At 45.5% G+C, this 144,179-nt stretch overlaps 5 protein-coding genes across 6 annotated transcripts in view; 4 read left to right on the top strand and 1 right to left on the bottom strand.

Moving 5' to 3' along the window:
• LOC115133227 (four and a half LIM domains protein 2-like) overlaps positions 1–7,292 on the bottom strand; it is a 7,658-nt gene extending 366 nt beyond the window's left edge. The window contains exons 1-6 of the mRNA XM_029666235.2: positions 7,185–7,292; positions 3,641–3,828; positions 2,422–2,596; positions 1,710–1,879; positions 996–1,182; positions 1–222 (exon numbers count right to left, since the gene is read on the bottom strand). The exon at positions 1–222 is cut by the window's left edge and continues 366 nt beyond it. Coding sequence (XP_029522095.1) covers positions 71–222; positions 996–1,182; positions 1,710–1,879; positions 2,422–2,596; positions 3,641–3,796 — 840 coding nt within the window. The 5' untranslated portion in view covers positions 3,797–3,828; positions 7,185–7,292 and the 3' untranslated portion in view covers positions 1–70. The remainder of the gene's footprint in view (positions 223–995; positions 1,183–1,709; positions 1,880–2,421; positions 2,597–3,640; positions 3,829–7,184) is intronic.
• A 37,662-nt stretch (positions 7,293–44,954) lies between these two features.
• Positions 44,955–45,915, top strand: LOC115145151 (diphthamide biosynthesis protein 3-like). The gene is made up of 3 exons (XM_029686463.2): positions 44,955–45,171; positions 45,256–45,330; positions 45,517–45,915. The coding sequence occupies exons 1-3, from the start codon at positions 45,064–45,066 to the stop codon at positions 45,589–45,591; spliced, it is 258 nt and encodes an 85-aa protein (XP_029542323.1). The 5' UTR covers positions 44,955–45,063; the 3' UTR covers positions 45,592–45,915.
• A 1,240-nt stretch (positions 45,916–47,155) lies between these two features.
• Positions 47,156–101,409, top strand: LOC115133221 (cytoplasmic protein NCK2-like). 2 transcript variants are annotated; one of them, XM_029666221.2, is made up of 4 exons: positions 47,156–47,527; positions 88,667–88,908; positions 99,061–99,815; positions 100,100–101,409. In XM_029666221.2, exons 2-4 carry the CDS (start codon positions 88,683–88,685, stop codon positions 100,292–100,294), a joined length of 1,176 nt encoding a protein of 391 aa, XP_029522081.1. In that variant the 5' UTR covers positions 47,156–47,527; positions 88,667–88,682; the 3' UTR covers positions 100,295–101,409. The 2 variants fall into 2 exon arrangements, with proteins under 2 accessions (XP_029522081.1, XP_064881334.1); XM_065025262.1 differs by lacking the exon at positions 47,156–47,527 and adding an exon at positions 56,902–57,003.
• A 3,034-nt stretch (positions 101,410–104,443) lies between these two features.
• Positions 104,444–112,364, top strand: otos2 (otospiralin 2). Its single transcript, XM_065020804.1, has 3 exons — positions 104,444–104,507; positions 106,289–106,321; positions 112,132–112,364. Exons 1-3 carry the CDS (start codon positions 104,444–104,446, stop codon positions 112,323–112,325), a joined length of 291 nt encoding a protein of 96 aa, XP_064876876.1. The 3' UTR covers positions 112,326–112,364.
• A 12,765-nt stretch (positions 112,365–125,129) lies between these two features.
• On the top strand, positions 125,130–130,713 carry LOC115145143 (augurin-A-like). The gene is made up of 4 exons (XM_029686452.1): positions 125,130–125,363; positions 127,358–127,405; positions 128,495–128,655; positions 130,050–130,713. The coding sequence occupies exons 1-4, from the start codon at positions 125,174–125,176 to the stop codon at positions 130,197–130,199; spliced, it is 549 nt and encodes a 182-aa protein (XP_029542312.1). The 5' UTR covers positions 125,130–125,173; the 3' UTR covers positions 130,200–130,713.
• Positions 130,714–144,179: the final 13,466 nt, after the last annotated feature.

Raw genomic sequence — 144,179 nt, 5'->3', positions numbered from 1 at the left:
AGGAGCAGGACTATATTCTCTTGCATCTTTGCCTTCTCTGGCTTTGACGCTTCATCCTGGCACACAGCTTTTAGACTTCTTTGCCGCACTCGGGACACATGATCTCATCGCGGGCCATCAGAAAGCCCCTTCCCACCAGGGAGATGGAGCACTTCTTGCAGTTGAAGCAGTTGTTGTGCCACTGGCGCTCTTCAAACGAGATGTACTTGCTGCCACCCAGACCTGCACAAGCAAGACGAGACAGGCACAGAGAGGGAGGGATGGAGAAATTCCTTATAAATTACTCAACCCCCTTTTGCCCTCAGAACAGTCTCAATTTGCCGGGGCATGGACTCTACAAGGTGTCGAAAGCATTCCCAAGCAGATGTTGACCTACACTACCGTTCAAAAGTTTGGGGTCACTTTGAAATGTCCTTGTTTTTTAAAGCACATTTTTTTGTCCATTAAAATAACATCCAAATGATCAGAAATACATTCTTGATGCACACGGGAAACTGTTGGGCGTCAAAAACCCAGCAGCATTGCAGTTCATGACACATTCAAACCGGTGCAACTGGCACCTACGACCATACCCCGTTCAAAGGCACTTAAATCTTTTGTCTTGCCCATTCACCCTCTGAATGACACACATACACAATCTATGTCTCAATTGTCTAATTAAAAAAAAAATCATGTCTCCTCCCCTTCATTTACACTGATTGAAGTGGATTTAATGGGTGACATCAATAAGGGATCATAGCTTCCCCCTGGATTCATCTGGTCAGTCTGTCATAGAAAGAGCAGGTGTTCCTAATGTTTTGTCCACACAGTGTATAGTTAACTAATCATAGAAGGGTGGATTCTAACTTCCACTTATGTTGAACTTTCACTTTGTCTCCCATTGACATCCATGCATGACTAAGTGAATATCTGATATAAGTGGAAGTTATGATTGTTATGATTGGCTCCAGAGACTACAGATATGTGTGAAGATGAGCCAATGTGAGTGATCATACCACTGATAGGGGTGGTGCAGGAGGCACACTTCTTGGCATAGAGGTTGCAGAAGCAGTTCAGGCAGTAGGCAAAGTTGTCCCGAGAGGTGAACCGCTGGCCAGACAGCTGCTGCTTACAACCGGTGCACAGGAAGCAGTCCTTATGCCACGGCTGATCGTGATAGGTCACCCCGCCAGTGGTGATTGGCTACAGGAGATAGAAACAGGAAGTAACAAACTCAATCACCAATCAATAATTAGGTAACATCTATACCTGTGAAGGTATTTGACCATGGGAAAAAGAAGTACTGCATAATGCGGGTTCAGCTGAATTGAGTTGAACTTCTATTCATCACAATCTTTGTTTCGTGTGCACAAGGAACCAGTTTTAAATGCTGACAAAGAATGTTAATAAATGTGAATCTGGAGAGGAGCAATCCATTTTAACACAGAACTCTCCAAAAACGTACATTCTGATACATTACACTCCATTTCAGCCCACTACAGTGGGTTATATAGAGGTCCCGAGTGGCGCAGCGGTCTAAGGCACTGCATCTCAGTGCTAGAGGCATCACCACAGACACCCTAGTTCAAATCCAGACCGTATCACAACTGGCCATGATTGGGAGTCCCATAGGGCGGTGCACAATTGGCCCAGCGTCGTCTGGGTTTGGCCAGTGTAGGCCTTCATTATAAACTGACTTGCCTAGTTAAAAAACATTAAATATATATTACCTTCTTGCATTGGATACACTGCATGGCAAACTGCTTCTCGTAACAGGGCACGCAGTAGTTACTGTTCTCCTTATGGATGAAGTTCTTGGTGCCGATTGGTTGCTGGCAACGCTGGCAAGTGAAGCAGGTCTCATGCCAGCTGTTGCCCTTATGCTCCATCTTCTTGGATCCTGCAAACGAGAGGAGAAAAAGAAGGAGAGAGAGAAAGGGGAGGAAGCGGGGAGGGTGAAGAGCAGAGCGATAGAGAGGGGGAGAGAGAGAGGGAGTGAGAGAGAGTGAGAGAGAGCGAGAGAGAGAGAGGAAGTGAGAGGGAGAGAGAGAGAGAAACAGGAAAATCAGGTTACACACGGACTGATCTTCCAGTGTGACACATTGAATAATGATACCAGTAGTGGTACGTGAGCTGGCTCCACCAAACTGTGACAGACCATCCACTTTCCCGCTTGACTGCTGCAACGACATCATTCATTCCATAAACTCCTAACACAGGTCCTAGGAGGTAGAAACTTGGCATCCATGATTGCACCAAATAGACTTGCTCATAGCCAAATCCCACTCAAACCTCAACTCTGTTAGATGTCTGTCAAATCTGTCAACTCTTTCCCCTTCAGTAGTTTCCTTACCAGTACCAATAGATTGTGTACTGACCAAATCCAACTGAAAGCCCCATTCACTGACTTCCCCCCCTCTGTCAGGCCAGACATTTCCTTACCTGGCATGATGGTCTTCTTGCACTCGTGGCACTTGGAGGAGTACTCGTTGGAGTAGCACTCGGTGCAGAGCAGCTGGTCGTCCTTGGTGGAGAAGGGCTTGTCCACCAGGGAGCGGCTACACTTGAAGCACTGGAAGCAGTCGTCATGCCAGTGGCGGTCCTTGTAGGACAGGTCCTGAAGAAGGAGGACGGGACAGAGAGTCAGGGTCAGGTGTATCTCCATTCACCTCGGGGCCTCCTTTTCTGGGATAATGGACATCGGCATTTTGACTGAATCTAAGGCCAACCAGTCTGTTAAGATTACCATGCCCTGTGTTCTAGTGGTCTGCCATGGCAGTGACCTCAACTCAACTCCTATCTGCTGGAGGCGTGGTGACAATGGATGTGTGACAACATGTGCTTAATTAGCTACCAATTTAGATGAATGACTGAATAATAACTGAGATGGGAGCAGGGGTGGCAATCACAGCTATGGGTTAGATATAGTGAAAGAGGCCTAGGACGGATGACTGACTGGCTGCCACAGGGGACAGGGACATTCGGCACAGATGAGCCCCCCTCCAGGCCGATCCGGGGGGAAGTGACCGTCATCTCATCTGTGACACGAATGACCATGTAAAGTGACACTAATTGCTGAAAAAACACAGGGCCCTGTCAGAATGCGAACTTGGACGCCACAAGTTTCACGTTTTATGAGTTGTATGTACAGGATACACGTAGTATAGACTGTCCCACGAAATGCTTACTTGCAGGTTCCGTTATGCAGCAATGATAAGAAATAATAAAAGACAAGAATATGAACATAAAGTAAATGGCAGTAGAATATAATGAACAGTATATAAGTATAATACAGGAAGGCACCATTTATAGTCCAATGTTCACACGTGCATTGTGGAAGGGGAGATTGGTGTGTGTGTGTGTGTGTGTATGCATATCTGTGTGGGTGCATGTGTGCATGAGTGAGTGCATGTGTGCTGAGGTGCTGAGAGTCAGTGCATAGTGGTATGTCCTGTGTCCCTATAGGTCAATGACTGTGTCCGGTTCTGGTGTGTTTGTGTTTTAATTCCATCGACTCCTGTTCTAATTCTAAGTTCTGCTTAACACCTGGGTCATAGAAATAAAGTGAAAACTAATAGGAAGGAATACAACCTATCATGGAATAGCAAATGTGGGTACTGGTAAACTCTACACCACCACATTCAGGAAGTGGTCCACCTACCCTGCTGCTGCAGCCAATGGACTTCTTGCACTCTTCACAGGTGTTAGAGTACAGGTTCTCATAGCACTTCACACAGTAGGGGTTCTCTTCCCTGAGCACATACTTCCTCCCAAACAGGGACTCCTTGCAGTAATGGCAGTCGTAGCGTTCCGCCATTTTGGATCAAATCTCTCCCTTTGCTCTCTTGCCTGTAAAAGAGGACATAAACAGTCACCCAGTTTCTTCAAGTAAATTAGCATCACTGATTGGCGAATCCTAACTTCCATGCATTGATGTCAATGGGAGACTGAGTGAAGATTTGACTTACATTGAAGTTTTTCCCCTGACTGAAAAATTGGTATATATATATATATATTTTTTTTTAAAACTTTAGTTAATTTAGTACATATTTTCTTAACTACACTTTCTTAAAACTGTACTGCTGGTTAAGTTCTTGTAAGTAAGCATTTGATTTTGTGATGTATTTTAATAGTGGATTAGTCTCAATAACCATGAGACCACAAGGTCATTGTAATGTAATGACACAATGCACTAGACTATGGCATACAAGGCTTACTAACGTACTCATTTATCTGAAATAAAAGTATCCCTGTGGTTCAATCAATGGACCAAGACTAAAGTCACAATGACAACTTTGAGAATGAGGTCTGCGAGAGTAAATTGGTTACGCAATCAGCTGCTTTGGTGAGCTATCGCATCAGCTGAGAACACAGCTGTAGAGTAAGAGCTCCACATTTAAAGTGGTAGAATGTGGTAATCAGACAGAAATGTAAATGGTTCCCACTGGGCACACACTGGTTCAATGAAATGGCGTTGAACCAACATGGAATAGACGTTGAATTGACATCTATGCCTGGTGGATTGCCTCAAATGCTAATTGTATCAATGAATACTTATTTAAATGATAGGTGTACTCATACGGTTGAATTTTATATCGTGCATTTGGTCCAAAAATCCTAGCTGGTGTACAGTAAGAACAATACACAACAATGTATGCCTGTGCTAGTAAAACACAATGTGTAGCTCTGGGATACAGTGGAAAGATGACTCAAGCCTCTAAAGAAGGAGGAGAGAGAAAGGGTGGCATGCTGTGCCAAAGTCTGCTCTAGGCCCCGCAGCTGTCCTCTGTCTCCCCCTTAAGCAGCTGTCCTCTGTCTCCCCATTCAGCCCTGGCTAACCCCTGGTTATCCCTCTCATGATCCTTTGTGGGGACAGGAGATCCTCAGTGAGTTCCACTGTGTCCCCCCTCCGTCCTGGACAGACAGCCAGGCGCCTTGCAGAGATCATAGAGTTAGAATTAACTTTGCGGGTTCCGTCAAATTGCTGTGGTCCGGGGGACATTTGAGCAATTCTATTTCTATGGCGGCACCTTAATTGGAGAGGACGGGCTTGTGGTAATGGCTGGAGTGGAATGAGTAGAATAGTATCAAATACATAAAACACATGGGTTGATGCCATTCCATTTACTCCGTTCCAGTCGTTATCATCAGCCGTCCTCCTCTCAGCAGCCTCCTGTGGTAGCCACCCAGTAGTCCACAACACAACACTGCAGAGGAGCAGAGGTATGTCGTGATGCATTTCATTGCGTATCTCTTTCTTATAATAGGGAGCATACATTCCACAGGTTGTTTCTGGCAGAGGTTTACGACAGGAGTGGATATTTCTAGGCCTCTCTCCCTCTGTGCCTCCCCTGTCTTCGTCCTCTCTCTCCGTTTTGGAAGGGACCCGGATGATCCACGATCTCAGGATGACAAGATGAAGTATTTGGCGCAGCTGTTGGCCGGGGCAGGGAGGCGGTGTGCTGGCGTTGATGTCCATTACTTAATAAGAGGAGGTTAGAACAGAGCTACACACCTCCTCCTCCTCCTCTTTCTCCTTCTCCTCCTTCTCCTCCACACACACCACAACACTCAGCGTAACTCCTTCTCCTCCACAAATGGATTTGAGTGATTTTGTAATCAATATCGAAGTGACCCCTGAACAGAGACATGCACTTCACAAATACTAGGTTCCACAGTAGTATTTATGCTTGTTTTGCAGGTTAATTTGATCCGTCAAGGACAACTGAAGAACTTTGACCCCCAGTAGTCTAGAGAAACCACAGAATAGTGTTGAGTGGCAGATGCACATAGATCTATGTCATGATGTGTAGATACTTCCAATTTTCAGGATAAGACATGAGTATAGTTGGGATACACTGTCACATGCAGTAGCCTATAACAATCCAAATCTAATTCCGGCTGACTTCCTGTCCCATTGCCCTACCACAACAAAGACCTCAATTCATCCATTCCCAAATCAGAGTCATGCTCAAAACCGTTGGCAGGCGTTTAGTAGTAGTTCAGTCCCTTTTACGGCAGTACATGGATTCATACATTAAGACCAACGAGGTCTCATTTCCCCTCAATCTCCTGTCTAATTCAAGCTCTACAATGGATCACTATGATCATCGTTAGACTGTTACAGACCAAACATTGGTCTCTGGACCTCCATCTGTTGCCATAGCTCCTGTCTGCCATAATCTCATTGCAGGGCCATAGAGTATTACAGGGCATACAAATGGCCATGACACTACCATGACACCATGGCTAATAAAAGATCATGATGAGTGACTCCAGGGCCCCTACCATGGAAGGGCATCCCCACTCCAAAAAAAGGGGCCCTTCAGACAACTGCCCAGCCCACCCAAACCTCCATCTCCTTTCATCCAGCCACACTGCACTGATTCCTGCGTTCAGCCACTCTTTGTTTTCAAAGACTACTCTTCAGCTTTCAGTCCATCTCGCATCACTTCACATCGTAGCAAGTCAAAAAATGTGCAAAAGAGCACACCTTCCAGGCCTGTTTGGGGTACAATCGAAAATCTAAGAGGGTTGAGAGGTTGTGGCCTGATGTGGAAAGTCATCTGCTTGTATTCTATCTATGCTCTGCTATTGAATTATTCATTTGAAACTGTAGATAGCACTTTAAACTTTCAGAATCTGCAGGGGAGACCACTGCCAATGCCTTTTGAAACAAACTGCCAAATAGACATTTAAAATCATACCCACTGCGCACAGACGTCAATTCAACATAGATTCCATGTTGGTGCTACGTCATTTCTTTGAAATGACGTGGAAACAACGTTGATTCAACCAATGTGTGCCCAGTGGGTAGTTATTGATAGCTACTGATAGCTGTATTTATTAAAGTATTTGAAACTAATCTGAAACAAAATGTATCAAACAAACATCAGCCACCTAATTCCAAAATAAAAGGATGAGAGGGTTAGCTCTAAAGCATCGCAAAGTTTCACAAATCCAAAAAGCTCATTTGCTGCCAAAGAGAACCTACTCTAGCCTGAATAAGCATCTGCAGCTCAGCCTCAGCCGTGTGAGTGGCTACACGTTAGCAAGTGAGACAGAGAGCAGTGGAACAGATAGAAATCAACAAGCAGATGTCTAGAATAACCAAAGGAAGTGTACTAAAAAAGACAGAGCAGACCAGTCGTCAGTTACCAGAACAGCGGACCAGAGCCGGAGTAGAGAGAGAAGTGTCCTCCTACCTGTGAGTGCAGCAGCCTCAGCCTGTGTGTCTCTTGCTCGAGGAGTCAGTGCTGACAGAGAGTTGAGGGAGAAGACCAGTCCTAGTCTCTGCTTGATTGGTTTAAGAGCAGCAGTACTCAGGGACTGGGCAGTGGGGTGACTGGGGTGGGCCGGACCACTTGATCTGAGGCTATAAATACAACGTAACTACTGAGCTACACTGGAGCCAGAAGTTTACATCTCCCCACCATCAGACAGACAGTGGCCTTTTATGGCTTCACTGTATATTAGAGAGAGCATACTGTCACACAGATACATAGGCATGCACACACAAGCACACATACACCCACAAATACAAATGATTACACCTGATCAACCATCCCTTTCCTTCCCACGCACAATTATTATTAAAAAAATTATATAATAATTAAATGGCTGCTACATAAAATGCAGTAGGTCTAATGTTTCCAACAGATGACTTTCAGTAAGCTCACTTCATCTGTGGGCCTCTGGGATAAGGATTTGTGTTCCGCTCCTGTTACTCACACTCCGCTCAAAGAGAGGTTTGATATCCCCAATGGACACAATGGCCCTGACAGACAGACTGGAACAGGTTAAAATGACCTCAAAGAGGCCTCGTGTCGACCTGCGTATAACATTCTTGAGGAGGACATTACTGATTATTCTTGGTTCCCTGAGAAAACAGAACCTACACGCAACATGGCCCGGTGAGTTCACCGGGTCATGTAAGCTGAGGAGGGTCTTCAACTCCAGTCCTGAAAGGCTACTGGATGTGAACAGGCTGATGTTCAAAGCCAGCCCAATACTAACCTAACTGATTCAAACAGCCAAGGTCCAGACTGACTACCATGATTAGTTAATTAGTTGAACCAGATGATTTAGTGCCAGGGTGGAACCAAAGTCTGCACACACACAAGGAGAGACAGTTTCCAAAACAGGTGAGGGCTGATGATTTTGCTTGATAATTTATGCTGAACATCTCCTATCACAGTAAGCCTAACCCCCTCCCACATCCTCTATTATCTTAAAGTTGTGAATAGCAAGTGTTGATCTATTCTAGTCTGTGTTTCATTCCTAATGGATGATCATGAGACGACATAGTTTGCACATTTGTTCCCCGTCAAATGCGAGCTAGAATCATCCACACCAGGCTCCTCTTGTGTCTCATAGCAAATGGGTGTGATACTGTCTGATGGGAGGTGTAGAGTATGGAGGGTGTGATACTGTCTGATGGAAGGTGTAGAATATGGAGGGTGTGATACTGTCTGATAGGAGATGTAGAGTAGGGAGGGTGATACTATCTGATAGGAGGTGTAGAGTATGGAGGGTGTGATACTGTCTGATGGGAGGTGTAGAGTATGGAGGGTGTGATACTGTCTGATGGGAGGTGTAGAGTAGGGGGTGTGATACTGTCTGATGGGAGGTGTAGAGTAGGGAGGGTGTGATACTGTCTGATAGGAGGTGTAGAGTAGGGAGGGTGTGATACTGTCTGATGGGAGGTGTAGAGTAGGGAGGGTGTGATACTGTCTGGTTTACCAGCTCCAACGCCGGCTTCCACACCAGGTGCACCAGTTGCGAATAGCAAACCAACTGTGAGTATCAAGGGGGGTTATATACATTTTTTATTTTCCTACTGCAACGGTGACGGCACATAAAATGACACCTCACAATATCCTCACATTTACAGTAGGCTGCTATAACATTGTCATGGAATTAGAATACTAGCATGGACATGAACCTTCTTGTGATTGGTCAGCCATTTTGGTCAGGGAGTTGGTCAGCTATGGTTTGCCAGTGCTGTGATAAGATATTGTATAAAATAACTTAACAATTTTTCTGCACTGTATGTTTGTTAGCTATGGAACTCTGTTTGGTCTTTGTGTCAAAAAAGATACACATCAAATAACACTTTGATGTGTCAAAAAAGCTTGTTGACCAATCAGGACCTGAATATGACTGCACGTCACTTAATAATTGCACATACATACAATTTTTATGTAGTTATTACACATTGATTACACTGTCACTTGTATGTCATACATCACAGTGATTCACCAATATGTTTGCTATGAAGCTGGTAAAGTTGTCTTGCACCTGCTGCACGAGGCAGATAAACATTTCTCCAAGCTCTGGGACAGTGCTGGTTAGAAAAAAAGCTAGCAAGCTGTTGGATGCAAACAATGTTCTCCCCCAAAAACATAGCAAAACTATATAATCTGTTTCAGTAGCTATAGCTAGCTAGCTATGTGTCGTCTAAAAATCTAAAATACTCCTTATTTATAAGCCAGTTTTTGTATTGGTTGATGGTCGGACCTACTAGCCATGCTTACTTATAACGTTAGCTTGGCAACAGGGCTAGGTAGCTGGCTAGCTTGTTTAGTTCATTGTCTATCTAGCTAACTAGTTCTTTTCATGAACTATAGTTTGATTTCCATAGGAAAACAACAAGTGGCTGCCTAGCTAATACTTAGTCACATGGATTCCTAAATCATTGCTAGAATATTGAAAATGATAGCAGTTTCTGGTCATTGTTTTCAGGCTAGTTGCATTGGTGCTAGCAAGGTACCAAGTTAAAGCTTGCTAGCTACCCCAAAAGTTGCTAAAAACATATGTATCAAAGATATTTGTGAATGTCTTTGTCATACTGCAAACCAAAGTCAATGTAGGGAGTCAGGCTACCTCCCAGTTTCCAAACTGCCATCAATTTGACAAAATAAATGATTTATTATTCTGTTTTTTGATTAGCTAGGTTGAATCAGGTGCAGCTGCTTAGGATCTGGCTGGCAGGCAGAAGCAGCAGGATCACCATCCCTTCTCCGCTGCCTAATGCGATGGTCGCATGTCGGGAATAATGTTAAGACAACCTAGCAATTTTTTTTATCCTGCTCGTTTGATCCTGATCTTATTTCAGACTTTTCCCCCATTCGGTCAAACAAATGTCTTATTACCAAAGCGGTATTATAAACACATCATTGTGTGTGTGTGTGCTTATTTGCAGACCATTTTTATTTTTTATTCTTGCAGCTTTGATAGTACTACTGACAATAGTGGTGGCGCTTGCACATGCAAGGCATAACACCTGTATAAACTCTATTTATTACAGTATGTGATCATATTTTAGATTAACAATTATATTACAGAATTTCTGATATATCACATACCTTTTAATTTCCTACATAAGACAAATCTGTATTATGCCTCTAATGCCATTGATTCCAATTAAACTGGTTTGGATTTCTCCCTGACCAATGTGGCTGCCATTTTCAGCCCATTCTGGAACTTTAGGGGTTATGACATAGCCCCTCTAGTAATTTAATAGGATCTCTATGAACAGGAGTTAATCTGCTGTGTTTATTAGAGGAGAACAAGACTATGAAAATGATCAGAACTGTTTTTGTCGTTATGAATAGAAGTGTGTGTATATGCATACCTGTTTAGTCTTGGTGGAGCTTGTAACCAACCCCTCTCCTCCCTCTGTGTTGTTAGGTCAGCGTTGAGGTCCTGAAGAAGCGGGCAGAGCGCTTTGGCATGAATGTCTCCCCTGTTGCCAAAACGGTGAGCTGACTCATGACTACATGAAACTTGCATAGTAATTCAAATTACACAAGTATACAGGTAGGGTGGCCAATTACACAAGTATACAGGTAGGGTGGCCAACTGGCCCCAAGTACACAGTATACAGGTAGGGTGGCCAATTGGCCCCAATTACACAAGTATACAGGCAGGGTGGCCAAGTACACAATTACACATGTAGGGTGGCCAATTGGCTCCAATTACACATGTATACAGGTAGGGTGGCCAACTGGCCCCAAGTACACAGTATACAGGTAGGGTGGCCAACTGGCCCCAAGTACACAGTATACAGGTAGGGTGGCCAATTGGCCCCAAGTACACAAGTATAGAGGCAGGGTGGCCAAGTACACAATTACACATGTAGGGTGGCCAATTGGCTCCAATTACACATGTATACAGGTAGGGTGGCCAACTGGCCCCAAGTACACAGTATACAGGTAGGGTGGCCAATTGGCCCCAATTACACAAGTATACAGGCAGGGTGGCCAAGTACACAATTACACATGTAGGGTGGCCAATTGGCTCCAATTACACATGTATACAGGTAGGGTGGCCAACTGGCCCCAAGTACACAGTATACAGGTAGGGTGGCCAATTGGCCCCAAGTACACATGTATACAGGTAGGGTGGCCAATTGGCTCCAATTACACATGTATACAGGTAGGGTGGCCAACTGGCCCCAAGTACACAGTATACAGGTAGGGTGGCCAATTGGCCCCAATTACACAAGTATACAGGTAGGGTGGCCAATTGGCCCCAAGTGCACATGTATACAGGTAGGGTGGCCAATTGGCCCCAAGTACTCATGTATACAGGTAGGGTGGCCAATTGGCTCCAATTACAAAACAACAATGGTAATAATTTATTTGAAAGATAAATCTCTATTGATTAACTGGGTAAATCAAGATGTAGCCTAGGTCTATTCACAATACAGGTGAATGCATATTATTCAATAGGAGTGTTATGCACTTGAGTGAGGACCCAAAAGCGCTTTAACAAAAACAGAGTCCTTTAATGAAAACACAGGGAAGACATAGATCCTCTTCAGATGTAGATAATGGAAAAATAGACAACCCGCAGAGAGGGCGACAAATGAAACAAAAAGTCCTTCTGATAATTACAAAAGAGCCCCCTTCTTAGCAGCAGAGGAGAATAGCTGGGTTAGCGGCGACAGGCTGCAGGTCTCTCTGGGTAGGCGCGGGTCGTAGAGGAACAGTGGTACCTGATCTCACGTAGCATCAGATGAACTGGACACAGTACCAACGATAAGACAGTTAGCTGAGTACAGGATGCACTTGCCAGGCAGATTCCGACAGGACGGGACAAGGGTGAAGCAAACGAGACGATAGTTTGGTTCTGGCATGAGAAACTCAAACGAGAATCTGACAAAGAAAGAAGCAGGAACAGAGAGAGAAATAGAGACCTAATCAGAGGGAAAAAGGGAACAGGTGGGAAAAGGGTGAACGAGGTAGTAAGAGGAGATGAGGAACAGCTGGAGGAGGAGAGAAAGTACGACCCTGCCTCACACAGGAAGCGGCGCAGGTCCTAATCCAGGCACTTGTCATCTCCCGTCTGGATTACTGCAACTCGCTGTTGGCTGGGCTCCCTGCCTGTGCCATTAAACCCCTACAACTCATCCAGAACACCGCAGCCCGTCTGGTGTTCAACCTTCCCAAGTTCTCTCACGTCACCCCGCTCCTCCGCTCCCTCCACTGGCTTCCAGTTGAAGCTCGCATCCGCTACAAGACCATGGTGCTTGCCTACGGAGCTGTGAGGGGAACGGCACCTCAGTACCTCCAGGCTCTGATCAGGCCCTACACCCAAACAAGGGCACTGCGTTCATCCACCTCTGGCCTGCTCGCCTCCCTACCACTGAGGAAGTTCAGTTCCCGCTCAGCCCAGTCAAAACTGTTCGCTGCTCTGGCCCCCCAATGGTGGAACAAACTCCCTCACGACGCCAGGACAGCGGAGTCAATCACCACCTTCCGGAGACACCTGAAACCCCACCTCTTTCAGGAATACCTAGGATAGGATAAAGTAATCCTTCTCACCCCCTTAAAAGATTTAGATGCACGATTGTAAAGTGGCTGTTCCACTGGATGTCATAAGGTGAACGCACCAATTTGTAAGTCGCTCTGGATAAGAGCGTCTGCTAAATGACTTAAATGTAAAATGTAAATGTAGAGTATGGAGGGTGTGATACTGTCTGATGGAAGGTGTAGAGTAGGGAGGGTGTGATACTGTCTGATAGGAGGTGTAGAGTAGGGAGGGTGTGATACTATCTGATAGGAGATGTAGAGTATGGAGGGTGTGATACTGTCTGATGGGAGGTGTAGAGTATGGAGGGTGTGATACTGTCTGATGGAAGGTGTAGAGTATGGAGGGTGTGATACTGTCTGATGGAAGGTGTAGAGTATGGAGGGTGTGATACTGTCTGATAGGAGATGTAGAGTAGGGAGGGTGATACTATCTGATAGGAGGTGTAGAGTATGGAGGGTGTGATACTGTCTGATGGGAGGTGTAGAGTAGGGAGGGTGTGATACTGTCTGATGGGAGGTGTAGAGTAGGGGGTGTGATACTGTCTGATGGGAGGTGTAGAGTATGGAGGGTGTGATACTGTCTGATGGGAGGTGTAGAGTATGGAGGGTGTGATACTGTCTGATAGGAGGTGTAGAGTAGGGAGGGTGTGATACTGTCTGATGGGAGGTGTAGAGTATGGAGGGTGTGATACTGTCTGATGGAAGGTGTAGAGTAGGGAGGGTGTGATACTGTCTGATGGGAGGTGTAGAGTAGGGAGGGTGTGATACTGTCTGATGGGAGGTGTAGAGTATGGAGGGTGTGATACTGTCTGATGGGAGGTGTAGAGAAGGGGGTGTGATACTATCTGATAGGAGATGTAGAGTATGGAGGGTGTGATACTGTCTGATGGGAGGTGTAGAGAAGGGGGTGTGATACTGTCTGATGGGAGGTGTAGAGTAGGGGTGTGATACTATCTGATAGGAGGTGTAGAGTAGGGAGGGTGTGATACTGTCTGATGGGAGGTGTAGAGTAGGGAGGGTGTGATACTGTCTGATAGGAGGTGTAGAGTAGGGAGGGTGTGATACTATCTGATGGGAGGTGTAGAGTAGGGGGTGTGATACTGTCTGATGGGAGGTGTAGAGTAGGGGGTGTGATACTGTCTGATGGGAGGTGTAGAGAAGGGGGGTGTGATACTATCTGATAGGAGGTGTAGAGTATGGAGGGGTGTGATACTGTCTGATGGGAGGTGTAGAGTAGGGGGTGTGATACTGTCTGATGGGAGGTGTAGAGTAGGGGGTGTGATACTGTCTGATGGGAGGTGTAGAGTAGGGAGGGTGTGATACTGTCTGATAGGAGTCTGTGTAGAGTAGGGAGGGTGTGATACTGTCTGATGGGAGGTGTAGAGTAGGGGGTGTGATACTGTCTGATGGGAGGTGTAGAGTAGGGGGTGTGATACTGTCTGATGGGAGGTGTAGAGTAGGGAGGGTGTGATACTGTCTGATAGGAGGTGTAGAGTAGGGAGGGTGTGATACTGTCTGATGGGAGGTGTAGAGTAGGGAGGGTGTGATACTGTCTGATAGGAGATGTAGAGTATGGAGGGTGTGATACTGTCTGATGGAAGGTGTAGAGTAGGGAGGGTGTGATACTATCTGATAGGAGATGTAGAGTATGGAGGGTGTGATACTGTCTGATGGGAGGTGTAGAGTAGGGGGTGTGATACTGTCTGATGGGAGGTGTAGAGTATGGAGGGTGTGATACTGTCTGATGGGAGGTGTAGAGTATGGAGGGTGTGATACTGTCTGATAGGAGGTGTAGAGTAGGGAGGGTGTGATACTGTCTGATGGGAGGTGTAGAGTATGGAGGGTGTGATACTGTCTGATGGAAGGTGTAGAGTAGGGGGTGTGATACTGTCTGATGGGAGGTGTAGAGTATGGAGGGTGTGATACTGTCTGATGGGAGGTGTAGAGTATGGAGGGTGTGATACTGTCTGATAGGAGGTGTAGAGTAGGGAGGGTGTGATACTGTCTGATGGGAGGTGTAGAGTATGGAGGGTGTGATACTGTCTGATGGAAGGTGTAGAGTAGGGAGGGTGTGATACTGTCTGATGGGAGGTGTAGAGTAGGGAGGGTGTGATACTGTCTGATGGGAGGTGAAGAGTATGGAGGGTGTGATACTGTCTGATGGGAGGTGTAGAGAAGGGGGTGTGATACTATCTGATAGGAGATGTAGAGTATGGAGGGTGTGATACTGTCTGATGGGAGGTGTAGAGAAGGGGGTGTGATACTGTCTGATGGGAGGTGTAGAGTAGGGGGTGTGATACTATCTGATAGGAGGTGTAGAGTAGGGAGGGTGTGATACTGTCTGATGGGAGGTGTAGAGTAGGGAGGGTGTGATACTGTCTGATAGGAGGTGTAGAGTAGGGAGGGTGTGATACTATCTGATGGGAGGTGTAGAGTAGGGGGTGTGATACTGTCTGATGGGAGGTGTAGAGTAGGGAGGGTGTGATACTGTCTGATAGGAGGTGTAGAGTAGGGAGGGTGTGATACTGTCTGATGGGAGGTGTAGAGTAGGGGGTGTGATACTGTCTGATAGGAGGTGTAGAGTATGGAGGGTGTGATACTGTCTGATGGGAGGTGTAGAGTAGGGGGTGTGATACTGTCTGATGGGAGGTGTAGAGAAGGGGGTGTGATACTATCTGATAGGAGGTGTAGAGTATGGAGGGTGTGATACTGTCTGATGGGAGGTGTAGAGTAGGGGGTGTGATACTGTCTGATGGGAGGTGTAGAGTAGGGAGGGTGTGATACTGTCTGATAGGAGGTGTAGAGTAGGGAGGGTGTGATACTGTCTGATGGGAGGTGTAGAGTAGGGAGGGTGTGATACTGTCTGATAGGAGATGTAGAGTATGGAGGGTGTGATACTGTCTGATGGAAGGTGTAGAGTAGGGAGGGTGTGATACTGTCTGATGGAAGGTGTAGAGTATGGAGGGTGTGATACTGTCTGATGGAAGGTGTAGAGTATGGAGGGTGTGATACTGTCTGATAGGAGGTGTAGAGTAGGGAGGGTGTGATACTGTCTGATAGGAGATGTAGAGAAGGGAGGGTGTGATACTGTCTGATGGAAGGTGTAGAGTAGGGAGGGTGTGATACTATCTGATGGGAGGTGTAAAGTAGGGAGGGTGTGATACTATCTGATGGGAGGTGTAGAGTAGGGAGAGTGTGATACTGTCTGATAGGAGATGTAGAGTATGGAGGGTGTGATACTATCTGATAGGAGGTGTAGAGTAGGGAGGGTGTGATACTATCTGATGGGAGGTGTAGAGTAGGGAGAGTGTGATACTGTCTGATAGGAGATGTAGAGTATGGAGGGTGTGATACTATCTGATAGGAGGTGTAGTGTAGGGAGGGTGTGATACTATCTGATGGGAGGTGTAGAGTAGGGAGGGTGTGATACTGTCTGATGGGAGATGTAGAGTAGGGGGTGTGATACTGTCTGATGGGAGGTGTAGAGTAGGGGGTGTGATACTATCTGATAGGAGGTGTAGAGTAGGGAGGGTGTGATACTATCTGATAGGAGATGTAGAGTAGGGAGGGTGTGATACTATCTGATAGGAGGTGTAGAGTAGGGAGGGTGTGATACTATCTGATAGGAGGTGTAGAGTAGGGAGGGTGTGATACTGTCTGATAGGAGGTGTAGAGTAGGGAGGGTGTGATACTATCTGATAGGAGGCTTAGAGTAGGGGGTGTGATACTGTCTGATGGGAGGTGTAGAGTATGGAGGGTGTGATACTGTCTGATAGGAGGTGTAGAGTAGGGTGTGATACTGGGATGGGAGGTAGGGAGGGTGTGATACTGTCTGATGGAAGGTGTAGAGTAGGGAGGGTGTGATACTGTCTGATAGGAGGTGTAGAGTAGGGAGGGTGTGATACTATCTGATAGGAGGTGTAGAGTAGGGAGGGTGTGATACTATCTGATAGGAGGTGTAGAGTAGGGAGGGTGTGATACTGTCTGATAGGAGGTGTAGAGTAGGGAGGGTGTGATACTGTCTGATAGGAGGTGTAGAGTAGGGAGGGTGTGATACTGTCTGATAGGAGGTGTAGAGTAGGGAGGGTGTGATACTATCTGATAGGAGGCTTAGAGTAGGGGGTGTGATACTGTCTGATGGGAGGTGTAGAGTATGGAGGGTGTGATACTGTCTGATAGGAGGTGTAGAGTAGGGAGGGTGTGATACTGTCTGATAGGAGGCGTAGAGTATGGAGGGTGTGATACTATCTGATAGGAGGCGTAGAGTATGGAGGGTGTGATACTGTCTGATAGGAGGTGTAGAGTATGGAGGGTGTGATACTGTCTGATAGGAGGTGTAGAGTAGGGAGGGTGTGATACTGTCTGATAGGAGGTGTAGAGTAGGGAGGGTGTGATACTATCTGATAGGAGGTGTAGAGTATGGAGGGTGTGATACTGTCTGATGGAAGGTGTAGAGTAGGGAGGGTGTGATACTGTCTGATAGGAGATGTAGAGTATGGAGGGTGGTGGCACCGGGATCCTCATCTCTCCCAAGTGGTCATTCTCTCTTTCTCCCCTTACCCATCTGTCTATCGCCTCCTTTGAATTCCATGCTGTCACAGTTACCAGCCCTTTCAAGCTTAACATCCTTATCATTTATCGCCCTCCAGGTTCCCTCGGAGAGTTCATCAATGAGCTTGATGCCTTGATAAGCTCCTTTCCTGAGGACGGCTCACCTCTCACAGTTCTGGGCGACTTTAACCTCCCCACGTCTACCTTTGACTCATTCCTCTCTGCCTCCTTCTTTCCACTCCTCTCCTCTTTTGACCTCACCCTCTCACCTTCCCCCCCTACTCACAAGGCAGGAAATACGCTCGACCTCATCTTTACTAGATGCTGTTCTTCCACTAACCTCATTGCAACTCCCCTCCAAGTCTCCGACCACTACCTTGTATCCTTTTCCCTCTCGCTCTCATCCAACACTTCCCACACTGCCCCTACTCGGATGGTATCGCGCCGTCCCAACCTTCGCTCTCTCTCCCCGCTACTCTCTCCTCTTCCATCCTATCATCTCTTCCCTCTGCTCAAACCTTCTCCAACCTATCTCCTGATTCTGCCTCCTCAACCCTCCTCTCCTCCCTTTCTGCATCCTTTGACTCTCTATGTCCCCTATCCTCCAGGCCGGCTCGGTCCTCCCCTCCCGCTCCGTGGCTCGACGACTCATTGCGAGCTCACAGAACAGGGCTCCGGGCTGCCGAGCGGAAATGGAGGAAAACTCGCCTCCCTGCGGACCTGACATCCTTTCACTCCCTCCTCTCTACATTTTCCTCTTCTCTCTCTGCTGATAAAGCCACTTTCTACCACTCTAAATTCCAAGCATCTGCCTCTAACCCTAGGAAGCTCTTTGCAACCTTCTCCTCCCTCCTGAATCCTCCTCCCCCTCCCCCCCCTCCTCCCTCTCTGCAGATGACTTCGTCAACCATTTTGAAAAGAAGGTCGACGACATCCGATCCTCGTTTGCTAAGTCAAACGACACCGCTGGTTCTGCTCACACTGCCCTACCCTGTGCTCTGACCTCTTTCTCCCCTCTCTCTCCAGATGAAATCTTGCGTCTTGTGACGGCTGGCCACCCAACAACCTGCCCGCTTGACCCTATCCCCTCCTCTCTTCTCCAGACCATTTCCGGAGACCTTCTCCCTTACCTCACCTCGCTCATCAACTCATCCCTGACCGCTGGCTACGTCCCTTCCGTCTTCAAGAGAGCGAGAGTTGCACCCCTTCTGAAAAAACCTACACTCGATCCCTCCGATGTCAACAACTACAGACCAGTATCCCTTCTTTCTTTTCTCTCCAAAACTCTTGAACGTGCCGTCCTTGGCCAGCTCTCCCGCTATCTCTCTCAGAATGACCTTCTTGATCCAAATCAGTCAGGTTTCAAGACTAGTCATTCAACTGAGACTGCTCTTCTCTGTATCACGGAGGCGCTCCGCACTGCTAAAGCTAACTCTCTCTCCTCTGCTCTCATCCTTCTAGACCTATCGGCTGCCTTCGATACTGTGAACCATCAGATCCTCCTCTCCACCCTCTCCGAGTTGGGCATCTCCGGCGCGGCCCACGCTTGGATTGCGTCCTACCTGACAGGTCGCTCCTACCAGGTGGCGTGGCGAGAATCTGTCTCCTCACCACGCGCTCTCACCACTGGCGTCCCCCAGGGCTCTGTTCTAGGCCCTCTCCTATTCTCGCTATACACCAAGTCACTTGGCTCTGTCATAACCTCACATGGTCTCTCCTATCATTGCTATGCAGACGACACACAATTAATATTCTCCTTTCCCCCTTCTGATGACCAGGTGGCAAATCGCATCTCTGCATGTCTGGCAGACATATCAGTGTGGATGACGGATCACATTTACATTTAAGACATCATTTAAGTCATTTAGCAGACGCTCTTATCCAGAGCGACTTACAAATTGGTGCTTTCACCTCAAGCTGAACCTCGGCAAGACGGAGCTGCTCTTCCTCCCGGGGAAGGACTGCCCGTTCCATGATCTCGCCATCACGGTTGACAACTCCATTGTGTCCTCCTCCCAGAGCGCTAAGAACCTTGGCGTGATCCTGGACAACACCCTGTCGTTCTCAACTAACATCAAGGCGGTGGCCCGTTCCTGTAGGTTCATGCTCTACAACATCCGCAGAGTACGACCCTGCCTCACACAGGAAGCGGCGCAGGTCCTAATCCAGGCACTTGTCATCTCCCGTCTGGATTACTGCAACTCGCTGTTGGCTGGGCTCCCTGCCTGTGCCATTAAACCCCTACAACTCATCCAGAACGCCGCAGCCCGTCTGGTGTTCAACCTTCCCAAGTTCTCTCACGTCACCCCGCTCCTCCGCTCTCTCCACTGGCTTCCAGTTGAAGCTCGCATCCGCTACAAGACCATGGTGCTTGCCTACGGAGCTGTGAGGGGAACGGCACCTCAGTACCTCCAGGCTCTGATCAGGCCCTACACCCAAACAAGGGCACTGCGTTCATCCACCTCTGGCCTGCTCGCCTCCCTACCACTGAGGAAGTACAGTTCCCGCTCAGCCCAGTCAAAACTGTTCGCTGCTCTGGCCCCCAATGGTGGAACAAACTCCCTCACGACGCCAGGACAGCGGAGTCAATCACCACCTTCCGGAGACACCTGAAACCCCACCTCTTTAAGGAATACCTAGGATAGGATAAAGTAATCCCTCTCACCCCCCTTAAAAGATTTAGATGCACTACTGTTCCACTGGATGTCATAAGGTGAATGCACCAATTTGTAAGTCGCTCTGGATAAGAGCGTCTGCTAAATGACTTAAATGTAAATGTTAAATGTGATACTGTCTGATAGGAGATGTAGAGAAGGGGGTGTGATACTATCTGATAGGAGGCGTAGAGTAGGGAGGGTGTGATACTGTCTGATGGGAGGTGTAGAGTAGGGGGTGTGATACTGTCTGATAGGAGATGTAGAGAAGGGGGTGTGATACTATCTGATAGGAGGTGTAGAGTAGGGGGTGTGATACTATCTGATAGGAGGTGTAGAGTAGGGAGGGTGTGATACTGTCTGATAGGAGGTGTAGAGTAGGGAGGGTGTGATACTGTCTGATAGGAGATGTAGAGTAGGGGGTGTGATACTATCTGATAGGAGGCGTAGAGTAGGGGGTGTGATACTGTCTGATGGGAGGTGTAGAGTATGGAGGGTGTGATACTGTCTGATAGGAGGTGTAGAGTAGGGAGGGTGTGATACTGTCTGATGGGAGGTGTAGAGTATGGAGGGTGTGATACTGTCTGATGGGAGGTGTAGAGTATGGAGGGTGTGATACTATCTGATAGGAGGTGTAAAGTAGGGAGGGTGTGATACTGTCTGATGGGAGGTGTAGAGTAGGGGGTGTGATACTATCTGATAGGAGGTGTAGAGTAGGGAGGGTGTGATACTATCTGATAGGAGGTGTAGAGTAGGGAGGGTGTCATACTATCTGATGGGAGGTGTAGAGTAGGGGGTGTGATACTATCTGATAGGAGGTGTAGAGTAGGGAGGGTGTGATACTATCTGATAGGAGGTGTAGAGTAGGGAGGGTGTGATACTATCTGATAGGAGGCGTAGAGTAGGGAGGGTGTGATACTGTCTGATGGAAGGTGTAGAGTAGGGAGGGTGTGATACTGTCTGATAGGAGGTGTAGAGTAGGGAGGGTGTGATACTATCTGATAGGAGGTGTAGAGTAGGGAGGGTGTGATACTATCTGATAGGAGGTGTAGAGTAGGGAGGGTGTGATACTATCTGATAGGAGGTGTAGAGTAGGGAGGGTGTGATACTATCTGATAGGAGGCGTAGAGTAGGGAGGGTGTGATACTGTCTGATGGAAGGTGTAGAGTAGGGAGGGTGTGATACTGTCTGATAGGAGGTGTAGAGTAGGGAGGGTGTGATACTATCTGATAGGAGGTGTAGAGTAGGGAGGGTGTGATACTATCTGATAGGAGGTGTAGAGTAGGGAGGGTGTGATACTATCTGATAGGAGGTGTAGAGTAGGGAGGGTGTGATACTATCTGATAGGAGGCGTAGAGTAGGGAGGGTGTGATAATGTCTGATGGAAGGTGTAGAGTAGGGAGGGTGTGATACTGTCTGATAGGAGGTGTAGAGTAGGGAGGGTGTGATACTATCTGATAGGAGGTGTAGAGTAGGGAGGGTGTGATACTATCTGATAGGAGGTGTAGAGTAGGGAGGGTGTGATACTATCTGATAGGAGGTGTAGAGTAGGGAGGGTGTGATACTATCTGATAGGAGGTGTAGAGTAGGGAGGGTGTGATACTGTCTGATAGATGTAGAGTATGGAGGGTGTGATACTATCTGATAGGAGGTGTAGAGTATGGAGGGTGTGATACTATCTGATAGGAGGTGTAGAGTAGGGAGGGTGTGATACTATCTGATAGGAGGTGTAGAGTAGGGAGGGTGTGATACTATCTGATCGGAGGTGTAGAGTAGGGAGGGTGTGATACTGTCTGATAGGAGGTGTAGAGTAGGGAGGGTGTGATACTGTCTGATGGGAGGTGTAGAGTATGGAGGGTGTGATACTGTCTGATGGAAGGTGTAGAGTAGGGGGTGTGATACTATCTGATAGGAGGTGTAGAGTATGGAGGGTGTGATACTGTCTGATGGGAGGTGTAGAGTAGGGAGGGTGTGATACTGTCTGATGGGAGGTGTAGAGTAGGGAGGGTGTGATACTGTCTGATAGGAGATGTAGAGAAGGGGGTGTGATACTATCTGATAGGAGGCGTAGAGTAGGGAGGGTGTGATACTATCTGATAGGAGGTGTAGAGTAGGGAGGGTGTGATACTGTCTGATAGGAGGCGTAGAGTAGGGAGGGTGGGATACTGTCTGATGGGAGGTGTAGAGTAGGGAGGGTGTGATACTGTCTGATAGGAGGCGTAGAGCAGGGGGTGTGATACTATCTGATAGGAGGTGTAGAGTAGGGGGTGTGATACTATCTGATAGGAGGTGTAGAGTAGGGAGGGTGTGATACTGTCTGATAGGAGATGTAGAGAAGGGGGTGTGATACTATCTGATAGGAGGCGTAGAGTAGGGAGGGTGTGATACTGTCTGATGGGAGGTGTAGAGTAGGGAGGGTGTGATACTGTCTGATAGGAGGTGTAGAGTAGGGGGTGTGATACTGTCTGATAGGAGATGTAGAGAAGGGGGTGTGATACTATCTGATAGGAGGCGTAGAGTAGGGGGTGTGATACTATCTGATAGGAGGTGTAGAGTAGGGGGTGTGATACTATCTGATAGGAGGTGTAGAGTAGGGGGTGTGATACTATCTGATAGGAGGTGTAGAGTAGGGAGGGTGTGATACTATCTGATAGGAGGTGTAGAGTAGGGGGTGTGATACTATCTGATAGGAGATGTAGAGTAGGGGGTGTGATACTATCTGATAGGAGGTGTAGAGTAGGGGGTGTGATACTATCTGATAGGAGGTGTAGAGTAGGGGGTGTGATACTGTCTGATGGGAGGTGTAGAGTAGGGGGTGTGATACTGTCTGATGGGAGGTGTAGATTAGGCTATCGAGGTAATACTCTCTCCCCCTCTCCTGCTCCTCCTGGTTGGAACACAGAGATCCTCAGCACCTGTCCTCTGTGGGCTTTGGCTGCCTCTCACATGGCGTTCCACAGAGTTTGTGGATCTTTACCAGGCCTGGGGGGTCAAGACCTTGCTCCCATCACCAATTAACACACAATTTCCAAGAGCAAAATTAGTCTAAATTGCCCCCATTGGTCTGTGGTTGCAATATCTAGTGCTAGTCCACATGCTATGTTGACTGTAGGCTACAATAAGCAGCCAACTACTGACCACGCCTCACAGTAATTCATTCATTCATTGTGACGTTGCTCAGACCGTACTGAGCAATCCCTTAGTAGTTTGTGTGTGCCTGTGCAATGTTTATATTAGGGCCTTTATAATATGAAGATGGGTTAATGATAATTGTACAGATTGTTTTAACTCCAATACAAACATATGATTACATGGAATTTGTCAACTGACATTGAATGCTTCCGGGGACCCTAATCCAAAACTGAAGGGATTTTAGTTTTTAGGTTTTTGCAACATATTAAATCCAACGTTAATCACATTTCATGGTTTTATACCTTCGTAGTCATGCGGAACCCATTAAGAGCTGTTTCGTAAACAGGCATGACATAAACATTATGTGTCTTATTATCAAATGAAGGTTTTTGGCCCACCTTCTGAAATTCCTCTCTGCCTTGTGACGTCCACTCTAACAATGTCAAAGGGTCCTGGGGGCAGCGAGATATTTCCCCCTCCTTTTTTTTAATGTCATCTAGCACTCATGATCCTGGAGAAACCCAAACCATGAGTGAGGTTCCAAACATAGCCTGGACTTAATGTGATAAGGGGAATGTTTGTGTCGTGCCACAGATAAGCTGCGAGGGAGACAGTGTGTGTAGACTTGTTACGACTCTAGACAGTTCCTTGGTCTTGGAAACATCTATTGAAGAAATGAAAGAGAGTGACTGAGTGAGGACATGTTGTGTCTGCTGGACCTATCTCTTTGCAGTGAAGTGCTGTCTTGTCAACACCTACAGCATAAACAGATTTGGGACCAGGCTAGTGAAGTGCTCCTAGATGACCCCTCAGTGTGGTATGTACTTTGCATTTTGGCAGCGCTCCTATACAGGTAACTGCCCCCCAAAAATGGAAACACTTGAGTAAATGAGGGATACAAAGTACATTGAAATCAGGTGCTTCCACACAGGTGTGGTTCCAAGTTAATTAAGCAGTTAACATCCTATAATGCTTAGGATTATGTATAAAAATGCTGGGCATGCCATTATTTTGCTACCATGGCTATGTCCCCCTAGGATGACGATGTCCCCATCCACAAGCACAAGTGGTCACTGAATAGTTGGATGAGCATGAAAACAATGTAAACTATATGCCTTGGCCGACTAAGTCACCAGATTTCAACCCAATTGAACATTTATGGGAGATTCTGGAGAGGCATCTGAGACAGCGTTTTCCACCATCATCAACAAACCACCAAATGATGGAATTTCTTGTGGAATAATGGTGTCAGATCCCTCCAATAGAGTTACAGACACATGTAGAATATTGAAGATGTTCTGGTTCATGGTGACCCAACACCCTCTTAAGACACTTTATGTTGGGGTTTCCTTTATTTTTGGCATTTACCTGTACATGACCCATATATTAAGTGCATACATTTCACCCATACAAGGTTGTGGCGGAGGCCCATGTCACAGCCTGGCATCTTATAAGCACTGCCTTAATGGGTAGCCTGGTGACAGATATGTTTGTTCCCAAGTGTGACAATGACCATATGGCAAGACAGTACAAACAGATCTGAGACCAGGCCAACTGATGGGAGCCACAGCCACCTGCCAGGCCGCCTGCTCTCCCAGCATGGCCGCACCGGCTAGATGTGAAATGGTGAACGTACATTTGTATCCCTCCAATTAGTATGATATGTTCGGTTTGGTACGGTTCCATAAGACAGAAGGTTACTTAAGAAAAAAATGAACGGAAGGACGTTGGTAGGGGAGGATAGGTGGGTTTATAAGGCAAACTTCTAGCAACCCAAAAGGTTACGCGTTCGAATCAAATCCATAGACGTTAAAACCTGCAGCTATAACGATAGCGCCGACGTCATCCACGTAGGCCTATCGAAAACTCCCGATGGCGCATGAGGCCTGGAGTATTTGAATTTAAAGCCTTATTTCAGAATGGGGCTGAATGGCACCAAACAATTGCTAAGGTTAATTAATGGTTTAAAGTGGTCGTAACAAGCAAAGGATCATGGTCAATGTAATCGTTTTCTTCCTGCCTGAGCGAGTCAACTCCCGAGCCTCCTCGTAGTCTGCCGGCCCGAGATTGGTCTGTGTCAGCATGTGTGACGACAAATGTACTAGTCAGAATGGATCACGATTTAATTAAATATCTTGATTTGTAGCGAACTTAAAACATTTTAAAAAATCACAGTGGGGATTGAACTTGATCATAAGAAACACATTTTAGACCCCAAAACGTCCTTTAAAAAAATGGTTTTGCAATTCTGCCGATCGTAATTTACATAGGTTTTCTAGGGCAGACCAGGGCTTCTGGCACTGTGAAGTTGCTACGCAGTAGCCAACCAACAAAGCTTGTGACTGCACACTCCAGACCAGACACTGGGGGCCTGATCGAATCACGGACAAATTTAGCATTTTAGGTAATTAGCAACTTTGTAACCACTTACTACTTTTAAGCCACTGCGTAAGATATCATATTAATTGGAATTGGTAACATATCATACGAATTGAAGAACGTAATATATCCTACCAAATGGGATGACGGACATCCACAAATGAAAACATATCATACTAAATTGAGGAAGACAAATTTACATTTACTATGTTACTTTGACCCCTGAGTCTAGGCTGGCTCTCCCCAGCAGCTGATAAGGCCTCTGGATATAGAGTGCAGATTAGGCTACCAGAACTTAATACTTGCACCTCTGATGATTTACATAGAAAACAGGCCAGGTTAGGGTAGAGCAGTAAATAATTTACACTGGAAAAAGATCTGTAGCCGAGGCTGGATTAATACTGTATATCTACACACTAAAAACAAATGGTTCTATATAGTGACAAATAAAAAAAATTGGGCTCGTAACGATCCCTTTTTGATGCTATAAAGAACCATGCTCATATGGTTCTAAATGAAACCTTTATAATGATATAAAGAACCCTTTCGTAAGGTTTTATAAAGAAAGAAAAAGGTTCTATATAGCACCAAAAAGGGTTCCACTATCATCATAACCCACGACTTCAACACCATCTTTAAGTTTGCCGACAAAACAACGGTGGTAGGCCTAATCACCGACAACGACGAGACAGCCCATAGGGAGGAGGTCAGAGGCCTGGCCGTGTGGTGCCAGGACAACAACCTCTCCCTCAATGTGATCAAGACAAAGGACTACATGAAAAGGAGGGCTACATGAAAAGGAGGGCTGAGCACGCCCCCATTCACATCGACAGGGCTGTAGTGGAGCAGGTCGAGAGCTTCAAGTTCCTTGGTGTCCACATCACCAACAAACTAACATGGTCCAAACACACCAAGACAGTCATGAAGAGGGCATGACAAAGCCTATTCCCCCTCAGGAGACTGAAAAGATTTGGAATGGGTTCTCAGATGCTCAAAACGTTCTACAGCTGCACCATCGAGAGCATCCTGACTGTTTGCATCACCGCCTGGTATGGCAATTGCTCGGCATCTGACGGCAAGGCACTACAGAGGGTATTGCGTATGGACCAGTACATTACTGGGGCCAAGCTTCCTGCCATCCAGGACCTCTATACCAGGCGGTGTCAGAGGAAGGCCCTAAACATTGTCAAAGACTCCAGCCACCCTAGTCATAGACTGTTCTCTCTGTTACCGTACAGCAAGTGGTATCGGAGCGCCAAGTTCAGGTCCAAAAGGCTTCTTAACAGCTTCTACCCCCAAGCCATAAGACTGCTGAACAGTTAATCAAATGGCTACCCGAACTATTTGCATTGACCCCCCATTTTTTTTTACGTTGTTGCTACTCGCTGTTTATTATTTATGCATAGTCACTTTACCTCTACCTACATATACATATTACCTCAATTACCTGGACTAACCTGTACCCCCGCACATTTATTTATTTATTTTATTTATTTCACCTTTATTTAACCAGGTAGGCTCGTTGAGAACAAGTTCTCATTTGCAACTGCGACCTGGCCAAGATAAAGCATAGTAATTCGACACATACAACAACACAGAGTTACACATGGAATAAACAAAACATAGTCAATAATAAAGTAGAACAAAAGAAAACAAAAAGTTTATATACAGTGAGTGCAAATGAAGTAAGATAAGGGAGTTAAAGCAATAAATAGGCCATGGTGGCGAAGTAATTACAATATAGCAATTAAACACTGGAATGGTAGATGTGCAGAAGATGAATGTGCAAGTAGAGATACTGGGGTGCAAAGGAACAAGATAAATAAATAAATACTGTATGGGGATGAGGTTGGTAGATAGATGGGCTGTTTACAGATGGGCTATGTACAGGTGCAGTGATCTGTGAGCTGCTCTGACAGCTGGTGCTTAAAGCTAGTGAGGGAGATATGAGTCTCCAGCTTCAGAGATTTTTGCAGTTAGTTCCAGTCATTGGCAGCAGAGAACTGGAAGGAAAGACGACAAAGGAGGAATTGGCTTTGGGGTTGACCAGCGAGATATACCTGATGGAGCGTGTGCTACGAGTGGGTGCTGCTATGGTGACCAGTGAGCTGAGATAAGGCGGGGCTTTACCTAGCAGAGACTTGTAGATAACCTGTAGCCAGTAGGTTTGGCGACGAGTTTGAAGCAAGGGCCAACCAACGAGAGCGTAAAGGGCGCAATGGTGGGTAGTGTATGGGGCTTTGCTGACAAAACGGATGGCATTGTGATAGACTGCATCCAGTTTGTTGAGTAGAGTTGGAGGCTATTTTATAGATGACATCACCGAAGTCGAGGATCGGTAGGATGGTCAGTTTTACGACCAGAGTGCTGATGCTGGACGGGCGAGCAGGTGCGGGCAGTGATCGATTGAATAGCATGCATTTAGTTTTACTTGTGTTTAAAAGCAGTTGGAGGCCACGGAATGAGAGTTGTATGACATTGAAGCTCGTTTGGAGGTTAGTTAACACAGTGTCCAAAGAGGGGCCAGAAGTATACAGAATGGTGTCGTCTGCGTAGAGATATACCAGAGAAAGAGCAACATCATTGATGTATACAGAGAAGAGATTCGGCCCGAGGACGGAACCCTGTGGCACCCCCATAGAGACTGCCAGTGGTCCGGACAACAGGCCCTCCGATTTGACACACTGAACTCTATCAGAGAAGTAGTTGGTAAACCAGGTGAGGCAGTCATTTGAGAAACCAAGGCTGTCGAGTCTACCAATAAGAATGGGGTGATTGACAGAGTCGAAAGCCTTGGCCAGGTCGATGAATATGGCTGCACAGTAATGTCTCTTATCAATGGCGGTTATGATGTCATTTAGGACCTTGAGCGTGGCTGAGGTGCACCCATGACCAGCTCTGAAACCAGATTGCATAGCGGAGAAGGTACAGTGGGATTCGAAATGGTCGGTAATCTGTTTGTCAACTTGGCTTTCAACCTTAGAAAAACAGGGTAGGATAGATATAGGTCTGTAGCAGTTTGGGTCTAGAGTGTCACCCCCTTTAAAGAGGGGGATGACCGCGGCAGCTTTCCAATCTTTGGGAATCTCAGACGATACGAAAGAGAGGTTGAACAGGCTAGTAATAGGGGTTGCAACAATTTCAGCAGATAAGTTTAGAAAGAGAGGGTCCAGATTGTCTAGACCTGCTGATTTGTAGGGATCCAGATTTTGCAGCTCTTTCAGAACATCAGCTATCTGGATTTGGGTGAAGGAGAAATGGTGGGGGCTTTGGCGGGTTGCTGTTGAGGGTGCCGGGCAGTTGACCGGGGTAGGGGTAGCCAGGTGGAAAGCATGGCCAGCCGTAGAGAAATGCTTATTGAAAATCTCAATTATAGTGGATTTATTGGTGGTGACAGTGTTTCCTTGCCTCAGAGCAGTGGGCAGCTGGGAGGAGGTGTTCTTATTCAACATGGACTTTACAGTGTCCCCGAACTCTTTTGAGTTAGTACTACAGGATGCAAATTTTTGTTTGAAAAAGATAGCCTTAGCCTTAGCTATTGATTTAGCTATTGATTTAGACAACAGTTCTCAATTAATGCAAGACACTCTTACTCACGGTTGCACAAAAAGAGCTGTGAGCAAATCATGTCCAAACATATTCTAATGAGCCACAGCCCCTACATTTGAATTATCACTAAAAGAGGAAATAACCCTTTTCTGAACTGCAAAGAACCATTGAAGGGCTCAAAGGGTTATTTTAGTCATTATGGTTCCACATAGAACCACCCCCTTTCCCAAAGAACCTTTGGGGAACCCTCAATGAATGTGTATTCTTGGACTAAAGCACCTTCGATGGAGAATCTCCATTGAACATGCTTCTTAGTCAAGGACTAGGCCTAATCTATCTCTGTCCAGGAATCCGGCCCTTGGTGTCTTGTAAAATCAGTTCGTCTGACAATCACCTCTTTACAGTCATAGTGAGGAATATCTTTCTCTCAGAAGACTCAGACTCAGATAAGGCAAAGTATTGTCACTTATAATTGACTTAAGTCAATTAAAAACAAATCTGTCAACAGGGTAAGTAAACTGAGGCTAATTTGTAGTGGTTAAGAGTTATAAAATGCCATTAATGTCATCCCATTGTCCAATGGCATTTCATTAAAGAGAAATAGAAGAATAAGGTCAAATTGGTGCTTGTCATTAACTACGTTCTTCCAGTAGTACTCTCTATATAAAAAATGTGGACTTGGTGTGCAAAGGCTCATAGTAACCTGACTTGTTGTGAGACACATTCTCCGCCATCCAAGCAGGGTCAGCGTTGTTTAAAAAAATCTTGACTGTACAACATATGGACTGTGCGCAGATGTTGTACAGTTATCATCCCCATAAAGACATGTCTTTGTCTGGACGACAGAGAGGATGGTCTCCTGATCCGGGACAGGGGCGAGGAATGCAAGGTGCCGTCAATAATCGAATCAAATCAAAGTTTATTTGTCACGTGCGCCGAATACAACAGGTGTAGGTAGACTTTACAGTGAAATGCTTACTTACAGGCTCTAACCAATGGTGAGGGAAAAAAAGGTGTGTGTGTGTGTGTGTGTGTGTGTGTGTGTGTGTGTGTGTGTGTGTAGGTAAGTAAAGAAATAAAACAACAGTAAAAAGACATTTGAAAAAAGAGTAGGAAGGCTATATACAGACACCTGTTAGTCAGGCTTATTGAGGTAGTATGTACATGTAGGCATCGTTAAAGTGACTATGCATATATGATGAACAGAGAGTAGCAGAAGCGTAAAAAGAGGGGTTGGCGGGTGGTGGGACACAATGCAGATAGCCCGGTTAGCCAATGTGCAGGAGCACTGGTTGGTCGGGCCAATTTAGGTAGTATGTACATGAATGTATAGTTAAAGTAACTATGCATATAAGATAAACAGAGAGTAGCAGCAGCGTAAAAGAGGGGTTGGGGGGGGAACACAATGCAAATAGTCCGGGTAACCATTTGGTTACCTGTTCAGGAGTCTTATGGCTTGGGGGTAAAAACTGTTGAGAAGCCTTTTTGTCCTAGACTTGGCACTCCGGTACCGCTTGCCATGCGGAAGTAGAGAGAACAGTCTATGACTGGGGTGGCTGGGGTCTTTGACAATTTTTTAGGGCCTTCCTCTGACACCGCCCAGTGTAGAGGTCCTGGATGGCAGGCAGCTTTGCCCCAGTGATGTACTGGGCTGTACACACTACCCTCTGAAGTGCCTTGCGGTCGGAGGCCGAGCAATTGCCGTACCAGGCAGTGATGCAACCAATGTTGCAGCTGTAGAACCGTTTGAGGATCTCAGGACCCATGCCAAATCTTTTTAGTTTCCTGAGGGGGAATAGGCTTTGTCGTGCCCTCTTTACGACTGTCTTGGTGTGTTTGGACCAATCTAGTTTGTTGTTGATGTGGACACCAAGGAATTTGAAGCTCTCAACCTGCTCCACTACAGCCCCGTCGATGAGAATGGGGATGTGCTCCGTGCTCCTTTTCCTGTTGTCCACAATCATCTCCTTAGTCTTGGTTACGGTGAGGGATAGGTTGTTATTCTGGCACCACCCGGCCAGGTCTCTGACCTCCTCCCCATAGGCTGTCTTGTCGTTGTCGGTGATCAGGCCTACCACTGTTGTGTCATCGGCAAACTTAATGATGGTGTTGGAGTCGTGCCTGGCCATGCAGTCGTGGGTGAACAGGGAGTTTTTTTTATTTTTTATTTTTTATTTTTATTTCACCTTTATTTAACCAGGTAGGCTAGTTGAGAACAAGTTCTCATTTGCAACTGCGACCTGGCCAAGATAAAGCATAGCAGTGTGAACAGACAACACAGAGTTACACATGGAATAAACAATTAACAAGTCAATAACACAGTAGAAAAAAAAATGGGCAGTCTATATACAATGTGTGCAAAAGGCATGAGGAGGTAGGCGAATAATACAATTTTGCAGATTAACACTGGGGTGATAAATGATCAGATGGTCATGTACAGGTAGAGATATTGGTGTGCAAAAGAGCAGAAAAATAAATAAATAAATAAAAAAAACAGTATAAAAACAGTATGGGAATGAGGTAGGTGAAAATGGGTGGGCTATTTACCAATAGACTATGTACAGCTGCAGCGATCGGTTAGCTGCTCGGATAGCTGATGTTTGAAGTTGGTGAGGGAGATAAAAGTCTCCAACTTCAGCGATTTTGCAGTTCGTTCCAGTCACAGGCAGCAGAGTACTGGAACGAAAGGCGGCCAAATGAGGTGTTGGCTTTAGGGATGATCAGTGAGATACACCTGCTGGAGCGTGTGCTACGGATGGGTGTTGCCATCGTGACCAGTGAACTGAGATAAGGCGGAGCTTTACCTAGCATGGATTTGTAGATGACCTGGAGCCAGTGAGTCTGGCGACGAATATGTAGCGAGGGCCAGCCGACTAGAGCATACAAGTCGCAGTGGTGGGTGGTATAAGGTGCTTTGGTGACAAAACGGATGGCACTATGATAGACTGCATCCAGTTTGCTGAGTAGAGTGTTGGAAGCCATTTTGTAGATGACATCGCCGAAATCGAGGATCGGTAGGATAGTCAGTTTTACTAGGGTAAGCTTGGCGGCGTGAGTGAAGGAGGCTTTGTTGCGGAATAGAAAGCCGACTCTTGATTTGATTTTCGATTGGAGATGTTTGATGTGAGTCTGGAAGGAGAGTTTGCAGTCTAGCCAGACACCTAGGTACTTATAGATGTCCACATATTCAAGTTCGGAACCATCCAGGGTGGTGATGCTAGTCGGGCATGCGGGTGCAGGCAGCGATCGGTTGAAAAGCATGCATTTGGTTTTACTCGCGTTTAAGAGCAGTTGGAGGCCACGGAAGGAGTGCTGTATGGCATTGAAGCTCGTTTGGAGGTTAGATAGCACAGTGTCCAATGACGGGCCGAAAGTATATAGAATGGTGTCGTCTGCGTAGAGGTGGATCAGGGAATCGCCCGCAGCAAGAGCAACATCATTGATATATACAGAGAAAAGAGTCGGCCCGAGAATTTAACCCTGTGGCACCCCCATAGAGACTGCCAGAGGACCGGACAGTACAGGAGGGGACTGAGCACGCACCCCTGGGGAGCTCCAGTGTTGAGGATCAGTGTGGCAGATGTGTTGCTACCTACCCTCACCACCTGGGGGCGGCCTGTCAGGAAGAGGGAGGTGTTTAGTCCCAGGGTCCTTAGATTAGTGATGAGCTTTGAGGGCACTATGGTGTTGAACGCTGAGCTCTAGTCAATGAATAGCATTCTCACATAAGTGTTCCTTTTGTCCAGGGGGGAAAGGGCAGTGTGGAGTGCAATAGAGATGGCATCATCTGTGGATCTGTTTGGGCGGTATGCAAGTTAGAGTGGGTCTAGGGTTTCTGGGATAATGGTGTTGATGTGAGCCATTACCAACCTTTCAAAGCACTTCATGGCTATGGATGTGAGTGCTACGGGTCTGTAGTCATTTAGGCAGGTTGCCTTTGTGTTCTTGGGCACAGGGACTATGGTGGTCTGCTTGAAGCATGTTGGTATTACAGACTCAATCAGTGACATGTTGAAAAACTCGCCTCCCTGCGGACCTGGCATCCTTTCACTCCCTCCTCTCTACATTTTCCTCTTCTGTCTCTGCTGCTAAAGCCACTTTCTACCACTCTAAATTCCAAGCATCTGCCTCTAACCCTAGGAAGCTCTTTGCCACCTTCTCCTCCCTCCTGAATCCTCCTCCCCCTCCCCCCCCTCCTCCCTCTCTGCAGATGACTTCGTCAACCATTTTGAAAAGAAGGTCGACGACATCCGATCCTCGTTTGCTAAGTCAAACGACACCGCTGGTTCTGCTCACACTGCCCTACCCTGTGCTCTGAACTCTTTCTCCCCTCTCTCTCCAGATGAAATCTCGCGTCTTGTGACGGCCAGCCGCCCAACAACCTGCCCGCTTGACCCTATTCCCTCCTCTCTTCTCCAGACCATTTCCGGAGACCTTCTCCCTTACCTCACCTCGCTCATCAACTCATCCCTGACCGCTGGCTACGTCCCTTCTGTCTTCAAGAGAGCGAGAGTTGCACCCCTTCTGAAAAAAACCTACACTCGATCCCTCCGATGTCAACAACTACAGACCAGTATCCCTTCTTTCTTTTCTCTCCAAAACTCTTGAACGTGCCGTCCTTGGCCAGCTCTCCCGCTATCTCTCTCAGAATGACCTTCTTGATCCAAATCAGTCAGGTTTCAAGACTAGTCATTCAACTGAGACTGCTCTTCTCTGTATCACGGAGGCCCTCCGCACTGCTAAAGCTAACTCTCTCTCCTCTGCTCTCATCCTTCTAGACCTATCGGCTGCCTTCGATACTGTGAACCATCAGATCCTCCTCTCCACCCTCTCCGAGTTGGGCATCTCCGGCGCGGCCCACGCTTGGATTGCGTCCTACCTGACAGGTCGCTCCTACCAGGTGGCGTGGCGAGAATCTGTCTCCTCACCACGCGCTCTCACCACTGGCGTCCCCCAGGGCTCTGTTCTAGGCCCTCTCCTATTCTCGCTATACACCAAGTCACTTGGCTCTGTCATAACCTCACATGGTCTCTCCTATCATTGCTATGCAGACGACACACAATTAATCTTCTCCTTTCCCCCTTCTGATGACCAGGTGGCGAATCGCATCTCTGCATGTCTGGCAGACATATCAGTGTGGATGACGGATCACCACCTCAAGCTGAACCTCGGCAAGACGGAGCTGCTCTTCCTCCCGGGAAGGACTGCCCATTCCATGATCTCGCCATCACGGTTGACAACTCCATTGTGTCCTCCTCCCAGAGCGCTAAGAACCTTGGCGTGATCCTGGACAACACCCTGTCGTTCTCAACTAACATCAAGGCGGTGGCCCGTTCTTGTAGGTTCATGCTCTACAACATCCGCAGAGTACGACCCTGCCTCACACAGGAAGCAGCGCAGGTCCTAATCCAGGCACTTGTCATCTCCCGTCTGGATTACTGCAACTCGCTGTTGGCTGGGCTCCCTGCCTGTGCCATTAAACCCCTACAACTCATCCAGAACGCCGCAGCCCGTCTGGTGTTTAACCTTCCCAAGTTCTCTCACGTCACCCCGCTCCTCCGCTCTCTCCACTGGCTTCCAGTTGAAGCTCGCATCCGCTACAAGACCATGGTGCTTGCCTACGGAGCTGTGAGGGGAACGGCACCTCAGTACCTCCAGGCTCTGATCAGGCCCTACACCCAAACAAGGGCACTGCGTTCATCCACCTCTGGCCTGCTCGCCTCCCTACCACTGAGGAAGTACAGTTCCTGCGCAGCCCAGTCAAAACTGTTCACTGCTCTGGCCCCCCAATGGTGGAACAAACTCCCTCACGACGCCAGGACAGCGGAGTCAATCACCACCTTCCGGAGACACCTGAAACCCCACCTCTTTCAGGAATACCTAGGATAGGATAAAGTAATCCTTCTCACCCCCCCCCTTAAAATATTTAGATGCACTATTGTAAAGTGGCTGTTCCACTGGATGTCTTAAGGTGAACGCACCAATTTGTAAGTCGCTCTGGATAAGAGCGTCTGCTAAATGACTTAAATGTAAATGTAAATGTAAATGTAAAAATGTGAAGACACCTGCCAGTTGGTCAGCACATGCCCGGAGCACACGTCCTGGTAATCCGTCTGGCCCCGCAGCCTTGTGTATGTTGACCTGTTTAAAGGTCTTACTCACGTCGGCTACAGAGAGCGTGATCACAAAGTCGTCCGGAACAGCTGATGCTCTCATGCATGCCCCAGTGTTGCTTGCCTCGAAGCGAGCATAGCAGTGATTTAGCTCGTCGGGTAGGCTCGTGTCACTGGGCAGCTCGCGGCTGTGCTTCCCTTTGTAGTCTGTAATAGTTTGCAAGCCCTGCCACATCCGACGAGCGTCGGAGCCGGTGTAGTAGGATTCAATCTTAGCCCTGTATTGACGCTTTGCCTGTTTGATGGTTCGTCGCAGGGAATAGCAGGATTTCTTGTAAGTTTCCGGGTTAGAGTCCCACACCTTGAAAGCGGCAGCTCTAGCCTTTAGCTCAGTGCGAATGTTGCCTGTAATCCATGGCTTCTGGTTGGGGTGTGTACGTACAGTCACTGTGGGGACGACTTCCTCAATGCACTTTTTGATAAAGCCGGTGACTGATGTGGTGTATTCCTCAATGTCATCGGAAGAATCCCGGAACATGTTCCAGTCTGTGATAGGAAAACAGTCCTGTAGTTTAGCATCTGCTTCATCTGACCATTTTTTTATAGACCGAGTCACTGGTGCTTCCTGCTTTAATTTTTGCTTGTAAGCAGGAATCAGGAGGATAGACTTGTGGTTGGATTTACCAAATGGAGGGCGAGGGAGAGCTTTGTACTCGTCTCTGCGTGTGGAGTACAGGTGAGCTAGAATTTTTCCCCCTCCCAATAAGCACTCTTTAAAGAGACAAGAGACACACAGGAGTCATCAACAGTAATAAATCAACTAAAATCACACGAGCAAATTCTAGAACATTCTAGAATTCTTCAAAATACTGCTGTTATATGGGTTCATGTGGACTGAGTGGACTCCGTACAGTGAAACCTGTTAACCCATGTATTTCACTCGGAATGGTTATGTCTTGCTAATGATAATATAATAATATATAATAGAAATGGCATATATTAACATTATATTATTATCTATTATATTATAGTATAATAATAATGATATCATAACAATATTGGCAATTTAGCAGTTTTATCCAAAGCTTCTTAGAGTCATGTGTGAATTCATTTTATATACGGGTGGTCCCCGGAATCAAACCCACTACTCTGGCCTTGCAAATGCCATGCTCTACCAACGGAGCTAAAGAGGACCACAAAATGTATAGTAAACATGAGTAAGACATTGCCTCCTAATTTACAGTCTTGTGCTACAGGCAGCCATGTAATGCAGTTCAGCTGGTGATTCTGTAGATCCGGGACCACCGGTGTATCTTGGGTGAATCCTAAATGACACCAGATATCCCTTTCTAGGGCCACGGGTTTATGCGGAGGCTGTGTCTAGTCTTGTCCACCAGCCGGCTCCACAGCAATTACCCCGGGGACGAGGTTATGCTGGTAAAAGTAATGGAGTGTCTAAGGAATTGGGTGCCATTTGGTGTGATTCCTTGGTTCCCTCATCTGAACTATCCTTTTCAGCAGTAATCCTTTGCATTAGCATTATGTGTCTCCGTAGAGCTGATGTACCAAACGATGTCTAGAAGAGAATGCATTCTCAGTCTACTTTCCTGGTAAAAAAAAAAGAGTTTGATACAACATATAGATAAACCACAGTATATTGAATTTCCTTAAAGAAACCCATGTTGGGTTTACGTAACACTTAGGCCACTAGAAACTGATGGAACCAGAGATACGGTGATGAATGGCAACCAACTTTGAACATTCAAAGTTCACAATACTGATACAGACTAAGTCAACTTTCACTTGCTGGAAAAACAAGTTCAAAGTGTCCCAATTGAATCTCAGCCTATCATGTGTACACTCATCCCTTTTAGAATGTGGGATGATGTTTTTCCTTTGAGCGTAGTCTAGCCTTCTGAGGTCTTATTTTAATTGACAGATCCACTTAATTCACCCTTGCTGACTCTGCTTATGCAATTATCATCTCCGGGTTCGTTGTTTACGACTGATGATCACATGAGGCTGGTTCTCTTGCTGTTTCCCCTATTCATGTGTTCATCCTTCCTCACGAGTTCCATCCAGCCTCATAACATGAATCGTCTTATTTCATAGTTCGACTCCGCCAGCAAATCTCTTAGGGCTTTGTGCACTGATCTTCCATCAACAGTTCTCAGAATCAAAATGCATAATAGGTTGTACTTGGAAGACGCTATGTGACACAGATGATTCCAGGAGATGAGTAACTGGGTCTTTAATCATGTGATGTAACATACCCTAGAAAGGTATGGTTAATTCACGCACGCACGCACGCACGCACGCACGCACGCACGCACGCACGCACGCACGCACGCACGCACGCACACACACACACACACACACACACACACACACACACACACAGTTGGATAAGTAGTTCAGCACCTTAATGTGATGTACAAGCATGCTCAACAGCCTAAAATCACATTCATTACCTATAACCAATTCCATGTAAGGGAATTCTCAAGATACTTCAGAATTAGACCTACAGATCCCAAATGAGCATTTCACAGAATCATCATTTTGATAAGGTGAGAAAACCAAGAAGTGGAAGAGTGGTTTATATTCCCCAGGTCTATGGTACCTTGGCCTGTATAGAGAAGTGACGTAAAGCCTGTAGCGCCTAGAATCTGTCCCCTAAACTAATTTTCATGGCCTAATTGAGTCACTCCAATCAAATCTCACTGCTGATTAACACTGTGTGTGTGTGTGTGTGTGTGTGTGTGTGTGTGTGTGCGTGCGTGCGTGTGTGATTACAAAAGGAAGACCATGTCAGATCTGGGGAGGGTGGAGAATCCCAAGTCAAAACAACCCTGAAAAGCAATGCTGATACGATCAGGTCAAATCAGCAAGGCCCAAAAATGTGTCACTCTCACATGCTAGTACTACAGAAGCTATCTCATGCTATTTTTTGTTGTTGTCCCTCTCACAAAGTCTCGCTTCCTAGAAATGTCCCAATAATCAAATAATGTTGTAGCTAAGTGATGGGACAAACACACATGGGGAGACACAAATAAAAATGTATCCAGTCATTCCTTAATTCTTCCACTGTCACGCCCTGACCTGTTTATGTCTCTATTTTGATTTGGTCAGGGTGTGAGTTGGGGTGGGTATTCTATATTCTATTATTGGTATTTCTATGTTTTGGCCGTGTAGGGTTCTCAATCAGGGACAGCTGTCTATCGTTGTCTCTGATTGAGAACCATACTTAGGCAGCCCTTTTTCCCTCCTGTCTTTGTGGGTAGTTGTCTTTGTTTGTTGGCACTATAACCTTTAGTTTCACGGTTGGTTTTTGGATTGTTTTTGTCAGCGTCATAATGATAAAAGGAATATGTACGCTCACCGCTCTGCACCTTGGTCCAGTTCATTCGACAGCCGTGACATCCAACGTCACCTGATCCATCTGGTCGTATCTTTATACAGATATGGAGCTGAGGCCATAAACCTCTGGTACATTCTACCGAGTGAGTTCTCTCCTCACTCCTAGGAGAACAGGTCTCCATGGTATTCTCTGACTGGAAGACATTCTGAGGAAGCTTGTGGGATGACAGGGCTGACATTAAGATTCTAATTGGGTTGACTTAATTCATTGTGGGTAATGTGTTAGAGGACATGTTCTTTTGGGGATTAAAGGTCGCTGAAACATAACCCTTTGACCAGCTGGTGGGCAAAGACAAGTTGTAGGAGTAATGGTGAAAGCATGTAGCCAAACCTGAGGGTTTGTTGTAATCTAATTGACCCCCTACAGTCGTATGAACAAGTTTGGGCACCACTGACAATTTCCATTTATAAATAATTGGGTGTTTGGATCAGCAATTTCATTTTGATCTATCAAATAACTGATGGACACAGTAATATTTCAGTAGTGAAATTAAGTTTATTGGATTAACAGAAAATGTGCAATATGCATCAAAACAAAATTAGACGGGTGCATAAATTTGGACACCCCAATAGAAATATCATATCAATATTTAGTAGAGCCTCCTTTTGCTAAAATAACAGCCTCTAGACGCTTCCCATAGCCTCTAATGAGTGTCTGGATTCTGGATGAAGGTATTTTGGACCATTCCTCCTTACAAAACATCTCCAGTTCAGTTAGGTTTAATGGTTGCCGAGCATGGACAGCCCGCTTCAAATCATCCCACAGATTCTCAATGATATTCAGGTCTGGGGACTGGGATGGCCATTCCAGAACATTGTACTTGTTCCTCTGCATAAATGCCCGGGTAGATTTTGGGCAGTGTTTTGGGTCGTGGTCTTGTTGTAATATCCAGCCCCGGCGTAACTTCAACTTTGTGACTGATTCTTCAACATTATTCCCAAGAATCTGCTGATATTGAGTGGAATCCATGTGACCCTCAACTTTAACAAGATTCCCAGTACCGGCACTGGCCACACAGCCCCACAGCATGATGGAACCCCCACCAAATTTCACTGTGGGTAGCAGGTGTTTTTCTTGGAACGCTGTGTTCTTTTGCCGCCATGCATAACATCCCTTGTAATGACCAAATAACTCAATCTTTGTTTCATCAGTCCACAGCAACTTATTCCAAAATGAAGCTGGCTTGTCCAAATGTGTTTGCATACCTCAAGCGACTCTGTGGCGTGTGTGCAGAAAAGGCTTCTTCCGCATCACTCTCCCATACAGCTTCTCCTTGTGCAAAGTGCGCTGAATTGTTGAACGATGCACAGTGACACCATCTGCAGCAAGATGATGTTGTAGGTCTTTGGAGGTGGTCTGCGGGCTGTTTTTGACCGTTCTCACCATCCTTTGCCTCTCCGATATTTTACTTGGCCTGCCACTTCTGGCCTTAACAAGAACTGTGCCTGTGGTCTTCCATTTCCTCACTATGTTCCTCACAGTGGACACTGACAGCTTAAATCTCAGCGATAGCTTTTTGTAGCCTTCCTCTAAACCATAATGTTGAACAATCTTTGTTTTCAGGTCCTTTGAGAGTTGTTTTGAGGCCCCCATGTTGCCACTCTTCAGAGGAGAGTCAAAGAGAACAACAACTTGCAATTGTCCACCTTAAATACCTTTTCTCATGATTGTATGCACTTATCTATGAAGTTCAAGGCTTAATGAGCTCACCAAACCAATTGTGTGTTCCAATTAATCAGTGCTAAGTAGTTACAGGTATTCAAATCAACAGAATGACAAGTGTGCCCACATTTTTGCATAGCCTATTTTTCACATCTGATTTAATTTCATACAACTTAATATTGCTACACTAAAAATCTTTGTCTGGACAATACCCTAGTACTCAGCTTTTATTAGAAAATGAAAGGCATGCCACTGTGATCATTTTCTGTGACGGCAGAGTAAATTATTATGCAGCCTCAGAGGGGTGCCCAAACTTTGGGTCCTTGAATTTGTTTTAATTTTCTTATTGAATGCTTGGATTCATGTATTCAACCACATGACTAGAATTTGAAACAAGAAATCATTCGACTTCATAAGCGTTTCAACAATGTCTTTTTTTCTCTCTCTCCCTGTGCAGGCGGGTGCTTATTAATCTGGTATGATGTAACCCATAAGCTTTGTTAGTTAAAGCATTTATCCACTGAATTATTGCACACAGGAGGTATTGCAGAGACAATACCCTTCATCAATTCCTATTCATTTATTTTGTCAGGTGTGACATCTGAATTTGATTAGGATGTAGATTAGTGGGTCACACTCACTTAATAATGGCAGATGCAGACCATTCTATTCTCATTCAAAGTCCCAATTGGGAACATTGGCATATAGTGCATTCGGGAAGTATTCAGACCCTTTGACTTTTCCAATATTTTGTTACTTTACAGCATTATTCTAAAATTGATTCAGCAACTTGTCCAAGCCTCCCCCATTTATCCTTCACCCAAATCTAGATAGCTGATGTTCTGAAAGAGTTGCAAAATCTGGACCCCTACAAATCAGCTGGGCTAGACAATCTGGACCCTCTTTATCTAAAATTATCCACCACAATTGTTGCAACCCCTATTACCAGCCTGTTCAACCTCTCGTATCGTCTGAGATCCCCAAAGATTGGAAAGCTGCCACGGTCATCCCCCTCTTCGAAGGGGGAGACACTCTAGACCCAAACTGTTACAGACCTATATCTATCCTACCCTGCTTTTCTAAGGTCTTCGAAAGCCAAGTCAAAAAACAGATTACTGACCATTTCGAATCCCACCGTACCTTCTCCGCTATGCAATCTGGTTTCTGAGCTGGTCATGGGTGCACCTCAGCAAAGCTCAAGGTCCTAAACGATATCATATCTGCCATCGATAAAAGACAATACTGTGCAGCCGTATTCATCGACCTGGCCAAGGCTTTCGACTGTCAATCACCACATTCTTATCGGCAGACTCAACAGCCTTGGTTTCTCAAATGACTGCCTCGCCTGGTTCACCAACTACTTCTCAGAGAGTTCAGTGTGTCAAATTGGAGGGCCTGTTGTCCGGACCTCTGGCAGTCTCTATGGGGGTGCCACAGGGTTCAATTCACGGGTCGACTCTTTTCTCTGTACACATCAATAATGTCGCTCTTGCTGCTGGTGATTCTACGCAGACGACACCATTCTGTATACTTCTGGCCCTTCTTTGGACACTGTGTTAACTAACCTCCAGACGAGCTTCAATGCCATAAAACTCTCCTTCCGTGGCCTCCAACTGCTCTTATATGCAAGTAAAACTAAATGCATACTCTTCAACCGATTGCTGCCTGCACCTGCACGCCCGTTCAGCATCACTACTCTGGACGGTTCTGACTTAGAATAAATACGTAGACAACTACAAATACCTAGGTGTCTGGTTAAACTGTAAACTCTCCTTTCTCCAATCCTTAATTTTGATCTAGAATAGGCTTCCTATTTCGCAACAAAGCATCCTTCACTCATGCTGCCAAACATGCCATCATAAAACAGACTATCCTACCGATCCTTGACTTTGCCGATGTCATTTACAAAATAGCCTCCAACACTCTACTCAGAAAATCGGATGCAGTCTATCACAGTGCCCTCTGTTTTGTCATCAAAGCCCCATATACTACCCACCGCTGCGACCTGTATGCTCTCGTTGGCTGGCCCTCGCTTCATATTCGTCGCCAAACCCACTGGCTCCAGGTCATCTATAAGTCTTTGCTATGTAAAGCCCCACCTTATCTCAGCTCACTTCTCACCATAGCAGCACCCACCCGTAGCACGCGCTCTAGCAGGTATATTTCACTGGTCACCCCCAAAGCCAATTCCTCCTTTGGCCGCCTTTCCTGACAGTTCTCTGCTGCCAATGACTGGAATGAATTGCAAAAATAACTGAAGCTGGAGACTCATATCTCTCCCACTAACTTTAAGCATCAGCTGTCAGAGCAGCTCACAGATCATTGCACCTGTACATAGTCCATCTGTAAATAGCCCATCCAACTACCTCATCCCCATATTGTTATTTTTTGTTGTTGTTGCTCCTTTGCACCCCAGTATCTCTATTTGCACATTCATCTTCTGCACATCTATCACACCATTGTTTAATTGCTAAATTACTTAGCCACTACGGCCTATTTCTTGCCTTACCTCCCTAATCTTACCTCATTTTCACACTCTGTATATAGATTTTTCTATTGTGTTATTGACTGTACGTTTGTTAATTCCATGTGTAACTGTGTTGTTGTTTGTGTCGCACTGCTTTGCTTTATCTTGGCCAGGTCGCAGTTGTAAATGAGAACCTGTTCTCAACTGGCCTACCTAGTTAAATAAAGGTGAAATAAAAAAAATAAAAAAAACACTCAATACCCCCATAATGACATGGCAAAAACAGGTGTAGAAATGTTTGCACATTTTTTCATAAAAAAAACAATATCACATTTACATAAGTATTCAGACCCTTTACTCTGTACTTTGTTAAGAACCTTTCAAGCTCTGTAAGGTTGGATGGGGAGCGTCACTGCACAACTATTTTCAGGTCTCTCCAGAGATGTTCGATCGAGTTCATGTCCTGGCTCTGGTTGGGCCACTCAAGGACATTCAGAGACTTGTCCCGAAGCCACTCCTGCATTGTCTTGGATGTGTGCTTAGGGTTGTTTTCCTGTTGGAAGGTGAACCTTCGCCCCAGTCTGAGATCCTGAGCTCTCTGGAGCAGGTTTTCATCAAGGATCGCTCTGTACTTCTCTGTTCATCTTTCCCTCGATCCTGACTAGTCTCCCAGTCCCTGCCGCTGAAAAACATCCTCACAGCATGATACTGCCACCACCATGATCACCGTAGGGATGGTGCCAGGTTTCCTCCAGACATGACACTTGGCATTCAGACCAAAGAGTTAAATCTTGGTTTCATCAGACCAGAGAATCTTGTTTCTCATGGTTTGAGAGTCTTTAGGTGCCTTTAGGCAAACTACAAGTGAGCTGTCATGTGCCTTTTACTTAGGACTGGCTTCCATCTGGCCACTCTATCATAAAGTTATGATTGGTGGAGTACTGCAGAGATGGTTGCCCTTCTGGAAGTTTCTCCCATCTCCACAGAGGAACTCTGGAGGTCTGTCAGAATGACCATCGGGTTCTTGGTCACCTCCCTGACCAAGGCCCTTCTCCCCCGATTACTCAGTTTGGCCGGGCTCTTGGAAGAATCTTGGTGGTTCCCAACTTCTTCCATTTAAGAATGATGGAGGCCACTGTGTTCTTCAGGACCTTCAATGCTGCAATGTTTTGATTCCCTTCTCCAGATCTGTGCCTCGACCCAATCCTGTCTCAGAGCTCTACGGACAATTCCTTTAACCTCATGGCTAGTTTTTTGCTCTGACATGTACTGTCAACCGTGGGACCTTAAAAAATCAAATCAAATCAAATGTATTTACATAGCCCTTCTTACATCAGCTGATATCTCATAGTGCTGTACAGAAACTCAGCCTAAAACCGCAAACAGCAAGCAATGCAGGTGTAGAAGCACGGGGACTATGAAAAACTCCCTAGAAAGGACAAAACCTAGGAAGAAACCTAGAGAGGAACCAGGCTATGAGGGGTGGCCAGTCCTCTTCTGGCTGTGCCGGGTGGAGATTATAACAGAACATGGCCAAGATGTTCAAATGTTCATAAATGACCAGCATGGTCAAATAATAATAATCACAGTAGTTGTCAAGGGTGCAGCAAGTCTGCACCTCAGGAGTACATGTCAGTTGGCTTTTCATAGCCGATCATTAAGAGTATCTCTACCGCTCCTGCTGTCTCTAGAGAGTTGAAAACACAGGTCTGGGAAAGGTAGCACATCCGGTGAACAGGTCAGGGTTCCATAGCAGCAGGCAGAACAGGTGTGTGCTTTTCCAAATCATGTCCAATCAATTGAATTTACCACAGGTGGACTCCAATCAAATTGTAGAAACATCCAAGGATGATCAATGGAAACAGGATGCACCCGAGCTCAATTTCAAGCATCAAAGCAAAGAGTCTGAATACTTATGTAAATAAGGCATTTCTGTTTTTTATTTTCAAATACATTTGCAAACATTTCTAAAAACGGTTTTCACTGTCAGTATGGGGTATTGTGTGGATTGATGAGGAAAACATTTCATTTGATCCATTTTAGAATAAGGCTGTAACGTAACAAAATGTGAAAAAGTCAAGGGGTCTGAATACTTTCCGAATACACTGTAAGAGCATAACCATCTGTAATTGCGAAGGTGTAAATGACCATGCCAACAATGCTGTCCTCAGTTGAGGATTCAGAACTCTATGGTACCCCCTGATGGTCATATTTGGCATTACTTTTAATGACGACATGATGTGCGACTGCGCAGAGATGGTACGTCACACTTTCGCTTAACAGAGTAATGTAATCAACTAGCTAGCTAGCTGGGTACGAATTAAATTATTTTACTCTAATAATGTCGGTCTATCACGACGAAGTTGAGATCGAGGACTTTGAATATGACGAGGATGAAGAGACATACTATTTTCCCTGCCCATGTGGCGACAGATTTGCCATAACCAAAGTAAGTACCGCGTGAGGAGATCCCCTGCGAGTCACGTTGTGCCAACTAGCCTGTGATGGTTGTACTTAATATCTCTACTTGCAGGAGGATTTGGAAAATGGTGAAGAAGTAGCGACGTGTCCGAGCTGCTCGCTCATTGTTAAAGTAATCTACGACAAGGTTCGTGTTTAGGTAGCCTCGGTGTCTCACGTTCTGATCGAGTCAACGAGACTAAACGAGAATTAGGAGGCCTCGCGAGACTAGTGTATTGATGGCCCCACCTTTGTCCTTGAATATATTTTTTCTCTTTCTCTGATATTGTAACTATTGTGTTTATGATGCCTAATCTATTTCTCTATTAACCAGGAGGAATTTATGTCTGGGGAGATAATCGAAGCACCAGCTACAGAGAGCAGATTGAAACTGGCTCAGTCCTCCTGACAGCAATGACACACTTCTTCAGTTTCTCATCTACCATCAGTAAAAGTGGACCCTGTTGCATTTGTATGTGCTCCCACACAACACAAAGGCACACTATGAACGATATGCTTCACTGGTGAGGTCTGGGATGGAGGATTCTCAGCATTCATTCACAGGTTCCTGACATTGATTTTGCAGAGTTACATAAAAGGACCCAAACTACTACCATTTGCACAACGTATTTAAATAAATCCTTTATTCTTTTAAGTCTTTCAATCCTTTTTTTTATAAGACAATGTTATGCATTTTTGTTGATTCCTCAAGATTAAATCTGGATGAAGTGAATACTGTTTTTTTTCTTCTTGTTAACTGCTTGTAGTTTTCAGGTTTGAACAGCAGGGGAGGCAGATGTTCAAGGAAAAATACAGGCCTACTTACTGTACACTGTACAGGGAATAAATAGAGTGCTGTTGGGGAAAACGGGTGTATAGACTTCTCTCTATTCTAACCTAACAGATACTATCCTTGGGATTCCTGAGATTGTTTCAATTTAAAAGGAATGAGCTGGGGTAAGAAATATGGTGGAAACTCTTTAGCCCATGCTTAGGCCAATCTTACAAAGCCTTACATACCCTTTACTTGGAACATATTTCAACAGTGTAGTACTCTGCCATTTGTAATGCCATGTTTTAAAACAGGGATTTGGTTTCAGTGGTTATGTGCGAGCCAGTGATCTTCTTGACCCTTACATTTTTAATCTATGAGTCATACGAGAGACATGAATTATTCATATTGGCTGTTCATTATGATGTGTATGTTATGGATGGACAAGTTGCTGAATTACAATTCCCTATTTACTTACCCTTCTCTCCCCCTCATGGATAAAAAAAAAAAGCATTGGATTGGCGTAAGCTGGGTCTAGCATGCAAGTTCTCACCATTCTTCTCTTACACCAGTCCCATTCCTTTAAATCCAGAAAGAGTACAGAATCGTCCCTCAGCCAATACAATAAAATGACTCATTCCAAACACCCACATAACCATATATTACAATATTGACTGGTACTGTGTCAGCATAGCTACTGTTTCACACCACCAGCTCTCCTTATTGGCTCCTTCACAGCAGGGCCTGACCTGTCAGAGAGAGGAGAGGAGTGTTCCAAATGGCACCCTATTCCGTACATAGTGCACTACCTTTGACCAGAGCCCTATAGGCTCTAGTCAAAAGTAGTGCTCTGTGTAGGGAATAGAGTGCCATTTGGGAGAAATCCAGGGAGAGAACATGATGGTGTCCTTCACATGATATTGAAGGTCCTGCCTGTCTATTTATCCAATATCCAGTTAGCTCTGTGGCTGATGCTGTGGCAATACGTCTAACTGCATCTCTCATCAGGGGGGCCACAGCAACGGCAGACAGGCATTGACAAACACGCCAGCACTCAGTCAGAGGAGCCTCACAGAGCAGGTCACTGCTGAGGGAGAGAGAGAGTTAGAGCACTGAGCAGTAGCATTCATGATGTTTGTGTGGTGTGTGGATGGCATTATGTACCACTACTCCCTCACATCTGGAGGAAAATAGTCATTATTCATGTGACGATAATCGTTTGTGTGAAGTGTGATAATCAGTCACAAAGAGTCATGAATTGCTCTGTTGAGAGGGATATACATTATACAAGACAATGCAAATGTGATGTAATGTATGTACAATAATTGTGTTGTGCTCTGTGCTCCCTACCCACTGCTTTTGGCAAGCGTGACGTCACATTTCAAGGCAGTTGGTTGAGCTGGAGGTAGAGGAGGAGACGAGCAACCCAGCGAGTTGAAAAAAAGAAGAAAAAAAAGATAACCAATCGTATTGGTTTTTAAACGTCAACTTTTAGACCTCGAAAGTGAATATCGAAGACTATTTTTGCAAATTCCCGAGCTGATAATCAGATTCAACTGGAGAAACCACCAAGGTAAGAACACTGCTGACGAACTGAGCGCAAAGTTATGGTTGCTTGCTTGACGGGAGGTGCGGTTGGTAATAACTGGCATTTGTGGATTTTGGTTAATGACACCGTTACGAGCGGATTCAGATTGTTATTTTTTAGATGCTAAAATACAGCAGTCAGAATAATGCTCGTGGATTCGGCGCCGAGAAAGTAGAATAGTATTGTTGTGTTTGTCCATGCGGTTTTCTGTCTCCTCGGTGGCTTTGTCAATGGCAGTACAATACAATAGCCCATTGCCGCTTGGTAGGCTACGACAGAGATGGGTGTTTGCGCTTTTCCTAATATTCTTTGAAACATTGTATTAGTTATGTTTCAAACTTTAACATTATATCTCTTGAATAATCACTCCGCTTCGATTTTCCTTCGTGGTACATTTGTTTACATACTGTGGTTAGACAGTCTTGGTGAGCAACATGTAGGCCTATTTGCAATAAGCGTTATTTTTTTATTCTCTGTAAAAACGTGCTCATACATGCCCTGTGTAGTTGTTGATTTACAAACCCAATATATAAAATATAATACATTCTGCCTATCTGTTTCTGTTGTTTTCTCATAGTGAGGTGATAGTGAGGTTTTTTGATGGCTATGATAAGGTGTGGTGTACCTGTTTTTGCTCAACTGTAACAACCTGAAAAACTGTGGCGATGAAGAAGATGCAACCATTATTCTCTCTATGTCAGAGGGTGTAGGCTTGCAAGCCCAAGAGGTGTACGCAAGATGGGACTCAAACCTTTTCGTGCAATGAACACCTTCAGATCTTAGGCCTACATTTTCTTTGGCCACACCTAAACCACTGGAGGCTCCTCAGAGGAGGAAGGGAAGGACCATCCTCCTCCAGTGAATTTCATTAAAATAGTAAAACATTAAAAGTTATCATTTTTAGATAAAATTGTAAATATAGTCACGTCACCAAATAATTGATTAAACACACTGTTTTGAAATGAATGTCTACAGTAGCCTCAACAGCACTCTGGGGGCGGCAGGTGGCCTTGCGGTGGACTAGTAACCGGAAGGTTGCAAGATTGAAACCCTGTGCTGATAAGGTACACATCTGTCATTCTGCCCCTGAACAAGGCGGTTAACCCACTGTTCCTAGGCCGTCAATGAAAATAAGAATTGGTTCTTAACGGACTTGCTTAGTGAAATATATATATATTTTTAAAACAACTCTGTAGGATAGCACCATGGTGTAGCTGGAGGACAGCTAGCTTCTGTCCTCCTCTGGGTACATTGACTTCAATACAAAACCTAGGCAGCTCATTCTCACCCGCTTCCATAGACTTACACGGTAATTATAACAACTTACGGAGGATGTCCTCCAACCCATCATCACCCATCAAAGGATCAGAGAATGAAATCATAAGCTACAACTATCTAGCACTGCAGTGCATAAAATGTGAACAGTTTTGAACAAATTAATTTGTAAAAAAAATGAAGGAAAGCTATATTTTGTATTTTTTTTCTCACTTTCACTTACTTAGCTAAATAAATGCAACTAGCTAGCTAGTTTAGGCAACTCCAGTCCTTGTGCGCCTGATTGGTGTCAAACTTTTTCGCTATCCCTAGCAAACACAGCTGATTAATCAAATTGCGTGCTAAAATGAAGATCATGATTAGGTGATTATTGGAGTACGGTGTGTTAGCTCGGGCTGGGGCAAAACTGACAACAATCAGGCCCTCAAGGATTAGAATTGCCCACCCCTGGCCTACTCAAACACCCGGCTCAAACAGAGGGATACTATGTTAGCTAGCTGGCTATGACTATCCAACAGCTTTTGGTTTTACTAATTTATTACTAAACTGTTTTTCTGAACTGCTTACTGACTACACTGTAACGTTACTTCATGATTGTAGCGGGTTTGCTAACATGTTAGGTATCTTGACTATGACGTTATTTTAGCTAATATGGTGACAACGATGTAGGCTGTGTGTAGAGGTTATGATATGGTTTGGCTTGTAAAGGTTTTTTCGCCTGGTCATTTACAGCTGATGTGTTCGGCATTGAAGTCCACAAGGGAAGGGAAAAGGTGAGAGGAATACAACGTGGCTGCTATAAAAGTGAACTGTGTTTACGTGTGATCAGGGGTGTATTCAGTCTGACGATTCTGTTGAAAAACATTTCTTAAATGAAATGAAACAGGGATAAACATACCTGAATTTGTCCAATAGAAACTCTTGTTTGCAACTGTTGGACTATTGATTACACCCTAGATCAGCTAGATGCAGGCAAGATCTGATCTGATTGGTCAAAAGGCTAAGTGAAAAAAATATATCAGAATAGGGCTCCCTGTGTAAACGCAGCCAAGGAATCTTCTGCACCTGTGCTAGAGAAACCAGAAATTCACTCTCTGTTTTTCTCACTGCAAATTATTTCCTCTACCTGCGCAGGACTAACTTAGAGAATAGTAATATCCTTCACAGACATACTATTTTCATCAGTCTGCTACAATGGATAATTGAAGTCCAATAAGTCATGAATTAGTTATGTACCACATAGGGTGGTGCAAAATGTCACTGGTAACATAATTTGACTCTCAAATGCATTCCAACGGTTTTGCTTCAGTTCTCACACTGCTATTAAAAGCAAATCAAAATAGCAGTCTAAACTATAAATAGAGAGAATGAGTCTTTGGATGTAGACTGACTAGTTGTTGAATAACATGCATTGGCATCCAGACCTATGAATGTAGGCTAGAGGAAGCATGAAATTATTATGGTTAATCTTGGTCAATCATAGTATTTTTTAACATAAATAATATATGACTCTTAGATGGATACTTTGGGATTTTGGAAATGGGGCCCTTTATGTACTTCCCCAGAGTCCATCATTTTTGTCTTTGTGTGTGGTTTGAAGGAAGTTGCTAACTAGTGCTAGCACAATTGCTAACTAGTGCTAGCACAATTGCTAACTAGTGCTAGCACAATTGCTAACTAGTGCTAACACAATTGCTAACTAGTGCTAGCACAATTGCTAACTAGTGCTAGCACAATTGCTAACTAGTGGAAAATACCCATAGACTTACAGTCATTGTGCTAATGCTAGTTAGAAATAGCTCGCGACACTACGTCTAACTTCCTTCATACTGGACACAGAGACATAAAAATTATATCAACTAGTTCATCGGACTCTGGGGAAGGAGATTGCCAAAATCCTGAATTATCGCTTTAAACTGTGAAAATGAAATCTGGGAATGAATTTAACCTTTGTAGTACTGCAGAGTTATGTGTTTCTACCGTATCCCAAAGTGAACCTGCATGGCCAAAAATAATATCCAAGCTCCAGGTTTGAAATGTCTCTCTGCAGAGCGTTGTAATTGCCTGTAAAACGCCTCCTCTCGAATGACGTTAGCTGCCTCTTGACTGTGATATTAGCACACAGTCCAGTTAAGTGTTCAGCTAGTTCACAATGTGTCAACTTAACAGGCTACAGCAGACGGCATGTTTCACAAAATGGACTGGTTCCAACTCCCAAGAGAAATATTGTTAGAACTTCATTAGCTACATAGTTGTAGCAAAGCAATTACACTCAACTGGCTTGCAAATGTTGTGTAGTGCAAAGTCCTTGACCAATCCAAGCCAGCTCACAGCACAATCAGGCAGGCCATTATCGATAAGAAGGTCTCCCTCTACTCTGCTTTATTTCCCCAACAGTTGGGTGAAGCAGAACGAGAAGGAGAGTGATGTTGATGGATGTCTGGAATAAGTCTTTTTTTATTATTAGAGGTCGACGTGGAAAAAGTAGCCTTTTAATATTTAATCGCTGTGCAGTGAATCATCGATGCCATGAACAAGAATGAGTTTGGGTAATGGTACTTTAAAAGTATTGGAGGAAACTTTGACTTTCCTTTTACACGAGGTAAATGTTATCCAGCACATAAAAGCAAACTCCTGTGCCAGCGGTTACTGAGACAGAGCTGTAACATAACCTTAATGCTCAGCGTCTGCACTATATAGGGAATAGGGTGCCATTTGGGATGCAACCAGTGAATCCAAGAAAAAAATCGGGCTGAGCCACATCCTGGTCAGTATGACCCAGAACGAACCCAATGGTAGTATAGATTATGCACAGGGCATTTGATCATACTAGTGCACTCAAACATGGTTTCTTTCGTCACATGAAAGATTATCCCAGTAGCATGCTGTAACCTCTGAACATGAGGAGGCATGGGCAGGGGAGGCACAATGATCCGCTCTGTTTGGTAGTGAGGGCTGACGCACTTCCCGGACCCTCACGTTGGGAGCATATGTCTTGCCGATTTGGATGCGGAACTGCTAGTGCCCCTGGCAGCAGTAGGATACTTCTGTGTGGCGCCACTTGCTCTATCTTTTCTCCATTGCAAAGGGGTTCATATACGTGGCTTGCAGTATAACACTAGTTACCGGACCTTATGTCACTTCGCCTGGTCTTTATATTGTATCTCGTTCCTCCCTCTCCACTTGTCCTTCACCTTGGAGAATGTAGTGTGGTAATATTTGATATGTGTGCGCATATGCTATATTGTGTATATACCTCACATGCAATGAATCTATTAAAAAGTATATCTGACTCCATAAAGATTATTTAGCAATATGCAAGGTGCTATGTAGACCATGTGCAAGTATTATGCTTTTCTAAGTGTATTTAATTACGTTGTAAAAGTGAACAATACATTATACATGGCATAAAGCTTAAGTTACAAAGCATTACAAGGCACTGAATCTCAGCAGGTCATGAACAAAAAATAGAATGAGACAATGAATCTAAGACCTTTTATAACATCTTCACATACTGTGAAGTTAACCTCCAATCAGATATCAGACCTACACGATGTAATACCAACAGAAACTCAGCTTCTCAGAGGTGTGACAATGGGAGTTGGTGAGATCAACACAGAGGAGGCTGAATTCCTGAGAAGATGATAATAGCTTTTTGCATAGAGTGTTAATCAGAAGAGTCACTGCGGGGGCTGCCCTACAACAATATTCTCTAACACTTCTTACTAGAGGAAGGAGTTCAACTTCCTGTATCTCTCTACTATATTTCAGAACACCATTTGAACCAGTCTTTGATTCTGTCTGTGGGAACTTGGTAGTGCGCTAACTTTTAGGGTAGCTGTAAAACATGACACTAGTTGGCGAGGAGCAGTGTTGCTAATTTGTTACGAGGATACTTTACCGAGTGAGTTTTTGACACAGTTCCAGTAGCCAGGAATATTTCCAGTATCAGGGCTAGAGTTGGAGTCTCGCTTCTCGAGTGAAGGTGCTATTTGAGCATTCTCCATTTTGGAGTTGAAGCGGGCAAGCATAGACGGTGCATGTGTTGGTGTACGTGAATACAACTGGGTTTGAAACATAGGCCTAAAGCCTTGGGATGCTTGTGATCTCGAGGGCTGCTTGCCGGAAGAGAACATTGTGCTGGGGAAGAAATCCTCACCACTGTTGCTGTTTCTTATCGTGTGAAAGGGTCCTACCGGGGAGTTTCTGCTTGTAGACAGATGTCAAAAAGGCAGACGTTGGATTACCTTGGCTTCTGGTCAAAGCCAGTCAAGAAATCCATGGGCTGTAGTGCGTAGGCAGACCAAAGGGCTGTCAAGGGGAGGCCACTTTTTGGATTGTGAAGGCGTCTGTAGCTTAAATAAGATAGCCTAATTGCAGCGTGTGTGTGTACGCGTTTGCAACTGCATCTTTGGTCTGCCCTGTTTAAGCCTGAAGACAGACAGTGTTCCTCCACCCCAGAGCTCTGAGATTGGTAGTCATTACCGAACTCTGACACATCATAGTACCTCTGTTTCAGGCGCCGGCTACATAATGATGTCATTCCCGCGTCCCACAGGGCCACAGCGTTGCGTGTTCAGGTTTGCCAAGACAGAGACTCATCCAGAGGGGAAAAACAGAACAGGAGAGGGAACCTTTCAACATACAAGAAATGGTTGTTCCTTTTTCAAGGGGAGCAGATTCCAAGAGAAAAGGGAATCTACAACATTGACTCTCCAGTGAATCAGAGTCAACGTGAAAGAGGATGTTATGTAGCCTAACAACGTAGACTAGTGTGTATGACTAAGTAAGCCGTATGCAGATAATAGACACACACCCCATGCAGTTTCCAGTTTGTACATTTCTTTGTGTTGACCTAGACTAGAGCAGGCCTCACAACAGGCTGGATGACAGTGAGATTACTCTACCGTGGTAATGTGAACTGCAACAGGAGCACAGTATAATGCCGAGACATTTGTCTGTTGTGTTGAGTGTGCGTGTCAGAGAGGGTCTGTCAGAGTAGGGATTTTACACTTCCGAGGTCAAAGAGCAATTCTATCAGTGAAGCAGAGCCTGGTGTCACCAGATCATAATCATTGTCACAGAACACCTTTGTCACTTGTGACTCTGGCTGTCGATGCTAAATGGGACAAAGTGAAACCCGGGAGGGAGGGAGAGATTGAGAGGGAGAAAGGCGAAGGGAGAGAAGGAGAAACAGCCCCTGTAGAGATGTCTAACAAAATCTGACAGTTACCCAAAAGTTGTCGCGTTTGGCAGTTGATCTCATTAAGATGTGCTGACCTCGGAAGCATTATTCCTTAATTGGTCTGAGCTAATAAAAGATTTTCACTAGAAGATGGCTCATGGGTAGGTTACAGTGTCTCTGGGAACCTTGTTGCTAGCTTGCACTGTTTCCTCTCCTTTCATGTGGTGGTGGAAATGTCAGTTGTTGTGTTTGGATAAGAAGTAATTTGAAAATTCTCCATCTGTTCTATCTTCCACCGGTATGTTTGTGAAATGGATGATTTTCCCATCTGTGATTCTCTGAGACGTACGGCGTCTGCTTCTGTTCTGTCTCTAGGCGTATAGTAACGGCTCCGCCGACTCCACCAATGTGAGATATTTGAATATTTCATGAGTATGTCTTTTTACCTGCTTTGTCCCACTTTTCCTCTGGAATATAGATTTCACAGTTTCTCACTGTCTGCTTTCTCAGCACCTCAGCTCAGAATGACAGATTTTAACACCAGTTTGGAGGCGGTTGCTATCACAACAGTCTTAGGATGTGCAGTGGATGCCAGATTTCCACAACAATCACTTCACTTCAAATCTCAACATCTTAGTTCGTACCTGGAAGAATGACTATAGAGTTTTTCAGGAATTGGGGCCAAGACGAATTCCCCAACATCTATTTTGTTACCTCAAGTAAATCAGGGTTTGAAACACGCAAATTTCAATCACGGGAGAGATCAATGAAAACCTGAAGATGCCTGTCAGAGTCAGACGGCCACAGTCTCTGCTAACCCAGTATGCTGGCAACAGAGATGCTTCGAGCTCCAGTTCTTTCAGTTCAGGTTCATTTGATGAATGCTAGAGAGTACAGGGGCTTTAACTACAAACTGCCCGCTGTGTACGGTCAAATGAGGGATTCCTCTTCCAGGAAACGTTAGACAGGTCCTGGTTATCACCAAAACAACCTCCGTCCAGCCGAGGCATCCACAGCTTCCTGCTATGGTGGTGAATTGCACAGATTCATGTGGACTTTCATAATGTCTTTTAAAACAAGCCCTTTCTGAGCTTGTTTTAGGCTAACTGCTGTGGAGATGAGATGTTAGATTCCACTGCTGTGACATTTTGAATGAGTTTAAAGGATCTGAAAAGCATAATCTTGCTAGCTACCCTTCATAGCAGCCGCCAACTCAGGTTTAGGCTAATACACTAATATCACGCATCGTAATTACTTTTATCGCCACTTAAAAGCCCTTTTGCTCAAAGTTATTCAGAGATTTTGCAGTCATTGGGTAGTCCTATTCAACAAGTAGAATAGGACTACCCTTACATTTGACGTTTTAATTATCTAGCAGACAATCTTAACCAGAGCGACTTACAGAAGCAATTAGGGTTAAGTGCCTTGCTCAAGGGCACATTGAATCTTTGTTTTGTTTTACCTAGTCCGCTCTGGGATTCAAACCAGCAATCTTTCGATTACTGTCTCAATGCTCGTCCGAAGTTTGAACCACGGGGATGGCAAATTCACTTTTCAGATGCAGCACCTGACAGCACACACTACTTTTAGATGGTTGTTTTGTGACTATGGACTGAGAAAAAAATACTTTGCAGCAGGCTTGTCATTAGAATAGGCCTACGTCGTGACCTGCGCTTGACCTCATAAACTATCCATTCAATCATGATGAGTCATGAGTATGTGACCTTTACCGGAATGTCAGAATGCCTCATGGAACTGCTCATCCAGTGTTGAGCAGATGGGATGCTTGCTGTGAAAATTAAACTGGGGACATTGTTCTGTAGGTATGTTACCTGATGGCTCTAATAGCCTACTGTGCTCATGACACTAATACCCTGACTACACCGCTCGCGTCGCGTGCGCGAGCGTTGCAAAATACATTTAGGAATCTATATTGTTCAATTATTGCACCCACACTGCTCGCGCGAGCGTCTGCGTTGCCAAGGGTTAAAATAGAAGTCATTCCTATTTCTGACGCAGATCACCCTGCAACTCCTGTCTCTCCCATCTCCTCATTGGTTTATAGAAGCAGGTACCCACGTGCCATCTCCTCATTGGTTATACCCACGTGGGTAATTGAAAGATGAAATGTTTTGCCGGTTGTCGTGGTAACACTATGAAAGTGTAGATGCCAATCACCATATAAGTTCAAAGATGAAAAAGCCTGGAAGGAGGAGAGATGACTAGAAACGATTCAGTTGACCTTTTTATGTGTGGATTAACTGTCGGAGGTCAAATAACAACTCAATGTTTATATCCAAGGACAAATTAGCTAGCAACAGCAAGCTAGCTAAATAGGACAAATTAGCTAGCAAGTGCAAGCTACATGTTTAATGCTTTTCAACCTGTCCCCAAATTAATGTCATTGGTTCAGAGTTTGTTTTGATATTTTAACCTGCGTGTAATGATCGCGTTTGGTGTAGGGGGACAAAATACATTTATGCACGATAGCGCACGATGGCCCACGCACGCAGACGGTTTGGGTTCCGTGTAAACAGTGTGATAGAACAATAATATAACTGTGTTATTTTGGCCATGGAAGAAGCTAAATCGAACAGACATCAAGATTACATTTTGGTCTACTGTCGGAGGCTAAAACTAAATACTTAGTTATGTTTCTGTTTGTGTGCCACCATGCCTCACTGTCAACAGAGGCAGCAGGGTAGGGTGAGGCAGAGCCTGCCTCTGAGTCTAACTGTGGAGTGATTATTCTCTCTAGAATGTTCTAGAGTTGTCTCTCTCTCTCCCTTTCCCTCTCTCTCTCCTCTTACCCTCTTTCCCTATCTCTCTCTCACTCTCTCCACTATCTATCCACTCAAACCTCCATTCCTAGCAGCTCTTTCCCAACGGGAGCATGTTACAGTGCTATTTTTACCAGCTAGCGGGGAGGGATACGGCACAAGCCGTGGACAGGCTGAACAGGAGTCAGGACCACATTTGAACTGAGAAGTGGTTCCAAAAGGTTGGTTATGTAAAAAAATATATATATATTGGAAAGGATTGGTTTATGTAAGAGAGCTTGCTGTTGTTGACGGGTCAATATGTCTTTTCCCACTGGTTTCTAAGAAGGGCAGGCTCTTCAATTCAGAAGGGCAGGATCTTGCTCCCTTGCACTTTCTGGGCAGGCCCTGAGTTGTTTTGTCCGCTTTGCCGTTCAGTCTCCATGTTCTTCTTTTCATAGAATAAAGATGGGTTTTCTTTGAATGAGGCTACTTTCTCTGCTCTTTGTATCTGCTTCCTGCAAACCCTTTCCCCCACCAGACAGTGAGTGCAAAGAAACATTGTTTCTGAATATCAGGCCTAGACTCTCCTCGCTACTGAATGAGAGCCTTGGGGTGAACCAGACTGTTGCAGTGTTCTGTCTTGCTCTCTCCTCACTGGGGAAATAAGACGTGTTATAGATCCAATAAGACTAAAAGTATGTGCTCCAACAGTAGACGTGAACATTGCCACACTGCCTAAAGGTCCTTCTAAAGCTCTCAGTATGCAGACCATGATCTGGAGCCAGAGACTGCACTGGAAATCCAATTTGAGGAAAGTGGAGACTGAAGGGGCAGTTTAGGACATTTAGGATGACGAGGTGAAGTGGAGGGTGTAGCTGAGACTAGGGTTGCACATTTTGGGGAATATTCAGAGGTGGAAACTTTCCTTGGGAATTAACTGGAATATATGGGAATTAACTGAAATATATGCAAATTAATATTAATACCATTTAAATGTAGATGTTTTTTTGCATTGGATATAGTCACCATATTATATGGAGACAGAAACATAAACCTTTTACCTTGTCATAAGTAGACATAATTGCAAATGATTAAATCGTTCCAATTTAAATTAAAAAAACTATTTAGTTACGAATTGAACTTTAAATAAATTAGTTGACTCTTCACATGGGATGATTTCACAGAACAACAAAAGAAAGGGAATATTGAATGATCCAATGATCATTGCATCTCCCAAAAAATGTTCTCAACAAACATCTGTGAAATGATAGTCTAGAAACTAAAGCTTTGGTTGTCTTCCTCTCAGGCTTCCATGTCTTCTCCCTGGACCTCCTCAATGTCCACCTCTTGAACATCAGACTCTGAGGACTCATCTTCACTGTCATTTTCCAACCTTGTAGAGGATGGTTTGTTGTCAGGCTCAAAGATCCTCAAATTTGCCTGGATGGCCACCAATTTTTCAACCCTTGTATTGGTCAGCCTGTTGCGTGCTTTGGTGTGTGTGTTCCCAAACAAGGACCAGTTGCATTCTGAAGCGGCTGATGTTGGTGGGAATTGGAGGATGATGGAGGCAACAGGGGAAAGAGCCACAAAGACCCTTCCACCAGGTGGCTGATGAGATATGTTGGCACAACTGCCATATTGCTCTCCATCCCAAAGCCCTTGCTTGGAAGTGTACTTCCTCAGGCTTCAGGCAGAAGTCTTCATGCTTTTGATGTATTTCAGAACTGCAGTTTCCTCTGCTTGGAGCAACAGTGAAGTGGGCAGGTCAGTACGGATTTATTTTCTTACATCTGCAAGCAAAGTCTGAACATCAGACAGGATGGCATTGTCTCCCTCAATCCGTGCAATGGCTACTGCTATAGGTTTCAGGCTGCTTACCACTCTCTCCCAAAATACATCATCCAGGAGGATCCTCTTGATGGGGCTGTCCATATCAGCAGACTGTGATATGGCCATATCTTGGAGAGACTGTCAAACATGATGACAACACCACCCCAACAGGTGTTGCTGGGCAGCTTCAATGTGGTGCTCTTATTCTTCTCACTTTGCTTGGTGAGGTAGATTGCTGCTATAACTTGATGCCCCGTCATATACCTAACCATTTCCTTGGCTCTCTTGTAGAGTGTATCCATTGTTTTCAGTGACATGATGTCCTTGGGGAGCAGAATCAATGTAGCATAGCTAGTGTGCGTGATGTGAGGGTAGGACTCCTCCACTTTAGACCAAGCAGCCTTTATGTTTGCAGCATTGTCTGTCACCAGTGCAAATACCTTCTGTGGTTCAAGGTCATTGATGACTGCCTTCAGCTCATCTGCAATGTAGAGACCGGTGTTTCTGTTGTCCCTTGTGTCTGTGCTCTTGTAGATTACTGGTTGAGGGGCGGAGATGATGTAGTTAATTATTCCTTGCCCACGAACATTCGACCACCCATCAGAGATTATTGCAATACAGTCTGCTTTTTTAGTAGATAAAGCATGTCTGGTTGGAGGAGTGTATGCTGAGCGAAGAACATTCAGAAATGTCTTCCAATACACTTTGCCTGTGAGCATCAGAGGTGAACCAGTTGCATACACAGCTCGAGCAAGACATTCATCAGCATTTCTCTGACTACGTTCCTCCATTGAGTCAAAATAACTTCTGATTCCAGGAGGACCATGAGCTGTTGCTATCAATAAGGTGTCTGATTCATCATTTTCACCTCGAATAGAAGTAGAGGGACTTTTGTCAAAGGTTGCTTGTTGTGAGCGCTGAGGGAACTTTATGCACTTGGCCAGATGATTCTGCATCTTTGTTGCATTCTTCACATATGATTTGGCACAGTATTTGCAAATGTACACAGCTTTTCCTTCTACATCAGCTGCAGTGAAATGTCTCCACACATCAGATAGTGCCCGTGGCATTTTCCTGTGAAGATGAGTAAAAAATAAAATACAAATACAATTCCATGTACTGATAAATAGTTAAGCAGTTAGATTAAACAACTAATTTGTAAGATAAATGTTTTTAAATGAAACCTGTATGGGAACAGGTAACTTAACGATCCTCAATTAGCAGGCTCAAGGAAGCTAAAACCCACATGGTAGAAAAAACTAACTAGCAGAAATGGTTAACAAGTTAGAAATGATTTAAACACACTTTGCCATAGGTTACTATTTACTAGTTAATAAAAAATTGAATATGTCGTATAAAATATATTCACCCCACCCAGTATTATAATCAAAACTTACCAGAAAGCATGTAGTCCTTGGCTCAGACAGTGTAGTAGTGTGGTCTCAATAGCATCTCGTTAGTGTGCAAGATCTTGAGAATCTGCTGCACATGTGATGGAAGACTGCACTGTGCATGCAGAGGGTTGCATTTTCATTGACTTGGGGATAGTATAACCAAAATATGCCACAAGACCTAGAATTGTCTTATGTGTATCAAACAAATAAGGTTCACTATTATAAGCCAACTGTTTTTGATGAATTTAGGAAAAATCCCAAAATTCACTGGCTTAAAAATTCAGGAAATTTACCGGAAAGTTTCCGACCCCATTGTAACCCTTGCTGAGACAGAGGGGGTAGTCAGACATTTTGACATACACCTGCCTTAATTGCTCTCATAATCTCTTGTGGACAGACTACGTAAACATAAATGGTACCGTAGATCTGTCATGATACAACCGGATGTGTGAGGTAACGAGCAGTATTACTTCCGGTGCTTTGGACAAATCACGATTTCGAAGGTGAATTCTGAAAGTGGAGGGGACATTTGGTCAATAGACTTGCAAAGAGAGACGGTGGAGCTCTTCCTTCCGGTTCCGATCCTCGTTCTATCTCTTCTTTTGAACATGTATGGACCCAGTCACGAAACAGGAAGTACAGGTTCCCAGGCCTCTTCCGTGAACCGTATGGTTTAGTTAGCATGTAGGCCTATGGTAATATGATATCAATATGCATGTCCAGGTGTCGATGCTGCTCCAATAGCCAGTGATAGTCTCCAGAGAGGCCTAGGGAGCCTGTACTTTCTGTATCGTGACTATACTATGGGAGAGCGAGGGACATTTCTTGGCCCCTGAGGCTCCCTAAGGCACAGTCTCCAGCTGTTGTGGTAACCTTTGACCCCTCCTCCTTCCTGTTTAGGTCATGGATCTCGTCCCTCTTCCCTCCCATTCTCTCCAGACTGCTGATCTGATGTGATAGGCCTGTTCAGTCATGCTATCATGTATATTTCATCTCCATGTCTGAGCGGTAGCCGATGTCATCAGTTCTTGTCTGTTGGAAAGAGCCGTTCTGTGAACATGATGGATCCCACAACTTTCCGTTTCTGGTGGCTTCGCTATCTCATCATCGCTCTCTGCTAGACCTGTTGAGGAAGCTGGAGATCACACGAGAGCGAAAGGCCCAGTCTAAATATGGACTATGTGTTGATTGAATGTGGTCTCATTTGAAACCCTCAGCTCTCCAGTTTGCTTGGCAGAGACCGATAGCGGAGATTAGCATAAAGACAGGTTTTATTCTCTCTTTAACGCAGCAGCCAGCTAGTCCACGGGATGGGTTCACTCTGAGGTGTGGGTGTCACCAGGCCCCTCTGAGCAAATCAAGTGGAACGCAATTACCGTGTGCATCCTCGCTCTGATAAGGCTTTTTAAAAGCTTTCTCTCTTTCCCTCGCTCTCGTCTTTTTTCTCTTGCGCTCTCCTTTCTCTCTCCTTCCATCTCTCTCTCTCTCTCTCTCACCCATCCACCATTCATCCATGCTGTTGCACGTCCAACAGAATTACCAAGGATTCATTGTTTCATGTCTTTTAGTTCGGGAACCTGTCACCCTTGACTGTGTAACTGACAACACTTAAAGGCCCAGTGGATGCCTGTGCTTGTGGTTGTCTTATTGCTCTAACGGGGCTTGACGATCAGTCAGCAGTTAAATCACTATAGGCCCTAGATCAGATAAAGCATATGTCTGGAGCAAGTTGTGCATAGCAGGGATATTTGGCTGCTCCAAAATATCCAAGCGGGCAGGCAAAAGGATGGCCGAAGATGACACCGTTCCTTGCTTACACAGTGTGAGCGTAGGAGGGTGCGTGTGCCAGTCAGTCCACCGTTAGTGGGGCGTTGAGCTCCGTCGTCTATTTCAGAATTCAGGAGAGTAGTCCGTCTCTCCACCTGTGACCGTGCGTGTTGTCAGAGAGCCTAGTCGGATGATTAGAACCTAGATGGTAAGTTGGCAGCCACACAGACACACACACTCGTCCCTCACCCACTGTGGGCCAAGGCCAGATCAACAGATGTAGCTGGACCAGCCCCCCCCCCACACTCTCTCTGTGCTGTGACTCTTCCTGCACTCTAGTTTACTCTCTGATGCAGATGTACAAACCGGGCCGTCACTGTGTGGGTACCGTGAGGGCCGCGATGTGTATACTCCTCCCACTGCCTCCCACTCAGCAGCAGCAGCAGCAGTAGCAGCAGCAGTAGCAGCAGTAGCAGCAGTAGCAGCAGTAGCAGCAGCTCCCTGGTCCATACTGACTACAGAAGGAGCCTAAACCACTAGCACTATGCTAATGCAAATATTGTCCTCTTTGACTAACAATCAATGACCGTGTGATCTCTTTGATGAAAACTCCTGATTTCGCTTATGATTGGCTACTACAAAACTCCTGAATGTATTAGGCTATGCTTAAAATATCAAAAATTAAAAAAGTAAAATCAGAGTAATTGGAATGGATTATCTTGAGTTTAATTGACTTTTATAAGCTGAGAGCAACTGTTTAACTGTTGAGAATTCCCCTGGCCCTGTCAGCCGATGGGATAATTTAATTATCACTGTTTACGTTCCTCTCTGTAATAAGTAGCTAACGTGTGTTAGTTGTGTGTCCTCCGGCTTGTATATCACTTAATTCTGCTCCCTTTGTCAGGCTGCCTCTTCTGCCTCCAATTATCTGTACTCTCTCTCTCTCTCTCTATTCTCTCTCCCTGTTTTTGGAACATTCCACATCAGCCTGGACCTATTGTTCGACTAGTGAGGAGAAACATTGGGAAATACGTTTATATTGTGCGGGGTTGTGTGATATTGAGCAGTGAGATGTTAGCTTGAGGGGACAAACATCATTGTAAATTCTTGCAGAACAGAACGTTACAGCTGTGACTTGTCTTGCTAACGGCACAGAGTAGGGACTACCTCTTCATCTCCCCATAACCTCCCTATGTGGCTCTTGGGCGACAGTGTGACACGAGTCATATTAGGAACACCGAGCAAACTGGACAGACAGAAACCGATTCAGAAGTTTGTAGTGTTTAGCCTTGTGTAGCCTATTGTCTTGGATTAAAAGTGATATCTCACACAGGCTACTTTTTTGTCAAGAATATGGCTTTTCCAAGTTGCAGGCAACAAATGGGCTCTTATTCACTTGGACGACACAACCTCTTCCAGAACAGACATTGTGTGTGGGAGAGTGTTAGAAAGAGGCAGAGAGAAAAAGACAGAGAGGGAAAAATGACCAAAAACTTGTCATTTTAAAAGAAATCCAAAATGACATCCTTGGCCAGGATAAACATGGCTCACTCTCTGGGGCAGAATCTACAGTAATTGAAAAGGAAGGAGGAGGTAATGCTGAATCTGAGAGGGGCAGAGCAGAGGCCTACATTTTGAGCTCTATCCTTTAATGAGATTGAGGAATGAACCTGGTAGTTCAGAAAAACCTCTCTCTTTCTCCTATATTAAGTAATGAGAAAAGTAATGCTGGAATGTTCTCTTACATTTTTTAAATATAAACCTTTTTTAACTAGGTAGGTCAATTAAGAGCAAATTCTTATTTACAATGACGGCCTACCCCGACCAAAACCGGACGACGCTGAGCCAATTGTGCGCCGCCTTTTGGGACTCCCAATCACGACCGGATGTGATTCAGCCTGGGTTCGAACCTGTAGTGACGCCTCTTGCACTGAGATGCAGTGCCTTAGACCGCTGCGCCTCTCAGGAGCCCCATTCTATGGGTGTAGAAAGACGGTATGTGTCTTCTGTCTGTCTGTTTCTGCATAGTAGTTGGATTGCAAGATTAAACCAATGACTACCAATTAACAATCAGTAATTGCTCAAATGGAGCTAATAGCATAATAGCATTCTAATGAGATTCAGATCTGTTGCAGAATCACAAGATAAGGAGAGAACAGTTAGAATTGGCCTAGCTTCTGGGAACAGTTAGAATTGGCCTAGCTTCTGGGAACAGTTAGAATTGGCCTAGCTTCTGGGAACAGTTAGAATTGGCCCAGCTTCTGGGAGCAGTTAGAATTGGCCCAGCTTCTGGGAACAGTTAGAATTGGCCTAGCTTCTGGGAACAGTTAGAATTGGCCTAGCTTCTGGGAACAGTTAGAATTGGCCCAGCTTCTGGGAACAGTTAGAATTGGCCTAGCTTCTGGGAACAGTTAGAATTGGCCCAGCTTCTGGGAACAGTTAGAATTGGCCCAGCTTCTGGGAACAGTTAGAATTTGCCCAGCTTCTGGGAACAGTTAGAATTGGCCCAGCTTCTGGGAACAGTTAGAATTGGCCCAGCTTCTGGGAACAGTTAGAATTGGCCCAGCTTCTGGGAACAGTTACAATTGGCCTAGCTTCTGGGAACAGTTACAATTGGCCCAGCTTCTGGGAACAGTTACAATTGGCCTAGCTTCTGCCACTTGGGTGTTCTGTCATGTTTTGGGAGAACAGCTGCATTTTAAAAGATGTTGTGTGAAGCTCTGGATCTGCTGACAGCGCACACACATGCCTGCTGTATAATCTCACGGGAGATGCTTGTTTTCTTGCACAACAGCCCGTCTCTTCTCTTTTCGCTCAGGGCTAGGCTAGGGATTTATTGTGATGGGCCTGAGAAGAATACTGCTGTATCCGTGCCAGTCTCTCTCAGGCTAATGACTGCCTGCTCCCCCGGTCCTTGCTTGTGAACGGATGTATGTTCACAACAAGTGAACGCTCTGGAGTGTTTCATTGTGTCCCTGGCTGCCCGCGGCCATGCGTCTCCCTGATAGTCACGATCTGCAATCTCAACTGTCTGTAGGTACAGTAATGATCTGGCCGGGGTCTGGTCTACTTTTAATGGTGTCAGTGTGGATTAAACATGCAGATGCATTGAGTCGTAGGGAAATACGCTGACATTAAAAGGAGTACCGACCACTAGCTTATCGGTGTACATGCAAGGACAGAATACATATCCCCTTTAAAGCAGGGGCCAACCGGGTGCGTACGAGTTCTCCTTTTTTCCCCGAGGAGTGGGCCATTCAAGGTCTGTGGCTTAGAATTGGAACTAGGTCCGTGTCCCAGGTGAGTGAATTGCTCGACTACAGTAGAGAAGGAATGAATGAGAGCCTGTAGTCAAAGCCATCAGGAGGAGGCCCAGTTGTTTTGACAGGTGCTCAGCTAGCTGCTACTGTAGCGGGTCATTTTTGTGAGCGCTAACTGCAACCAGACGTCGGCCTAGAGGTTTAGGGGAAGAGAGGGAGCACTGGAAGCACATGCTGCTGAGAGAGAGAGAGAGAGAGAGAGAGACACTTTGTGTTCAGTGTTGACGAGTTAAGGAGACACTTTTTAATCAACGTGTGCACATGTTCATGGTATGTGTGCTTTCCTATTTTGTGTGGAAGGAGCACACCTATTGCTCTCCCCTATCTTGCAGGAGCCTGGTTTTAATGTGGTGGACTACTGCAGTCATCTGCATAACCGAGAGTAGTAATGGTGGGACTTTATCATCATGAAGGGTAGCGGTAGTACTGTCCCTGTTAAACTGAGCAGAAGACGACTTAAGGCGCTTTGGACGAAGTCGATAAGCACGGAGGTAAAATGTCGGCTTTCAAGAAAATGTTTGAAGGATTTTGTTTGAATTCATTTGTTTGTCTCAAGTACGATGCATTAATAATTCTAACTGGCTAGTTCACTTTTCATGGGCCAACATATATTTATACCTTGTCCGGAGTGTTCCACAGAAACATAGTTCTGCAATCTGCATAGAATATTTACAATGCCTGGAGAAAAGATGGAACGTCTCAAGAACCACATCAATATTATGTGATCAATCATTTATGTACCCCCCCCCCCTCCAAAGAAAAACGCTTCCAAAACAGGCCTGTTTTAGTCATAAAAATGCATCTGCAGCAGCAGCTTTGACAGAGTTATTTTAATGACATTCTGGTGGTACTGGGGTCAGATTCACACACTGTGGAGGGAGAGAGAGAGCTCTGCCACTGAGGGTGAATATCATTGACTGTGCAAGGCTCTGTTTATTTTAATAATAATAATACATTATTTATTAAACTTTTTAAAGTGCTATTCATTAAAATAATCTCACAGCACTTTAAAGCAACAATAAAAGACAATCAGTTTAGGAAAACAACATCATTCATGAGGTGGAAGGTCATGAGAGGGTCAGGAAAGCTCATGGCTTGAGCGGTCATCGGAGGGAAGTGGTCATAAGGGGGAGGAGCGAGCAAAGCACGCCTGTGTCATCAAGGTGTCTCGCTGCCCCTCCCCTCTGTGTGACTCGAATGAAGTTTGAGCTCAGCCGTTTCAGTTCATGGACTCCGGAGTAGGTCTAGGCTAGCTGCTCCTTCACTATTACCTACATGAAGCACCCGCTTGGGTGAAGCTACGGGCAGTCACCTGGTGCCAGAAAGCACACCACAAGAGTAGCGTTAATCCTCCCTACAATCCTTATCACTCCACACCTCTGCTGTGCCATCTTGCATTCGGTTTTCCAACATCCTCAACCTCCGGACACTGTGTTTATGAGTACTGTGTGTGTTTATGAGTACTGTGTTTATGAGTTCTGCCTGCCTCCGTGTCGGAGGGGAGAGTTAGACTGAGGAAGGACCGTTACAGGGAGCATGAGGTACTACAGAGCCAATAACGCTCTGTGCGTCACAAGTTGTGGGCAGCTCCTCCAGATCAAAGACTAACACTTAGGGGCAATCGGGGAAAGCGAGAAGGGGAGGATGGAGAGGAAAGAGATGGGGGGGGGGGGTTTGGCCAAGCACCCACTGACTTTTTACATCCTTCTTTGTACTTGGAGCCCTGGCAGTAAAACTTGGATGATTTCTCTTTTTAAACAGGGTCAGCGTGGACATGTTTGTTCTCCGTTTAGTTTATTTTGGCTTGAAAAAAACTTTTTAAAGCATCCAAAAGGTTTACTCGGGTGTTTTCTGTTGACTAGCCTACATGGTTCTGTCTAGGGCTGGGTGATATGACGATATATATCGCGTGACTATAGAAAAAAACGTCTATCGTTTCATATTATGCTCTATTGTTTATTTCGTTGTGTCGCAAATCACACTTTACAGCAAAGTTTTCGTCAATTGGACGACACTTTGTGTAGATTTGCATCACAAACAAACATGGAGCTCGTAGCTAAAAGAGGGGCTACTTCGGTCGCATGGACGTGGTTTTGGTATGAAAAGTCTGACACGGACTAGAAAACCGTCCGCAGCTAAATATGCCGCAGGCCGGTCCCGACGACAGGCCCAAACACCACTAACCTTTTACCACTTACGCAAGAGTCATGTGAAACAGTATGGAGAAAGTTTACGGATGAGACCTAAAAAGTAGTAGTGCACACCATATGGCAAAGAATCACAAAGATAGGAGATAACAGCTGCCGTTCCAACTTATATCTGCAAAGACATGGCCCCAATATCCACGGTCGAGAAACGGGTTTCATGAGTTGGTGCTAACACTCGACCCAGGGTTCCAAATGCAAATTGACATGTGACACGTATTAATGACAAAATAACATGCAAAACAGGCAAGCCTCCAAAATATATATACTTTTTAGGCCTATATTTATTTTGTTTGCAACTCTAGTTGAATTGTTTTCTATTTACCTTTTTTTTTTTTGATTTTGTACATTAATATTTTGTTACATGCTTAATTGAAAATTTGCACAAAGGTCCTAAATAAAAGGAGAAATAATAAAACTTGAGTAAGTACCTTTTATTTGTTGAGTATAATTCAACATGTAATAAGAAATAGTTTATATAAAATTACCACATGTAAAGGCCTATTTATTAATTGAATTTACAGGAAATGTGCTATATCGTGATATGTATAGTTATCGGGATATGAAATGACCTACATGGCCAAAATCTCATATCCCAATATCACCCAGCCCTAGTTCTGACAGCCACTGGGACTCTCCTGTCTCTCCTCAACACTATGACCTCTAACCCCTAGGCCCCTTCACTCCCATTCTATTTTTACCCAACAATCCTCCTCTAACTGTTGCTCTCATCCCAACAGGCTACACACACTGTGGTTTGTCAATGCTAATCTTCCCACAGCTGCCTCAGAGATCTGTTTGGGATTAAATGACTGTTTTCTCAGAGACACCGAAGTTTTCACATGTCCTCAAATGGCTTGGGTGAAATCTGAAATGTGGGACAGGTCAACATCATTGTGGTCTGATAGGCTCCTATGTACTCAATCTCTTACATAAATGAATGATTTGTAGGCTAATAGTGAAATTAAGTGATTCTTACCATTAGGGCGGCACAATTAATTTAAATTGCAATATAGACATGTGCCATATCTATATCGCACGGGGCTGCAATTTTTTAAAATGCCATGAATGCAACATTCAGATGTAGTAAGGGTCCCCTGGGACACTTTGGTTCCTACCCCATCACAACAACTTCTACTGTACCTGGCTGTCATTAGTTATCATGCCAAACAACACCAACCATAGAATCAGAATACACATTTTATGTATATGATTACAACAGTTCATCCAAGTGTTTTAATATAAATCGCTGGTAAAATCACAATATATGGTTAAAAAACAATTGTAGTGCAGCGCTACTTACCATGTTTAATGGTAGCCTGAATGTCCCAGATCTGTTTGTGTTGTCTTGCCAACTCACGTATGGTCATTGTAAAGCCAAACGCACAACAGATTTGGAACCAGGCTTTAGTTAAGTGGGTCAAGTTTAGGGTTGCAAAGGGTCGGAAACTTTCCGGTAAATTTCCCGGAATTCTTCTGGACATTTTTCATGCGAAGTTAAGCCCTGGAATTTGGGGAATTTTGCTTAAATTCATCAAAAAACTTAGCTTATAACAGTGGACCTTTTTTTTTGTGGGATACACATAAGACAATTCTAGGTCTTGTGGCATATTTTGGTTAAATGTTCCCCAATTCAATGGAATTGCAACCCTCTGCAGGCACAGTGCATTCTCACATCAGATGTGCAGTGAACTCTTCTATCACATGAACAGCTGATTCTCAAGATCTTGCACACTAACGAGATGCTATTGAGACCACACTACTACACTGTCTGAGCCAAGGACTACATGCTTTCTGGTAAGTTTTGATTACAATACTGGGTGGGGTGAATATCTTTCATATGACATATTTTTTTTGTTAACTAGTAAATAGTAGCCTACAGCAAAGGGTGTTTAAATCATTTCTAACTTGGTAACCATTTATTTCTAATTCGTTTTTTTGAAAAGCAGTGTACATTTGCAAATAATGTGCCAAATAATATGTCAAGTGCGTAAAGTTCCCTCAGCGATCACAACAAGCAACCTCTGACAAAAGTCCCTCTACTACTATTCGAGGTGAAAATGATGAATCAGACACCTTATCGATAGCAACAGCTCATGGTCCTCCTGGAATCAGACGTTTTTTGACTCAATGGAGGAACGTAGTCATAGAAATGCTGATGAATGTCTTGCTCGAGCTGTGTATGCAACTGGTTCACCTCTGATGCTCATAAGCAATGTGTATTGGAAGACATTTCTGAATGTTCTTCGCCCAGCATACACTCCTCCAACCAGACATGCTTTATCTACTCATTTGCTGGATGCAGAGTTCAACAGAGTTCAAGTGAAGGTCAAGCAAATCATAGAGAAAGCAGACTGTATTGCAATAATCTCTGATGGGTGGTCGAATGTTCGTGGGCAAGGAATAATTAACTACATCATCTCCACCCCTCAACCAGTAATCTACAAGAGCACAGACACAAGGGACAACAGACACACCAGTCTCTACATTGCAGATGAGCTGAAGGCAGTCATCAATGACCTTGGACCACAGAAGGTATTTACACTGGTGACAGACAATGCTGCAAACATGAAGGCTGCTTGGTCTGAAGTGGAGGAGTCCTACCCTCACATCACACACATTGGCTGTGCTGCTCATGCATTGAATCTGCTCCTCAAGGACATCATGTCACTGAAAACAATGGATACACTCTACAAGAGAGCCAAGGAAATGGTTAGGTATGTGAAGGGGAATCAAGTTATAGCAGTCTCCTGGGGGGGGGGTGTCTCTCCAAGAAATGGCCATATCACAGTCTGCTGATATAGACAGCCCCATCAAGAGGATCCTCCTGGATGATGTATTTTGGGAGAGAGTGGTAAGATACCTGAAACCAATAGCAGTAGCCATTGCACGGATTGAGGGAGACAATGTCATCCTGTCTGATGTTCAGACTTTGCTTGCAGATGTAAGAAAATAAATCCGTACTGCCCTGCCCACTTCACTGTTGCTCCAAGCAGAGGAAACTGCAGTTCTGAAATACATCAAAAAGCATGAAGACTTCTGCCTGAAGCCTGAGGAAGTACACTTCCAAGCAAGGGCTTTGGGATGGAGAGCAATATGGCAGTTGTGCCAACATATCTCATCAGCCACCTGGTGGAAGGGTCTTTGTGGATCTGAGGCTCTTTCCCCTGTTGCCTCCATCATCATCCAAATCCCACCAACATCAGCCACCTCAGAATGCAACTGGTCCTTGTTTGGGAACACACACCAAAGCACGCAACAGGTTGACCAATACAAGGGTTGGAAATGGGTAGCCATCCGGGCAAATGTTAAGCTTTTTGAGCCTGACGAGGTTGGAAAGTGAAAGCGAAGATGAGGCCTCAGAGTCTGATGTTCAAGAGGAGGTCCAGGGAGAATGTCATGGAAGCCTGGATTGGAAGACAACCAAAGCTTTTGTTTCTAGACTATCATTTTACAGATGTTTGTTGAAAATGTTTTTGGGAGATGCGATGGATCATCGGGATATTTCAATATTCCCTTTCTTTTGTTGTTCAGTGAAGTCATCCCATGTGAAGAGTCAACTCATTTAATTAAAGTTCAATTCGTAACTAAATTGTGTTTTTGATTTATATTGGAAGAATTGAATCATTTGCAATTATGTCTACTTATGATGAGGTTAAAGGTTTATGTTTCTGTCTCCACATGATATGGTAAATATATCCAATGCAGAAAAACATCTACATTCATTTGCATATGTTCCCATTAATTCCCACAGAAAGTTTCCACCTCCGGAATATTCCCCAAGATGTGCAACCCTAGTCGAGCTTGAAGAAAAAATGATTCTACCTCCCCAAGTGTCGGGAGATAGGATAGCCTTGTCCCTGTTTGCTGGAAGCCTTGTTAGCTGGATGGATGCCTGGCTGTGTGGAAGCGGACAGACGGTGATTCCAAACTACCTTGATCTCCACTGTTCTGCCGTACTGTCGACGCATCATCATCCCAGTCTACAACCGGATGTTTCTCCCGTAGTGCCTCGCTCCCATAAACATTCTCTCTCTCTGTGTGGAGGGATGATGCAAGCCCGGCTCAATCCTGTCACACACGGGGACACACATGGCACGTACGCAGACACATACACACGCACATACCTGCAATAATCCATTCCTATCTGCAGGCATTCTGCCTTCTGATGTGTGACAACTGCTCAGTGTGCCAATTCACACTGAACAAAAATATATATGCAACATGCAACAATTTCAAAGATTTAACTGAGTTATAGTTCATATAAGGAAATCCGTCACTTGAAATAAATTCATTAGGCCCCAATCTATGAATTTCACATGACTGGGAAAACAGATATGCATCTGTTATTCACAGGTACCTTAAAAAAAGGTAGGGGCGTGGACCACCATTTGCCTCATGCAGCGTGGACACATCTTCTTCACATAGAGTTGATCAAGCTGTTTATTGTGGCCTGTAGAATGTTGTCCCACTCCTCTTCAATGGGTGTGCGAAGATGCTGGATATTGGCGAGAACTGGAACACACTGTCGCACACGTCGTTCCAGAGCATCCCAAACGTGCTCAATGGGTAACATGTCAGGTGAGTATGCAGGCCATGGAGGAACTGGGACATTTTCAGCTTCCAGGAGTCGTGTACAGATCCTTGCGACATGAGGCAGTGCATTATCATGCTGAAACATGCGGTGATGGAGGAGGATGAATGGCACAACAATGGGCCCTCAGAATCTCGTCACTGTATCTCTGTGCATTCAAATTGCCATAGATAAAATGCAATTGTGTTCGTTGTCCATAGCTTATTCTTGCCCATACCATAACCCCACCATGGGGCACTCTGTTCACAACGTTAACATCAGCAAACTGTTCGTCCTCACGCTATACAAACTGTCTGCCATCTGCCCGGTACAGTTGAAATCAGGATTATTCCGTGAAGAGCACACTTCTCCAGCGTGCCAGTGGCTACTGACGGTGAGTATTTGCCCACTGAAGTCGGTTACGACGCCAATTTACGACGCCAAACTGCAGTCAGGTCAAGTCGCTGGTGGGGACAACGAGCACGCGGATGAGCTTTCCTGAGGTGGTTTCTGACAGTTTGTGCAGAAATTCTCTGGCTGTACAACCCCACAGTTTAATCAGCTATCCATGTGGCTGGTCTTAGACAATCCGGCAGGTGAAGAAGTCTGATGTGGGTGGCATGGCTACATGTGAGGCCAGTTTGACGCACTGCCAAATTCTCTAAAACAAAGTTGTAAGCGGCTTATGGTAGAGAAATTAACATTCAATTCTCTGGTAACAGCTCTGGTGGACATTCCTGCAGTCAGCATGCCGATTACATCTCTCAACTTGAGCCATCTGTGGCGTTATGTTGCGTGACAAAACTGAACATTTTAGTGGCCTTTTAAAGTGATCATGATCGTGCTGTTTAATCAGCTTCTTGATATGCCACACCTGTCAGGTGGATGGATTCTCTTGACAATGGAGAAATGCTGACAAACAGGGATGAGAAATGAGCTTTTTTGTGTGCATGGAACATTTCTGGCATCTTTTATTTCAGCTCATGAAACACGGGACACATTGTTTATATTTTCTGTTCTGTGTATAATCATTTCTCCACAGTCACAGTGGCAATTTGAATGGCTTATACTTGTTCAGCCTCACAGTGCAATAACAGTAAACTCCCTTGATGTCACTGGATTACCTCCTTTTAAGGGGATACTGCTGCTTTCACCAGTATTCACAAGTATAGCCGGAATAGCCATCTTTTAGCGGCTATAACTGGTCAGGCCACACGGTCATGAAAAACTATTGGTCTTGGTTTTTGGTCCCCGGTGTAAAGAAATCATGGGAATGCTGTGATTCTGAGTGGGAGAGAATCCTCCTTCCCCTCCACTACCCTAGAGCACGATATAAGACAGAGTCCAAGGTCAACTTATTTGGGTTTGGCAGCGGTTGTAACAGCCCTGTACAATGAAAGACATTCTGTTCCTCCAACGAGCTGGAACTCTGTCCGTTCTATTGAGGTTGAGGGGAATGGCATCGGCTGGGTTGTAAAATCAACACAAGGCACAGTGAGATTGATCACAGAGGAGCTGGCGGCTGGCTGGCAGGCAAACAAATGTCCCCAGCTTTAGAATTGATTTGCCTCTTGGCAGCAATGCTTTCACTTAAGGATCTTTGTCATTAAGGAAGCAGGCAAGTGAGGCAGCGAAGCCGAGAACATTCCTCAACACTTACACTAAGATCAAAATGTGTGTTTATGTGTCAAGCAAAGCAAAGTAATTTATAAATCCCTTTAGTATACTTCTGTTTCTGTTGAGAGACTAGATGTAGAAATATGTGTAATCTCGGCTCTTTTTATTTCTGTGCCCCTTCAATATTACGATAGAGGTCTAATGAAAGTGTGTATGCTTGTGTTTTAAACCACAGCTGTGCCAACATGAGATAGGCCTGGCCCTATAGCAGCCAATGTGTGTCAGCCAGCCTCTTCTGGTCTGTCTTCTGATACTAGTGGTCTGAGTTTAGACAGGCAGCCCAATTCTGATCCTTTTTTTATTTTTTCATTATTATTTTATTTTTTTACTGATTTGGTCATTTCACCAATCAGATGAGCTCTTAAAATATCCGATATGATGTGATTGGTCAAAAGACCAACAAAAAAAAATATCCAAGTTGGGCTGCCTGTGTAAACAGTGCCGTGGTGTCAGTTTGCACTGTGCTCTCTTGGCCCAGGGTCAACCATGTGACACCTGACTGCCATGAACCAGCTGCTGGGAAAGACTTGACCCTGGAGGGAAGTAGGGATTCATTGGAGGAGAGGAGAAGACGACCCTGGGGAGACAGGAAGTGACCGTGGCAGCAATACAAGCGGACCTCTGCACATAGGAAGTCAGAAACATGACCTTGGTGACCTCCGGTCCAGAGAGCACCATGGGAGCTGTCATAACACAAACAGCCTCTACAGACCAGTGCTAACCAGCCAGGCACCAACAGATAGACAGGGTTACTAAACAGCAACAAAAACAGTTGTCAGTCTGCGAGGGGCGCAGCGAGCTAAGGCACTGCAACTTAGTGCTAAAGGTGTCACTACAGACCCTGGTTCGATTGCCGAGTTAAATAAAAAAAATAAAAATCCTCTTGAACCAGCCTAGTGTTGAAATATGTTGGCTGTGTCTGATCAAACAGCCTCGACAAACTAATATTACAAAACACCACAATGTAGCCCCTAAAGGAAAATGATTCATACAAAAATAACCATTAGAATCAAACCATACATCATTTGTTAATTTGCAGTCTTTGGCCTTCCTCTTATTCAAGGACAGGCTTTAGAAATTCAAAGAGAACCGAGAACAGATAATACCTTCCCATTACAGCTGGTAGTGAGATCCATATCTTTAATAGGCTACAACTGAGTAAGGCAAATGGGAGCGCTCAGAGACATTTATGGGTTATAAAAGCCAAACCGAACCTCGCTTCAATTAAGAAATTGCTGCGCGGTGAGGAGAGGGAGGGAGAGAGAAAGAGAGGAGCTGTATTAAAAACGTTGACCTTTTAAAAAAAGCCATTCAGCATGGTACTGTGGGCTGAGTGGAACTGAATACTGTTGTATCATCACATTACTTTATTCCTCATTCTTTAAAACTGGCTGGTCTCCGGGTCTCAACTGCATGGGGAAATGTAGTGATTTTAGCAGGTCAAAACTGCTCTGAGTCTGAACACAACCGTTCATCTGCCTCTCTTAGAGAAGTGCAGTTTGGGAGCAGAGCACATGGTGCAGCAGTGAGTAGAGGGACAGTTCCCAGTTCAGTCACTGTAAGCCAGCACAGAAATAGCCTGCACTTAAATTTGTGTTCACATGAATGTCGAATATAAAACAACCATTTTTAAATCTGTAGTATGACATCAATCCAGAAGAGCCTATAGAGTTTCAACCTCAACCATGTGAGAACAATGGAGAATGCGTTTCCCTGTCCAATAAGACCCGGTCTAATGCTTCACTGAGTCTCTCAGTGGTGGAGTAGTCTCTGGCTCAGAGAGCAGCAGACCCATCTGCACAAAGTAATGAACCACTCAACACCTCCACCGGTGCCTGGATCTATGTATGTGTGTGTGTGTGTGTGTCCATGTGTGTGTCCATGTGCGTGTCCATGTGCGTGTCCAAGACTAGCCTCCCCTACGTTAGCAGGTATGTCCCTAGAGTACGGTACTTCGGGACGTGAGGGAAAGTTTTTAGTGGACTTGCCTACATGAGTGCTGATGTAGGTCTGACTCGGGGCCCTTCCCAGAGTACTTATTTTGTCTGTTGACACTCATGCCAACAACCGTATTAATGTGCTGAACATCAGTCTGCACACACTTACCCCTCATACCTACACTTACCCCTCATACCTACACTTAAACCTCATACCTACACTTACCTCTCATACCTACACTTACCCCTTATACCTACACTTACCCCTCATACCTACACTTAAACCTCATACCTACACTTACCCCTCATACCTACACGTAAACCTCATACCTACACTTACCCCTCATACCTACACTTACCCCTCTTACCTACACTTACCCCTCTTACCTAAACTTACCCCTCATACCTAAACTTACCCCTCATACCTACACTTACCCCTCATACCTACACTTACCCCCCTACCTACATACCTACACTTAAACATCATACCTACACTTACCTCTCATACCTACACTTACCCCTTATACCTACACTTACCCCTCATACCTACACTTAAACCTCATACCTACACTTACCCCTCATACCTACACTTAAACCTCATACCTACACTTACCCCTCATACCTACACTTACCCCTCATACCTACACTTACCCCTCTTACCTACACTTACCCCTCATACCTACACTTACCCCTCATACCTACACTTACCCCTCATACCTACACTTACCCCTCATACCTACACTTACCCCTCATACCTACACTTACCCCTCATACCTACACTTAAACCTCATACCTACACTTACCCCTCATACCTACACTTAAACCTCATACCTACACTTACCCCTCATACCTACACTTACCCCTCATACCTACACTTACCCCCTCTTACCTACCCCTTACCCCTACCCCTCATACCTACACTTACCCCTCATACCTACACTTAAACCTCATACCTACACTTAAACCTCATACCTACACTTAAGCCTACAGCAGCAGCACACCAGAGTGGACCAGTCTCTCTGCTCCTCTGTGAACCAGAGCATGGCTAAACCCGGCTCTCTGTATCTCTCCTAGACTGGGGAGCCACAAGCTAGTGCACACCATTCTACTACTGTGGCCTGCACAGCAAGAATACGCAGACTTAAAGCCAAATCAGCAAACCTTTTATCGAGACAGTTTTGGGTAAGGTTCAAGTTCTGTTTGTGTAAATGGTACAGTTTACTTCCACTCACGTAGGGTTGTCGTCCCCTCCCCCTTTGCCTTGAAGAAGCAACATTTTGATAATTTGTAGGCCTTCATCTTTATTTTTCAAATTGGAGGGATGTACAGTTGAAGTTTATGTAAAACTCATTTTTCAACCACTCCACAAATTTCTTGTTAACAAACTATAGTTTGGGCAAGTCGGTTAGGACATCTACTTTGTGCATGACACAAATAATTGTATCACAATTCCAGTGGGTCATATGTTTACATACATTAAGTTGACTGTGCCTTTAAACAGCTTGGAAAATTCCAGAAATTGATGTCATGGCTTTAGAAGCTTCTGATAGGCTAATTGACATAATTTGAGTCAATTGGAGGTGTACCTGTGGATGTATTTCAAGGCCCACCTTCAAACTCGGTGCCTCTTTGTTTTGACATCATGGGAAAATCAAAAGACATCAGCCAAGACCTCAGAAACAAATTGTAGACGTCCACAAGTCTAGTTCATCCTTGGGAGCAATTTCCAAACGCCTGAAGGTACCACCTTCATCTGTACAAACAATAGTACCCAAGTATAAACACCATGGGACCACGCAGCCGTCATACCGCTCAGGAAGGAGACGCGTTCTGCCCCTTCGAGATGAACGTACTTTGGTGCGAAAAGTGCAAATCAATCCCAGAACAACAGCAAAGGACCTTGTGAAGATGCTGGAGGAAACGGGTACAAAAATATCTATATCCAAAGTAAAAGGAGTCCTATATTGACGTAACCTGAAAGGCCGCTCAGCAAGGAAGAAGCCACTGCTCCAAAACCGGCATAAAAAAAGCCAGACTACGGTTTGCAACTGCACATGGGGACAAAAATCGTACTTTTTGGTCTGATGATGGTCTGATGAAACAAAAATAGAACTGTTTTGCCATAATGACCATCATTAGGTTTGGAGGAAAAAGGGGGAGGCTTGCAAGCTGAAGAACACCATCCCAACCGTGAAGCACGGGGGTGGCCGAATCATGTTGTGGGGGTGCTTTGCTGCAGGAGGGACTGATGCACTTCACAAAATACGAGGGAATCACGAGGGAGGATAATTATGTGGATATATTGAAGCAACATCTGAAGACATCAGTCAGGAAGTTAAAGCTTAATCGCAAATGGATCTTCCAAATGGACAATGACCCCCAAGCATACTTCCAAAGTTGTGGCAAAATAGCTCAAGGACAACAACTGGGCAGAACTGAAAAAGCGTGTGCGAGTCCTACAAACCTGACTCAGTTACACCAGCTCTGTCAGGAGGAATGGGCCAAAATTCACCCAATTTAAGCTTGTGGAAGGCTTCCCAAAACGTTTGACCCAAGTTAAACAATTTTAAAGGCAATGCTACCAAATACTAATTGAGTGTATGTAAACTTCTGACCCACTGGGAATGTGGTGAAATAAATAAAATCTAAAATAAATCATTCTCTCTACTATTATTCTGACATTTCACATTCTTAAGATAAAGTGGTGATCCTAACTGGGATTTTTTCCCTAGGATTAATTGTCAGGAATTGTGAAAAACTGAGTTTAAATGTATTTGGCTAAGGTGTGTGTAAACTTTTGACTTTTGTAATCTACACATATTCTGCTACCTTAACCATCTGCGTATTTATATTAGAGATACACAACTACACATCAGCCCCTCAACGGGATTGTGGACTGGTCTGGACAGCAGAGCAGAAATGAATTCATCACATCCCAGGCTGACATATCCAAGGGCATTTATTATTACGATGATGATGATGGGGATTACTCTGTCTGTCTGGGCATCAGCACACTCAGCCTGTCTAAATGTCATTTCCCTCATGCTCAATGGACATTTATGGATGGAGGATATTTTTCTCAATTTTTCTCTTCCTCTTTCTATCATCCCCCCCCCCCTCGCTTTTCCAGATGTAGAATGATCCCTCTCTTTGCCCCCCCCAGTGCAGTGTTTTTTGGCTGCTGAACACGATGCTCTTTGAGTATTATGTTGCCGTAATAAAGATGGAAGCCGCCTTTCGGGCTACTGCTGTGTTCAGCTCTGGCTCTGCATGTCACCATCCTTCTGTTCTGCTGGTCTGTGTAGACTAGCTGTAGGCCCAGTGTTTGTTCAGACAGAGGCACAGCAACAGACTCCGGTCCTCCAGGACCACAATCCTGTTTTTTTGTTGCTCCCAGGCAAAGTGTAAATGTAGCACTCATTCAAAGGCAATAAGGAAATGTAGCAGACTCTGGCCCTCAAGGACATGAGTTATTCATCCTTGTGCTGAGAGAGGCCCAGAGAAGCTTAGCTGACTTCTAGGCTGTCTGCAGGGGTTGATGGGTGGGTTGATGGGTGGCTCAATAGCAGATGTTTCAAATAGGTTAAACATGTCTGTATAACTGTATGGTGGGTTAGTGGTGTGCTTGAAGTCTCTACTTCAACTCTGGTGTCCCATCAGACATGGTTGCTGTAGGATACCTATTAGAGATCAGAGGATGAGAGTAGTTGATGTAGTGGTTGAGGAAGAGTGGACCCTAGGGACTACCTGTCTCCTGTCACACACAACAGGGTTTTCAGTTAGGAAAACGTGGCCGGATTACCGGACTCATATGCATTGGGTGCGTAATCTGATTAGGGCGTCCACCCACGGTGCTCAGAATCCCATTGAGATGATTGTCATTCACATTAACAGAACCTGCGAGTCTATAGGATTCAACAATGTGCGGTCCTCCTTTACCAAATTCTGATGTGCACTTTGAAGATTTTAGAATAATTGTCCACATTTACTTTTCCTCAGCCAATGAGATGAGTAACAAACTGCAAAATCACAAGCCTATTTTAATCTACTATCCCCCATAGTAGAACAATTGACGTATTCTATTGGTCAGTTTGTTGAGAGAGAAATGGTCTATTCCAAACAGACTCTGGGACAGTTGTGGGATGATAGATTCCAAAGTCATACAACCAGGCGACATAAATGCAACAGATCAGAACGTTTAGCTTAAAATGGCGATAAACTATTATTTCTATACATTATACGCGCAGCAATGCGCACAAAGCATAATACTTAGCTGGAAAACACCATTGTCAAAAGCGCACCGCACGTGCAAGCAGTGTCAAGTGACCGAGATGAAAATATCCGTTCGAAAGAGGGGAGATCTAGTGTGCAACAACTAGCATGGGTTGCTAATATAACTAGGATTGTGCCTTTGCCTACTGGATAATGGAATAAAGTTGAAATAAAATAATTGCCTCCACGGATATGGTCAGACTTTTGGCTAGGCTACTTTAAAGCAAGGTAAGGCATGCCTCATAATATGTAGGAAAACGTTCAGGTTTCAAACAATTAAGTATATGTTTTCAAAATGCATACTCAGTTCATTGCAAAGTGGTGTGTGACGTGCTGAAGAAGCCTGCCCTCTGATGCCTCGCACTGTCTTGACAGATTTTCTGCTCAAAGACTCTGTATCTGTACGCATTAAATAAATGAGATACGTAACGAATATACTGTACACGCGCACCAATTTAATACCACTAAATTATGCTAATGAACCTATAGACCAATAAGCATGACCAGTCAAATGTATTTACATCGACTGGTATTTCCATCAATCAATAGGATAAAAAACATTCTTTCACAATGGGATTTTTTCTTCTTCTGGACAATTGGCTTGTGCCAAAAATCAGCTTTTGTATTTTTTTGCAATTACAGGTTTACAGAAACCCTGACACACACACACACACACACAACATGAGTCTATTAGTTCCACACTTCTCACATGCCCTCCCCTTGGCATGGCATGACATGGTACCCTGGCAGTGGTCCCTGCTGTCAGGGCTGGTTAGGCCTAGGTGAGCTGAGACATGCCACCCAGCCAGCAGGGGGGGTTGAAGGTGGAGCAGAGAGCACAGCTGGCACTGGGAACTGTGCTGAGCCTCTGTGCCTTACTGGGCCTCTGTGTGATCTGCCTGCTTTTATAACCTCTAATCCAGTCGGGACTGGAAGCTCTGCACTGCCTGCTCCTATAGCCTCTAATCCAGTCGGGACTGGAAGCTCTGCACTGCCTGCTCCTATAGCCTCTAATCCAGTCGGGACTGGAAGCTCTGCACTGCCTGCTCCTATAGCCTCTAATCCAGTCGGGACTGGAAGCTCTGCACTGCCTGCTCCTATAGCCTCTAATCCAGTCGGGACTGGAAGCTCTGCAATGCCTGCTCCTATAGCCTCTAATCCAGTTGGGACTGGAAGCTCTGCACTGCCTGCTCCTATAGCCTCTAATCCAGTCGGGACTGGAAGCTCTGCATTGCCTGCTCCTATAGCCTCTAATCCAGTCAGGACTGGAAGCTCTGCACTGCCTTCTCTTATAGCCTCTAATCCAGTCGGGACTGGAAGCTCTGCACTGCCTGCTCCTATAGTCTCTAATCCAGTCGGGACTGGAAACTCTGCACTGCCTGCTCCTATAGCCTCTAATCCAGTCGGGACTGGAAGCTCTGCACTCCCTGCTCCTATAGCCTCTAATCCAGTCGGGACTGGAAACTCTGCACTGCCTGCTCCTATAGCCTCTAATCCAGTCGGGACTGGAAGCTCTGCACTCCCTGCTCCTATAGCCTCTAATCCAGTCGGGACTGGAAACTCTGCACTGCCTGCTCCTATAGCCTCTAATCCAGTCGGGACTGGAAGCTCTGCATTCCCTGCTCCTATAGCCTCTAATCCAGTCGGGACTGGAAACTCTGCACTGCCTGCTCCTATAGCCTCTAATCCAGTCGGGACTGGAAGCTCTGCACTCCCTGCTCCTATAGACTCTAATCCAGTCGGGACTGGAAGCTCTGCACTGCCTGCTCCTATAGCCTCTAATCCAGTTGGGACTGGAAGCTCTGCACTGCCTGCTCTTATAGCCTCTAATCCAGTCGGGACTGGAAGCTCTGCACTCCCTGCTCCTATAGCCTCTAATCCAGTCGGGACTGGAAGCTCTGCACTGCCTGCTCCTATAGCCTCTAATCCAGTCGGGACTGGAAGCTCTGCACTGCCTGCTCCTATAGCCTCTAATCCAGTCGGGACTGAAAGCTCTGCACTGCCTGCTCCTATAGCCTCTAATCCAGTCGGGACTGGAAGCTCTGCACTGCCTGCTCCTATAGCCTCTAATCCAGTCGGGACTGGAAGCTCTGCACTGCCTGCTCCTATAGCCTCTAATCCAGTTGGGACTGAAAGCTCTGCACTGCATCCCCGTCTGGGTCTACAGGTTTCCTGTTTGAGGTGGTTGTCTTTATAGCACTCTGCTGCTCTCACACTGAGTCATACAGTGGCATGGGGACGAGTCTCTCTTCCAGTCGCTCTCCTGGTCCTGTCCTCCTTTCTCTAATGAAATACATCACTCTTTCTTTCTCCCTCTCTGTCTTTCTGCCCCCTCTCTTTCTCGCTCCATTTGTATTACTCACCCCAACCCTCTCTCTCACCCCCCCATCTTTCTCTTAGACTCCCCTCTCCTCCCCTTCTCTCCTGGTTCTCAGACGAATGAAAAGGATCCTCAAATTGGATTACAGAGCTAGGTGAGATGGAGATGAAGGAATTGGCTAAATTGGGCCTGGTTAAACTCGTTAGGAATCTCTCTCTACAGGCAGCTCCGACCCTGCTGCACATTTATGCAATTACACTGAAAACTGGTCCACGTCCCCCCCAGCCTCCTGATCCTATCCCCTCTAGGGTAATCCCTACTCTCCTGACCTCCATAATCACTCTCTGTTATTGGTTAATACATGCTTTGTGCCCTAATGATCTATTAAAGACTTTAATAATAACTTTAAATAATACCTTCTTATCCTTCCTCTCAGTTCAGTATTATATTTGTGGAAATGCACAATATACACAAGATGCACAATAAGAAAGTGATTTTGTGTGTGTGTGTGTGTGTGTGTTTGATGAGGCTGAGATCTTGACCTTCTGTCTCAGTTCTCTGCTGAGATGCCAGAGCAGGTCGCGATCTTCCAAACCCTCCTGAATAAGCCTCGGACAGCTTGTCTCCATCTTCTGAGAAGAAAATGCATTCTAGTTATTTCTCCATGTTGTCAGATTCCTATACTCTACCATAACTGTTTTGACTGATTTAAGGTGTGAGCAATGTTCTATTTCCCTTTTATTTATTTTTTAATTTTTTATTTCACCTTTATTTAACCAGGTATGCTAGTTGAGAACAGGTTCTCATTTGCAACTGCGACCTGGCCAAGATAAAGCATAGCAGTGTGAACAGACAACACAGAGTTACACATGGAGTAAACAATTAACAAGTCAATAACACAGTAGAGAAAAAAAGGGGAGTCTATATACAATGTGTGCAAAAGGCATGAGGAGGTAGGCGAATAATTACAATATTGCAGATTAACACTGGAGTGATAAATGATCAGATGATCATGTACAGGTAGAGATATTGGTGTGCAAAAGAGCAGAAAAGTAAATAAATAAAAACTGTGGGGATGAGGTAGGTGAAAATGGGTGGGCTATTTACCAATAGATTATGTACAGCTGCAGCGATCGGTTAGCTGCTCAGATAGCTGATGTTTGAAGTTGGTGAGGGAGATAAAAGTCTCCAACTTCAGCGATTTTTGCAATTCGTTCCAGTCACAGGCAGCAGAGTACTGGAACGAAAGGCGGCCGAATGAGGTGTTGGCTTTAGGGATGATCAATGAGATACACCTGCTGGAGCGCGTGCTACGGATGGGTGTTGCTATCGTGACCAGTGAGCTGAGATAAGGCGGAGCTTTGCCTAGCATGGCCTTGTAGATGACCTGGAGCCAGTGGGTCTGGTGACGAATATGTAGCGAGGGCCAGCATCTCTTGAAGAACTTACCACGGCACCATGCTGGTGTTTCCACTGCACACCGAGCTAAACAGGGTGTGAGCAGACAGAGCAGAGTGGTGATGGAACAAGACGACAACCTAGCGGAGTTTGTACGTCTCAGGTCAAAACATGGATAGCCATTGCTATCCATAACGATCATTTTGAAAAGATTGTCATTTACATGATTACTTTAGAGAGGAAAAACGACCGCAATGGATGTTACGCTCTCCGTTATGGATGTTACACCCTCCGTTAGGAATGTTACGCTCTCCGTTAGGGACGTTACGCCCTCCGTTATGGATGTTACGCCCTCCGTTAGGAATGTTACGCTCTCCGTTAGGGACGTTACGCCCTCCGTTATGGATGTTACGCTCTCCGTTATGGATGTTACGCCCTCCGTTATGGATGTTACGCCCTCCGTTATGGATGTTACGCTCTCCGTTAGGGACGTTACGCCCTCCGTTATGGATGTTACGCCCTCCGTTATGGATGTTACGCCCTCCGTTAGGGATGTTACGCCCTCCGTTATGGATGTTACGCCCTCCGTTAGGGATGTTACGCCCTCCGTTATGGATGTTACGCTCTCCGTTATGGATGTTACGCCCTCCGTTATGGATGTTACGCCCTCCGTTATGGATGTTACGCCCTCCGTTATGGATGTTACGCCCTCCGTTATGGATGTTATGCCCTCCGTTATGGATGTTACGCCCTCCGTTATGGATGTTACGCTCTCCGTTATGGATGTTACACCCTCCGTTAGGGATGTTACGCCCTCCGTTATGGATGTTACGTCCTCCGTTAGGGATGTTACACCCTCCGTTAGGGATGTTACGCCCTCCGTTATGCCTCCGTTAGGGATGTTACGCCCTCCGTTAGGGATGTTACGCCCTCCGTTAGGGATGTTATGCCCGCTGTTATGGATGTTACGCTCTCCGTTAGGGATGTTACGCTCTCCGTTAGGGACGTTACGCCCTCCGTTATGGACGTTACGCCCTCCGTTATGGATGTTACGCCCTCCGTTATGGATGTTACGCCCTCCATTAGGGACGTTACGCCCTCCGTTATGGATGTTACGCCCTCCGTTATCCCTCCGTTATGGATGTTAAGCTCTCCGTTATGGATGTTACGCCCGCCGTTACGGATGTTACGCCCTCCGTTACGGATGTTACGCTCTCCGTTACGGATGTTACGCCCGTCGTTATGGATGTTACGCCCTCCGTTATGGATGTTACGCCCGCCGTTATGGATGTTACACTCTCCGTTATGGATGTTACGCCCTCCGTTATGGATGTTACGCCCTCCGTTAGGGATGTTACGCCCGCCGTTATGGATGTTACGCCCGCCGTTATGGATGTTACGCCCTCCGTTATGGATGTTACGCCCTCCGTTATGGATGTTACGCTCTCCGTTATGGATGTTACGCCCTCCGTTATGGATGTTACGCCCTCCGTTATGGATGTTGCGCCCGCCGTTATGGATGTTACGCCCTCCGTTATGGATGTTACGCCCTCCGTTATGGATGTTTACGCCCGCCGTTATGGATGTTACACTCTCCGTTAGGGATGTTACGCTCTCCGTTATGGATGTTACGCTCTCCGTTATGGATGTTACGCCCTCCGTTATGGATGTTACGCCCTCCGTTAGGGATGTTACGCTCTCCGTTATGGATGTTACGCTCTCCGTTATGGATGTTACGCCCTCCGTTAGGGATGTTACGCCCTCCGTTAGGGATGTTACGCCCTCCGTTAGGGATGTTACGCCCGCCGTTATGGAACTCTTATATAGACAATCAAATCTTAACGAATTCTTGGCTCAAAATCTATCTCGACGCGTTTGTCATTTTGAGGTTTAAAAAATCAGCAGTAGGCATAGTACATAATGATTGTATAATTACAGGCAGTCTGAATATAGTGTACAAGGCCAGGCACCACAACCTAATACATTATCTTTTTTTCTCTTTATCAATATGATTTGTATCCACTTTTCTGGACACTGAATGAAGTCTTTATATTTTGGGGTGCTTTCAGTTGAAAAGTCACTCCAGGGCTTTTAACAGATTGTTGATAAATACTCTTCTCATCTTTCTGTCTAAAAAACAGTACTGCCAAGTAGGAGAAATGCACTTCAGCATATATTATATTTGTCAAGAGAATCTTAGCTAGAACACATACATTTTCAAGATATCAACAATTTCAAGAATTCAACAATTGCTTCAGGAAAAGTCTAAAGACTACTTCTCAGAACCAGCACACTAAATCTGGTGAATGCCAAAGCTTCGGAAGTTAAGATATCACATCAATAGTGATGGGGGAAATTGATGCACTTACATATCGAGAATATTTTTGACAATATATTGTATCGTTTTGACTATCGCAATATGATTTTTTTGCGCTAGTTGACTGGACCTGAACCAAAATGTTTTTCCTTCATAGCTTGTTCTCCATCTTCTTTTTTAAAATAGAGAGCCAAACTTGTTTTCTCATGACCGCTACATTACCTGTCTCTTGTTTGTCTGCAGCAGACATATGGTGAACAATATGTTTGGACTGTGGAATCGCAATAAAATCACAGTATTGACTCGCAATACATGTAGAATTGTGAGATTTGCAATACATATCATATAGGCACCTGAGTATCGCGATAATGTCATATATTTACAAGACAGTAGAACACGCGAACACAACTCAAGACACTTCCATTTGTTCTGTATTGCTTCATGAACACCTCATATCCATAACTAACACTGGCTGACAGCTGTGAGTGGAAAAACAAAGCTCTGTGAGCCCTTTATTAAAGCCATGAAATACGAAAGTGTAAAAAACATTTTTTGAGACTTGGCCTCCTACACTGTAATGGTCAAAATTCATGCAATTTCCTCTTTAAACTGCTATAAAAAAAAATGGTGAACTGCAACGTATAGACATAAGCATAATTGTGAATGTAGTTTCGTTTGGAAATGCCTAACTTTATTGTATATGCTTAGGTTGACTTTCCCACGGAATCATCCAATGCTTGGGATAAAACCTACAAGGTTTTTTTTGAAAGAAAAGGAGCTCAGGGTAAAATCAGACGGAAGTCAAGTTGACTAACTAAAACTGAGGATCAATCAAGATGGTTTAATATGCGTTGAGGTTAATATGTTTTATGGCTTTTGCAATTTGCATATCTGTTTTCAGCATTAGGCCCAAAAGCAACTTCTGCTTGAAAAGAATGTACTTGTTTGTGTCTTTTAACCCTGCCAGTTGATGAGAGTAGACTGACAACCTTTATCAGGCTCTTCCTGCCCTACGCTCATGGATGAGAGAGGAAAGAATTCCAGTCGTGTGACATTATCACTCTCAGACAATAGTGGCCTTCTCTTGCTGGGTCACTAAGGTTCTTTACTTGTAGCCTTACTGAGTCATATCGATCTCAATGGGCTGTAGTAATAACAGTGAATCAGTAAAGAGACATCTGATGACACAGCCCTTGCAGCCCCACATACTTGTTTCTTAGTCTAAAGAGCACTTTCAATCGAGGCGCGCATGCTTCTTATTCAAAGAGTTTGATCTGGGTCTGCGAAACTGTCCTTCCGCGTTGAAAAGAAAGGCTGTATGATTGGTGAATAAGGCGGTCTCAGTCAGGCGGAGAAGTGGCCAGTGGTTAGTGTGACAGCTCTGAGGTGTGTGCATTATCATTTTTGCTTGGCGCTTGGAACCTCCCAGCCCCCTGACTTGTCAAGAGGCCGTCCCGCGGAGGGTGATGGGTGAGAGGGCTGGGGACTCCGGTGCCGGCTGGCTTACAGCCTCATCCCCTCGGAGGGTGTCAGGACGATGTGGGAGCGCACCTCTGACTGGCCCTGGAAGGAAAAACGGCCTGTCACTGCAATATCGCTCGGACACCACACAGTCTTGCTGGAGACACCATCCAGTAAAAGAGCACTCCATATTGTCTCTCTCTCTCTCTGGCTTTCTCATTCTCTCTCTTTCTCTCACTGTCTCCTTTTCTACTCCACCTCTCATCGCTTTTACTTCCCCCCATGTCCCTAATGTCTCTATCTTGGTATCTCACTCTGTTTTTCTCCCTCCCTCCCTCCCTCCCTCCTCCCTCCCTCCCTCCCTCCCTCCCTCCCTCCCTCCCTCCCTCCCTCCCTCTCTATGAATAGACACCAGTCCTTGTGTTGTTTACCCTCAGTGTGCAGCAGCACTAGATATCTCCTGGATTTGTTTGATTTATTCCTTATTAGGCCTGCAGGTGCTGGCTGCCTTACCTCCCTCCCTCTCTCTCTCTCTCTCTCTCTCTCTCTCTCTCTCTCTCTCTCTCTCTCCCTTCCTCTTTCCATAAGCCATGTTTTATAGACACATTTAACATAGAACAGTACTCTGCTCAGTGTGTCACTGAATAATTCAGTACATTTAAGATGAATAAGAGAAGCTGGTAAAAAGGAGAGGAGGCTCGTGTGGCTTGGAAGTAAAGCGTGAACTCCCAGCTTAGTGGTTCTTTTGATTACTTACCTCGAGTCCTGAGTGTCACACATGCTCATTTACACACACACACACACACACACACACACACACGGTAGGTCTCAGCCAACCTGGATTACAGGGCAGAGAGGCTCCGCTCTGCCAGATGTCTTACAACAACAGCTGTGTGACAGACACGCGAGTGCCAAGACGAGGCCTGCACACAGTCCGTCTGAGACACACACAGACCATAGTGGTGGATGGCACCATCCCTCTGAGAATGGCTTCAGAGTGAATGTGCGTGTGTGTGAGAAACGTTCTCTCTCTCTCGTGTTTTTCTAGGGTTGCACGGAAACGGCTCACCTCATCATTTTATTCATGTGTGTGTATTGCTGGTGTTCGTCTGTGTGTGCAAGTTTTGCGTGTTAAGTGCCTTGTTAACTAGGGCAGGGACAATTCCTTAGTATCGTGGCAAGGAAACAAAACACAAAGTGGATTTGACTTCTTTAGGAAAACAGAGCTAATATTGTAAACAAACATCATCATGTTTTCCTAGCTATAGCACACAATATTTTACATACATCGTTTTTAAAGGGCCAAAGAGTTTTTGTGTTTTTCATTTTTGCCATGTAAAGAATATTGCGATAAGGGCATCGTCACAGCCCTGCTGTTAACCCCACCCTGCCCTAACAGTAGGTCTCTCTGTGTCTCTCTCTGTTCCAGAAGGACTCCATGAAAAATGACGGAGGAGGTGATAGTTATAGCCAAGTGGGACTACTCGGCTCAGCAGGAACAGGAACTTGACATCCGGAAAAACGAGCGGCTGTGGCTCCTGGATGACAGCAAGACGTGGTGGAAGGTGAGGAACACCTCCAACCGGACCGGCTACGTCCCCTCTAACTATGTGGAGAGGAAAAACAGCTTAAAGAAGACCTCGCTGGTGAAAAACATCAAAGACACACTCGGTGAGTTGGGTTAAGTGTGTAGGTGGGTGGACGAGGGTGGGTGGGTGTGTGTGCGCGTGTGTGTGTGTATGCGTGTGTGTAAGACAGGGCATCTCTCTGCTGTTTCCTAGGGGTGCACAGAGGCGGCGTGGCACACACAATCTCGACATTGGGCTAAGTAGTGTGTGTGTGTGTGTGTGTTTTCTTCTCTGCTTTTTTCTAGGGGTGCCTCCACAGAGGCGTCTCACCTCATGTGATTAATGCGGAAGAAACACTGTTAAATGCTTGACTACCTCACACACTTACACTCTCCAGTTAGCAATGATTTCTCAAGGATGGTGATTTGTAAACAGTATGTTTAATACAGGAGACGTTTGTTTTGTAAGGCATCCCTTAGGCTATTCATTATCAGGCAAGGGAAAGCTGGTGTGATCGATCAGGAGAAATTCCGGGTATTGAAGCAGCTTTTGTTCAAGCATTGAAGCGTCTTTTTCCAAGGTCAGAGGAGGTAAGGACTAATTAAATATGAAGTGCAGGGGTTTTCTTGGATGGACAACAGCTAGGATTAGCTGATCTCTGGTAATTCTCACTGTGGAATAATAGGGTAGAACTCTCACCCTTATTAGGCTAATGAATTAATCTCCGTTGGTAGAAACTAAGATGTTTATACTCGCAGAGAATTGGAGATAATTTCCAATGGCGCGAAAGGGCAAGATAATGGCCGACACTCAAGAGTGATACTAGGCAATGGGAACTGACGTTGTGATGAGACGGAACCTTGCCATCCAATGTTATCAGTGAAGAATAGACGCTTGCATCAGAAATGCACAAGATAGATGAGACGTCGCACTGAAAGATTAGGATAACTAGCCAAGAGGATTTCTCCCACTGCCTTGCCTAGTTGTCAGAGGTCTTGACAGACAATGCAATTAAAAAAACCTGCAGTTTGCCTGTTCACACACACACACACACACACACACACACACACCACCCAGAGACCTAGTTGTTTGTTGTAAATGTTCCATTGCCATACTGGCTGGCATCATCCCTTCCTTGCCAACTACGGTTAACTTACAGTCACGTCAAACAGTGCATGGAGAAATACAGCGTAGTAGCTGATCAGGGCACTTGTTCAGAGGAGCTCGCCAACAACACAGCCAACACTACGTTTCGTTTGACCTGTTCTCTGTTGACATTTCTTTGTATTTGTCTATACAAATGATGCTGATTCATGATTTCGACTGGCTGAGAGAAGCTGCCTGTCTGTCTTGTCCTGACTCCCGGCCCCGACATGTTCATTACTATGGGACAGCTGGAGATCAAATGTCAATATTGAAACAATGTTGCAAATGTCAGAGAGACAGACAGCTAGTTCAAATACAGATCTCCGCTATTGAAAACCTATTGCTATTCTGAAAGAAATGGGAGATCACGTCTAAGATGCTTTTTACAGTGGAGATCAAGTTTATAAATTGTCTGGCTGGGCTGACGAGACAGTGAGATTGAACAGTGTAAATAGGCATTTCCACGTTATAGCTTTAGCCGGTGGCAACTTGTGGAATTTACACCGGATGGAATGCGGTTTTAACCAATCAGCGTGCAAGATTAGAGCCTCCCGTTGTATAAATAGTGAGCAACCTGAGGGTGACTTATGCTGCTAACAGTGACACATACTCTTCCCTATCAATCCAACTATTGATCAATTAATATAACCCCGGAGACACTGTTTAAAGGGGGAACTCTAAATCCACTACAGCTCTCTTTGTTCTCTGGGCCCAGAGCACTGAGAGCACTGAAATAATGTTGTCAGGCCTGTAGTGAGACAAAGAGCTTTTTGGCTTTGCACACACGCACGCACGCACGCCACACACACAAAGCCAGATCACAGGAGCATAGCTGGAATAGTTATTGAGGGTTATCTCTCTTTGAGATCGAGGCAGATGAACTGCTGTGAGGTGGGAGGTGAGTGTTACTGCTTTGTGCATTCCTCACACTCAAATACCATCAGGCTTACGTACTGTACACCGTGACTTCTAATGCGGACACACGCTTAAACATACGCTTAAACGCACACACGCCTTGAACGCCCCCACACACACGCCTTGAACGCCCCCACACACACGCCTTGAACGCACCCACACACACGTGAACTTGCCGACTGCTGTGTTCCTGTTGAATAGAATTGGTTGCATCCCCAATGGGGATGAGTAGAAATGTCAGAACATAAACCAATCATCTCCAGCCACCTGCTACAACCTTGGCTTCCTCCAAGGGCAACCCCTGTATGCGTGTGGCTGGACCTCCATCTGTTTTCTGATTGGTTATTACCAGGGTTACTTCAACCAGTGACACGTATGCCTTCTCCAAGGCAGGTGGTGTGCCTTGTTTTCACTGGAATCACCTGAGAGACAATATTAGCTTTAGTCACCAGTTGATTTGAATCCTACCTAGTGTAAGCTTACTTATTTTCTATGTTTATTTAGTCATTCATAAAGCGGTGTGTGTGTGTGTGTGTGTGTTCGTTCCATCCTAAGTAATCAGGTTTGTGCAGTACATAATCATCTCTAACCACCAAGGTGTTATAATTACCAACACAACTGCAGCCCTTTGTAGTGATTGAAATGAGCTCTGTTTCTGTGTTGGAGCTGGGTCTGCTGATAGGCTTCCAGTGTGTTCTTAGCTCCCCATTGGGTGCCCGTCAGTATAGTGCTCTGCCTGTGGAAACGTTGGCTCCGTTCACCTTCCCACAGAGAATGGCCTGGTGCCAACCAACTCAGCTAGGATGAAACTCAACTCCATGTCCTCAGTTCATCTCAATGGAACAGTTCACATTGGCTGCCTCGGAAATAGGCACCCTGTTCCCTACATAGTGCACTACTTTTTTTTTTATATACCAGAGCTCAGGTCAAAAGTAGTGCACTATGTAGTGAATAGGGTGCCATTTGGGACACAGGCAGTCTTGCCAACAGGAACCTTTCAAAACAACTAAAACTATAATCTATCTTAATGTTTCTTTACGGGCTATTGAATAATCATGACATTAAACAAACATGAGTTGGGTAATGAACCAATAAGGCCCGAGGGGGTCTGGTTTATGGCCAATATACCACAGCTAAGGGCTGTTCTTAAGCATGACGCAGAGTGCCTGGATGTAGCCCTTAGCTGTGGTATATTGGTCATATACCACAACCCGCAGAGGTGCCTTATTGCTTTTATAAACTGGTTACCAACGTAATTAGATCAGTAAAAAATAAATGTCTTTCTCGTCATACCCGTGGTGTGAGTCCGATATACGACGGCTGTGAGCCAATCAGCATCCAGGGCTTGAACCACCCAGTTCATAATGAATCATAATAAATCATGTTTGTCGAAGATGAGGCTAATTAAAATTGGTTTGAAAATAAAAGAAAGCCGCACACTCTTGGAGCTCAGATGCAAAAATGTAATACCAACGTTTCGACAGCCAAGCTGTCTTCATCAGGGTATAATCACAAACACTGCGGGATGACTCGTTTATATAGTGTCAAAAGACACAGGTGTCTGTAATCATGGCCAGGAGTGGCCTAATATCATTGGTTAATAATCAAATATTAAAATGTCATACAAAGAACAGCATACAAACAAATGAATAGCACACGATCATAGATGAATTTGACTATACAAGTTTACACACAATTACAATGGCAAAGTCACAATAATCACAAGAATGGCTTCAGATCAAAGTCTACGTTGAGACCGAAGGGCGCAAGGGTCTTTAAATTAAAGATCCAGGCAGCCTCTCGTTTTAACAATAAATGATCAAGGTCACCCCCTCTCCTAGGGAGGGTGACATGTTCGATGCCAATATAACGCAGAGACGATATCGAGTGGCCTGCCTCCAAGAAGTGGGCCGCAACTGGATAAGTAAAGTTTTTACACCTAATGGTGCTACGATGCTCTGAGATACATACTTTTAATTTGCGCTTTGTTTTACCTACATAATTTTTACCACAAGGACAAGTTATAAGATAAATAACTGCCTTAGTGGAGCACGTAATAACACCTTTTATTGGGATCGATTTCCCTGTTTGAAGGATCTACATTTATAAGTGCCATTGCATTGAGCACAGCCATTACATTTGTAATTTCCATCCAGTAGGGGCGCAAATAGACGTTGTTCAGGAATATCTTGGGGTGGTAAATCAGAGTTTACCAATTGGTCTCTGAGATTTCTGCCCCGCGGGAATACGACCAAGGGAAGGTCCGAAAACACATTACCGAGACTATCATCGGATTTTAGGATGTGCCAATGTTTGTGAACAATTCCCTTAATTTGTTCAGAGCACTTTGAATAGCGGGTAGTTAGAACGCAAGAATGCGTCTTTTTGCGAGACTGACCTTGAAAAAGGTCATGTCTCGTTTTGTTTTGAATTTCATCAATGGCAATATTCATCTGATCATTCAAATTCAAATTATTAAAATTAAAATTGGTTGACATAAGGCAGTCAAGTAGATTTAATTGTGTTTAAATTAACCCTTCAAGTACAGTTGTCTGATGACGATATTTTTAAGAAATGACTCTTGCTTATCTGTGATTCTGTGAACAAGGTGGTTAACAGAGGCCTTTCCTCTTGATTAACTACATTCTTTATGAGTCTCGACACTCTGCAGACCTCATTCTGATGTGCTACTTCCATTTGATTTGATGTTTTCTCTCTCATAATGTCATCGTATTGCGGGTCGTGTTCAGGCCACTGTAAAAGCTATAGGTTGCTGGCCAATGGCTCTATCAATACGCTGTTCGACCATTCAGGGCTGGCAGTTGGACATTGTTGTTACGGATTGATTTGTTGCCATGCGATGTATATGGTCACGTTGTCTTTGCTTACAACTTCAGGGGCCCAATGTAGTATGCTGCTCAGGTAGGGGAGACGACGTGACTTCTAGCTAACCAGAGGGTTGCTGGTCAGTGGTAAATGTTAGCGTTTTGAAAATGTGTCTTTTCAAGCTAGTCGCATTGCAGGCCTGATATAAAGATCAAACTACGTTGTGTTTTGTCGGGAACTTGTGAGATGCATTTGACAGAAAGTGGTGCTCGGCTTACTCCCAGCCAGATGCAGCTACTGCTGAAGTTTCTTCCTATCTGATTGAAGAGAGTTGTCAAGGGAATTGTGTCTGTGATGGGCGATCTGAGGACAGTAGAACAGACGGAGAAATGGCTGCTCAGACAAGAATGGCTAAGGCTTGATTTGATAAGTGACAGAGAGCGACGGGGAGCCGTAGAGGGGTGTAGAGTTAAACGACTAGAGTATTGTCTGGGAGACGAGCACTCTCGCCTCCTCTACTCCCTCCATCCTACCAAACTATCTTCCTCTCCATCTTCCTCCAACCCTCTCTTCCTCTAAGTACACCCACACAGCTTTCCCAGCTATCATCCAGAACCCCCCCTGCCATTTACAGAAAATGAGTTCCCGTCAAACCTCAGATAATCATCTTACTCTGTTATTCATCAGTGATTGTGGGGTAGATATAGGTAGAAATAGCCTAGGTATTCGTTTACAGTATATCCTCCTTGTGCTGGAATTCAATTTCAGACCGAGGCACGGAGAAGAAAATCAGCTTTATGAAAATTGAATAAAACGAAAGTTGTTGGCGAGTGATTCATTGGTCTCATACCACACCTTAAGTGAAGTGTCTCATCATGAGAGAGAGGAAGGAGGGGGAGAGAGAGACATCGTTGGAAGAGAGAGAGGAGGTAGGAGAGAGAAGAGGGAGCGAGTGAAAAGAGCGAGACAGACTGGGAGAGAGCGGAAGAGAGCATCGCTGCTTTCATGGACACCAAGTGCACCTGGGCTCACATTCTTCTTGTGGATCATACTGCTACTTAATTGGTCCACCGCCCACCATGCTATTATCTATTATTGGAGACCATCACCATATTCCAAAGAGAACATTCTGACTAAGCACGGCCTGTTCCATTCATCAGCCCATGAAATGGGCCTATATCTGGGATTGATACTGAATAGCTTGGCATTCACTTCTCATCAAATGACTTTCTTTTCTCACTCCCCCAGTACCACTGCAGTAGCCATACATGATTAGTGTTACTCTGCAATAACCATTGTGCTACATTGAACAGTTGTCCCCAGGTCCTCCACATTGCTTCCCTGCAGCGAGCTGGAAGGGGTTGTCCCTCGCCTGTTCTCCTTAATCAGCGTAAGTTAAGAGCGTATGGTTAAGCATCCATGAGTCAGCTGTATGGGTCCACACTGTGACTCGCCTTGGGCCTGGTGGAATTGATGGCTTGGTGAAGGCTCAATTGAATGGATGACTTGGTGTGGGCCCAGTTGAATGGATGACTTGGTGTGGGCCCAGTTGAATGGATGACTTGGTGTGGGCCTAGTTGAATGGATGACTTGGATTGGGCCCAGTTGAATGGATGACTTGGATTGGGCCCAGTTGAATGGATGACTTGGTATGGGCCCAGTTGAATGGATGACTTGGTATGGGCCCAGTTGAATGGATGACTTGGTATGGGCCCAGTTGAATGGATGACTTGGATTGGGACCAGTTGAATGGATGAGTTGGTGTGGGCCTAGTTGAATGGATGACTTGGATTGGGCCCAGTTGAATGGATGACTTGGATTGGGCCCAGTTGAATGGATGACTTGGATTGGGCCCAGTTTGAATGGATGACTTGGTATGGGCCCAGTTGAATGGATGACTTGGTATGGGCCCAGTTGAATGGATGACTTGGTATGGGCCCAGTTGAATGGATGACTTGGATTGGGACCAGTTGAATGGATGAGTTGGTGTGGGCCCACTCTTTATTTTTTGTATTTTAACCCCAATTTCAATCTTTTCTCATCGCTGCAACTCCAACTGGCTCGGGAGGCGAAGGTCGAGTCATGCGTTCTCTGAAACAAGACCCACCAAATTGCGTTTCTTAACCCGCCCGCTTAACCCAGAAGCCAGCTGCACCAATGTATCGGAGGAAACATCGTTCACCTGACGACCGAGGTCAGCGTGCAGGCGCCCAGCCCGCCACAAGGAGTCGCTAGAGCACGATGAGCATAGTAAAGCCCCCCCCGGCCAAACCCTCCCCTAACCCGGACGACGCTGGGCCAATTGTGCTTTACAATTGTGCTTTAGGCTCTCAAGGCACTTCCTCACGATTTATGCCTACTTAATTAAAAAAAAAATCTTTCAGGTTCCAATTAGCGCTTGTTGTTGTCTAATTAGTATTGTCACTGTCACTGTGTTGCTTAGTGGGGGCGACTGTGAGTTAGTGTGTCGTTACTGTTGTGGTGTGTGAGCGCAACACAGAGTACTTTGTTTGTTGTTGCATGCTGCAGAGGAATGAGCATGAAAGTCATGGATCAGATGTCAGTTTGCTAAGGAAGGAAGGTATATGTGTGTGTCATCGCTTAGAAAAGTTGTGTGTGTGTGTGTTCATAGACAACCGTGTGTGTGTAAATGCCAATCTCCCTGCCTGCCGCTTGATCTACAACCCTTGAAATGCCATCGGCCCTACCATGTAAAACAACAGCCCAGTACGCTCCAGTATGTAAAGCCAATGTTAGCTTTTTCCTTTATTTCTGTGAAAGCTATAAATAGTGACTGTGCCTCCTCCTCACAGTTTGTTGTGTGAGGGGTGGAATGGCCTGTTGATGGGGGATAGTTGTGACAGGGGCTAAGTGATGGTATTTCACCCCCCCCGCTCCTCTCAAGGTCACTGAAACGGAAGCAGCTTCTTACCCCAGTTTTCCCTGTGACGCTGCCACTGGCCTTGCTGTGTCATGATGAAGGCTGATTCATGGAGACGAGGGCTGTCTTCTCGTCATTTTAACTCTGAGGGTGTATTATTCTGTTTGTTGTGGGTCTTATTTGACTCAGTCAGTGTGTGTGTGTGTGTGTGTGTGTATGTGTGTCTGTGTGTGTGTGTGTGTTTCTCAGTATGATGATCTAGGCTAGTCTATGATTGAACCAGTATCTGGGCAAAGGATCCTCTTCCGGACCAAAACAATACATTGAAATGTTGATTTAGTTCTTTGGAAGTACATAGCGGCGTAACGGCAGTAAACGACGATCGTTGCAGGCAAGCCGTATTTAGTGAGTGACAATGTATTTTAACATTCTAGCGCTTGCAGAGCGTGTGAATGGTCACTTTCTGGGCAGAGAGGAGATCTCGTCATATACATCGACTCCTCTTTTTTCACGAGGGTAGTACTATTACAGGAGACCCGGGAGGAGGTCTATGATTTAATCCTGTTTTTTTCTGGTCCCACCGGCTTTGTGTCATCATGTTATCTGTGTTGCGTGTAACTGGTCATGTGTAAGCTATGTGATGCTTCCCCTGAGCAGGTGTGTTGGTAATTGTGAGATGAGTTCCACATTTGAATACAAGTGTATGTCTCTGTGTGCGTGCAGCCCATCTCATCTCCAGGTTTGCGTGCTCTTGTATGTCTGCTAAGAACGGAGTGTTGCTGTTCACTCACAACAAAGACCCTCCTTGGTTGGCTGCGTGCTCCGTCAGAGCAGAAGGCCAGTTAAGCGTCAAGAACACAGAAGGTCAGAAAGCCTCGTTGTTTCATGCATGAGATGGGGGGTGGAGGAAGAGATGGGGGAGATGGAGGAAAGGGGCTGTTTGTGACCTTTCGGAATGCTCCCCTACCTGGCTGAGAGGGTTGAGGTTCATTCTCTCCGACACTAGGCTTTAAATGGCAATGCTCCCCTACCTGGCTGAGAGGGTTGAGGTTCATTCTCTCCGACACTAGGCTTTAAATGGCAATGCTCCCCTACCTGGCTGAGAGGGTTGAGGTTCATTCTCTCCGACACTAGGCTTTAAATGGCAATGCTCCCCTACCTGGCTGAGAGGGTTGAGGTTCATTCTCTCCGACACTAGGCTTTAAATGGCAATGCTCCCCTACCTGGCTGAGAGGGTTGAGGTTCATTCTCTCCGACACTAGGCTTTAAATGGCAATGCTCCCTACCTGGCTGAGAGGGTTGAGGTTCCCTACCTGGCTGACCTGGCTGAGGGTTGAGGTTCATTCTCTCCGACACTACCTGGCTTTAAATGGCTTTAAATGCTCCCCTACCTGGCTGAGAGGGTTGAGGTTCATTCTCTCCGACACTAGGCTTTAAATGGCAATGCTCCCCTACCTGGCTGAGAGGGTTGAGGTTCATTCTCTCCGACACTAGGCTTTAAATGGCAATGCTCCCCTACCTGGCTGAGAGGGTTGAGGTTCATTCTCTCCGACACTAGGCTTTAAATGGCAATGCTCCCCTACCTGGCTGAGAGGGTTGAGGTTCATTCTCTCCGACACTAGGCTTTAAATGGCAATGCTCCTCTTCCTTCTGGTTGCATTAGTGATTCTCTATATGGTCTTAAATAAATGTGTAAATGTTCAGAGAGCGAGTTCGAGAGATTGAGTCTAAAGTGAAAGGAGGAGTCTACAGTGGGGGACCGGTTTGGGGGGTTGTTATTAAAAGAGGTTAAAGGTTAATATTTTCCAGCAAGAGAGCCAACCGAACAAATGGCACCCTATTCCAAATGGCACCCTATTCCCTACATATTGCAATACCTGGTCAGAAGTAGTGCACTATTTAGGGAATAGGGTGCCATTTTGGATGCAATCAATATCCACCCTTCCGACCACCTCAGTGTCATCCGATCTGCGTTTCCTGTCTCCTAAACAACCTTCCTGCACAGTGGTCTGGTCAGTAGCTGCCTGAGAGGAATTAACATCGCCTGTCAATACCCAGAACCCCCCTTGTCTCTCCTCTGGCCTTACCTCCAGTTTGCTTCCAGCACTAATTACCCTGAACCCCTCTCTCCCCCTTAACTCTGAAGTGTTTGCCTCCTTGGCTGTAGCCTCAGAGAGAGGTGGTGACCTCCTAACCCCGGACCGTCCTCTACCAGCAGTACTAGGAGCTAATTAACTCAGCTTGCTGCTGCACTTCAGTTGCAGGCTGTTTTTTGAGTAGCGTAGCTGCCTGTTCAATCTCAATGACCACGTAGAGCTTTCCGTTTGGAGCCATTTTCTCTAGATGTACTACACTCTAGCCTCAGGACTTTTAACCTAATATGTTGAAGGGGGACTTTTTACTATGTTATTATGCTGTGTTGTGGAACTACTGCTGAGATCTTTCATTTGTGGTATAAATAGTTATTTCTCTCTCTCCCTCTCTAAGGCCTGGGGAAGACGAAGAGGAAGACGAGTGCCCGCGATGCCTCGCCAACGCCCAGCACGGACGCAGAGTACCCGTCCAATGGTGGCGGAGGTAGCAGCGCCGAGCGTATCTACGACCTCAGCATCTCAGCCCTGGTCAAGTTCGCCTACGCGGCGGAGCGGGAAGACGAGCTGACACTGGTGAAGGGGTCAAGGGTCATTGTCATGGAGAAGTGTAGCGACGGCTGGTGGCGAGGGAGTTCTGAAGGTCGGGTAGGCTGGTTCCCCTCTAACTATGTCCTGGAGGAGGGAGAGGAGGAGGCCGTCTCGGGGGACCTAAGCGGAGGTTACCCAGGGCAGGGGGCAGGGTCGGCAGGGGTGATCAACGGGACCACCAGGGCGCTCCACACTGTCCAGACGCTGTACCCTTTCAGCTCTGTGACAGACGAGGAGCTAAACTTTGAAAAGGGCGAAGTGATGGAGGTGCTGGAGAAACCGGAGAACGACCCTGAGTGGTGGCGGTGTCGGAACGCCCGTGGACAGGTGGGCCTGGTGCCAAAGAACTATGTGGTTATACTTAGCGACGATCCGGCCCCCGAGGGTGGCATGGGCTCGGGCCCCCACTCGCCCCAGATCAACTACACAGGGCCGGCCCGCGTGGGAAAGTTTGCCGGGAAGGACTGGTACTATGGGGGAGTGACCAGGCATCAGGCAGAGTGTGCGCTCAACGAGAGAGGAGGTCAGGGAGACTTCCTGGTCAGAGACAGCGAATCATCGGTGAGTGGTCGAGAGAGAATTGTGATTGGTGGAAATGGGGGAAGAACAGTTGATTTGTGTTCCTGATTATGTATATAATGTACTCTATGGTTTACAATAGCCTTATCATACTGTGTTTTGAGCTGTTTTTTATTGGGAAAGCTTTCTTGAGGGAAACTGCATTAATTCAGTGGGATGGGTGGACTTTACAGTAGATTTATATCCCCCTCTAGTGGCTTAAGAATGAAACTCCATGGCAATAATCATCCAATTCTTATCTCTCTCTCTCGCTCTCTCTCTCCCAGCCCAGTGATTTCTCTGTGTCCCTCAAGGCGATGGGAAAGAACAAGCACTTCAAGGTAGCGCTGGCGGACGGGGTCTACTGTATCGGCCAGAGACGCTTCAGCAGCATGGACGAACTGGTGGAGCATTACAAAAAAGCCCCGATCTTCACCAGCGAACATGGAGACAAACTCTATCTGGTCAAACCGCTGCTGTGACCACACACACACACATGCTCGCAAACATTTGCATACACGCACACTCACACACACAATCCGGACCCCGGTGCTCGGCCTGGCCTAACAACAAGCCTTATTACAGGACTTGCCACTGACTGATTTTAGCACAGCAATATCCACTGGTCTGCCCATGCCCCTTCAATACAACAGTTAGCACATAGAGAGACTCAAATGGTACATGTTGGCCACCGTAGCTCAGATTCCTCTCACAATAGTGACATCGAGTCCTGTCCAGAAGTGTCCAGAGAACGCCTTCACTAAGGGATCGTCTGTAAGCATCTGCTCTTGGCCTTGGCTGACAACTCCACCTCCTAGTAAAGCCCTGCCGGTGCCTCTAGGTTTTAGGAGTGAGCACGGATGGGGATTTACAGTCAATGGTTCCGTCACAACAGCTACATACACCATGAACGTGAATATTTAATGTGTTGACATTGACATCACATTATCACTGGAGACCTTCTGATTTTTTTTTTTTGGGGGGAACAAACGGGAGGAGAGAAACAGCTCTTCTCTTTTTGCTCGTCTCCAGTAGGTGTTGTTGCTTTGTCTGTCGTTATCGAGAGTAGTATTACGTTTCCATAAAGACTGTTGTACCAGAAAGAAAGGCACCACAACTGGCACTGCATTTACCAGATAAGGAAAGGACGCCCTCTGTAGGTGTATTGTGGAATGGACACTGTCAGTAAGCTGTGTTGAATGTCCGTGGATGTGTACCAGCCACACCCTCATACTGCTCAAATGTTCCCCCGAACGCTCTCTTCGAATCCACCGCTCTCCTCAGCGTCCGGGTGAAAACGTCGCTGGCCGAGGACGGAGACTCAAGAGCGATAGGAAAACGTTTTGTGGGGTTGTCTGTTTGCCAGTGAAAGTCTGTTCAACATTTTGTTTCCTGCTTTTAAAAAAAGAAAAACTGTCTTAATGTTACTGAGCACTGTTATTTAAATCTTGTTTTCAGCTCTGTATGTATATTTAAAAAGAAGAATAAGGTGAATATTATATGAATTTAGATACAGCTAAAAGGTACTGTACTCCAAGACGGTGTGGTGACTGAGGAATGAAATACTTTTGTTCAATTAAAAGTTTTTCCAAAATAAGTTTTCTGGTTGCATTTGTCTGTCGTGTGTAATTTGATTCCCTTTCACCTTTTTAAAAGATTGTTCAATATTCTTAAATTTGAATACATTCAAATTGCGTTTCTGTATTTACCATCTTCCACCAACAGATGGCAATGTTACTGCAGGTAGGATTTCATCATTTCAGGACCTGAAGGCCCATCCTGATGCAAGAGCTTCGGTAACCACAAAAGTGCTTGCTTCCTTTACGTCTTGCCAGATCGTTTGGAATGTGTCTCCTTAATCCTGATACGGCATGAGATCTGGGGGGGGAGCAGACACTCATTTGGGAAGCAGACACTGCTTCTGATACAACCTAACCCATGGTAGCCACGTTGTCTCTTTCCGAGAGATAAATGAGTGTAGATATAAACTCAGCAAAAAAAGAAATGTCCTCTCACTGTCAACTGCATTTATTTTCAGCAAACTTAACATGTGTAAACATTTGTATGAACATAAGGTTCAACAACTGAGACATTAACTGAACAAGTTCCACAGACATGTGACTAACAGAAATGGAATAATGTGTCCCTGAACAAAGGGGGGGGGGGGCAAAATCAAAAGCAACAGTCAGTATCTGGTGTGGCCACCAGCTGCATTGAGTACTGCAGGGCATCTCCTCCTCATGGATTGTACCAGATTTGCCAGTTCTTGCTGTGAGATGTTACCCCACTCTTCCATCAAGGCACCTGTAAGTTCACAGATATTTTTGGGAGGAATGGCCCTAGCCCTCACCCTCCGATTGAACAGGTACCAGATGTGCTCAATGGGATTGAGATCCGGGCTCTTCACTGGACATAGCAGAACACTGGCATTCCTGTCTTGCAGGAAATCACGCACAGAACGAGCAGTATGGCTGGTGGCATTGTCATGCTGGAGGGTCATGTCAGGATGAGCCTGCAGGAAGGGTATCACATGAGGGAGGAGGATGTCTTCCCTGTAACGCACAGCGTTGAGATTGCCTGCAATGACAACAAGCTCAGTCCGATGATGCTGTGACACACCGCCACAGACCATGACGGACCCTCCACCTCCAAATCGATCCTGCTCCAGAGTACCGGCCTCGGTGTAAAGCTCATTCATTTGACGATAAACGCGAATCCGACCATCACCCCTGGTGAGACAAAACCGTAACTCGTCAGTGAAGAGCACTTTTTGCCAGTCCGGTCCAGCGGCAGTTGGTTTGTGTCCATAGGCGACTTTGTTGCCGGTGATGTCTGGTGAGGACCTGCCTTACAACAGGCCTACAAGCCCTCATTCCAACCTCTCTCAGCCTATTGCGGACAGTCTGAGCACTGATGGAGGGATTGTGCGTTCCCAGTGTAACTCGGGCAGTTGTTGTTGCCATCCTGTACCTGTCCCGGAGGTGTGATGTTCGGATGTACCGATCCTGTGCATGTGTTGTTACATGTGGTCTGCCACTGCGAGGACGATCAGCTGTCCGTCCCGTCTCCCTGTAGCGCTGTCTTAGGCGACAGTACGGACATTGCAATTTATTGACCTGACTACATCTGCAGTCCTCATGCCTCCTTGCAGCATGACTAAGGCATGTTCACGCAGATGAGCAGGGACTCTGGGCATCTTTCTTTTGGTGTGTTTCAGAGTCAGTAGAAAGGCCTCTTTAGTGTCCCAAGTTTTCATAACTCTGACCTTAATTGCCTACCGTCTCTAAGCTGTTAGTGTCTTAACGACCGTTCCACAGGTGCATGTTCATGAATTGTTTATGGTTCATTGAACAAGCATGGTAAACAGTGTTCAAACCCTTTACAATGAAGATCTCTGAAGTTATTTGGATTTTTTCCGAATTATCTTTGAAAGACAGGGTCCTGAAAAAGGGCAGTTCCTTTTTTTGCTGAGTTTAGCTAGCCAGATCCAGTACAGGTGTTGCCGAGGCGTAATGCTCCTTGTACAACTCCTCAGGGACAAACGGAGGCAAATGTGGACTGTATTTGAGGCCCCCGTTGTGGTCGTCTGTGGTTGAGGCAGTGGAGACCTACATAAAGGGGAACCAAGAGAGAACACAATCCTTGGCTCCCAGATACAGTATGTGAAAGACCATGTAGTGTTTGTATCGTTTGTCTTTCAGAATATTATAATGTATTTAGCAGACCCTTTTATCCAACGTCACAAATTGCATACATTTTCTTATGGGGGTTACAAAATCTATGTAGGTTATGAACTTTTGTCACTTTCATGATCAAGATGTGCAGGTATTGATCGAACGTTTTGCTGTACATGAAAGGATGATTGATGATTGTGTTTTATTAAATGAATGGACACATTTTAACAGCCATAATATTGCCATGCTCGGGAACATAAGCAATGGTACGTTATCTAGACGGGTACAATCTGTCTGCATCGGACCCAGTTGGTGAGGGGTAAGAGAGTGTTGACATTCCCCTGCTCCCCCTCTCCTCCGTCTCCCCTTCGTCCACAAAGGAGGCCTTTCAGTCCGTTGACAAGTCTGCTTCAGGTGTGAGAAGTGGAGACTGGGTAGGAAAGAGAGGGCGGTTGGTTCGGAGGTAAGGTATGGCATGTGGATCTGAAGTGTGAAGGACCAACATATCCTGGACAGCTCTGTTTACTGTATCTGTCCTCCCATCCAGGCTCTGGGTATATCTGGACATACACACGCTACACACACACTCGCCCAGAGCAAGAGGACCAAGAGCCCGGATCCAGCACCAGGTACCTGTATCAGTGTACATGAAGATTGTTTATTGATTTTGTTTTGGGTGTTTTTTTATCTGTTTACTGGGGGGGAAATGTCAACATTGCACCTGCTACAAAATCTGAAATGTACCTTCAAATGTTACATGTAGCTCTTAGTCTTCTTACTTGATTCAAACCTTTGTTGCATCCTTCTGTTGTCCTCTGACACAACTCCTCTCCTCCCTAAGAGAAACCTTAAGATGTTACAGAACAAGCAAAACCATTCGGGGGTAAAAGCTGTGACAATTTCTCACAGTTTGTGGTTGTGTTTCTGTCTTTGTGCGGCCCACCACAGTGCAAAACCATGCCTCGTCTTTGTGTCTCAATGCTGCTCTGGGTCGTCCTGCTGGGTCTCCTCTCTCTAATAGGTAAGTCAGTCTGTTATAGCACTCTACAGAGCGGAGAGCCTCCGAGCCTCCGCCATTTTCATTTTCAGTGATAATGGAAGGCAACCAATTCAAAATCTCTTCAATGTCCTTTTAACCTATTTTGCGCATAAGGGTAGTATTGGATTGTGATGTGTACTTGGATAAAACTCAAGTCTGAAGTGGTGGTGGCGGCCTCCTTTCTTCAATTCATCTCCCCAATATCTCTGTGGGCCTGATGTGAAAGAACAGAGAAAAGTTCACTAGCTCTCTCCTGGGTTCTCGGCTCCGTGTGCTGTGGATGGATAAGAGGAGATGGAGAGAGGAATCCTCCACTATTGAGATGTTGAATGTTACATCTGAAGGAGACGGTTATTGGCCTGCTGTTGTCTCTTATTGCAGTCTGGAGCATCTCTCGGAAACCGTCAACTGGAACTAATTACCTTGGAGATGCCGCCGGACAGTCAGTCAATTTGTTTCTCTGGAGGGAATGTTGTCCATTAGTTCACTAGGAACGTAACCTTCTGACAAACTACTCTGACATTTAAACAGCCGGTACAGTCAACAGCAGCAAACAAAAGAACGGTATTGATTATAGTGTTTTTACTGGGTTCTGTCTCGCTGCATCAACTGTGATGTTTAGTCCTCAACATGTCTCTTTACATTGTTTATAGCCACACATTTTACTGTCAACTTGGATTTTATCGGGAAATATGAGGAGAAAGTTTTGAAGGTTTTTCTTTCAAATGAAACGGATTCCCTCCCATGATATACGTGTGTTCTTTATATTGGTATGAGGACAGTTGGTACAATTTCTTCAACAGCACACCACAATACTGTATATTTAATTGAGCAGAGCTTCTTCCTGGTTGCCTTGCCAACATAATGCATGTGCAGTATTGGCTATACAGAGACATAGATCTTTTGTCACAACATCCCTCCAAGATATTTGATTGAGTGGAAATGACGTTGTTTTGATGAAAAGCGTCTGGTTGTGGGTCAGAATAGACCAGTCGCAGTTCATTCCCTTCTTTTGCTTTCTCCCTCTTTTGTTTTCATTGAGACGGTAGAAGTATTACACTGTGTGCCTACCGTGCTTAGCTCTCTCTAGTCTCTGTTGACCAAGCTGAGCGTTTATCTTTCCCCTCCCCTATGTATCTTCCCAGACCTGGGTCGACATTTTTTCTAACACGTTTAGCATTTGCTTCGGTCTGCCTGGAGTGGCAGATGGGCAGGGTTCGTATTTTTCCGACTATTCTATTGGTTCTACTGTGCCAGGCAAGCTCAATCAAGCCCAGATAAACCATGTTGAAATGTATTCAAATAGTGTTTGAACCCAGGTCTGTTTCTCTCCACTGGGCTTTACCTTTGATCTGCCGCGACATTCCTATCCTCTGAGATTTAATAAAGGCTGTGAATGTCTGAATGTCAGAGCAGTCCAGGGCCAGGCGCAGCACATGGCACTTAGCAGTCAGCCGCTCCACATCCTCTTCATCCCCTGTCTTACACCCCACTGCCTCTGTCTCCCTCTCTCTGTCTGCAACACCCCGTCTGCTAATCTGCTGCTGCCTGCCCAGCGTGTTGGGCAAAGTCAGAGATAGAGACAAGGAGGGAGAGAGAGTTGATAGACAGAGATTAATAAAAAAAAGCACTCCTCAGTTAGACTTATTCACTATCTCTGTTTTGTCACAAGTCACCTATCAACAGGGCTGTGTGAGTCACCATGAAGACCCATATGGTGCCTTCGGTCTGAATAATTCCTGTCTTTTCTCCCTCGAACTCAGGGGCTGAGGAAACAGCAGGAGGAGAAGGAAAAGGTGAGTGTGGTAGACTGGGTAACCAGGGGTTACCAAGATGGGGTTGGATTCAATCAAACCAGCCCTAGAAATGTTGATTCAATATTTTGAGTTGTGCAACTATAGCTTGAAGACATACACCGGGTGGACAAAAAATGAAGAACACCTACTCTTTCCCTGACAGACTGACCAATCAGTGTAGATGAAGGGGAGGAGACAGGTTAAAGAAGGACTTTTAAGCCTTGAGACCATTGAGACATGGATGTATTGTGTATGTGTGCCATTCAGAGGGTGAATGGGCCAGACAAACTATTTAAGTGGCTTTGAAAGGGGTATGGTAGTAGGTGCCAGGTGCACAGGTTTCAGTTGGTCAAGAACTGCCACGCTGCTGTTTCCTGTGTGAATTAAGAATGGTTCACCGCTCAAAGGACATCCAGCCAACTTGACACAACTGTGGGAAGCATTGGAGTCAACATGGGCGAAGCATCCCTGTGGAACACCTTGTAGAGTCAATGCCTTGGCGAATTGAGGCTGTTCTGAGGGCAAAGGAATGGGGGGGTGCAACTCAATATTAGGAAGGTGTTCTTAATGTCTTGTGCATTCAGTGTATGTACACACACAGCAAGGGACAGGGAGAGAGGTCAGAGGGACAGACGTGAGAGAGGTCAGAGGGACAGACGTGAGAGAGGTCAGAGGGACAGACGTGAGGGAGGTCAGAGGGACAGACGTGAGGCAGGTCAGAGGGACAGACGTGAGAGAGGTCAGAAGGACAGACGTGAGGGCGGTCAGAGGGACAGACGTGAGGCAGGTCAGAGGGACAGACGTGAGAGGTCAGAGGGACAGACGTGAGGGAGGTCAGAGGGACAGACGTGAGGGAGGTCAGAGGGACAAACGTGAGAGGTCAGAGGGACAGACGTGAGAGAGGTCAGAGGGACAGACGTGAGGGAGGTCAGAGGGACAGACGTGAGGCAGGTCAGAGGGACAGATGTGAGAGAGGTCAGAGGGACAGACGTGAGGGAGGTCAGAGGGACAGACGTGAGGCAGGTCAGAGGGACAGATGTGAGGGAGGTCAGAGGGATAGACGTGAGAGAGTTCAGAGGGACAGACGTGAGAGAGGTCAGAGGGACAGACTTGAGGGAGGTCAGAGGGACAGACGTGAGGGAGGTCAGAGGGACAAACGTGAGAGGTCAGCGGGACAGACGTGAGGGAGATCAGAGGGACAGACGTGAGGAAGGTCAGAGGGACAGACAGAGAGGTCAGAGGGACAGACGTGAGAGAGGTCAGAGGGACAGACGTGAGAGGTCAGAGGGACAGACGTGAGGGAGGTCAGAGGGACAGACGTGAGGGAGGTCAGAGGGACAGACGTGAGGGAAGTCAGAGGGACAGACGTGAGAGAGGTCAGAGGGACAGACGTGAGGGAGGTCAGAGGGATAGACGTGAGAGATCAGAGGGACAGACGTGAGAGAGGTCAGAGGGACAGACGTGAGAGAGGTCAGAGGGACAGACGTGAGAGAGGTAAGAGGGACAGACGTGAGAGAGGTCAGAGGGACAGACGTGAGAGAGGTCAGAGGGACAGACGTGAGGGAGGTCAGAGGGACAGACGTGAGAGATCAGAGGGACAGACGTGAGAGAGGTCAGAGGGACAGACGTGAGGGAAGTCAGAGGGACAGACGTGAGAGAGGTCAGAGGGACAGACGTGAGGGAGGTCAGAGGGATAGACGTGAGAGATCAGAGGGACAGACGTGAGAGAGGTCAGAGGGACAGACGTGAGAGAGGTCAGAGGGACAGACGGGAGAGAGGAGAGGGGAGGTCAGAGGGACAGACGTGAGGGAGGTCAGAGGGACAGACGTGAGAGAGGTGAGAGAGGTCAGAGGGACAGACGTCAGAGGGACAGACGTGAGAGGTCAGAGGGACAGACGTCAGAGGGACAGAGAGAGGTCAGAGGGACAGACGTGAGAGAGGTCAGAGGGACAGACGTGAGAGAGGTCAGAGGGACAGACGTCAGAGGGAGACGTGAGGGAGGTCAGAGGGACAGACGTGAGGGAGGTCAGAGGGACAGATGTGAGGGAGGTCAGAGGGACAGACGTGAGGGAGGTGAGAGAGGTCAGAGGGACAGACGTGAGGGAGGTCAGAGGGACAGACGTGAGAGGTCAGAGGGACAGACGTGAGGGAAGTCAGAGGGACAGACGTGAGGGAGGTCAGAGGGATAGACGTGAGGGAGGTCAGAGGGATAGACGTGAGGGAGGTCAGAGGGATAGACGTGAGGGAGGTCAGAGGGACAGACGTGAGGGAGGTCAGAGGGACAGACGTGAGAGAGGTCAGAGGGACAGACGTGAGAGATCAGAGGGACAGACGTGAGAGATCAGAGGGACAGACGTGAGAGAGGTCAGAGGGACAGACGTGAGAGAGGTAAGAGGGACAGACGTGAGAGAGGTCAGAGGGACAGACGTGAGGGAGGTCAGAGGGACAGACGTGAGGGAGGTCAGAGGGACAGACGTGAGGGAGGTCAGAGGGACAGACATGAGAGAGGTCAGAGGGACAGACGTGAGGGAGGTCAGAGGGACAGACGTGAGAGAGTTTAGAGGGACAGACGTGAGGGAGGTCAGAGGGACAGACGTGAGAGAGGTCAGAGGGACAGACGTGAGGGAGGTCAGAGGGACAGACGTGAGGGAGGTCAGAGGGACAGACGTGAGGGAGGTCAGAGGGACAGACGTGAGAGAGGTCAGAGGGACAGACGTGAGAGAGGTCAGAGGGACAGACGTGAGAGAGGTCAGAGGGACAGACGTGAGAGAGGTCAGAGGGACAGACGTGAGAGAGTTCAGAGGGACAGACGTGAGGGAGTTCAGAGGGACAGACGTGAGAGAGGTCAGAGGGACAGACGTGAGAGAGGTCAGAGGGACAGACGTGAGAGATCAGAGGGACAGACGTGAGAGAGGTCAGAGGGACAGACGTGAGAGAGGTCAGAGGGACAGACTTGAGGGAGGTCAGAGGGACAGACGTGAGGGAGGTCAGAGGGACAGACGTGAGGGAGGTCAGAGGGACAGACGTGAGGGAGGTCAGAGGGACAGACTTGAGAGGTCAGAGGGACAGACGTGAGAGAGGTCAGAGGGACAGACGTGAGAGATCAGAGGGACAGACGTGAGAGAGGTCAGAGGGACAGACGTGAGAGAGGTCAGAGGGACAGACTTGAGGGAGGTCAGAGGGACAGACGTGAGGGAGGTCAGAGGGACAGACGTGAGGGAGGTCAGAGGGACAGACGTGAGGGAGGTCAGAGGGACAGACGTGAGAGAGGTCATAGGGACAGACGTGAGAGAGGTCATAGGGACAGACTTGAGGGAGGTCAGAGGGACAGACGTGAGGGAGGTCAGAGGGACAGACGTGAGAGATCAGAAGGACAGACGTGAGAGAGGTCAGAGGGACAGACGTGAGAGAGGTCAGAGGGACAGACGTGAGAGAGGTCATAGGGACAGACGTGAGAGAGGTCATAGGGACAGACTTGAGGGAGGTCAGAGGGACAGACGTGAGGGAGGTCAGAGGGACAGACGTGAGAGATCAGAAGGACAGACGTGAGAGAGATCAGAAGGACAGACGTGAGAGAGGTCAGAGGGACAGACGTGAGAGAGGTCAGAGGGACAGACGTGAGAGAGGTCATAGGGACAGACTTGAGGGAGGTCAGAGGGACAGACGTGAGGGAGGTCAGAGGGACAGACGTGAGAGATCAGAGGGACAGACGTGAGAGAGGTCAGAGGGACAGACGTGAGAGAGGTCAGAGGGACAGACGTGAGAGAGGTAAGAGGGACAGACGTGAGAGGTCAGAGGGACAGACGTGAGGGAAGTCAGAGGGACAGACGTGAGAGAGGTCAGAGGGACAGACGTGAGAGAGTTCAGAGGGACAGACGTGAGAGAGTTCAGAGGGACAGACGTGAGGGAGGTCAGAGGGACAGACGTGAGGGAGGTCAGAGGGACAGACGTGAGGGAGGTCAGAGGGACAGACGTGAGGGAGGTCAGAGGGACAGACGTGAGGGAGGTCAGAGGGACAGACGTGAGAGAGGTCATAGGGACAGACGTGAGAGAGGTCATAGGGACAGACTTGAGGGAGGTCAGAGGGACAGACGTCAGAGGGACAGAGGGAGGTCAGAGGGACAGACGTGAGAGATCAGAGGGACAGACGTGAGAGAGGTCAGAGGGACAGACGTGAGGGAGGTCAGAGGGACAGACGTGAGAGAGGTCATAGGGACAGACGTGAGAGAGGTCATAGGGACAGACTTGAGGGAGGTCAGAGGGACAGACGTGAGGGAGGTCAGAGGGACAGACGTGAGAGATCAGAAGGACAGACGTGAGAGAGGTCAGAGGGACAGACGTGAGAGAGGTCAGAGGGACAGACGTGAGAGAGGTCAGAGGGACAGACGTGAGAGAGGTCAGAGGGACAGACTTGAGGGAGGTCAGAGGGACAGACGTGAGGGAGGTCAGAGGGACAGACGTGAGAGATCAGAGGGACAGACGTGAGAGAGGTCAGAGGGACAGACGTGAGAGAGGTCAGAGGGACAGACGTGAGAGAGGTAAGAGGGACAGACGTGAGAGGTCAGAGGGACAGACGTGAGGGAAGTCAGAGGGACAGACGTGAGAGAGGTCAGAGGGACAGACGTGAGGAGGTCAGAGGGACAGACGTGAGGGAGGTCAGAGGGACAGACGTGAGGGAGGTCAGAGGGACAGACGTGAGGGAGGTCAGAGGGACAGACGTGAGGGAGGTCAGAGGGACAGACGTGAGGGAGGTCAGAGGGACAGACGTGAGAGAGGTCAGAGGGACAGACGTGAGGGAGGTCAGAGGGACAGACGTGAGGGAGGTCAGATGGACAGACGTGAGGGAGGTCAGAGGGACAGACGTGAGGGAGGTCAGATGGACAGACGTGAGGGAGGTCAGAGGGACAGACGTGAGGGAGGTCAGATGGACAGACTTGAGGGAGGTCAGAGGGACAGACGTGAGAGAGGTCAGAGGGACAGACGTGAGAGAGGTCAGAGGGACAGACGTGAGAGAGGTCAGAGGGACAGACGTGAGAGAGGTCAGAGGGACAGACGTGAGGGAGATCAGAGGGACAGACGTGAGAGAGGTCAGAGGGACAGACGTGAGAGAAGACTTTGTTGGTGCCTCCACACTACATGGTGTTGTTCCTTATCATATTCCTATAGTCACTCACACAGTTGTGTTATGTTTGAGTTGGGAGCTGTGGAGTTTTGTTGTCCCAGCCTGCTTTCCCAACGTGGACCAGGCCCTCTCTCCCGCCACCCCACAGTGAGAGGCCTGTCTCTGGACTTAGGGGATGTCCAGCGCCGCTCGCCCCTGACTGGTCTTTAATCAACCATAAGCCTGAGATGCTCAACGGGGGATTTGGTTTCAATTCGAAGACGAGACGTTTTTTTTTACAAGGTATTATATTGACTTTGGTTAAAGGAATGCGGCTTAAGTTTGTAGTGAAGGGGTGACAGAGAGGTGAACACGGAGAAATGAACGAGGCTGCTATGGTTGGTGTAGCAGGGAGGAAGTGGGAAAATTGCCAGAGTAGATTTTCCCATTGGTGAGGCAGACTTCCCTTTAGCAAAGGTTCCGTACAGTGGTTCTATCACTGTCACAAACACACATGTATAATCAATGAATACAGATTGTGTGTTGATTGTGTATTATACTGAAAATAATGTATGTAGTAAACGGCTATCAATCCATGTCAAGTTGTGTCATGTGACCAGTCTTAGTGAAGTGCAGTATCATTCACTCAGCCTCTGATTGGTTCCCTTTTGACGTCCTCTTCTCTTCTCGTGCTCTCATTGGTTCCCAGCAGCAGATTTGGGGCGTGAGAAGCGCAGCATGCCCAACTGGGCTCTGACCTCCTCTGACTTCTTCGGCTGGGTGGAGGCTCTGCGCGAGTACGCTGGTTATGAGAAGATTGAAGACCTGTCCAGAACCTTCTGGGCACACTTCCCCTCCGCCAGCCGCCTGGGCTATGAGCTGTCCGACCCTGACGAGGAGTGAGGAACCACAATCACAAATATAAAAACTGGTGAAGGATCAGTTTAGCCTTTTTTTTAGATCCAAAAGAATAAGTGTATATGGACAGGGGGGGGGGGGGGGGACAGAGTAGGAATGCTGATCTAGGATCAGGCCCCACTGTCCATGTAATCTGATGAATTGTGATCTAAAATAAAGAAACTGATCCTAGATTAGCACTCCTTCTCTGAGACGCTTTATGATTACGGGACCAGAACTAGAACCAACATCTCTCTACTGCATGCGAGTAGTGTAGAATATAGAGGCCTACTCTATGTCCTCAGAGGACCCTGGAAAAGACATGCATTGACACCTACTAAAGAGGAGAAAGGGAGGGGATGGAATGTCTGTTTGGAGGTCATGTGATGCTCAGTACTGTACGTGGGATAGAGAACACACGTTGACACCAGATCAGGCCTCTCATACACTTGACTTGTTTTGTGTCCATGAACAATAAATCTGCCTGCGTTCTGTGTGTGAAACTGCTTTTCCACGACTCAATTAAACTCCCAGGGCCCTGGAGATTTCATTCTTGTGAATAGTCTGTTTCTTTAAACTTGTCTTGAACAGCCGCTGCATGTTAAGCTCTTCTCCCAAAAGATGTGCGTGGCGCAGAAGTTAAAGTTGTTAAACAATTGATTCATGGAAAAGTACAATCGTGCAGCAGCTATCAACATGTCTGTCAGAATCCTGGCTCGCTTGAAACTACTACTCACTCGGGTCTAGTTTCCCGAACACAGATTTGGTTTATTTTTGGACTAAAAATAACTTGCTTACTAGGCTTAATCCATGTAATCAACCCTATGCAAATCCACATACCAGAGATGTCTGTAACTATTGAGTGATTCAAAGAGCAGTGATGTGGGTGTGTTTGAATACGCCAAGAATTCATTTTTTACCTCTTCATATGTGTGTTCTTTCCCCTGGCAGGCAGCTACTGCATGTTGAGAGATCAGAGAGAGGCAGTGAATATGACATGCCGTGTAGCGGTGTGCAGTGGCAGGGAACAGGGCATGCTGTGTAGTGGTGTGCAGTGGCAGGGAATAGGGCATGCTGTGTAGTGGTGTGCAGTGGCAGGGAACAGGGCATGCTGTGTAGTGGTGTGCAGTGGCAGGGAACAGGGCATGCTGTGTAGTGGTGTGCAGTGGCAGGGAACAGGGCATGCTGTGTAGTGGTGTGCAGTGGCAGGGAACAGGGCATGCCGTGTAGCGGTGTGCAGTGGCAGGGAACAGGGCATGCTGTGTAGTGGTGTGCAGTGGCAGGGAACAGGGCATGCTGTGTAGCGGTGTGCAGTGGCAGGGAACAGGGCATGCTGTGTAGTGGTGTGCAGTGGCAGGGCATGCTGTGTAGCGGCGTGCAGTGGCAGGGCATGCTGTGTAGTGGTGTGCAGTGGCAGGGAACAGGGCATGCTGTGTAGCGGTGTGCAGTGGCAGGGAACAGGGCATGCTGTGTAGTGGTGTGTAGTGGCAGGGAACAGGGCACGCTGTGTAGTGGTGTGCAGTGGCAGGTCATGCTGTGTAGTGGTGTGCAGTGGCAGGGCATGCTGTGTAGTGGTGTGCAGTGGCAGGGAACAGGGCATGCTGTGTAGCGGTGTGCAGTGGCAGGGAACAGGGCATGCTGTGTAGTGGTGTGCAGTGGCAGGGAACAGGGCATGCTGTGTAGCGGTGTGCAGTGGCAGGGAACAGGGCTTGCTGTGTAGTGGTGTGCAGTGGCAGGGAACAGGGCATGCTGTGTAGCGGTGTGCAGTGGCAGGGAACAGGGCATGCTGTGTAGTGGTGTGCAGTGGCAGGGAACAGGGCATGCTGTGTAGCGGTGTGCAGTGGCAGGGAACAGGGCATGCTGTGTAGTGGTGTGCAGGGAACAGGGCATGCTGTGTAGTGGTGTGCAGTAGCAGGGAACAGGGCATGCTGTGTAGCGGAACAGGTGCAGTAGCAGGGAACAGGGCATGCTGTGTAGCAGGGCGTGCAGTGGCAGGGAACAGGGCATGCTGTGTAGTGGTGTGCAGGGAACAGGGCATGCTGTGTAGTGGTGTGCAGTAGCAGGGAACAGGGCATGCTGTGTAGCGGTGTGCAGTAGCAGGGAACAGGGCATGCTGTGTAGCGGCGTGCAGTGGCAGGGAACAGGGCATGCTGTGTAGTGGTGTGCAGGGAACAGGGCATGCTGTGTAGTGGTGTGCAGTAGCAGGGAACAGGGCATGCTGTGTAGCGGTGTGCAGTAGCAGGGAACAGGGCATGCTGTGTAGCGGCGTGCAGTGGCAGGGAACAGGGCATGCTGTGTAGCGGTGTGCAGTAGCAGGGAACAGGGCATGCTGTGTAGCGGCGTGCAGTGGCAGGGAACAGGGCATGCTGTGTAGTGGTGTGCAGGGAACAGGGCATGCTGTGTAGTGGTGTGCAGTAGCAGGGAACAGGGCATGCTGTGTAGCGGCGTGCAGTGGCAGGGAACAGGGCATGCTGTGTAGCGGCGTGCAGTGGCAGGGAACAGGGCATGCTGTGTAGCGGCGTGCAGTAGCAGGGAACAGGGCATGCTGTGTAGCGGCATGCAGTGGCAGGGAACAGGGCATGCTGTGTAGTGGTGTGCAGGGAACATGGCATGCTGTGTAGTGGTGTGCGGAGTGATCACGCAACATGGGGGGAAACTTTATCCTTAATAACACACACTTTAAAGAGGAAGCCTTCCCCCAGTTGCCATGGTAACAGGTGGACAGAGGGGATAGGATAGGTAGATGTAGAGTGGTTATAAAGGATGGGCCCCAGACCCAAGGGGATGACGTCAGGTTAAGATGGTGTGTATCATCCTCATAGCCATAGATACACAATACACCTAAACACTTATCTACGGCTGACAGCTCTAAGAAATCACGCACAAATGGAGCATTGAGAAGCTCTGTGTTATGTACAAATCTCATGAAGCGTGACCTTTCTCCTATTTCTTCGAATCTACCCAGCTTAAGTGTTAGTTATTCCCCCAGTGTGTGTGTGTGTGTGAGAGTGAAAGAGCGCTTTTTTGCCCATCTCTGTGACCTGCCCTGAGCTGAGTGCAGGTGTTCCTTCCTCTCCCAGGAGCACAGTCAGGAATGCAGACTGAGCCTCTCACTTTCAGGGTACGTGCCAGGCAAACCATTCAAACCCCCAGGTTAAAGGTGTGTTCCATCCCAGTTTATAATGCTATTCACAGATTATCACAAGGGGGAATCTCCCCTGTGTGTATGTGCCTTACAGACAGAGGGGTCTGTCGTGTGACTCCCATGCAAGCCACAGCAGCTGAGTTCTCTCAGTGTGTCTTGACACTTGAGGAAGAGTCAGTCTGCACGCTGACAGATGTTTGCCATATCGTCCTCTGTCGGTTGGTGAAGCAGTGGCTCCCTGAAAGCCTAATCGACCATTAACTGAACATCGCCCGCTCAAGGATGGCTTGCTTTGAAGCACAGGGAAATACTTTCTTTAATTTTATCTTGCCCGAGTAAACAAATGAATGTCACCAAATGCTTGCGTTGGTAAATGTATTAGATCATATTTACTAACAAGGTAAAGAGAAATATTTGATCCCATAGACAATAATATATACAGTTGAAGTCGGAAGTTTACATGCACCTTAGCCAAATACATTAAAACTCAGTTTTTCACAATTCCTGACATTTAATTCCAGTAAAAATTCCCTGTCTTAGGTCAGTTAGGATCACCACTTTATTTTAAGAATGTGAAATGTCAGAATAATAGTAGAGAGAGTGATTTATTTCAGCTTTTATTTCTTTCATCACATTCCCAATGGGTCAGAAGTTTACATACACTCAATTAGTATTTGGTAGCATTGCCTTTAAAGTGTTTAACTTGGATCAAATGTTTCGTGTAGCCTTCTACAAGCTTCCCACAATAAATTGGATGAATTTTGGCTCATTCCTCCTGACAGAGCTGGTGCAACTGAGTCAGGTTTGTAGGCCTCCTTGCTCACACACGTTTTTTCAGTTCTGCCCACAAATGTTCTATAGGATTGAGGTCAGGCTTTGTGATGGCCACTCCAATACCTTGACTTTGTTGTACTTCAGCCATTTTGCCACAAATTCGGAAGTATGCTTGGGGTCATGTCAATTTGGAAGACCCATTTGCGACCAAGCTTTAACTTCCTGACTGATGTCTTGAGATGTTGCTTCAATATATCTGCGGCTGCATGGTCCCATGGTGTTTATACTTGCATACTATTGTTTGTACATATGAGTGTGGTACCTTCAGGTGTTTGGAAATTGCTCCCAAGGATGAACCAGACTTTGAGGTCTACAATTTGTTTTCTGAGGTCATGCAAAGAGGCACTGAGTTTGAAGGTGGGCTTTGAAATACATACACAGGTATATCTCCAATTGACTCAAATGATGTCAATTAGCCTATCAGAAGCTTCTAAAGTCATGACATAATTTTCTGGAATTTTCCAAGCTGTTTAAAGGCACAGTCAACTTGGTGTATGTACACTTCTGACCCACTGGAATTGTGATACAGTGAATTATAAGTGAAATAATCTGTCTGTAAACAATTGTTGGAAAAATGACTTGTGTCATACACAAAGTAGATGTCCTAACCGACTTGCCAAAACTATAGCTTGTTAACAAGAAATTTGTGGAGTGGTTGAAAAACGAGTTTTAATGACTCCAACCGAGGTGTATGGAAACTTCCGACTTCAACTGTATTTACCAACAACAGACTGGTAGCCAATTAGTGTGTATAACCGACGTATGGTATATATTCAGTATATAAATACATATGGGGATTGAGACAGACAACAGGCCTAGAGGTGAGTCTTGTTCCGTTTTTAAGTTATGTCCTGTGTTTTTGATTTACTATTGATATACTGTCTGTACACCACAATAAGAAATAGACCAGTAACTGTACCATCTCTCCTAAGGACAAGGACAAAGATGGTTTGTCCATAATCTGGAATAGACACGTATACTTTATCACAATGCCACACTAACAAACACAGCAGTCCTTGGTTTGCAAGCTGCAGAGAGGATCAATGAGGTATTCAACACAACAAAAGAGGGCACATTGTTGCCTTGCCTCCATCAGCAATGAAGAGAAAGAGAACTGATGGTAAATATCCAATTATTGATTTCACATATAATGCCTTTTAACACCTCTCCTACCTTCATTGAGCGGACAAGGAACAAGGAGGTTGCAGAATGTCTTATACATAGTGGTGTCATCTTGGTTGACAGAAATCAAAAGTAGGGAAATATATACAGTACTCGTCAGAAGTTTGGACACACCTACTCATTCAAGGGTTTCTCTTTATTTTTTACTATTTTCTACATTGTAGAATACTAGTGAAAACATCAAACTATGAAATAACACATGGAATCATGTTGTAATCAAAAAAAGCGTTAAACAAATATATTTTAGATTCTTCAAAGTAGCATCCCTTTGCCTTGATGACAGCTTTGCAAACTCTGGGCATTCTCTCAACCAGCTTCATTAGGAATGCTTTTCCAACAGCCTTGAAGGAGTTCCCATATATGCTGAGCACTTGTTGGCTGCTTTTCCTTCACTCTGTGGTCCAACTCTTCCTAAACCATCTCAATTGGGTTGAGGTCAGGTGATTGTGGAGGCCAGGTCCTCTGATGCATCATCATCAATCTCCTTCTTGGTCAAATAGCCCAGCCCTTACTCCGCCTGGAAGTGTGTTTAGGGTCATTGTCCTGTTGAAAAACAAATGATAGTCCCACTAAGCCCAAACCAGATGGGATGGCGTATTGCTCCAGAATGCTGTGGTAGCCATGCTGGTTAAGTGTGACTTGAATTCTAAATTCTAAAAGCACCCCCACACCATCACTCCTCCAAGCTTCACGTTGGGAACCACGCATGAGGAGATCCTCCGTTCACCTACTCTGCGTCTCACAAACACAGGGCGATTGAAGCCAAAAATCTCAAATTTGGACTCATCAGACCAAAGGACAGATTTCCACCGGTCTAATGTCCATTGCTTGTGTTTCTTGGCCCAAGCAAGTCTCTTCTTCTTATTGGTGTCCTTTAGTAGTGGTTTCTTTGCAGCAATTCGACCATGAAGGCCTGGTTCACACAGTCTCCTCTGAACAGTTGATGTTGAGATGTCTGTTACAGTGGTGATTTTAGCATGTACATTTGTTTGATGCACGCCAGCAAAGACACTACACAACACAACACTAAACAATACAACTCTAAACAATACATGAATTGCACTTTATAAGCGACAAGCGGTGCCCACAAACTGTTAAAGCTGTGCCAACAGCAGGCCTTTCCTTCCAGCACCACTGAGTGAATCCTTACCACTGCTACACCTGGCTATCAGCGGAGCCTTGTCTGGCAGCGAAACGGTTAAATCAGCCTCGTTTACTGCCTTTAAAAAAACATAGCTGATATGGCTGACTTGTTTAAACAAATGTGGTTTCTACTGACAATTGAGACGTACAAACAATGGCATAAGGGAACAATGAGCGGATAAGAGGCATTCTGTAATTTCGATTAAGACATTAATGAGCGAGCGACGACGGACTTAGGCAATATAACTACAGTATAGGTTCAGCACTTTTGAAATGTACAGCGACAGAATGCAGAACATGGGCCACTCTTACAGTATTTTCCCTGTACACCAAGTCAGATAAGGGGAGCATATAAGCAGACATTAAAATCTCTTACGATATTAGATGATGGCATTTCTCAAAAACAGGTTATAGGCTACATGAGTCAGAACAGTAATGTTAGGCGAAATTGAGAGGTGAAAATAGACCAAATTATTAGGGTGAGGCACATTGGCTACTAACAGCTTACTACACAACATACACTTAGTATTACTTTCTTAGCTACCGTACATCATTTATGCAGCATACATTTTTCGACTCACTCCTTGGCTTGTGATGTGCTCACTTAAACAGGAAGGTGGAGCGGCGGTTTTGTCATCAAAGTCTGGCATTCTCTGGTGGGAACTCAGGAAAAAACACACAGTCACTCCATTGAATAGCAGGCTACTGTTACTGATTGCTTTGCACTGCTTGCAGTTAGCTTGTGTAATCTTTATGTCCAATGGCAGATGAACACCGATGCGTTTTATCTATAATTTCTATTCATGATTTCTCTTCACATGACAAGGATTAAAAAGGATTTGCTAGTAGATTGTCGACTTGATTTATGATGATGACGGCTAGCTAAGACTTTGAAAGTAAGATGTTGACATGATCAGTCCAATCAAAGCTACTGTAGATAGCTACAAGCTAGTTAGTCATTGTTAGTTTAAAAAAAATAAAAACCTGGATAACACTCGCCAGCCCAGCCCCCCTGCCCATCCACCGCTGCCCCCTGGACACTGATCTCTTGGCTACATAGCTGACGCACGCTGGACTGTCCATTAATCACGGTACTCCTTTCTGCTTGTTTGTCTTACCTGTCGGCCCCGTTGCCTAGTCAACACCATTTTACCTGCTGTTTGTTGTGCTAGCGGATTAGCCTCGCCTACTGTTTTTAGCTAGCTTTCCAAATTCAACACCTGTGATTACTGTATGCCTCGCTGTATGTCTCTCTCAGATGTCAATATGCCTTGTATACTGTTGTTCAGGTTAGTTATAATTGTTTTAGTTCACAATGGAGCCCCTAGACCCACTCTGCATACCCCTGTTACCTCCTTTGTCCCACCTCCCACACATGCAGTGACCTCACCCATTACAACCAGCATGTCCAGAGATACAACCTGTCTCATCATCACTCAGTGCCTGGGCTTACCTCCGCTGTACCCGCACCCCACCATACCCCTGTCTGCGCATTATGCCCTGAATATATTCTACCATGCCCAGAAACCTGCTCCTCTTATCCTCTGCCCCCAACGCTCTAGGCGACCAGTTTTGATAGCCTTTAGCCGCACCCTCATACTACTCCTTCTCTGTTCCGCGGGTGATGTGGAGGTAAACCCAGGCCCTGCATGTCCCCAGGTACCCTCATTTGTTGACTTCTGTGATCGAAAAAGCCTTGGTTTTATGCATGTCAACATCAGAAGCCTCCTCCCTAAGTTTGTTTTACTCACTGCTTTAGCACACTCTGCTAACCCTGATGTCCTTGCCGTGTCTGAATCCTGGCTCAGGAAGGCCACCAAAAATTCAGAGATTTCCATACCCAACTATAACATCTTCCGTCAAGATAGAACTACCAAAGGGGGCGGAGTTGCAGTCTACTGCAGAGATAGCCTGCAAAGTAATGTCATACTTTCCAGGTCCATACCCAAACAGTTCGAACTACTAATTTTGAAAATTACCCTCTCCAGAAATAAGTCTCTCACTGTTGCCGCCTGCTACCGGCCACCCTCAGCTCCCAGCTGTGCCCTGGACACCATTTGTGAATTGATCGCCCCTCATCTAGCTTCAGAGTTTGTTCTGTTAGGTGACCTAAACTGGGATATGCTTAACACCCCGGCAGTCCTACAATGTAAGCTAGATGCCCTCAATCTCACTCAAATCATCAAGGAACCCACCAGGTACAACCCTAACTCTGTAAACAAGGGCACCCTCATAGACGTCATCCTGACCAACTGGCCCTCCAAATACACCTCCGCTGTCTTCAACCAGGATCTCAGCGATCACTGCCTCATTGCCTGTATCCGCCACGGAGCCGCAGTCAAACGACCACCCCTCATCACTGTCAAACGCTCCCTAAAACACTTCTGTGAGCAGGCCTTTCTAATCGACCTGGCCCGGGTATCCTGGAAGGACATTGACCTCATCCCGTCAGTTGAGGATGCCTGGTCATTCTTTAAAAGTAACTTCCTCACCATTTTAGATAAGCATGCTCCGTTCAAAAAATGCAGAACCAAGAACAGGTACAGCCCTTGGTTCACTCCAGACCTGACTGCCCTCGACCAGCACAAAAACATCCTGTGGCGGACTGCAATAGCATCGAATAGCCCCCGTGATATGCAACTGTTCAGGGAAGTCAGGAACCAATACACGCAGTCAGTCAGGAAAGCTAAGGCCAGCTTCTTCAGGCAGAAGTTTGCATCCTGTAGCTCCAACTCCAAAAAGTTCTGGGACACTGTGAAGTCCATGGAGAACAAGAGCACCACCTCCCAGCTGCCCACTGCACTGAGGCTAGGTAACACGGTCTCCACCGATAAATCCACGATTATCGAAAGCTTCAATAAGCACTTCTCAACGGCTGGCCATGCCTTCCGCCTGGCTACTCCAACCTCGGCCAACAGCTCCGCCCCGCAGCTCCTCGCCCAAGCCTCTCCAGGTTCTCCTTTACCCAAATCCAGATAGCAGATGTTCTGAAAGAGCTGCAAAACCTAGACCCGTACAAATCAGCTGGGCTTGACAATCTGTACCCTCTATTTCTGAAACTATCTGCCGCCATTGTCGCAACCCCTATTACCAGCCTGTTCAACCTCTCTTTCATATCGTCTGAGATCCCCAAGGATTGGAAAGCTGCCGCAGTCATCCCCTCTTCAAAGGGGGAGACACCCTGGACCCAAACTGCTATAGACCTATATCCATCCTGCCCTGCCTATCTAAGGTCTTCGAAAGCCAAGTCAACAAACAGGTCACTGACCATCTCGAATCCCACCGTACCTTCTCCGCTGTGCAATCTGGTTTCCGAGCCGGTCACGGGTGCACCTCAGCCACACTCAAGGTACTAAACGATATCATAACCGCCATCGATAAAAGACAGTACTGTGCAGCCGTCTTCATCGACCTCGCCAAGGCTTTCGACTCTGTCAATCACCATATTCTTATCGGCAGACTCAATAGCCTCGGTTTCTCGGATGACTGCCTTGCCTGGTTCACCAATTACTTTGCAGACAGAGTTCAGTGTGTCAAATCGGAGGGCATGCTGTCCGGTCCTCTGGCAGTCTCTATGGGGGTGCCACAGGGTTCAATTCTCGGGCCGACTCTTTTCTCTGTATATATCAATGATGTTGCTCTTGCTGCGGGCGATTCCCTGATCCACCTCTACGCAGACGACACCATTCTATATACTTTCGGCCCGTCATTGGACACTGTGCTATCTAACCTCCAAACGAGCTTCAATGCCATACAGCACTCCTTCCGTGGCCTCCAACTGCTCTTAAACGCGAGTAAAACCAAAGGCATGCTTTTCAACCGATCGCTGCCTGCACCCGCATGCCCGACTAGCATCACCACCCTGGATGGTTCCGACCTTGAATATGTGGACATCTATAAGTACCCAGGTGTCTGGCTAGACTGCAAACTCTCCTTCCAGACTCACATCAAACATCTCCAATCGAAAATCAAATCAAGAGTCGGCTTTCTATTCCGCAACAAAGCCTCCTTCACTCACGCCGCCAAGCTTACCCTAGTAAAACTGACTATCCTACCGATCCTCGATTTCGGCGATGTCATCTACAAAATGGCTTCCAACACTCTACTCAGCAAACTGGATGCAGTCTATCATAGTGCCATCCGTTTTGTCACCAAAGCACCTTATACCACCCACCACTGCGACTTGTATGCTCTAGTCGGCTGGCCCTCGCTACATATTCGTCGCCAGACCCACTGGCTCCAGGTCATCTACAAGTCCATGCTAGGTAAAGCTCCGCCTTATCACAGTTCACTGGTCACGATGGCAACACCCATCCATAGCACACGCTCCAGCAGGTGTATCTCACTGATCATCCCTAAAGCCAACACCTCATTTGGCCGCCTTTCGTTCCAGTACTCTGCTGCCTGTGACTGGAACGAACTGCAAAAATCGCTGAAGTTGGAGACGTTTATCTCCCTCACCAACTTCAAACATCAGCTATCTGAGCAGCTAACCGATCGCTGCAGCTGTACATAATCTATTGGTAAATAGCCCACCCATTTTCACCTACCTCATTCCCATACTGTTTTTATACTGTTTTTTTATTTATTTATTTACTTTTCTGCTCTTTTGCACACCAATATCTCTACCTGTACATGACCATCTGATCATTTATCACCCCAGTGTTAATCTGCAAAATTGTATTATTCGCCTACCTCCTCATGCCTTTTGCACACATTGTATATAGACTGCCCATTTTTTTTTTCTACTGTGTTATTGACTTGTTAATTGTTTACTCCATGTGTAACTCTGTGTTGTCTGTTCACACTGCTATGCTTTATCTTGGCCAGGTCGCAGTTGCAAATGAGAACTTGTTCTCAACTAGCCTACCTGGTTAAATAAAGGTGAAATAAAAAAAATAAAAAATAAATAAATAACATGATCTGATGTAATTCTATCTGTGGTCAATGACCTTAAGCCTTCTTGGATGGGCACTTCTAATATAACTCTATGGCAGAACCCAAGGGGCAAACATTTTCGAGCTCTAACCTTAGACTTGGGGGTGACATACTGTCCCATGAGTGACAGAAAACTGAGCCAATCATGACAGAAAACTGAGCCAATCAGGCGCAACGCTCTGTATTTTCTGCTCTCTTGCCCCACCACCACAGAAAGCACTGAGCTAGGCTGAAACACCTGCATTTTGGAGCTGCCTTACTCAAGAAAGCAAAAAAAGAGACCATGTTTGTATGATTTTATTAACAAAATGAAATTGTTTTTTTTAAATATTGTTTGCAAACGGATATGTGACACGTATTAATGTCAAATTAACAAGCAAAACAGGCAAGCCTAAAAATGTGGGGCCCTGAATGACGGGTCGCCACTGGTCTGTTACTTGAACACTGAAGCATTTATTTGGGCTGCGATCTGAGGCTGGTAACTAATGAACTTATCCTCTGCAGCAGAGGTAGTTCTGGGTCTTTATTTCCTGTGGTGGTCCTCATGACAGCCAATTTCATCATAGCACTTTTGCGATTGCACTTGAAGAAACTTTCAAAGTACTTGACATTTTCCACATTGACTACCCTTCATGTCTTAAAGTAATGAAGGATTGTCGTTTCTCTTTGCTTATTTGAGATGTTCTTGCCATAATATGGACTTTTTTTTAACCAAATAGGGCTATCTTCTGTATACCACCCCTACTTTGTCACAACACAACTGATTTGGCTCAAACGCATTAAAAAGGAAAGAAATTCCACAAATTAACTTTAAACAAGGTACACCTGTTAATTGAAACACATTGACTACCTCATGAAGCTGGTAGAGAGAATTCCAAGAGTGTGCAAAGGGTGGCTACTGTGAATAATCTCAAATATATAATATTTCGATTTGTTTAACACATTTTTGGTTACTACGTGCAGAATTGGGATACTTTCATATCAAATCTACTGCCCCCTGTGTAGAGAGGACTAGTTTCCATGATATTGGGGCTCTGACAAACTTCAAATAAAAGTAAGGATTTTTTTTAAATTCAAATGTTTTTTTTTTCTCTCTGTGGGGATGTGTTTTTTCATGTTCAGAAACATCTGTCCTTCCCTTGAGATATTTAGCTCTTTCTGTATGGAAACACGCCCCAGGGGAAAACTTCCTTGAGCAGATTTGTTGATTACAGCATCATGATGCTATTTGTTAAGTTACTACTTGGTCGGAAAAAACGCACACAGGAAAATGATAATTTACTGCTGACTGTGTGGAGGAAATATGATATGGAGGTTTTCTGTGTTGTCTTTGAGGACAGGTTTCTGTTTTCAGTGTTTCTATGACATCATCGGTCAGGCTTGACAGTTGTTTGACATAATAAGGTTATGGTTAGTTGAAGTGTTACTGATAGCTTGTAGATTGTCTGTAGAGCATCTACAGATGGACTATCCAAAGAAAGTGTTAGCCATCCAACAAACATATCACCCACACATTAAACGAGAGAGAGAATGACCGAGTGCTTCTGTTTGGCTGGGTCTTCCTTTTATGACATTCCTGAACCGGCACAAGCAGGTTTTCCTCTAGGAAGGAATGTTTGTTCTCTGGGCCTGTGGGGAGACTCCTGCTTCCACTGCTCCTGATTCTCCTCCTGCTTCCTCTACCCACTGCTTCCCGAGACTCAGAGAGACGTCTGGGACAGAGACGGAGACCATGGCTTTCCACAACCTCTGTCTGCAGGTTCTACTGCTAACGGCCTTCCTCTCCTACTGCGCTCACTCAGGTAAAAACCCTTCCTTCACTCACATCCATATTGTACATTTGTGATTGAGTGTCCTCACTGACCCATCACATTTATACTGTACATTTGCAGGTTGATGCATTCAAATGTCATAGTATGTTGCCACGTGACAAAACTGTTACAGAGAACAGAGATTTGGAAAAGGGTGCCAGCACGCCTGTCTCGATACATTTTCCCATCTCTCTTTTTTATTTTTTATTCTTTAATTCCTGAGATCAGCAGAGACTGGATTTTTTTTCATTCTTCTCGAGGACAGTGTGACGTCTGATTTTGAAAGAGTTCAGTGGCTATTCTATCCGCCTTGTAGCCACCATCTTGGATGCTCTGTCGGAAGCTTTGATTTTTGAAGTTCACCGGGAGAAAGAATAATGGTTAAGAGAGAGAGAGAGGGAGAAAAAAAGGAGAGGTAAAAACCAAGAGAATAGCAAGAGGGTGGGAGAGTAAAAAAAAAAGGGAGGGTGGATTGAAGTATGTGTGTGTGGAGGACAAAAGGAGGTCAAACCAAACCACAGCTCCTGGAGGGAGGATTTCACACCCTCGTGTCACATTGTTTGTCCGTGAATATCACCCTCCTACCGTCTACTGTCTGCTAGCTAGAGGAAGGTCTCCGCTCTCTACCTCTCGAACCGGCCGTCTAACATCAAACCAGACTACAATCAAATAACCACATTGATACAACACATTCGTTACCCTTTACACTTGTGGGAATGGGCCTGTATGGATAGGGCTACATGGAAATGCTTCTTACAGAAGAAATATGAAAAGCATATGCATAATCATGGTAACAATTGAAAGGGAACTGTTTTGGAGATAGTGGGGAAGTGATTAGACCAAAGTTGGGCACACCTGACACAAGACTGAATCCAAACATTACACTGTTGATTTGATGTGCATTTTACTGTACTTTTTGCCACATTTGTTGAAAACAAAATCTATATTCTGTAACATGACGATAATATTTCTGGAGAATGTGGGGTAGGTGCAACAAAAACATTTTTAAATGGTTTGAGTGAGAGGACTAACTGGTGTCTCCAAGTGGTCACACACCTCTCCAAAGTGTGCACAGTTCCTAAGCAATGTCAATGCACTTTTATGACTAAAAGAAGAGTCTTCAATTATGTTGTTGTTTTTTTTGCGCTCCTAGCTGTGCCGTTGAGGAACTACAGCAAGCATACTAGCAGTTGTTTCATTTGGAACACAACCCTGCACCCCTGCCATCCCTGCTTTGGTTAACACTTCGATTACCTCAAGTGTTTTTCAAGTATTGACATGGTGAATGGGTATGAAGGGAGGGATATACTAGGTTTTTTGTATACTGCATTGGTTTGACGTCTTAATAGGAGAATTGTAACACTTAAATGTTTCAGAAATAGATTTCTTAGACACTCCTTACATGAACTCTCTCTCTGTCATAGGGCATAACAATGATACACACTGAGAGTACAAAACACCTGCTCTTTCTATGACATGGAGTAGACTGACCAGGTGAATCCAGGTGAAAGCTAGAATCCCGTATTGATGTCACTTGTTAAATCAGGTTAAAGAAGGATTTTTAAGCCTTGCGACAATTGAGACATGGATTGTGTGTGTGTGCCATTCAGAGGGTGAATGGGCAAGACAAAACGATTTAAGTGCCTTTGAACAGGGTATGGTAGTAGGTTCCAGGCACAGTGTGTCAAGAACTGCAACGTTTCCCGTGTGTATCTAGAATGGTCCACCACCCAAAAACATCCAGCCAACTTGACCCAACTGTGGAAAGCATAAGAGTCAACATGGGCCAAGCACCTTGTAGAGTAAATGCTCCGGTGAATTGAGGCTGTTCCGAGGGCAACTTAATACAAATATGTTGTTCACTCACTGTACGTCTTTCATAGTAATGATATAACAGTTGATACAAACTGATGTAATGTTAAAATCAAGTAGACTATATCTGATTTGTCTTTATTTAACCTCTTTTGTCTGTGCGTCTCCAACAGATGGCGCAGGGGAGAAGAAGCTCCACAGACTACTGAAGAAAAGAGATGGTAATATGGATTATGGCTGTTTCTCATGAGAAACATCTCACAGCTGAGGCTACACGCACACTGACTACACTGAGCCACGCTACTGTAACGTCTGCTTCCAGCTCGCGCTCTCAAACACACAGATCCCCCTGAACGCAGTTCACTCTCCAGATCCCAATCACCTGAATTCTGATCACCTGTTCGCACACCTGTATGTCATTTACACACACTATTTAGTTCAGTTCATTGCACCCCATCATTGTGAGGTATTGTTTGTTTTGATACACATTCTATTCGGAGCTCTGTTTATTTCCATATTAGTCCTCCTGTGTATCATAGTTTTTGTCCATCCTCACTAACGCCTTTTTGCCTCCTCCCTGCCTGTACTTCTGCCTGTCAGATTTCCTGTCGTCAACCTCTTGCCTGATCTCCCGGACGACGTTACTAGCCTTTTCCCTGTGTGTACTGTTACCTTTTTGGACCCCCCTGTGTATGACCTTCTGCCTGTCCCTGGACCCAGCTACCTGCCTCCTCCTGTGGTCCTTTGCTAACAAACACCTGCTGCGCCCTGCGCTTTAAACCAGCACGCTTGTCTCCAATCGTATTCATTACATCTACATCCACATGTCTGCATCATTAATGTCAGGAAAACAATTCACCTTTCACATGCCTAGTTAAATAAAATGTTCAATAAAAATGACTTTATCGACAAATCCACCTCAGGCGGTAAACTTTTCACACTTGTCTAGCTTTGAATAGCCCTGTCATGTTCAGACAGACCTCCATGGCACGCAACACACGCAGTCCTCTGTGGGATGAGTGCCTGGACTGATAAGTGACAGTCTCAGATGATGATGGCTTCATGAGTCTTATTAATAATCTAAAAACACCCGTTGATATTTATAGTGTCGCTGATGCAGCCTTTAGGCTCCTCTCCTGTCTGTCCTGGCTGCTGCTGGTTGGTCAGAACCACTCTGTCTCTCAATCACTGACAGCTCCCCTGCTCCCTACACACTTCCCCCTGCCTCCGACCCTGCTGTGGGTAAACAGGTGTGCTTATTGACTTCTTTACAGCCACACCTTGACCTCTCCTTACCTGTATTTCCTTAGCGGGCGGAGGTACGAAGCCTGCGGGGGTGGCGGTGGCCCCCTCCAAGGCCAAAGAGTTCCTGACCTCCCTACGGAGGCCCAAGAGGAACATCTGGGACCGCAGCAGGCCAGATGTGCAGCAATGGATCATGCAGTTCATGCACATGGGGTATGACGAGGCGGTAGGTACACTGCACCCTTCACAATGCACTGCACTCTGCACACACAGACACTTTACCCATTGGTCAGTAAAGCATTCCTACAGTCCTGAGAGTGATCTGATCTGGTAAACTACAACTGCATCATATACTATCATGTATTATAAAGTGGGTGGTTTGAGCCCTGAATGCTGATTGGCTAACAGCCGTGTTATTTCAGATGGTGTACCACAGGTATGACAAAATATGTATTTTTACTGCTCTAATTATGATGGTAATCAGTTTATAATAGCAATAAGGCACCTCGGTTGTTTGTGGTTTATGACCAATATACCACGGCTAAGGGCTGTATCCAGGCACAATGCAAGAACAGCTATTATCCATGGTGTATTGGCCATATACCACACCACCTCATGCCTTATTGCTTAAATATACAATTCCATGTAACATTACAAACAACTGGCTTACAGGAAGAATGTACAGCACAGTACCAGCACATTCCTATTATGTTCCTAGTTATGTTCCTTATACCATTCATCTAATCTGAATTATTTTCATTTAATATGGTTATAGAACCTCTGACTAGATCTCCATCCTTGTATAAGTCCCATGGTGGCATTTACAGGAATGATAGGTGAACATATGAAAAGGTCAGTCTTTTGTGTTTGCTTCAGACTCATACAGGCTGTAGAGAGACATGACTTCCCGTCTACAGCAATGTCTTAGCAACACAACGCAACCACTCTCCGCCGTCTAGACAGCTCTATTATAAGGTGTGTGTTGATATTTATATGGCAGCCGGCGAGGCTGTGTGATTGGATTAATGCCGGTATCTGTAACACATGTCTCTTACCCGGGCTCAGCAGCTGTCCCCTGTGTGTGTGTGTGTGTCAGTTCACCCCAGCTCCGACATCAGTCGACGAGGGGCCGTAATATTTCCCTCACATCTGCGTCCGTCGTCCAACAGCGGCGGACCTGTCCAAACCTTCTCGTCACATGAAGCCTAATAGAAAACGTGTCAGTTAATTGTTCAAGACAAAACATGCACAAACGTACGGCTGCCCTCTAACGCCAGTCATACTCGAACTCTGACACACCGTCCCTTCCAAGACTTCACCTATTCAGACGCGTTCACACTGCTTTAAGTTGACCTCCCGCTGGGGTCGTACATTATACAACAAAAATATATCCACTCAATGTACTGCAAGTCACCTTGGATCAAAGCATCTGCTATGATATTATTTCATTGTATCTCCAGTTGTCCTCGAGTTGGATTTCTCCAACTGCAGCTGTCACACAAATACACACACTATGTCGTCTAACAACTTGTCTCTATTCACTCTCATTCAAACAAGTTCACGAGTCTTATAGCTTGATTTCGTTAACGTTTTATCTCTTGTTGTACATCCTTCCCACAGAGGCTTGAGACTGACCTGTCCTACTGGATGGACCTGGCCCGGTCGTCAGACCAAGGTCGCCAGCACCATTATGACGAGAACGCCCCCATCGGGCCCCAGGACCCCGGTTCCTACAGACACGGCGCCAATGTCAATTATGACTACTATTAATTGGCCAGCTGTGATTTACTCAGTTTCTCTGTCTCAACATAACAATCACATGAGCTTAAAGAGAGAGTTCTGAGATTTTACATAGCAAGATATGTGTTCCCTTAGACGACTTCAAAGTAAGGAAACAAATATGTTGTTTTGTAAAATCGCTGAACTGTCCCAATCACATGAATGCTTCCCTCTTCTGCGACTTATCCCTCTGATGCTATTCTGCACACCTACAGTAATGTAGCCTTCCCTTTAATGCAAGAAATGGAGCTTAGACATGCCTGTCCCAGACTATGGATTGGGTTTCACTGTCTCTACATGGTATCCTTTGCTGTCTGGGAGATTGAGACCTGCTGATGTACATGCTGTGATGGGACCCACAATGCATTGGGTTGATCTGTCTGAATAACTAAATAAAAGGCAGTCAAAACCTTTAATAATTCATGACTCTTGTACATGTTGTGTCCGGTGTGTAGTGAACCAGCAGAGCGTACAGATACACGCAGTACCTCCACCAGCCTGTAGATTGGATGCCAATCGATCCCTAAACTGATGCGGAAAAAACAAACCATCATGGTGAAATAAAGGCAAAGGAGGGGCAACCCAGCAAGCTGAGGAGACAGCAACACCAACCACAGTCGACAGTTTAATGGAAGAAACAGACGGAGGTTAAAAGAGGAGAGAAACTACGTAGTGAGTGCTATCCCTTCTAACCTGTGGTTTGTCCCGCTGAAATTGATTTTCTGTAAGATTGGGAAAAGTTAGTGCTGTTTTGGATCCTTGGGATGTCCCTACCCTAAACCCTAACCTTAACCCTTACCTAACCCATAACCATTTAAAATGTCAACTTCATTGTGTTCAAATCAGAGTAGGGACCCAGATAGCACTGACTGATTGGGAAGGTTTCTGCCACTACTGTGTAAATAAAGTGTGTTGTGTTTGAGTTGCTCTCTGTGATAGGGCTGCCTTATACAACTGTCAACAGTCAGAAACTAGCAACAGTGGATGATAAATGTTCCACTCTGAAGCACAATGGAATATCTGTCAGTGATTTGTTCATGTCCATACTCTCGTACAGATAAGACAGAGTCTTGTAGTGAACTATTGATTTTTGCAGTTGCTGTACACACACACACACACACACACACACACTAAACAAATCTGTAGGGGGGGCAAGACTTTGTAGACAAACAGCAGTATGGACTGAGCGGTATGTTATTGCTTTCATATCCCTAGCTTCCTGTACATCTCATAAGTTCTCCTAATCTGCTACGAAAGTCATTTCTGAAATAAGCTGTGTACCATTTTGTGAAAACTACGTCTCCGTCAACACTACACCAGGGAGGTTGCTCCCTGCTCTGTCCGCCTCACCATACGGACAGATGCCAGAATATTTCCTCTGAGAATAGCGACATCACAGTTTCCCGTCTTTCTATTTCACACAAATCAGCCTTATCGCAGCCAGTTAGATTTCCTGCCTCTAATTTATACCACAAACAAGTTGATTTGCCATAGACTTGAATAATAATGTACACTACTGTTCAAAAGTTTGGGGTCACTTAGAAATGTCCTTGTTTTTGAAAGAAAAGCACATTTCTGCAAATCTAGATATGACACAACGAATGCACTAAACCTAAATAGCACTGTAACAGTAATCCAAATGCAATCTATACGTGCAGTATAAACAGTGTAACTACAATGCAGTGTACAGTAATAGAAATTACAATGAGCTTTGTCGAGACTACAGTATTTAAATACACAGTACATGGCAAACTGAAGCATACACACTTATTAATCCTGTGCAGCCAACACACCTGATTCAGCTAATCAAGGGGCTTGTTGGTTAGTTGAATCTGGTATGTTAGTGCTGGGTGAAAATACAAACCTTCATCCCTGTGGGTACCCACTACCAGGACCAGATGTTACATATATGCAGGGAAACAGGCACAGAAGGTGTGTTTAATTGTAATCATGAAGTTAATACCAAACAGGAACCAAAAACCAATACTGCCTGATGAATGAGACTTACTGAGGGCTATACCCTGAGAGTAATCAGGGTGGTGATGAAGTCCAGGTGTGTGTAACGATGGGGAGCAGGTGTGCACAATTTTGGTTGCCAGGTGTGCGCAATTTTGGTTGCCAGGTGTGCGCAATTTTGGTTGCCAGGTGTGCGCAATTCTGGTTGCCAGGACCGGTGGTTAGCAGACCGCAACGTCGGGTGCTGAAGGGGGGGGAAGCGGGAGTAGACGTGACACCAGAATTAGAGAGAATGCAACTGGAAACCTGCTATAAAAGAATGAGCGACATCAGGGAGAATATATTGTCTTAAAGCGATAATCCTTAGTTTAGCTTTAAGAAAATGGCATGTTGACTATCATTGACTATCATGCCTCTGGGACACGATACACCACAGCAAACCGCTCAGCCCATCAGCACAACATAGCTTCTACATGGCAGTTTCAGTTCATTGGACAAATGCGGGGGGGGGGGATCTCTATTTTCAAACAGTCCATCATATTATAGATTTGGGTGATGAGATTGGAGAGGCAGTGGGCCGATACAATAGAAACGTGGTGGTTAAAGGAATGTCATATCGTATATGTGTTCTATCGATTCCCGGGGTCACATTATATTTTCACGTGTATCTGAGTGCTTCGCCGTTCAAGCAGTCAGAAATACAGCCGCTATGACGCATCATACCGGCTGTATTTCTGCCTGCTTGCATGGAGAATACGATATATATATATATATATATAACAAATACGATATATAATTCAAAATGGGTGAATCATTACTTTAACTAAGTTGATTAGTGTTTTTTAATTTTTTATTTTACCCCTTTTTCTCCCCAATTTCGTGGTATCCAATTATTGTAGTAGCTACTATCTTGTCTCATCGCTACAACTCCTGTACGGGCTCGGGAGAGACGAAGGTTGAATGTCATGCCGTACTGCTTCTTAACACAGCGGTTAGCGTGCACTGCGCCCGGCCCACCACAGGAGTCGCTGGTGCGCGATGAGACAAGGATATCCCTACCGACCAAGCCCTTCCTAACCCGGACGACGCTAGGCCAATTGTGCGTCGCCCCACGTACCTCCCGGTTGCGGCCGGTTACGACAGACCCTGGGCGCGAACCCAGGGACTTTGATGGCACAGCTGGCGCTGCAGTACAGCGCCCTTAACCACTGCACCAGCCGGGAGGCCCAGTTGATTAGTGTTGATGGAACTGATGCCACACACACACACATTTTTATGATGCACTAATTAAAGACAATATAACTGCGAGTGTCACTGACATGCTTCCTGCAATTTATAAAAATAGTATACCGGTATACATTTTTTCTATCAAGGATGATGGAAGTAGTTCCCAGGTTCAGTCAATGTAGATGTGTTTGAAACTGTACAGTTGAAGTCTGAAGTTTATATACACTTAGGTTGGAATCATTAAAACTAGTTTTTCAACCACTCCGCAAATTTCTTGTTAAACTATAGTTTTGGCAGTCGGTTAGGACATCTATTTTGTGCATGACAGAAGTCATTTTTCCAACAATTGTTTACAGACAGATTATTTCACTTAAAATTCACTGTATCACAATCCCAGTGGGTCAGAAGTTTACATACACTAAGTTAACTGTGCCTTTAAACAGCTTGGAAAATTCCAGAAAATTATGTCGTGGCTTTAGAAGAGCCGTGACAAGCCGAAGAACACCATCCCAACCGTGAAGCACGGGGGTGGCAGCATCATGTTGTGGGGGTGCTTTGCTGCAGGAGGGACTGGTGCACTTCACAAAAAAGATCACAAGACATCAGTCAGGAAGTTAAAGCTGGGTCGCAAATGGGTCTTCCAAATGGACAATGACCCCAAGCATACTTCCGAATTTGTGGCAAAATGGCTTAAGGACAACAAAGGTAAGGTATTAGAGTGGCCATCACAAAGCCCTGACCTCAATCCCATAGAACATTTGTGAAAATGCGTGTGCAAGCAAGGAGGCCTACAAACCTGACTCAGTTACACCAGCTCTGTCAGGAGGAATGGCCAAAATTCACCCAACTTGTTGTGGGAAGCTCGTGGAAGGCTACCCAAAACATTTGCCCCTAGTTAAACAATTTAAAGGCAATGCTACCAAATATTAATTGAGTGTATGTAAACTTCTGACCCACTGGGAATGTGATGAAAGAAATACAAGCTGAAATAAATAATTCTCTCTACTATTATTCTGACATTTCACATTCTTAAAATAAATTGGTGATCCTAACTGACCTAAGACAGGAAATTTGAACTAGGATTAAATGTCAGGAGTTGTGAAAAACTGAGTTTAAATGTATTTGGCTAAGGTGTATGTAAACTTCCGACTTCAACTGTATGTCATTCAAGGCTTGTTTGATTCCAGCACAGCACTTCCTCTCTGCACCACACGCTATGAAGTAAAACCCCCTCGGGGTGAGAATCTGGCTCCTCAAACAGACGAATTAGAACAACTACAGTTGGAGCTCCATTGACAGATCATCTACCTCAGAGGGATGCGAGTCATTTTCTCTCGAACCCCTCCACGGTTGAGGATGCCTGCAGATATAAAAACAGATCTTTTCATATGATCCCAGCTCCTCTAGTTTCTTTCACTTCGAAAAATGACAATAGCTCAAATTGAAGAAGTGTGGAGTTTATGATGGTCCAGATAGACGGTTCCTATGCATCATCATAATCCACAAAGGACAGGCAGGACTTGATGAAAGCACTTCCCTGAAGCCGCAGGCAACGTGGTCACATGACACTGGAGAATAATCAGCAAAGATCAGTGTTGCTTATTGACATGTGAGATGAGGAAACGCGAAAGTGGATATGATGGTTCTGTCTTGTCTCATCAGACAGAACTATTTCTACAATGATCCCTAGGCCTCTGTCACAAGCTTTCATCCTAAATGGCACAAACGTCTATCGAAAACAAATCACTTTCATCATAAACTTCATAGACTCAAAACATCAGACTCAAAAGACATAGCCTACATACTGTATGTCTGCATAAAAGGTCTACTCTAACTAAATCACACTCTGCCCTCTAGGACCTTAAGACAGAATCCAGGCAAGGCTGGTTAGAAGCCAAAGAGGAAACAGAAGAGATGTCAAAGTCCTCTGTCTTTTCACATCCAGTATTCATCCAGTATTCCCCTGGGCTCACACCAAAGTCTCTATGTGTGATTGGCAAACCATGTTCCCAACCCCAAAGAGAGATACTGGTCATGTCTGGCTTTTATGCAGTATGCATTGAAGATCGGCCACTAAATTACTGACAGGGACGGATGAGAACAGTCAGGAATACATTGACTCACAGGGAATTTTTAATGACACTTCAGAATTATTTGACATTTCAACCCATAGAGGGAAATAATAGAGGATAATAAAGTTTTCTAATGTAATCTAAAACCAAATCCTAAAAAAATAATGGTCACATGGGTGTTCTTTGGCCTCTACTGGTCCGGGTTGAGGTTTGTTTTCTCACCAGAGAGTGGGCGAGCATTGTAGTGTGATTGACTTTGTCTAATAGCCCAATGCCATGCCTAGTTACCACCTCAGCGTTTAATTAACTGATTCTGACTCCCCGGCCTCCTGATGCCTTCTCTGGACATGGCATATGCTGTGACCATATTTCACTTAGATGCTCCGGGCGGAATACAGACATGGAAACCAAACAGAACTAACTGGAATATGAAGCATGCTAAGATGCTCTGGGCGGACTACAGACATGGAAACCAAACAGAGGTAACTATCTATTCAAGTGACATTTTGAAGTTTTCCATTCGTCATTTATTATTTAAATAAAATGTTGTATTTATAGTATCTCTTAAAAAAATACAATATAAAATAGAATTTATCAGAAGCCATGTGAAGTTTATCCTAACAAAGTTGTCTTTTGCATGATGTGTGATATCTTCTGTTATAGTCTTGTTCAGTCAATCACGAAGACAATAACAATGGTGACCTTTTAAAATGAGGCATCAGACTCATTTCACAGAAAATGGATTGATGTTTTGAATTTCAGGAAAACCGAACAAATGTGAAGTCCTGATGGGTTTTTGCTTCAGAAAGGTAATCACATGATTGTGGCACAAAATCGATTGAGTCATCTTGATGAGACATTCGAGTCTGTCACTCTTTTGTATCCAAATGAAGACAATTTAAATCCAACTATTAAACAACAGACAGATTTGTCTGGAAACCTTTTGATAGCACCTTCTGTTGATGAACTTTCTTTCTGCTTCACCAAATACCTTTTTTATTGCACTAGCAAACCTCAAATTACAGGAAATGTTCAAACGCTGCATTGAGATCCTGAGTGACGCAACAGTCAAAGGCACTGCATCTCAGTGCTAGAGGTGTTGCTACAGACTCCGTTTAGATTCCAGGCTGTATCACAACCGGCCGTGATTGGGCGTCCCATAGGGAGGCGCACAATTGGCCCAGCATCGTCCGGGTTAGGGTTTGGCTGGGGTAGGCCGTCATTGTTCTTAATTTGTTCTTAACTAACTTGCCTAGTTAAATAAAGGTTAAATGAATCATTAAAGTGTCCTTAACCCCAATGAGTCCCACCACGACGCCAGCACGTTTTGGACTTCTAACTCCTTTTAAACATTGTGCGTTTGAGCAGACTTCTGGGTTGTAACATTTCATTTGTCTGTTTCTTCCGTACCATTAGTCTGTGTGATGTAACAGGGGCTGAGCTAAAGCGGTGTTTGTGAGACGAGGGAGGACGCCCGAAGGGGCCTGGGGCCACTTCTTTTTATTTAGTATATAGTGTCTGAATGATTTGAGCTAAAAACCATAAAAGGCTATCTATGAAAAGGCTGAGACTCTCACGAACACTCACATGTTTGCTCTAGGACACTTCTATATAGAAGATAATTGTAAATCCCAGGACATGGTATCTTTAATACTGTAATAAGCTTACATTGTTGCTGTCACAAACTCCAAACTCAATACAGTTGTCACTGACTAGTTGGATATTAATTTCCCACTGAGCAAACCATTTCTGTACATACAGCGTTCATCAGGGGCTGTTGCCACTGTTTACGTCAAATAGTTGTGTGTTCTACTTGTAGCCCTGGTTGTCCTGAAAAGAAAATGGTAAAACATTTAATTGTGAGTTTAAATATAAGGGCTGAACATAAATGTGTTTTTTGCTGGGGTCTCGGGACTGACAGGGTTAAATAATCCTCTCACTTTAGGTCTTGGTGGGGTGTACAAAGTGCTCTCATCACCTCCCAACAGAAATAAACCCTTTTCTTCTTTGTCTGACACATCATAGATCGGATCATACATCATTCCAGGCCACAGTACGCCAAATGGTTGCCCTTGATTACTTCTGTGTCCTCAACTCTCTTTCCAATAGCGTTTAAATGTCATCTTCGTTGTTCTCTTTCTCTCTATACAGGTCCCTGCAGCAGTCTTTACAACCATTTACATGCAAAGTGCAACACTTCCCCCAACCCTTCTAACACCCTCCTGCACCACCTCTCTCTCACCACACTAAAACGGTCTTGTTGTTTTGACACTATTATACAATAAAACTAACAGTAAAGTATCATATTCATTATTCTCAGCAAATTGCCATAAATGACAATGCACTCTGGGTGATTTTAGGCGTAAACAGTAAATGATACTGTAAATTTAAAATAAACTTTGGTTTAACAGTACATTACTGTAACTGCACAGCATTGTTGGATTGGCAACTGGCAACTTGTGATAGTGATAGGATTGAAAGAAGTCTGAATATTACACTAATGGAAAACTGTGATCTACATGGTACATTTTTACATTTATCAACAGTAAATACTGTGAAGCACTACACTCCAGCATACTGTAAATTATGGTGCATTGTGGAAAAATGTCGTGGGCAGGGAAATAATTGCTGTATTTCAAAAGGGTAATTTAATTCCACCCCACAGAATACAGTACTGTACCACATTTTTGTACCGCCAAAAACCATTTGACCACACTGTAAAAACTGTAACTACTTTTTACGGTAACTTATTGGCAACCAGTTCTGTAAGTTACTGTATTTTTTAACATTTTACAGTATGTTACCGTTAATTACAAAGAAATTGGTTTAAGATAAGTTATTTTGTGGCTATAACAAGTTATTTCGTGGTTGCATGGTGTTGTTGTTTCTGGCTCATTAACCTATTTTAAGCCAGAAAGAAGCTACAGAAAGAAGCTACAAGCCAGAAAGAAGCTACCGTAATTTCCGGACTATAAGCCGCTACTTTATTCCCACACTTTGAACCTTGCGGTTTATACAATGGCGCGGCTAATTTATGGATTTTTCCCGCTTTCGCAGGATTCATGGATAAAAAAACTGAGCACCGTCACATAATGTGACGTAAATCGAGCGCGCTCAAACTTCCCATCATTCTGATTACGGTAGTAATTTTGTCACCCTCATCATGGCAAAGACACGGAGAAATGCATATGATGCAGCTTTCAAGGTGAAGGCGATCGATCTGGCTGTTGGAAACGGAAATAGAGCTGCTGCATGGGAGCTTGGCCTTAATGAGTCGATTATAAGACTTTGTAAACAGCAGCGTGAGGAACTGACTCAGTGCAAAAAGACAACAAACCTTTCAGAGGGAAGAAAAGCAGATGGCCCAAAGTATTTGCAGCCACTCGACATCAGTGTAAATCGTGCATTTAAGGTGGCGCTCCGTGTTCAGTGGGAGGCTTGGATGACAAGTGGGGAGAAATCCTTCACTAAAACGGGCCGCATGCGAAGAGCAACTTATGGTCAAGTCTGCCAGTGGGTCCTGACAGCGTGGAGCATTGTCAAAAAATCCACTATCATCAACGGGTTTCGAAAGGCTGGACTGCTGCGTGTTGAAGGGGCAGCATGAGCTCAGCGGGGTATTTGCCTCCGGATGAAAGTGATGAGAGCGACAATGAAAACGATCCAACATCGGATGAAGCAATTCTGAGGCTATTCAACTCCGACACCGAAGGAGATGACTTCAGTGGTTTCAGTGCACAGGAGGAGGCTTGGTAGGCTACTTTTTAAATGTGTGTTACAAGCCGTGTTTCGTTAAAGCCTATTTATTTTTGTTACAAGCCGTGTTTCGTTAAAGCCTATTTATTTTTGTTACAAGCCGTGTTTCGTTAAAGCCTATTTATTTTTGTTACAAGCCTTGTTTCATTTAAAGGCTGTGTAAAGTTCATTTGTTTCAATGTACCGGTAGGCACCTGCGGCTTTTAGACATGTGCGGCTTATTTATGTACAAAATACATATTTTTTAATAATTCAGTGGGTGCGGTTTATATTCAGGTGCGCTTAATAGTCCAGCAATTACGGTACATTTGTGCTACCCATTAGTGAGAGTTCTGTACCAATTTAACTGATATGTGGTAGTTGTGCCACAACAATTAAATGTGTATTGGGGACAGATTGAAGTGGCAGCAAGTCTCAAACCTTTAATGGTTGAGTACAGTATTTGCCATGCCCTTTGCCCTGTGGTCACCTCCAGTTTGGAATACCAAAAGGTGGTATTTTATAGCACTTGCACTTTCAGAGGCCTTAGCAAAGGCTTCCAAACCGGCATTCATTGATATTCTGTAATATGTAAACACATTACCTAGCAGCCAACATACTTTCACGAATCCCACGCAACTACGGTAAAATACTGTAAAATACAAACCCCATCTGCCCTTATTGAGTTTAATTCACCAAAATAAGATTACAATTATGCACTGTACTGTTGTTTTATGGTAAAACAAATATTACAGTAACACTATTGGATATTTTCTGCATCTTTCTTCCCACGCCAAACCTACCACTGGTGTAAAATACTGTCAAATATGGTGATGGATCTTTGATGTTATGGTGCTATTTTGCTTCCGCTGGTCCTGGGGCCCTTGTTAAGGTCAATGGTGTCATGAACTTGACCAAGTACCAAGACATTTTAGCCCAAAACCTGGTTGCCTCTGCGAGGAGGCTGAAACTCGGCCACAAGTCGATCTTCCAGCAAGACAATAACACCAAGCACACATCAAATCCACAAAGGAATTTCTATTGACCATCTCAGTCTCTGGACTTGAACACTGTTGAAAACCTGTGGTTTGAATTGAAGAGGACAGTCCATAAGTACAGATGAAGGATATCAAAGATCTGGAAGGATTCTGTATGGAGGACTGGTCTAAGATCCCTCCCAATATGTTCTCCAATCTCAAAAAACGTTTTAGAAAAATAATCAGTGTAATTATTCTCGCTTGGAGAGGGTCCATTACCACAACGGCCCTCAAGGAACTACACTGGACTTTATGTAAACTGGAAACCACATAACCTGAGGCAGCATTTATTGTAGCTGGGGATTTTAACAAAGTACATTTGAGGAAAACTCTACCAAAGTTCTATCAACACATTGACTGTAGTAAAACACTTGAATACTGCTACTCTCCCTTCCGGGATGCCCACAAGGCAAATAAGGTATTTGCAAACATTTCTACAAACCTGTTTTCACTTTGTCATTATGGTGGTATTGTGTTTAGATTGATGAGGGAAACATGAATTTGTTCCATTTTAGAATACAGCTGTAACGTAACAAAACATAGAAAAAGTGAAGGGGTCTGAATACTTTCAGAATGCACTATATTATGAGACTGACCCTCTTCTTCTTCTCTCTCCTCAGTGGCAGCGCCGCACATTGAACAAGGCTCCTTCAGCTTTATTACAAATAATTGGCAGACAAGACATGGACTAGCTTTCCCCCTGATGGTAATAAGACCCACACATCTCCTCAGCCTGTGTTCCGCTCTCACTGCTGCTGGACCAACTAGTCTTAACGAGAGACTGTCAGTCTCCATGTGTTCAACCACATGCTGCTAATACCGCTTGGCCCCTAAAGCTGTTCCAAAACCCAGAAGAAATCAGAGAGTAATGTTTCAGGTCCTATTTGCTCTCATATAAATCAGCTCTGGAGAGGTTAGGTTAGCATTGCTGCAGCGGCAAGGATGTGTATGCGTTCATATCTTTGAAATCTGTGTCTTCGTACTCTTCACCAGGTCTCCACATCTGTTCATGTGATAATGCGTGTGCTGAAGCTCTGCCTACGTATCGATCAAGGTTACGCGCAGCCATGGTGTTCCTAATGTTCCATGGAGATAGTCATGATAGGGTTCCACAGTGTGTGTGTGTGTGATGGGTAATAACCAATCTGTGGAGAGGTGGAGAGCAACATGAGAGAGCAGAGCTGTTTTTATAGGAGACAAGCAGTCCCTAAAGGAAATAAAGAGAGGAAAGCTCTGTCAGACACCAGGTGTACCAGCTCAAACGTATGTTCTGTTCAGACATATTTAGAATGTTGAACTTATGGCATGACGTGGTATTTTCTTTCCATGACAACTGAGGTGTACAGGTAACCTGTATGTTGTATTATGTTACACGATTCCCCAATGCTCCACGTGTGCCCACCAGGGGTTTATCTCCACTGGTACAGCATAAAAAGGTCATGGCCCTTGACTAATATCCCTTACATTCTCAACAATGCCTCGATATATTAAAAAAATCATATAGGAATTCCATGATGCCGGCAGTGTTACAAAGTGTGAGGCGATTACCAAAGGAATACAGGAAATAGCGGACAGAGATGATTGGAGAGTCTCACTGTCACGTATACTCCCTCTCCGACCTCTAGGTCACCAGACTGCTGATCATTTCGCACACCTGTCACCATCGTCACGTGCACCAGCGCTTCATGACACTCACCTGCACTCCATCACCTCCTTGATTACCTTCCCTACATCCGTCACTCCCCTTGGTTCTTTCCTCAGGTGTTATTGGCTCTGTTCCATGTCTGTGCGTTGTTCGTGTTCCTTGTTTTCTGGTCCGTTTATTAATTAAACACTCACTCCCTGTACTTGCATCCCGACTCACAGCGCATTCGTTACAGATCAACACCTCACCAAAGGGAAGCATCAGGGAGGGCTTTTTGTTTTTGTGTTGAAGGTGACGTCGGGTCTAGGTTCTGCTGCCGGAGCAACCGAGGATGCCTCAGCCGACTCACCAGTCTTTCATGCCTCAGCCAGTACCTCGGGGTGTCAAGACTCGGTTGGCGGGTCAAGCGTCTTACCGAGGATGCCTCAGCTAGCTCTTCAGGTTCTCAAGATTCGGTGGGCTCGGTAGGCTCCCATGCCACAGCTGGCTCAACAGGCTCCGGCTTTCCAGGCTGCTCGTCAGGTTCCTGTACCTCGGTGGAGGCGAATGGTCTGCTCCTGATCCTCGGGATCGTCCCTTTGGTCGGCGTCCTGCGGCTGGAGTTGCACGTCGGAGTGGGGGTACTGTTTCGTCTGGTCCTTCGGCACTCAAGGTCGCCAGGTTCCCGCGCACCAGCCGGCTTGACAGGTTCCCGCGCTTCAGCAGAGGTGACCGGTCCACTCCTGATCCCCGGGATCCTCTCTTTTGTCAGCATCCTGCAGATGGAGCAGCGCATCAGGGAGGGGGTACTGTCATGGATAATCCCTCTCTGGCCTCTAGGTCACCAGGCTGCTGATCATTTCGCACACCTGTCACCATCACGCGCACCAGCGCTTCATGACTCTCACCTGGACTCTATCACCTCCTTGATTACCTTTCCTATATTTGTCACTCCCCTTGGTTCTTTCCTCAGGTGTTATTGACTCTGTTCCATGTCGGTACGTTTTTTTGTGTTCTTTGTTTTCTGTTCCCGTTTATTTATTAAACATTTACTCCCTGTACTTGCATCCCGACTCACAGCGCATTCGTTACACTCACAATTCTAAGCAAAAACAAAGAGGCTAAGGTAACATAACAACGTCGTAAACACTATGCAGCACAAACCCATGGGAAAAAAACTAAAGGCATAGCCAAGCCAACTACAGTTAGAAACACAACAATTTGGACAACGTGTTATTGCCGGAATAACAGTGGCTTGTTAAATTGACTAACAGCCAATCCAGTTACAATCTGAATCCCCTCTTCTGCTGTGAGAATACGCACCAATAGTCACATAGCGAGGGGAGAAACCTCATCTGCCTTGCCCTACAGAAACATTGTGACTAAATGTGTCGAACTCAGAGGGAGCTATTCAGAGGGGACTCAAAGGTTTGTAGAGCTAGTTGAGAGGGCCTGATGAATTGATCTCGTTTTCAGCTATTATTGATGCCGGATTACAAGACGTCGCATGACAGTGAAAGTCCGATTGACCTCAGGCTCAATTTAATCCTCTTTATAGTGCGACTGACAATTAAAGGCAATGTTCCCGGGGTCGCAGAGCCTGCATTCACGGTAAACACTGCATATGTTGCCTCAATCGGAAATGACCTTTAAATGTGAACCCCTGCAATCAGGTGTCATGCAAGGCTCTGAGTGGTCATTCCCACGAGAATCAGTGTTACCCTTGTGTTGAACACACATTATTTTATCTTGATAGGCCAACTGATATTCAACAGGATCCCACTTATCGGGAATGCTTGATTGTAATGGTAGTGGTTACCAGACAGTTGTCAACAATCAAAATCAATAAAGTTGCCACAGAATGGACAGATGACAAATTCTGAAATATTTTGTTAGACCCAACCTTGGCTGTTCTGGCATTTTCCTCCCGCTTGTTATGTTCATTATCTCCGAATTGTTTGCTGAAAGATGAAACAATTATTAACAGTTATCTTTTCCTCCTGTCACACATCCTTAACAGAGTCCAGTGATTCATTTACATTTACATTTGTCATTTATTTAGCAGATGCTCTTATCCACAGTGGTGGATACGAATACTGAGCGAATACGAATACTGCATGTATTTGTAGAATACCTAAAGCAAAATAAAAGTGGTTAAATTGAAAATGATTATATGAAAACATTGAAAAAATATATAAAAACAGATTGATTCCCAAAAGCACAGCATCTCCTTCACCTACCTTCTCTATGTATCGGAGATCTGATGTTCTCGGTTTTCTTCTAAAGACGATGCACCGTCTTCCCTCTCTTTCCTACTGTG

The sequence above is a fragment of the Oncorhynchus nerka genome, linkage group LG2 (genome assembly GCF_034236695.1).
Source record: "Oncorhynchus nerka isolate Pitt River linkage group LG2, Oner_Uvic_2.0, whole genome shotgun sequence".
Classification (NCBI taxonomy): domain Eukaryota; kingdom Metazoa; phylum Chordata; class Actinopteri; order Salmoniformes; family Salmonidae; genus Oncorhynchus; species Oncorhynchus nerka.
Note: the sequence above shows the minus strand (reverse complement) of the source record. Positions and strands in the feature narration are given on the sequence as shown.

Excerpts from the sequence above, each read along its gene's own strand:
- LOC115145151 (XM_029686463.2), top strand. The coding sequence starts at position 45,064 with ATGTCGGTCTATCACGACGAAGTTGAGATCGAGGACTTTGAATATGAC. Across the intron at positions 45,172-45,255 it reads ACAGATTTGCCATAACCAAA|GAGGATTTGGAAAATGGTGA; the intron begins GTAAGTACCGCG and ends CTCTACTTGCAG. Across the intron at positions 45,331-45,516 it reads TTAAAGTAATCTACGACAAG|GAGGAATTTATGTCTGGGGA; the intron begins GTTCGTGTTTAG and ends TCTATTAACCAG.
- LOC115133221 (XM_029666221.2), top strand. The coding sequence starts at position 88,683 with ATGACGGAGGAGGTGATAGTTATAGCCAAGTGGGACTACTCGGCTCAG. Across the intron at positions 88,909-99,060 it reads AAACATCAAAGACACACTCG|GCCTGGGGAAGACGAAGAGG; the intron begins GTGAGTTGGGTT and ends TCCCTCTCTAAG. Across the intron at positions 99,816-100,099 it reads TCAGAGACAGCGAATCATCG|CCCAGTGATTTCTCTGTGTC; the intron begins GTGAGTGGTCGA and ends TCTCTCTCCCAG.
- otos2 (XM_065020804.1), top strand. The coding sequence starts at position 104,444 with ATGCCTCGTCTTTGTGTCTCAATGCTGCTCTGGGTCGTCCTGCTGGGT. Across the intron at positions 104,508-106,288 it reads GGGTCTCCTCTCTCTAATAG|GGGCTGAGGAAACAGCAGGA; the intron begins GTAAGTCAGTCT and ends CCTCGAACTCAG. Across the intron at positions 106,322-112,131 it reads AGCAGGAGGAGAAGGAAAAG|CAGCAGATTTGGGGCGTGAG; the intron begins GTGAGTGTGGTA and ends ATTGGTTCCCAG.
- LOC115145143 (XM_029686452.1), top strand. The coding sequence starts at position 125,174 with ATGTTTGTTCTCTGGGCCTGTGGGGAGACTCCTGCTTCCACTGCTCCT. Across the intron at positions 125,364-127,357 it reads CTCCTACTGCGCTCACTCAG|ATGGCGCAGGGGAGAAGAAG; the intron begins GTAAAAACCCTT and ends CGTCTCCAACAG. Across the intron at positions 128,656-130,049 it reads ACATGGGGTATGACGAGGCG|AGGCTTGAGACTGACCTGTC; the intron begins GTAGGTACACTG and ends TCCTTCCCACAG.